We start from the raw sequence: 141,422 nt of genomic DNA, 5'->3' as shown, positions 1-141,422 counted from the left end.
TCGGGGTAACGCCGCCACTCTGCCCGAGCTCCTGTGCGCTCCAGGTGCGAGCTGCGGCTCGAAGGTGCGCCAAAGGCACGATGTGGTTGCCTAAAGTTAATTAAGAAGGTAAAGAGCTGGAAAAGTAAATGCCGGTGCGGTATTTCTTGCATTTCTCAAAGGATGTTGAGATCCGGCGGTGAAGGGTGTTCCAGAGATGCCGCATGCTGCGGGTGTTACGTGGATCGTTATGCCTTTGGATGTGAACGGTCTATCATTGGTTTTACCCGTACAAAGCAGGGTTCCCAATGCCTGCAAATAATTACGGTCCTAGCTTTTCTGTTACTTTCGTCCTAAAATATGTAAATCAATTTTTTTCCACCCTCTGAATGTTACTCATATTTTCCAGTTACAAAGGGTTTAGCTGATAAAGATTAAAAATAAATGAGCGTTTATGTTCCTAGGAAACACTTAGTAAGCAAATAGTTAACGTGGTGCTTTAAGATAAAAACTTGTGCTCTGAGGAAGTCTACGGCACTTCCACACTTACACAAGAGTGTATAAAACTGACAGGAAGTTGCAGTGAGGCTTCTGGCAAGGAGAGTGGGTGTGGAGGAAGCAGAGGCTTTTCTGTTTGTAGGACAGATAGAAAAGGCAGACCATATGACTTCAAGCGAATCTGTGGAAAGATGCTAAAGCTCAAAGCAGGGTCAAAGGATGACCAGTGAAACGAACTGTCCTTGGTAGGGAACACTTCATCGAGATACAGGGCATCCAAAAGGTGATGCACTTTAGAAAACATTTTTCTTTTACACTTGCTCCCAAATCCTGAACATCATAAAATCTCTTCCAAGTCCAATCTCTTGGTGTTTTACAGCTTAAACCCTTGTGCAATCCCTGTAAATGATAATGAGTCCCTGTAAATGACGGATAATGCAAGAGAGCTCTGGTTGTGAGAAATCAAGTCCTTTCTCAGCAAGGCATCCTATGCAGGACAAAAATCATTAATGAGACGAATAGGTGAAATACATCCTTTCAAGTGAAAATCAGAAGAGCATTTCATGCAGTTATTAGCTGTGTAGCATATTAGCTCACCAGACAGAAAAGTACTTGTCTTCTTATTTTTTTCTGTCACTAGATATTATTATCAGCTCTCAAAAATATTCGGACGAAAAGAACAAAGATATATATCCTCAGCCTTCACAACTTTCTTCAGTGAACTAGGTTAATCACAAACAACTTGCAGCATTCCAGGAACAGATATATGTCATTAATGTAATAGTATTTTATGGTGTGCCTTTCATTGTTCTGTGTTTTATAGGCTCTGGGGCAAATCCTGTTCTTCGCTATACAATAGGAAAAGAAGAAAGCGGCCTTTGGGTGTCTTGAGTAAATCTCTGTGAGCAGATCCTGGTGTTTTGAGTTTCATATAGGGGTATCTGGAACTTAGTATTTTCAAAAAGGGTATATATACTTATACAAACATACGGTTTGCTTAATAAAGACATGTTTGGAGATTGATCACTGTAACCAGAAGAAATAGGCAATTAAGATTCATTCTAAGCAAGAGACCGAATGTTCCCTCTACCCAACTGTCTCAGCCACATAGTTTGAAGGTAAATTGGGCCTTTAGTTTTGGATTTTCCTATGAATCATTTAGCTAATCCTCAGCACAATTCTTAAACCAGCTTTACTCATATCGGTGTGGCAGGCAAATAGCAATCGGTGTGCTTGTTAAGCATACTCACCCAGTACTTCACAGCGCTTGTTCTCCTCAGCTTGCTCAGAGTTTCCTATGTGCCTAATCACTGATGGTCACTCAGGCAGCTGAACAAGTGCTGACATTTCACTATGATGGAGCAGCTCCTCAGAGAACCAGGAATCTGGGTGAAATGAGGGGGATATGGCTGCAGCGTTGTTGTGTTCAGTAGGAACAACACAGATACATGCTTTAGTGGGCCTGCCTGTGCCCAGCACTGATCTGGAATTTTTATAAGAAGGTCAAACTGTTTACTGAACAAAAAGCACTAGAGACCTGCTTATGCACATAAATCTTAACATCAAATAGATTTTTCTAAAGCACTGTAGCACTTGTCCTTCGTGCTGTATTCTGTGTCTCCCAATTTACCAATTGCCTGTATGTACTTCAAAACCCTTTTATTTCAATGATCAGTGCTTAGCTAGAGGTAGTCCAGTCTGGTCATCACTAATACAGTGAGCCATATGATAATGTCATGGCTGTTGTGGCAAACAAGAGAACATAGTAGATCCCCTCTGATGGAAGATGAGGAGGAAAGTACTGAGAAATCTTGTTAAAGTTCAGTGGAATTACTGGGGGAGTAAGGTGGGGGTTGATGATTATTGGGTGAAAACAAAGTAATATTTTTTAAATGATTCTTTAATAAAAGCTTGGCAGGGCAGCTTTTGGTCACCTCCATGTAATTTTCCTAACTTTGCCTGCATTGTTTTCACTGGGACTGCATGGGTGTTGGAGTGAACAATGTGGCACTACGTGTATTGCAGTTTCATTGCTGCTGTAACACAGCCATCTCTGGGACAGAATGCAGAGCTGGCTTGAGCCAGCAAACTCTAAAGTTAAATGGGTATGTGGTGCCAGGGAATACAGTGCTGGCTGCATGCCAGCTAGCTGTGAGCTTTTCTAGAAATTTGTCCTGAAGGGAAAAGAAGCACCATTTGGTAAATCCTAAGAGGATACTTTGATTTGAGTGGGAGCTAATTTCTCATCTTTTAAGGTGAATGGACTGAAAGGGATCAATTCTTAGCTCTACAACTCGGCTGTTCCACCAAGAGAATGGTTACTAGATCAGAATTTGCTCTGGATCATGAGAGCAATAAAGAGAAAACCTCTTCAACACTAAAGAAAAGTAACATATTTTTGAGACATAGGTATGTGAGATTTTTTTTTTTTTTTTTCAAATTCTGTATCCTTCAACATGATTTTCATTTGTTATTTCTCCATACTCAGAAGATTTAGTCACACAGAGTGGGAATACCTGTCTGTCTGGATAGAACCTTGAGATGTGTCTTTCCCTCCAGACTCAATGCAATTTCTCTGTGTCTTCATATCTGTTGATACAGCTTCAGCCTGAGGTTTTTCACCTGATAATTATCAGTTCTACTTGTTCATCATCTTCCCTTCAGACACAGCTTCCATTATGCAGTTCTGCTTCTTAATGTCTCTTCATTGCATCTTCTTGATGTATTGCTGTTTGCTGGTCAAAGTTATTTAAACATTGGTTTAATCACAAGCTTGGCTGAAACTTAATATGAAGAATTTTTTTCTCAACTTTTTTTTTCACTTCCCATACGTTTACTTCATTGTTGAGGAAAATTCTGTTACTTTGCTCCTCCTCCTCCAACCTATCTTGAGTTAATGCTTTTTCTTATCTCTTAGTGATGCTCCATGACTCTTCAATTTATCTGCCAAAATCTCTTACTGAACTAACCCTTTTCCTTATCCTTGGCCAAAATCCTATTATTTGTTCACACAATGTGGTCCTCCCTTTATCCCGTGATTTGTCTCCTTCCCTGCCCTGTGATAACTGCTTTGAGGAGCAAAATTTGCCTTTGTTTTTTTTAGCTGGAGAAGAACAGGGAATGGACACTACTGCAATTTAAATTGTAAATGTCAGCATTTATTTACAGGGGCGTAATTTTTTAATGTATTTTCTTCTGTCTTTGAGAGACTACTTTTATATCACTGCAGTTACTTCAGATAAAGCAAGAAATAGCTGTTTCACAACATAGCTGTTGTGAAAACACAGTACTTTGAATTGCAGAGGGATTCAAGGAAATGTCCCATCCTGAGCTCTGGAATTTAAGCTCTTAAAAATAAGGATTCATTTGGTAAAAGGAAAAGCCTACTTTATTTTATCCTCTGTGTAAAAGATCTTTCAAATTGCTTTGGATGACCAGCTCATCAGATAAGAAACAAGATTGTCACAGCAACATAAGTGACTTGAAAGTGTAAATGGAGAATAATGTATCTACTTGAAACTAGAGAAGGAATGTAATTACCTGGAGGAAAATCTGTCCAGGATATAGGTGACTATTTCTCTCTCAAAAAACCTGAAAGTCACACACATATTTTCACAGTTTCAAAGCTTCAGAAGTTTTACTTCCCGGCTTTTCCAGGAGAACACTTCTAGCAGTGCGTGATGGGGAAAGGAGGTTACAACTTTCTGAGTCACCAGCTGCTGTGATACCTGGATAGTTCTTCAAAGTCTTCCATAAAAGGGCTGGGTGCAATGGCAGTTAACTGATGATGATGATGACTGATCACAATGTGTCAGTATAAAGTTGTAAACTAACAGTTTCCTCATTTAAACCCCCTCACTATTCCCAAGAATGTTCTTCTTCACCCTGTTACCACTCATTTTAAGAATAATGCATGGAGTAAAATAGAGCAGCCTGATCAAAGATAGTACTGGGTCCATAGTGGTAGTGCTATCATGTAAAGGGAAGTGGATACTTTTCACTTTGCTTTATGAGAACATGAAAGTACAGAATTTTCACTTGGTAGAAATGTGTTTATAATTATAACTGAATGTCAGTAACAATATTTTAATTACCCTTCTTTTGTTCTTTGTTTTTGTTTTTTTTCCCTTTTTCATGGCTACATGTTTTTAGCATACTCATTTATATCCAGATTTTGACTGCTGGAGACGGAAGAAAGGTTCCTGTTGATTTTAATGAGCTTTATACCAGGCCCTTGAGGGATGTGCAACATTTAGTAATACTTGCATTTAAAATATATATTCACTTCTGGTTCATGTCAATATTAAGACAGGAACAAATATATTTAACAATGACAGGACTAAAAATACTCAGTGTTTTTGTCCTGCTTTTCCTAGCAGCTGAATTATATCCCAGTTAATACAGCAATTTACACTGACATATAGATGTGGAAGTGACTTTTCATTCCTTCTTTTTTGTTTCTGTCCACTTCAGAATCAAGCCTTAATTAACACAATGGGCCAAAAGCATTAATGGGAAAATAATTATTTACATTATTAGTTCATTAGTTTTGGTACTCAGTTTGGTTAGAAAAACAAAATGTACCACACAGAAAGGAGATTTTATTTCATAACTTTGCTAAATAATTTTTCTCTTAGCTTTCTCTGTACATGTGGCCTTGTTCTGCCATATCTTTCCTGGCTTGTTGCTAGAAGTACAATCATGAGTGAGGTCTTAATGACTATAGGTAAAGTCTACACCAAGGCGTAAACATATTCCTTGCCTTTTAAAGTTAGCCAAAAAGTAGGTTAATTTTTTTTTTCCAAATGAATGCATTGTGGGTTTTTTTAGCTGATAAAAATTTCTTTGTTTTGCTTCTTTCTTAAAAAGTCCATAAATTGCAAACCTCTGAAATAGTAAAGTGTTTACCACTAATCCAACAGTACATGTTATAGTTAGAAGAAAATATCTTAGTGAAATTTTGTATCCTCTAAATAACCAGTGTAAAATCAGAAAAATGTTGATTTTGAGTAAGTCCGTATATTCAGACCATCTCCAGGTAAGATGTTACATCTGGCACAGGCCATGGTTCACAGTCTGACCTGAAAAAGTTGGGATGTTTTTTCATATGTGATAATGGCATCAGACCTGTGCAGAGATGCGGTGATGCCCCACTCTGCCTCCCCTCTCTCGCTCCCTCTCATCGTGCTCTGCCACTTGTGTGCTTCACTTTAGCTCAGCTTGCAGGGTGCTTTATCAGGCCTATATAACCTGTTTTCCCCTTCCTGCTTTAGAAGAACTTGGGGATCAAATCCCTTCTTGTTCCTTAACTGTCCTGATAGTCTCTACAGAGGATCTGTGCAATACATTTATTTTATAAATACTTTCATTTTACTTCTGCTGTACTATGCAGTTCTGTTGAACTTCAAATTGAAGATTTCATAATATCCTATTCACATGAGATATCTTTGTTATTATATTCACTTTTTATCAATAAAAACATGCATTTGAAATAAAATTTTGTCCTCTCCCTTTCTTAGAAATTCAGGAGTCCCAAGAGTTTTAATTGCCTCTGCACTACACAGAATCTTTGGTTTCAACCTCAAGCAACATAAAGTTTGAACTCCAGACAGGATTTTTACGTTCAGAGAAGGCTGGTGAAGAGGAGGCCTGTGAATCACTACCAGAGACAGGGACAGAATGGAAGCTGTAGCCCTGGTGTTGCATTTCCTTCCATGAAAATGATCCTCCTGTTGCCCTGGTGCTGTGTTTCACATGCTAAGGTGATACTCCATGGGCTGTGCTAGTTGTGCAGCCTGTTTGTGTGCCCCATGTGGCATTTCCAAATTCAATTCAAATTAAAGAAGACACGGGGCCATGATTTTAATGATGTGTCATAAAATAAAGCTTCTAATTTGTTTTGATAGTGTTGCCACCTGAACTGTTATTTTTCCTCCCTGCTTTTACTAAATTTTGATGTTTTCTACATTTTTCCTTTCCATTCTTCCTTAAAAAAAAATCATCAAATTATGAATTTCATACCCCGTGAGGCCACAATGAATTCAAGTAATGGGTTTCATGCTGTCTTTCTCTAACTCCTATAATTGTGTCTATCCTTTATTCTACATATTCCCATTATTTTATAAAATAGCAAGTTTTTCTTTCCCCCTTCTTCTCTTTATCTTTTATCTTGTCTCCCTTTTTGCTTTAACACAGTAGTTTAAAGACTTCAAGTTTGTTCTAGGGTGGAGTTGTGTGATATAATCAACTTCAAAATGGTATTTAAGTTCCCTTTCATCCACTACAATACTGAAATTTTTGCTCAGAGATCAGCATTTACTCTTACTGTATTTTTTAATGCTCCTTCAGTGTTATAAAGAGAGAACTGTAGCTTTTTTTGCCTGAAAACAATCTTAGATTAGTACCTTGTTATTTAACAATTCTGGCACATAACAGTAGATTCAGAGAAGGAGCAGTGCCTTGTAGATAATAGTCATTTTATAACCAGTCCTTGCAAATAGCTTTTTATCATTTAAGTGATTTTTATTTTTTCTGTCTCTGGCGTTCAGTAATGGAGGAAAAGTCCTCAGGGGGTAATCCTTCCATTAATAGAAGAAATTCTGAGGTGCTTCAGGCTTTTCCAAGTTAGCCCATTTCCTACTCTCCCTGTATCTGTGCTGTTCTAGCTGTAACATTGTATTTTAGTTCCCAGAAACATTCTGTGCATGGTTTAGGCTGTTCATGAAGGCACACGGAATCCATAAAGTGAACACAACTACTCACAGTACTTAAGGTACAGAGAACACTGATTGTCAACAAGTCACAGGGCCAGAAATTCTCAGAATTTTCCATACACAGGATTTTTGCTCATCTAGCCAAAGCGTGATTAGATGGCTCTCTCTGATGATGATGTAGGGAGGGCAATCAGTCATGACTCCTTGCCACATATGTGACACCCATGATAAAAAGCTGAGTGTCTATTTGTCCAAGTTACTCTCTGGATATACATTTTTTAATGCTTTATAATAAGCTACCTGTGCACAACAGAGTCATGAACCATTCTGTCACATCTATGCCTGTCAGCTTGTTCCAGCTTGTTCCAGATTTGCTAGTATATGTCCAAGGCAGCTTAGTCCATAATTAGGAATCATAAACACAACTAATAAACCTCATACCTATTTTCTTTCAGAAAATCAATGGCAAAAAGCTTGCCAGCTGAACCTATATAGAAGCTGCAATTTCCCTAAAAGACAATTAAAAACATATGTGCTCGGTGTCCTGTGGTATGGTACCAGTTTCACATAAAACAGGTCCCATGTAGTAACGTGGAATTTGTAAGATGGACATATGAACCTTAGTTCTGCCCTCCATATAAGCAGCAGCATGATATGTAAGCAAATCACAAAATTAGTCAAAGCATATTTTGAAATGTATCTCCGAAGTGAAATTGATTTGGTTATTTGCTTACCCACACACTTCATAAATGTATACATGTAGGCAAAAAACCAAGTGTACAGTTTTGATATATCAGTTTCCTAATAATTTGTCTGCAGTCTAATGGGTTTTCAGTGACAACATCATAATATTTGGGATAATGCACTGTACCTATGTACGTGTAAACATTTAGTTAGAATTGTTCTGGGAATCCTATTTTCGAATTTACACCCTTCTTTGCAATGCAATGTTTGACCTTCATGATGTATTAACATAGTGGTTTTTTTTAAATTTAATATACTGATGAAATTGGGGCAGAGAACACAGATGACTGCCTCTGAGCCCTCAGGCTCCTGATTATCTCAGGATAACTGTGCCTTCCTGGAGTTGCTCAACTGCTGCATTAACAGTCTTCACTGTGAAGAAAGCAGTGTTAGATAAACATCATTCAGAAGGGTATCTCTAATTGTTTGAGCCTATGGAAATAATGTGCCCCAAGCATCAGCAGTAGATAGGTGTGGTTTTCAGATTGTCAAGAAATATCTTTGGCTAGTATCAGCTCAGTGCTGTGTCATCCTCTTGTTTTAATTGACACTGAGTGTATCACTTGCTCATTCTAATGTATTTACAAATCTTGATTAAGTCACAATAGTTAAATGTCAATATATTCCTAGCAGCTTTATAGGCGAGGGAGTTACCTGGCCTTTTTTGTGTTTGAATGCTTCATGCAGAGAAAATAGAAGACATTTATTTATGCTCGAATATTGGCTAATGCCAGCAGCAGCTGCCAGCAGCTGAAGGTGACACTAAGAAGTTTCAATTCCCAGCAGAGGCATCCCGGTAGGTATTGTCACTCCTCAGCTGAGCAGCTTTTCAAAACCACCATCCCTGTGCTTGCAGTCATTACAGCCAACAAATCCAGGGAGTGAGGAACTTCTAAGCCATTGAGAGCCACCACATGGTTCAAAACTGGACAATAACTCCACTGGAGCTGGGGTTCTTGTGGTTGCCCTCTCTGTGTGTTGTTGACAAGGAGTGTCTTGAGGATGACCTTCTTTGCCTCTTGTATCTTCAGTGTGTTTGTGACTTGTTAAAAATGATTTTTTACATCTTGCCCTCCTGCATATGTCACCCCAATCTTCTCATAAATGTCCTGCAATTAGCCTTGCTCAGGTGCAGAGGCTGTGCACCCTGTGTCACTACACCTGCAATTCACAGCTCATGTGAACACAGAAGACAGATATATATACCCTATAGGAAGCTTGGTGAAATGAAAGTGTTGGGGTGCTTGGAAACTCCAACTGGAAGGTCTGTCCCACATAAATGAGGCCACTATTCCAGTAAATTGCATCTATTTCTGCTGTGTAAAAGTAGGGAAATTTGGTTTCTTGGGACCTTGCTGTCCTTCCAGATTAATTGCATCCAAATTAAATAGAAGGTGTTGATATTATTCTGGCAATATCAGATGGTCCTGTTTCATTTACTGATATACAAGTTCTGTTATATTTCTCCATGAATGACAAGTGGTCTGGTGACAGTTCCTGAATATGCTGGAATCTATCTGAATACAGTAAAAATCAAAGTCATTCTAAGGGGGAAAGAAAAGAAAATATAGCTTGATTGTTGATTTCTATTTTCTTTTTTTGGCTAGTTTTTTCCTAACTTGTCCTCAAAAATACTTTACCATTAACAATTTGGATATTGATAGAATATCTTTACCATAGCTGCTTCTTATTTCTCCAGTTTTTTTTCATATGTGCCTCAAACTGTGATACTCTGTGTCATATGTATCAAATAATAGATACATCCACTAATGTTTACTATTTATTTATACACTTTATATACACTTTATATACCATAGTTACATCATACATTATTGTAACAACATCCTACATATACTAACACATTCCTATACCATATGCAATTATTATACTGGGCTATGTAATAATAATAATAATTACAATTGAGTATAAATTGTATGTGGTGAGAAAGATTGTAAAAAGATTGTATCAACATCCTAGCTATTGCTAGTGGTACTTATTTACAAGGAGAAAATCAACTCAAATAGCAAGTGGATTATATGTGCCTGAAAAAATTGTTGTCCTGGAATTGGCATACCTTACTTTAATCCAGAGAAATGTTATGAGGTACAGAAACTTCCTTGTTATTACTAATGGCTTCCCTGCAAGTTGTGAGATGGGTGTAGTGAACATCTATCTGCAGAAAAAAGTTGCTGTACTTTTTACAAAGACAACACAGAACCACAGAAAGGTGTTAACATTTCAGCTCTAACACTGTGGTTTGTGAACACTGATGGCTTCTGAAGCCTCTCCTCTTTCCAGGGCAAACACAAATCTGCTGTAAGAAGAGATAAATAACTAGACTTCAATCCTAGCCTGCTTCCACTCCTTCGAATGGCTCATTCAGTAGCGCTCAGCTTTACAGACATTTTATCCTGAGGCTTTTATCGCTGAAAGGAAGTGGGGACTTGATTTCCCTGTTCCCACTGCCAGCTCCCTGGTTGCACACAGATCTGCTGCTACAGTAGGCTGTAGTCATGTTTCAGCAGCAAGCATGAAACAGGCCATAGCTACAACAAACAAAGAGGAATAATAATAACCTCATCTGTTCTCAAGCTGACATAGATCCATGAAGTGCCGCTGGTATTTTGGTTGCAAAATGATGATACATGAACTTGTTAAAATGATACGAAGTAATCCCCTATAATTATACTGATTAAGATGTGAAGGATGCAGACCATGCACTCTTGCATCATAGATACTGTCTGTGAAGTTTTAAGGTTTGAAAATCATTTGTTCTGTCTTTAAAAAAGAATTTCCATCAGTGCAAAGTTTAGCAGTTTAATGACACCTTCATTCTATGCAACACATGGTACCCTATTTAAACAAGTCAAGGGTCTGATCACGTATTTTTGACCAAGCTATAACTTTCATAGCTCAGAGTGCACAAGGAATGTATATTCAGATTTTGGGAAACTCAATTCTACAGCCCACAGCTGCCTTGAGTATCCCTTAACAACATATATTCCTAAGGCTTCCTCCCAGCTACAATGGAGAGGGAAAGATATTAATTAAGGGTGCTATATCAGTTCATACCAAGCTGAGATCCAACCTAATAGTTACAATCCACAATAGAAAGAAGATTCTTGATGGAGATCTCCAAGATACAGATGCTAATTATCCTGAAGATAATTACTGGGTGCAATAGTAGAAGATGATGAGTACTCTTTACTCACAGGAACCTATGGGCCAAGTGTAAAATGGTTCTGGCTCCATTCCTACTGGCTGATAAAGTATGAGAATCACAGATACTCAGCATTGCTAAGGGAAAAGCCCTATATGAAAACTGAATGTACATTAACCAGCAACTCTTTGGAGTGGAGCAGGAATGTTCATATTTAAATTGATAGTCAAAATGGGTGCAAGAAACTGCCTGTTGGATTTTAAGGGCTGAAAACTTTATCTCTTTTTCCTGCCATGTTACAGTAATCTAATAGTTTTCCTGTGTTTCTTCAGTCCATGTGTTTTATATTGTGCTCACAAGGTTTTCTCTTGCAATCAGAGATGTTGATCTGTGGGAAGGATTCCTCTGGACCAGAAGACAACTTGGCACTATGGCCCATTATGGTCATCCTGCAAGTCTTTTGTCTAAGTGTGACAGAAGCTTTCCTGAATTCCCTCAGTACATTTATAGCGTTAGTGCCATGTGTTCATCCCATGTGCACATTTAAAGGGTTCTGGCAACAAATAAAAAATCACATCTGAAACACTTTCCATTCCCCAGGGATCATACAGCACCTCCAAAGTCCCTTTTACTGTCATTCTTCAAATCTGTTTTGCACTTCTGTCAAATAGAGCTCATACCCAGGAGCAGTTCTTACAGAATGCTACATGACACCTATAGGTTCTCCTGTTGTTCTGTTCTCTTGAACTTAGTGCTACAGGAACATAAACAGATTTGCCATTAAGAGTAAATGCAGTAGAAGGTGATATCAGCACAACTGATATCACAAACAACAAATTGCAGGAAAAATTAAAAAATAATCTGCATTGTAAAAGAAATGAAGCTGTTAATTATTTAGAATTCATCACCTGTGTGGGACAGTAGATTTATTTAATCTAATCTAATTTAATTTGTGATTTATTAAAAGGTTAATTTTATTTTGAATTTTATTTCCAATTTAAACTATTATATCAACCACCCCTATAGGCCTTTCAGCCCCACACTCTGCATGCAGCTCTGCCCTGCAGGCACAGTTTCAGGGAAAGCCACAATCCTTTTCTAAGCTACATACTATTGAAAGTTGAGCCTATAACTTGGGCAGTGTTCTTCCTAGTTTTCCTGTGTGGGGGGAAAATGCCAATGGTCTCAACTTTTCATCCACTTCATTTACTTTTCTCCTCCACTGCAGAGGGAAGTTAGACCTGAGTCCTTTTTTCCTCCCCAGTGAGGGAGCATACCTGCTGCTTCATGCTGTAAAAAGAAATACTCCCTGTGCAAGACCTTCCTTTAATTTTTTACTAGGGTATCACGGGAAGGTCAGATGAAATCTGGCCCTACAGCATTTAATCTGACTCATTTTTTTTTGTACAGCTTCTTTCATGTAAACAGTACAGCAGAACACTTTGCAGAACAAAGGAGTATTTCAGAGGCCTGCTAAAGATGTTGGGTTCATTAGATTCACATAAGGCCAAATTCTGTTCTTCAGGACACACCTTTCATTAGGAGTTAGATCATGCATCTGGGGAATGGAAATTATCTTTTAATGCAGCCATATCAAAGAGATTCCATTTGACAGCTTTCTCATCTCTTTCCACAATTAGAAACGCTAGCAAAAGCCCTAGAACAACTTCTTTTTTCCTTTGATTTATTCCATGTCTAAAGCTTGTTGCTTAATTTTTAAATAATTCTGTTTGACCATAGGAGAGCCCTGTTTCTGTTGGCAACTTGCTAATTTTCCTCTCCTGCCTTTGCTCTTCCACAGAAACCAGTTCTTCAGTTTCAAACCATTTCTTGGAAGAAATGTTGCAGAACAAGAAGGAAGACATTGTTCTGGAAGGGACCCACATGCTGTCATTCATGGCCCAAGGTCAGTCTCTGAGTCAGCTGGGCCTTTCTTGCATAGATGATGGAGAGTGGGAAGGCTTTGTTGTGTTACAGAAGGAATATGAGATGTTGGGCTGGTGGAATATATCAGCAGGACAAAGAGACTTGAGGCAGGTTTGTAGATAAAATATCGGTAAACATGCTAACAGCATCAGGCAATGCACCATCAGATGTGCTACAACAGCAATTCTCTTGTTGGGAGCTGTAAAAGAACGGAATGCAGAAGGTGTTTAGATTCACATGCTTGCCATGAACAACATCTTTCACTGAAGACATCTTCCATTGGAGACAAAATACTGAACAGGATGTATCATTAGTTTGACTTAGTGGGACATTTCTGGTGTTTTTAATTAGGACCTGATATTTGAAAAAATTATTGTTTTTCAGTGAAATTTTTGTAGCACTTGGATTGCAATAACCATCAGGAATCAAACCAAAAGTCATGTTTGTCCTAGTTTTTCTTGCCACAGGATGTGTTTCTGTCTTGTAGGTGTTTTTTACTCTTCATTTACAGCATGTCATATACAACTACAGAAGCCTCAGTCTGTATTTTAGGGGTGAAGGAGCAGTGCATCTAAAAGACACAGCTTGATGGAGAAGAAGGGTAAGTAAGAGAGCAGGAGACAGGTAATGTACCAGATGTGGACTTTTTCTTGTAAAATCCAAAATTTCTATTCCAATTAAAAAAAAAATTTAAAAAAAAAATCTATGTTTTATTCCAGGTAGAGGGAATCTAGTCTGACACACTGAGTTTTTTCAGACTCATATTCTGTTATCAGTTTGATTTACCTCACTTAATCCCTTTGGAAACTGTATCTGACCTAATTTTTTCTGCAGTGACTCTTACGGCAAGAACAAATAGTAGGGGTGACCCTGTGCATTCCTGCCATATCTCTTTCTCTGTTAATGTGGATCACTCTAGTTTCAATTCACATTTGTCTATGAAGAGGCAAAGTCAAAGATCAGTTCAAAGCAGCTGATACATTCTTGCAAATTTACATTTGGCAGCACTCTACGTGGGTAAATATTGCCAACATGTATTGATTGCTTTTCCTGCTTCAGCCAACAGACCCAAAGTTACCTGGCCAATACATATTTTTTTGTAAATGACACCTCATATTGCTGGATGTATAAGCTATATCAATTTACTGTGAAACTCACCTGCTCTGAGAGTGTTGGTTCTGTAGGGGATTCTTTTTTTGACAACAGATTTTATGATTTCCTCTTTAACACAAATTTAGCAGACAAACAGTCTGCTAGTAGTGAGACTTCCAATTATGGCCATTTGCCACATTTTAGGAAGCTGTCTGTCTTTGAATTTTCTGTGACACAGCAAGGTGGAAACATCATAAATTACTTTTATCTCTCTTGGGGTGCTGTTACTTTTCCTGTGTGTGTGTGTTGTGCTCACTTGTGTGTGTAACCGATAAGTTAGCTTTCCTGTGCGGGGGAAAATGCCAATGGTCTCAACTTTTCAGTATCTCTTCCAGCCTTAAAGTCTGTTCTGTTAATAGTCCTTCTGTGTTGCTCCTGCTGCAGCCAGCAGCCAAGCTGCCCTTACTGCTTGTGGTGGGTGATGGAGAATGCTCAGAATGCAACAAGTGCCTGCTGGCTCAGCTGCTTTTTTATCCACGGCAAAAGCAGGCCAGCAGTGGGGAGGAAAGTATGCTGTGCTTCAAGGAGCAATATTCTAGGCTGCTGGTGGTGTTGAGGGAGAAGTTCTCTTGGATTCAGTGATAGATGGAAAAAAAAAAAAAAAAATCTCCCAAAGAAGTTCCTTCTCTTTGCCAAAAAAAGATCTGTTCAATGAAAAGACTGTGGAGCTGGATGGCGTTGCATCACTAGATACGGAAGCTGAGATAAGGAAATAATTTTTATACAGTTATATTGTACTTAGAAGGATTATAAAATAATTACTCCTTCTACTATGATATGGTCTAATAGGTCCAATATCAATGTCCTAGGTATTACAGAAAGACAGCAGGGACATACCCTGTTTTAAGAAAGACACAGGCTGTTTCAAGAAGGAAATCCATTATTGCTGGTTTTGACATGACATTAGCGGTTATTGTGAAGACCTGCATGAATAAACAGTCAGCAATGCAATATGAATGCCTCCTTTACCAGCCACTGCATGAAGTAGTTTATTTCAGAATCCTTTGCCGGACTGGAAGGTATACAGTGACTTTTAAATGCTGTCACGGCTGTTTTTTTTTTTTCTGCCATCATCATTAATCAACTCAAAATCTCATTTAGCTTACTGTTACGAGGAGAATTATGCCTCTTGTATTACAATAGCTGAAGCTTGATGGGGAACTTCAGGCCCTCCTCTCAGCAAACTGTTCCTCAGTGCCTCTGTGTAGTGGTTTAATAGCTCCTGGCCCAGAGAGTATTACCTCCATTAGTTGGTGGTACTGAGAATTGCCCATCTGGGAGATCAACTGGAAAGGCTTGAACAACACCCCTTCACCTCACCCCACGCTTTCTCTGTTCCCCATTCTCAAAATATGGGCTTGAACTAGGAGCAGTTTAATTCTATAATGAGATTCCGATTGATTGGATCAATCTCTCGAATAGAAGCAATATCAATTTAAAATTTAAAATATCTGTGGTGCTAAATTCCTGGGTTTGATTTTAATTTTATTTTTAAATGAAGGGAAACTGAGGCAGAAAGGAACAGTAGCATGAGGGACAGAAGTTCAAGGCTTCAGTAGAGTGGTCTTCCCTTCATTTTTATGCAGTGGGATATGGAGGTCCTCACGTAGGGCCCTTGTGATAGGATGGATAGTGCAAGCTGCTGATTGAGTGTTGTGAACAGGCTTACATGTCTGCAGTTGGAGGGCTAATGGTGAGGAATCATCACCTGCTCTTGGATCTCAATTATGCAATCTCTTCCTCTGGTCTTCTGTGGAGCAAGAACATTGAAGCAGAAATGAAATTTATTAGCTGCTTTATGAATGTTGTAAATGCTGATGTCTTATTGCAAATGAGGCATTTGCTAAATAGAAATGCTTTTAAAAGAGTATAATCCTTCACTGTCCTTCCAGGACAAACAACTGGAGAGCAGTGATTGCAGAAATCATTTAGGTCATGCAAATCAAACTCCAGCAGCAGTGTTTCATGCAGTGAGAGGGGATAGCTAGACTGTCTTATTAAGAACCCTTGTAATGATAAACATTATTAAAATAACAGGAGAAATTACCAAGTGGGGGTCGAGAAGGGTAAAAAGGGCAAGCTGATTATGGCAATGTGTTTTTAAGCAGACTAATTCCAAAGAAGTATGTTTATTATAGTCACACATAAATGGCTGAACAATAATCACACCAAAAGATGCTGAATATGATGAAAATCATAGCCCTTACAAGGTCTGGGGGTAGTTTAGTAGCTTTTTATATACAGAGCTGATTTACATCAAGTGACATAGGGGCCTAAAATTCTCACGTAATGTTTTCACAAAAGATGACAATCAAAGCTTTCTTCTGGATTTAAATTTAGATGTCACTTGGAGGAGTATCAAGTTACCCAATATCATCCAGTGTAAGCAGAATGTAACAAAAGGTACTGTAGCTAATGCTGCTGCAGTAAGCTGTACTGTACAGGGGCCAGCTCTGTCATTTGGACATCCTGGAGATGAATTTCCTTTACAGTGGTTCTGGCCTGCCTGTGCAGCTGAATGAAGACAGTAATTGCTTTCTTTAATGGGGCTAAATAATCTGGGGTATTTTCATGTGTGGCACTACCTGGAGGAAGCATCATCAACCAAACCCTCTGTTTGGTTACAACAGGCCGTGCATCGACCCTTTGCAAATTGGAGAGCACTGAATCTTCAGTGCTACTGCACAGCAGAGCTGGAAAGTGCCTCTATATAGGCTAATGGTTATAAACCAGATTGAACAGCAAGCTGTCTCTTGGCAAACACCGAGGAGCATGTCTGTTTCTCCTCCTGCCTCCTTTCCAGCCACCCCTTATTTAACTTCTCAGAATTATTTCTATTTCCATCTTTCAGAGGTTTTGGTTCTGTGGGCCCAAGGGAGGTTCTGGTGCGTGCAGCTCTCCAAAGTCGGTGGCACCAGCCTGAAACCAGCACACAACTACTGAAGCTCATTTTTGGAATTGCCAGCTCCAAATTAGGTTTTGAGGAATGCAAGTTTTTGACAAGTTACCAAAGCAAGAAGCAGGCTGGCTCTGAGGCTACATCAGCTGCTTTCCAGCCTTCCTCACTGAAGACATGTGGATGTAAGGGAGAAGAAAGGTTTAGGAGGACAATGGTGACTGCTAGCACGAAGGGGAAGGGACAGCCAAGGCTTTGTCCTTGGTCTGGCCGTGGAGTTGCAGCAGGGAAATTGAGAGGCCAATTAGATCTCTACCCCACAGGACGATGAGGAGTAGATGATCTAATTACAAGGTGTTACTGTGACAACCCACGAGGCAGCAGTACTCTGAAAACAAAGTACGGAAATGTAAAGCTGAAAGCAGGGGAGGGGAAAAAAGAGAAGAGAGAAAAAAAAAACAAACCATGAAAGAAAGGAGAAAACAAGTACAATAGAAACAAGAGCAAATGAAAAGGTCAAAATACATTTTGAAAGGATATGGGGGAAAAAAAAAAGTAGGTAGTAGTGAGGGGGCACCAAGATAGATGTATGATCAGAAATGAAGCATCTGATAACCTGGTTAGCAAACAAGATGCCAGGATGTGGTATTGTCACACCAAAGTCTCAGAGATGTTTTGGATTGGGTTTTTTAATCTGACTTTCGTCATCTCAAAGTTAGATGTTCAGCCTGAGGAGGTTTTCTAGGCTCTGTCAAGTAGTTTGCAGAGAGAAACAAGTACCAGGGGAGGTTCAGTGGTTCTGCAGTCAGCGTGGACGTGGTGGCTCCACAGATGTTTTCTTTGCTGTCAGCTATGGCTTTAATTAAATTGCAGCTCTTTTGTCTTCCTGCCTTCTCCCTCCTCTGCACTGCTGTATGACTGGTTCTGGTGAAGCTGTTGTTGAGGGACACAGCAAATTATGTTGGGAAATCAAGGAAAACTCCTCTTAGTCCATGTTGGTTGTTCAATCCAGTGGTCACAGAGCAGCCACATGGAGTTTGGCTGAACTGCTGGGAGAGTCTTGTGGAGCCGCAAATGAGTGCCTAAAAGAAATGGTGAGACCTGGTTAAGGTGTCACTGCCAGTGGAAAAGCTGGCCACTTGCTGACAGTGGTGATTTGTCCCTGACAGTGGTGACTTGTCCACTGGAGGTGTGTCAATAGGGAGAGCTCTAATGGCTAGTCTGGCCTGGTAGCCTCACTTCTCTGCAGCCTTACTCTGCAACTGGCACTTCAGGTCAATTACTCATTGCAATAATGCTAATCTGGGCTGCTATGTGTGTGGCAGCAAAGTTAGCCTTGTGACAGAGGCTCCCTGATTGTTTCCCTAATCACTTTGGCAGCACCAGTAGGAAGACCACCAGTGTCAGCTACCTTTCATATTTAAACACTGGTCATATATACAAATTTGCAGTAAGTAATTACAGAAAGGAAACTGCGATGCAGCAGCTGTCAGAGAGCAGTGAAAATTAATGGAAACTAGTTCGGTAAAAAAGCCTTCATTTGAAACAGCTAAAATGCTTGGTTGATTTAAGTACCTGGCCATGCTGGAGTAAGTAATCTATGCTAGGCACAGACCTTCAGCAGTTACTGAACTCCTAATAAGAAACAATTCTCATATTATAAAATCATTAGCAGTCAATAAAATGAGCTCAAACCACAAAATAGAAGCAAAGTTCAGGGATCTAAGAATTCATAGTTTAGCCTCATCAGTGAAAATGTCAGGAAATTAAAAGAAGCTCTATGTAAGTCGCCACACAGTGGAACCCAATGCACAAAAACCATTCCCTGAGTGCCATGGCAACTCTTATGGGCTTTTCTGAAACAAACTGATGTTTCTAAGGTGAAGGAATGGGGCCTTAATCTTTGCTCCCAGTTCTCCATGTCCACCTTCATCCCATCAGTGTGGATCACGCAGCTGCTAATTATGTAGCAAAATGCAAGCAGGGAAGACAGAGGTCAATGCTTGGTTTGAGGAAAAAACAGAAGAGCAATATGGTATCTAAATTACGGTTTAAGGGCATACAAAAAGAGAAAACTGTGAGACAGCATTATGCCTGCAGGTGGGCACAGTTCTCCTGAAGGGCCCACACTGCCTCTAGACCTGGCCTGGGCTTGTGCACAGCTGTCTCAGGAATTATCAAGAGCAGAATGAATAATGATGGTTACTGATGGCCAATTGACACCTGACCCTTGCAGAAGTTTACAGCTAAAGTAACTGGTGGTTTTCTCAACAGACGTTATATTAGAGGAAGAGTTTATTACATTGCATTTCTCATTTGGTTAGGATCTGCTCCTCAGGACTTGGCCTGACTGATGTTTATTCAGCACCTTCTTTCTCTTCAATTTTTTCAAAGGAAAGAGATCACTTTTAGGCAGCTTTGACAGCTGCATGCTGGGGCTGGTCTGGTCCCAGCTTCCCAGGTGGCCCTTGGGCTGCCTGGTTCTGCCTCCTGCACATGAGGCTTTCTGGTCACCTGGGGTATGGTCAGGCAGGCCATTGTGCTAAACACAGACTATTTGCAGCCACAAAAGGCATCACTGCACCAGTTGATGATGCTGTCGGCTTCAAGGTTACCTCTGTGACCACCAGGAGAGGAGCAGGTACCAGGACAATTCAGGCTCTAAACCAGAGTCCCAGAAAGGGAATCCTCGCAAATTCTGGAGCATGTCAGCAGAAAATATTGAAAATGTTTTCAAAAAGTACAAAACCCATATAAAGTACCAGTAAAAAGAGGAAATCTATGAATCATAGAAGATAGATAGATAGATAGATAGATAGATAGATAGATAGATAGATAGATTTGAGATACAGCAATTGAGTTAGGATAATAACTATCTCTGTATAACTTTGCTGTATAACTCTTTTATTTGTAGATTTTAAAATTCTTTATAGAAATGAGGGAAATGTATTTTTGTTTTGCATATTACAGATATCAAGGGGATTGAATCACAAAGAAGCTTAATGACTAACTCATGAAGAAACACTAGGTCTTTGTCTGCCTGGGCCTAGCATGGACCTTTTTGTATGCCAAAAATTATCTTAATCTGTAGGTTTTGTTGGAACCTGATGCATATCAGAGACTACTGTAAGAAACCTTTGGGTCTCTGGTACATTGCCAAGGCTATAGTTTCAGATGTAACATATTTAGGATGCCTCACAAATGGGCTAACCTTGTAATAGATACTTACAAACTCTGTAACTAGGCAACTAAAAAAAGAAAAAAACCTCTCAGGTGGTTATCAAATTTGTCTTGGGAAACCCTTGTCCTGCTGTGCAACTTAAAACAAGAGATGATGTTGCAATATAATTACATTTTATCTTAAATTATATTGTCTCATTATTCATGCAGCCGTATTATCCGAGTTTTACTCAGAACCACCAATCTGCATCAGAGAGGCAAAATGTTAATTTTCATAGGATTTTACCTCTTGTTATTAAATAACTCTGTTATCTAAATAGTAAAGCAATCTGGTCTAAGCACACACATTTTATTTCATTGCGTCTGACTTCTCTATTGTTAATGAATGAAAACTAAAGGAGGAAGCATAGCTCTGGGGTTCTTCTGTTCATCTTTATGTATTCCAGTTTGTAGATCCCAAGAGTCATTTAGATTTGGTGTTTTGAATATCCATGGTAATACAGAGATCACTTGTAGAGACTGCAGAAAGGTTCTGCAGAGGAACCTTCACTTGCTTCCACCCACCAAGCTAACCCCTCGTTACTTCTTGCTATGTTGAGTTCCAGTGACCTTCAAGGAGTTTACATGAAGCAGATGTTGTGATGCAATGCAGTGGATGAGCTCTCACAGAAAACTCAAGAAATCCAAAGCCAGATTTCTTACAGATATTTATAAACAAGCCACAACAAGACACGTAAGGTATCCAAATTAAACCTATGTATCCCAATATTAAGAAATAATAACTATTTGACTGTTGGAATGACGACTTTAAAGATTGTACAGAAAAGTCATATTCAAAATATAATTAAATGCTCTGAACTGAACTGAAGGTGATAAAGGCTGTAAATTACATAATTATCTGACATAGTGGATTATCAATTTTGATGGTACCTATACAGATTTAAAATAGGAAAAAGATCACAATATAGCATAAAAACCCCTTCAAGAATATTCTAAAGAAATGCAGCAGTGTTTATATAGACTCGTCTGTTTCTGCAGAGGGTTGAAATACCTCCTCAGGGACCAGCACTTCTAGGCAGAAGTGCCAATGTGAAATGCTCAGTGCGACTGGAGCCAGGACAAAAACTCAGGCCTTTCTTTCTGGATATATCTGAAGTAATCTGTGAACAGTTCAGGAATCTATATGTCTTTCCAGAAAGAGATTAATGATTGCCTGTTTTCCAACCATTTGTTTGTAACATCCAGGCTGTGTGGAACAACTCATATGTGTTACATCCTGAAAAGTTTGCTATTTGCAAAACATTTTACCATTTTCCACTTCAGAAGCATCTAAATTTAGTAATGGTGCATAGCTCTGTCTCCCCAGGGGCCTACAGTTCAAAAGTCCATCTCTGTTTTGAATGTAAGTTTAGAGCAAACAGCACAGCATGACAAAGTGGCTGAAGAACAACCTGTGTCTGTTTCTCAGTGCTAAATTTTAACCGCTCAACCCGAGGGTGTGGGAACCCAGGTGGAATACTTAGGGGTGCGACAATTGAAGGCATTTTCTCTTCTTCATGGACACTTGGGATGTTCTGGTTCTCCCTCTGGACAGCTGTGGCCCTGTGCCTGCTTGCAGCTCCCACCTCCTGCTGCTTGTTGAGAAGCAGTCAGTCACCAGAACAACAGCCCTATGGTCTAGTCGCCCACCCTTCCCCTGCAAAACCCTGCTTGCTGGGCTAGTAATGTATGGAGCCTTTCTGTGTCCTCTTCTGCTTATAGCTGTTCACAGACCCACTGCTTCTGAAGCCTTCATGTCTTTGGAAGGAAACAGAAAGCAGATCTTGCTCTCCTTGAACTGCAAAAGCAGAATCTATCAACCACTGCAGCAAACAGCAATACACTGGAGAGATGGGCTTTTGTATAGGTGCAGATACTTGTACATATTAGTGCAAAGTCAAAAGTATGTGTCTTTGACCCTTTCATTTACTATTGTATTTCTTGACCCAGATCTTCAGAGAAACCATTTTGGAATTTATAAAGGATTTTGGATTGCTTCCAGCCATTTCCTGTTCCTAGTTGGTCCCATGCTGGGTCATATCATATTGAGTGTCTGCCATTGTACTGATTTCTCCTTCTGCTCCTTCCACCTCCTCTTCTAGCATTTTTGTTGAAGGTCTTCCTTTCCTTCTTCCAGGTTACTGTACAGATTCCATGGGAAAATTTTCCTTAGTCTTCCCTTCTCCCTGGCTGCCTTTAACCCAACACAATCTCATTCACCTACACAAAATCAGGTGACATCCCTGTGGGTATTTTTGACTTCCATCTCTTTGCCAGAGCTTTCTGTCTAAATCTCAGCACCTCATTCTGTAGCAATCCCTGGATGATGTCAGGTAAAACTGGGTATTCCAGCAGAGTGCAGTGGTATTGCCAGCTAGGCTGTCCAAAGTCAGTTCAGTGCTTTAGTGTTTTCCCTGTTTCAGTCTATAGTAATATAGTACAGAATCCTAAATGCTTTAGAAAACTTTTTTTTTTTTTTCCTTTTGGTCTTCTCAGCACCATTAGTAACACCAATAGAACAATTTCCCTAGGAAAAAAAATTAAAGTTATGAACTTTGCATTTAAACAAGGAGCGTTTATATTAAGTAGAAAAGAGAAAGCCTTTGTTTGAGCACAACAATCAGGCCTAAAGAAAATACAGAAGTATGCTTGGCCAAAATTTTCAGCTTCATTTTCTGTCAAAAAGCTAGTTCTTGCTGAGCTTAAAGCTTTTGCTGTATTATTTTAGATATGCTCCATTACCTAATGGCACAAAGGATTTGTTTTTCTCAGTATACAATAAAATTCGCACTTCTGGTGTGGATTCCTTTGAACATTTTGAGGAATGGCACAGGGAACTGTGCCCTTTGGAAAGAAGAAATGGTGGAAAACAGGAAGTGCTGATTATGAAACTCTGTGGGAGTGAGTCTGTCTAGCCATACTGCAGCATAAATTCAGTTCAATACTTATCAAAAAGCAGTATATCTCCAGAGTCCCACTATGCAGCCAAGTTTAGATTACTTTTTGACAACTTTTCTAATGGATTCAACTGTGCATGGTGATAAGCTTGTACCTGAAACCAGATTCAAGTACTTTCACTGTTAAAAGACATGCTACTGTTTGGTTTAGTTATGGTGGGGTTTTCTTGGTTTCTGTAGAGGCAAAGGTACATGTATCTGATCTTCTGAAGTGGAATCATATCTGTCTCCAGCTCAAGGTCACAGATCAACTTTCACTTGTCAATTCTTGAAGTACTTCCTGAAATACCTTCTTCATATATTAAAGCCAAGAACTTTAAGTAACAACTTGGAGGAGAGAATGCTGAAGATGTGATCCCCCCTCACCACAAAATGCTGTAGATGAGTAAAATTAGCATGGGTTCCAGAGTGACTAGACAACTTAGTGAAAGATGAATCCATTGGGGGCTATTAAATGCAAAATCACCATGTCTGGTTCAGGAGTCCTCTGAACCACAAATTGCTGTGTGTGCTTGGTAGATATTCTGGGAACAACATGATGCACTTGCTCTGCTCCTAATTCTTTTATAGGCATTTAGTGCTGCCCATTGCTAGAGCCCAGCCTGCGCTGATGTTCCTTGAATTTGTGTCCCTGTTTCTAAGTTTTGGAATACTTATGTGGATTATTTCACATTTCTTCACAGGAAAGGTGGGAAGAAGAGAGGACTCAAACAATAACTCAGAAAGGAAGGTGAATAGAAGTCACAAAATTGAAAGAGAAGAAAGTTGTAAGTATTGTCATAATTTACCACTCTCCTTCTACAACATATCTATGATGCAGTGAGAAACTAAGCCACTTTTGGATACATTGTGTGTAACCTGATGAATCTTAGAGGAGTGAAGATCTTATTGCAAGTTCTGATCCTCTTCCAGCCCAAACAGTCTGCCTTAGAGTTGAAAGAAAACAATGTGGTCAATCTCTCTTGCTCTCTTCAAATTCCCTGGTGCTGCTAAATGGGTAATTTATAAAGGCACATGTTGTTCTAGTCAGTCATGCTTTAGTTAATCCATTTAGGAATAGAGTACCTGTCTCCTGCCTTCCAACTTTCAAATAGCTTTCTTTTCTTAATCATTTTTGTGGTATCTCTGTGTGGCCATGAGAGATGAATATTTCGGTCTTTGTTAACTCAGACTTGTTGTTTCCGCTCTTTGCCTACTAAACCATCATTTTTTCAGTTCTATTTCATGAGTTATGAATTCCTCACCCTGCTGTTCCCTCAATTTGTAAAAATAAGGACAGAAAGTCTAGCCTTGTTTTCACAGAGTAGCGTGGACTAAGACCTAAAGTTTGGGAAACAGTTGAGTTAGTTGGCAGCTATTGACTGCGTACTGACATGCAGGATAAATCATATTATGATTATAGAGGCAGTTTGAATCTGACCAGGCTCAGTATTTTGGTTAGTATTATTAGTCAGTTAGATAGCTATACCATATCTAAAGTAAATTTGCCAATGAAGGAGCTCAGCCAATTTTTTATATTCTGTACACTGAACTACTTACAATTCCACCCGTATGAAACTTGCTCTGAACAGAGGCAACTTGGGTGTCCAAGCACCCCATGGCCCAATGTGGCTTTGCACAAAGCCAGCTTCAGTTTAGCAAGTCTGGCACTCAGTTTGAGGTACTAAGTCCAGCTGGAGCTGAACTAACTCCTGCAGAGCCCTGAGTACAACTGCACTGTGCTTCTCAGCCAGCTCTGAGCATCCCTGCAATGTGGAACATGGACAAAAGGCCCCAGCTGTGTGGTCCTGAAGGAATCAACATGCTCCAGAAGGGCATATTAGCACTAATGTGGCACCAGCCATCCTGGCTGACTTCACAGCAAACCATTCAAATGCCTTGGCAACAAGTTGCTCTGTACCATATTGCCTGCAATTTTCATTAGCTAGGTTATTTCAGGCTTTTATTCCAGCTCTTCCCTCCTGCAGCTCTGGATACTGGCAAGTTGGCCACAGTATGAAAGCAATGATTTTGCCATAACTGTATGTATTATCAGACCCTGTAACTTTTATGCCTATTTAATGCGGTCTTTCAATTTTTGACCACCCTTTTTGGCTAGGCAGACTGCATTTCAGGATCCTAGCCATGGAGCACAATGAAATTACTGGGTAACTCGTCCCTGTAATAAGCTGTACTGTGGAATATGCGGAAGGGATGGGCTAGAGAGCTGGAAATAGGATTTTGTTGCATACAGAGAACCACAACAACGAGCACAATGCTGCTGCTTAGACAGTTAAACTTTGTAGCATGCACACAAAATGGAAAACAGAAGTCACCAGGTTTGATAAAGATGGTTCCCCATCAAAACATACAGTAAATTATCCTTGAGGATTTTTTCCACAAAGTAATATCCAGGCTAAACCTGTTTTCAGATAAAAGATGTAATTGTGAAGTACTACATTAAAAATAAAATCAATGAAATGAGTAAAGAGGACTTTAAAAATTTGTCTTCCTTTATCTACCCCCAAAAAGATTTGAAAAGTTTCCAGCACTGTGTTCTTCCTTTTAGATGGTACAGTACCTTGGCAGCATTTCCTGAAGGCTTTTCCTGACCTCCTACCATAATTGCTTTGAAACCTACAGCAATCTCTGCAGGGTCTTCTTAAAAGAATATTACGAAAGTTAGTAATGCAACTATTTTTTTCATAGATTTAAAGATGAAAAGATCACATTTTCTGATGTTTATGAGAGTAAAGTGTCTGCTTTTTAGATCTTCCATAATTTTCCTACTTTGTCTTTTTTTTTCTTTCTTAAAAACATAATAGGTACACCAAATTGAACAACTATATCAATATTTCAAAAGCTACCAAATCTTGCACATGCAAAAAAGGAAGCTTAACAATCTTTGCTAATCTCTAATGCAAGATGCATCCATTATTTATGAAGGCAGCAGACAAAGGGGAACTGCTCTTGAATGGAATCCTAAATGCTCCTCAAGAGAAGCCCACAGCACAAGATTACCTCTTACAAAGCTACTGACCAGTCTCTCTGGAGATTAACTCTGAAAGTTAGTCTCCAGAAGATCTTATACTAACTGTGTGTGAACTGGATTGATATTTGTAAAAGATGCAAAGAATGAAGATAGAATCCTGCTATCCAAGCATCATTTTGTACCAACACCGACTGAGCAGGTCAGCCCTTTCTCCCTCTCATCTCACATTGCATTTTCTGCCTTTCTCTCTCTCTTCTTTCTCTTTTTTTTTTTTTTTTCTTGGTGGAGTCCCTTTCATGGCAGGTAGGGGAGCATGTCTGGATCCAACAGCACCTATAACTTTTCTTCCCTCTGGGTGGGTATTCACTTTTACTAGTGTATCTGGTGTTAGCCTTAATGCCTATTAATTCTTACAAATGGCTCAACGAGGCCAAGTTGCAATTTCCTGAAAGCTGAGCTTGATAGATCTTTAAATACTATTTGTTTCTGCCATGGCTGATGAAGATTTTCCGTATTGATATTCCATATTGAGTTGGAGAGGAAGGGTTTGACATGGGTGGGATCTTTTATCTCATCCACAGAGAATCCACTTTGGGGTATCCCACTTCAGAAAAGGCAAAATTATTGGCAGATTTTCATGAGATGAGCAACAAGAATGCTCAAGAAATAATGAGGGCACAGACGCTGAGGAAAGGCAGGTTATCTTCTGTGGAGAAATGAAGAGGGAGGAGTGACATAATGTCAGCCTTCAAATGTGGTTTTTTTCAGACACATTGAGGCCTGCCAGGGAGAGGGCAGGAAATTGTCTGACCTCTGTGTACACTTCGGATAAGACCAGAAAAAATGGGCTAAGGGGGATAGTGCACATGCATCACACAGTTTGGACATTAGTGAAGGTTTTTAATAGTAAGGATAATGAAGTATTAGAGTATATGACCTAGGAAGCAGATCTCTAAGAGGAAGCTGAAGAAGCATCTATGGGAAGTGGCATAGGTATGGTCTATCCTGCTGTAAGGATGGATTAGAGGACCTCCCAAGCTCCCTTCCTGCCTGCTATTTTTGAGTCTATTGCTATATATAAACATTTCCAGGATATTTCAGATGGAAACATATTAAAAAAAATATCTGGGACATAACTGAAACTACAATTCTTAGCACTTTTTTGAGCTGAATTTTCTTCCATAATCTGCACAACACGTACGAAACACCTACAAAACCCTGAAACACCTGAATGGGGGCCCAGTGTGAGGACAGCAAGAAGTATGATGCCACACCACTGAAAATGGTGGGAAACCTTTCAAAACATTTTGAGCCAACTCAAGAGCTCGGTTATGGATCTGAATTAGCTCTTTGTTTCCTTCTTGCTGTATTATGTTCAGTAGAAATAATAAAAAATAAAAAATACCAGGAAGAAAGGCACAAATGTAATAGAAAATGCTTTCATCTCCCTAAGGTTTCGAAATGTTCAAACTTTTTAAGAACTGGGGAATAGTTCTCCTCAGGGAAACTGTTTTCACCATTTCCCCCTCGTCTCATTTACTTAAAAAACTCAGTGCTTTGAACTTAAAAGGAATCACATAGAAATGATGGGTTTATGAACATGACAAGGAGAACGGTGTCCGACATGTTTTCCCTTACAAGTACGTTCCGGTTTTCTCTTTGTGAATTTAGACATGTTAAATTCTCTATTCTTTGTTTTAACCACCTACTAAAAACACTGCCTTTATAGTTTACATCAACATTAAGTATAAGCCTGATCCTTCTGCTCTGAGCAGAATAATTCTGTATGTCAGAGCCTTACAAGGAGTTTAACTTCAGGGGAACAAGTTCTTAAAGGAAAACTAGAAAGCACAGAGTGCTTTTGTGCCATGTAGTGAACTAAAGGGAAAAGGTGGGATGTACACTATATTCTGGGGGACACTTAAGAAACCATGAGATAATTCTCTAAGTCTTTTTTCCTCCCTTCCTCATCTTCTACTCTTTTCTCCTCCTTCCCCACTATGCTTTCTCCCCATTTTTTGACCTCCCACAGCTGCCCTGTGCAAATGCTGCGTGGTTGGACTGGGGCTCACCTTCAAACCATCCCTGAAAGTGAGTTTCAAATGGCCTTGAGCATTTTGGCTTAAAATTTAAAATCTCTTCTGAAAAAATATGAGCATATTAGCTTTATTGCTAAACCAACGAATGTTTTCAAATACACTAGAATTTCCTTCAGTGTTATTTTTGTTGTTGTTTCCAATTTGCATATCTTTGTCCTTACCTTTAAACTGGAAGACCAAAAATGGCACAAAGAGTTAGAATCACAAAACAACTGAAGATGTTGGTTTGTATCCTCCCTTTTTTTACCCTTTTTTTTTTTTTCACCTTAGGTTGATAGCACTACATCGACTTAGTGTCTTACTTATTATTGCGTGAAAAATTCAAATTAAGGAAATCAGACAGTTGTAAATTGCTGGCATATGTAGTCGTAAATTAAAGAGCAGTCATCAACAGAAATAAAAGCCTGAAATGAATGAATTTGAGTTCTGAGGATGCACTGAGAAACTGAAGAAAGACATCAAAGCCAGCAGGGAAAAAAAATTAACAACTTAACAAGGAAAACTGGCTTTTAAGAAAAGACATTGGATTCAGCAAAGTGGTGCATGGCCCAGAGAAGATAAAAATAATGAAGAAGAACAGCGGGGACCGCAATAAAAATGGTTGGAAATGAATACACCCTGGAAAGTAGTTTGTACAGTTTTTGCCAACAAAACTCATTGCAATTAGGCAATTATAAATGCTCAGGAATTTTCTGAAGATGAGATGATTTGCAATTTAATATTGTTATAATGTTGGTAACATGTCAGGGAACAACTGGCCTTTTAAGCCAGTCAGATCACCAGGTTCATGAATCAGCTTCAGAGAGAAAACACAAGGAATCCCCCAGTAGTTTTTAATAGTTGTATGACAGCCTAGAGGGTCAGAAAGTAAAATTATGTCAGGGATTATCTTGTAGCCCTTCCTTGTACTTTTAGTCTCATTGCCATTACGGGTTGCAAATACCAATTGTGTGTTTGAGAGACTCTCATACATCCTATGCTAAAACAAAACCCGTTTCCCAAGCTGTAGATAATTTTGTTGTATACTCTTCCATGTGGATTTGGGCTCCTCATCACTTCTGAGAACTGTTACTGTCACCCTGATAGTAAAGAATTAGATGGGGGTTAACTCCAAAATACATGTATTACCAGCAGCACCTATAACACCTATAACACAAGTCTGTGAACCTAATTCTGATCCCACTTAGCCTAGTTTTATGCCAGGGAACTTCAACAGAGTGACTCCTAGTTTGCTGCCATATAAGGGAGACTGGACCCAGTATGACTCAGCCCATCACTTGCCAGTCTATTCTAAGCAAGACTATAATAAGAGTTTCCACAAAGGAAGCTTAGTTTGCTAATATGCAAAAGAGAAAAAAAGAGTAGCAAAAGAGTGCCTTTATAGACATTTGTTCCACATTTTTTTTGGCTTTTGAGCTGGATATGTCTACACAGACTATAAATATTTGCTCAAGGCAGATGTGGCATACTTTTGAGCTACCTGTGTTAATTTTAATATACTTCATGCAGTGGTAAAGATATGACAGCATAGGCTGGAAACTGGAGTACAGGTGTCCTGGGCACACATAGTAGTCACTTGTGCATGCCACCACTTTTTGCTTCACTTGCTAATTATGTTAACACTAGTCTGGATGTTGTAAAATCACTTTGCCTGAAGAAGAATGGGGCACAGAGAATCCCTCCTGAAGATAATGTTTTGGTAGGAGGGGTGCAATTCTCTCGTTTTCTGAGTCACTGAAATTCAGCTGTTTCCTAATGGACCCTTTAATCAGGACAAAGAATGAGTTTGTGCTTGAGGAAAGCACTCCCAGTGCACGCCTAACCTCGCATTTTGCCTCTGAGAAACATTATTTTGTTACCTCAGATTTTATAGCAAAGGCAAAAGTGTTTGTAGTATCTTATTAATGGAAAAGCTTATTAACTCAGTTGGAAAGACAGGTTATAAAAAAACATCCACGATGGCTGCAGCTATGGGGCTATACCCAGCAAATGCCTCAGGCATGCAGCTTTACCCACATGGGGCTGGTTTGCTCAGGTGACTGTTGATACCGTATGCGTTCCACAGCAGCAGCCCTGTCACCTCTACAAGGTCATGCTATTTGCCTTGAATGTTGCTTTTAACATAAAACCACTTTGAATGTTAGAGGATGCTCAGCTACTCACGTAAGAGGTCATTCTGAAAGCAGCATGTTATCCTGTAGAATATAAATCAAGTTACACGCATGTATATTTTGCTCATCTGAGAAGATTATTCCAGCTATTGCCTTAAGAAGTCACAAGGTCACTGCTCCCTTTGCTCAAATTCCTTGTTGAAATGTACATCTTTTAGAAGGCCAGTAAGAAGCCAGACTATGCATAACAGGCAAGTAAAAGAGATTTGGAGAATGTGTAGAAGACCAGCAATCTACATAAATCATAAGTTTATACTTCTCTTCCACTATTGCTTCCCTTTTTTGAGCTGCTGGACCATGAGCAAAACACTGGCTTTGGTGAATAAAGAATTAAAAAAAAATTAAAATATATGGGCAGTTTTTACTGGATCTTTTTGATCAGCCATAGGAAAAATGGCAAATGCACCACAATGATTGGTTAAAACTTAGAGAAGAACAGAATGCACTTCTAGCCTCAGGCTTGCTATCTGAGCCATGGGTCAGAAAAAAGGTAGTTTTATAGTGTTGTCTTTAGAGGCCTTATATTGTCTGTGCTTCTGTAGCTTTTTAATATGCTTTGTGGACAAGCAAAAAATTTCAGAATTATTTCCTTCTCACTCAGCATTTGCAGTCTCTGCTCTGTTTTTTGGTTAAGTTCTTCTTTTGAGCCTCATGCCATAGCATCCCAGAGTCAGATTCCTGGGATGAAGGTGGAAAAGTTTACTCCATTAGTAATTCCTAGAAAAAAGGTAGGACTGGGAGTTTTCCCCATCTCGTACACCCAGTTCTGTTGGATCCTCTGTGTGTGCTGGTAGGTGCTCCTCAGAGCAGCACCAGCAATAACTATCCTCCTGTTGTTGTGATGCTTCCAGCAGGGATGTGATGGATGGGAGGACATGTAGAAAGCTACTAAAGTGTGAGGAATTTGTGAGGAAGCAGTGACTCTGGAGGCTGGCAGTGAGTCTTTACTTGAAGTCACCTCCCTAGGCTGATGGTGAAGCTCTTGGTGACCTTGAATGTGATATATGGCATGATTAGCCAAGTTCATTGTTTACCATGTGTAGAAAGGAGTAATTGATAGTTCACCAACAGACTGCCCTGGCTCCTGGCAGACCTTAGGGGGAAAGGCATTGCATTCATCTCTGGCTATTTCTGAGCTAAATAAAAATAGATTTGTGTCATATAACATCCTGGTATTTATATTTCAGGAGGCAGAACTTAATTTCTTAATTAACCTGAGTAAATAATTAAAATTGTCCCAAATACTTCAAGAGAAAAAGCATTAAAAAAATACCTTAGTGTATGGGAATAAGATTACATTTAAAAAAATAAAAAAAGCAGCTATTCATGCACTGCCATTTTTTGCTGTTGCTGCCTTGTCTCCCTTGCTAAGTGAAAGGAACATTTTCCCTTCTTCAAAGTCTATCTTGTTTTATGTTTATTACATCTTGTCACCTTGTGGCACATCCAGCTAGATTTGCTAGAATTGGATGTTAATATTAATAATTACTTGTCTGTACTAAATGAAAGTGCTAATGAAGTCAATGCCTCTCTGGGGGTAAGGTCTAGGCTTCCATTGCTATGAAGGTGTAGCTGGATTTTTATGAAGAGAGCGTACATTATCTCCCCAAAAACACTTCTCTGAAGTGATAATACACCATATAATCTCCCTTAGCAAATAGTAACAAGTGCCAGGGAGCAGCAAGAGATTTGTGAATGTTGAGGAGGAAAAATAAAATTGCCGCAAGCCACCCAGAGGCTATGGAGCTTAACTCAGCATGTGGCTGAACTGCAGGCAGTGCTATTTTAAATAATTGATAGAGTTGTAAATGTACATGATGTGGTACAGGAAGAGGTCAGTGCCTAACACATAGGGAGCCCTTGCCCTGAAGGGGCTGTAGCTCAGGAGTGTGAGTGCAGGAGAGCCCTGGTACCTCATCAGAGGAAGGGGCACGGCCTTTGGAACACAGATGTCTGAAGGAGGGCAGGGGTGACAATTCAGGGATGAGGCCAGTAGCTAGAAACAAGCGAGGGGTGCCAGCACAAAGTCAGATGCAGCTTGGAGGAGGCAATCAGACAATTCAGAGCTGTGCCATTTTAAGCAGGCTGACTAAGACACGTTGGTGATTCAGCAGCAATGCTGGCATGGCAGCAGAGCTTCGGGAGCTCGCGTGAAACGAGAGCAGACACTCTGAACCCAAGGTCTGGTGTTATTGGTGAGGATGGAGAATCCTGCAGCTGAGACCTCCTCAGCTCAGATGTAGGGTGCCTAAGGCAGTGGGTGGAGGGCTCTGAAGATGACACTCGTTATCTGAAGTATTAGGATGTAGGGAGTGTTACGTCACAGGAGCGAGAAAATTTGCTGATATTTCTTTCCACATTGCCCCTGGACGAAGTATGGTTTGACCTGTGTTACTCAGTCCAGAGGGAAATGGTGACACCCAGAAAGCTTTTATAAGATAGTCCCAACCTTCTGGAGCTGTGTGAATGTGCCTTCCCCAGATCTCTCTTCTGCTGGCTCTCAGCGTGGGACACCTACTGACGGTATCGAAGCCTCAGGGGGCAGGGAGAGAGCTGCCAGTGAGACAGCTGGTTGCCATTACATTATTTACTCCTTACCCTGGAACACAAAAATAATAATTAAATGAATGTTACTTGAAAGAGGGAGAAAGCAGCAAGCAAACAAGATTTTTTTTAGATCTGACAGGTTCAGCTCTAACACATTTGCATCTTAAACATCTGTCTATGTGTAAAGAATTTTCAAGCATTTGGATGCACAGAATCAAATCCACGTCAGTGCCATACTCAACGGCTGCTGTAAGCATTTTCTGATACAAATAACTCATAGTAGTTAAGTAATTTGCCAATATTTTAAGAAGAGGTGTATTTGATAAAAAAAACCCCAAAAAAACAACACCAAACAAACCCTTCTTCTTTTCCCCATTTAGCAAAGATTTTTTGAGGACAGATTTTAACACCAGTTTTTAAACAGAATTCCCCATTGCTCTCCATAGAATCCCAGTTCTGAAGAGTGGTGTGGTACCACCATATGTCAGTTTCTCAAAAATGTTGTATTTAACCAAGCAACAAGAAGTCAATTTTGTGATACAGAACAAATGTAAAGACATATGGTGAGTAGACCTGCTGGGGAAATACCAAACTTTCTGGTATACAGAACAAAAATGTCTCAGTATTTTTACTGTCTACTGCCTAGTCTGCTTCCAAGAGAGCCTGTAGATTCAAAAAGACATATGGGGCAGAATACATCTCACCCAGCTTGAGTCATCTACAATACAAAGATCTATGTCTGAGCTAGGCACCTTAGGCTATCATTACTATCAATAGTTAGGCACTTTAAAAGGCCTTGATCAATCTCTGCTTTAGATGTCTGAGTTTGGATAAAATAAACTTCTTTTTTAGAAGGGAATGATTTTTAATTTTTTTTTCCTTCACCCATTTGGATTGGCTATGCAGAAATCTTAGGTCACTAATTCAGATGAAAACATCCCCAAGGTAGACATGAATGTTTAGAAGAATCCCACCTATGCATGAGATTTTTTTGGACCTAGAAGATGCTGAAAATGTCCAAAAGTGCAATACATGGTATGATTTCCACAGAGTTTGGAAGATCAATTCTTCTGGGAAAAAACATGCCCTGATCATTGAAAATATTTTCTGGACATTTTGATGGAAATATTTTATTAGATTTTTGTTTTATTATACTTCTCTCTCTTTAAGAAAACCCCAACAACCAAGAAATAGGTGAAGTGGATGCAGCTTTACAGTGTTTGGTAGAATTTGGTGCTCTGATGGAATATAGGTCCCTTCATGTTTCTCTAACACTGTACTTAGCAATGTGGGGCCTCACTGTTTCAGAAACATTCATATTACTTCTAGAACTTTGCAAGATACCCTAATGACAAGATGAAATATGTATGTAGCACAAGCTGACTTTGGGAAAGCCTGGAGAATGTAGTTGCAAAGAATGTCTTTGCCAGTGTAACATTTTATGACGTAAACTCAGTTGCTAAATTGGAAACCCTCTTTATTCTGTTAAACTAGTGTAACAATTTCTATCTTTGAGCTTCATTCTTTGGAGAACTCCCAGACATGCACATTGTTTTGCTGCTGTTGTTCTTGTGATGGTGATGGAAATCTAGAATTCTTAGTAAAGAGGAATGAAGGACTTGTCTGGAGCCAAAAATAACTAATGAGGAAGCAAGGAGGAAGTTGATAATACCTTCCCCCTGCATGGAACCAGTACAGGCACTACTGTGGCTTAAGCTGATATCCTTTGCTTTATAAAACTGCTTAACTCTACCAGCTCCCCTCAGCCCCTCTTCTTTAAGGCCCAGCAACTTAGATTTTGCTTTTTTCCAAACAGTGAGGGAACATTAAGAACTCTGTGTCTCCCTCCCCATGAACAGCATGTGTTCTGCGTTTCTGAAATTGTATTTCAGCAGATCAGGGAGGAAGAGGCCACAATATTGATTTGGAAAACTGCATTACATTAATGGCAGCTATTCCCTTTTTGGTTTAATTATCAAAAGCAGCCATGAATACAGATCTGTTCTTGCATCTGTGGAAAACTGAAACTTCACTGAAAGCAAAATTAAAGCTCTGATTGCTTAGGCAGTCAATGGAATATCCATTTACAACTACATTTCTGGTAGCAAGAACAAGGAATTCCATAAATAAATGAAAATACAAAATGTTACACTTTCAAATAGAGAATGTATCAACAAATATTAATAGCTCACTACAAAAGTGTTAGGGAGGAAAAAGCAGCTGCAGCTGGGGAAACAGGGGTGATGTGTGGAAGGCACAAAGGTAAGGCCCACACCTGCTAGACTTCTTTGCACAGGAGTTTTCTGCTGCCCCAGCATGAGGACTATGGCTGAGTTCTCTAGACTGTGTGTGTTCCCTGAACTGTACTTTCTTGTAGGTAACTTTATATAAATGGATTATGCACTTTGGTTTTCTGCCTTGATGGGATCCCTGTGAGCATCAATAAACTCACAACATCAAGAGTGTCTGGTCTAATCATCTCTCTTGGAGTCAGAAGTGTGAAAGCCTGCGCTGTTCAAAATCAGTATTTACAGCAATTTTACATCCCCTTTTCATATTCTAGGTGAAATTTGTCAGAAAAACAATCCAGTCTATCTACACATTGCATATACTACCATATAAACTAAACAAACATAAGGAAATGACAAAGCATCAGCTCTTCAACATATGGGTAGAATGATTAGCTAGGAGGTTATTTTTAAATATAAAACCTCTTTATCTGTCCTTAAAGTTCCCAGTTGTTTAAAGGAACATTTTCTGATGCTGCTGACTTTCTTCTGAAGCTGTCTGTGCACGCTTCTGGACCATCCATGCAACATTCCGAAATGTATACTACTGCCTAATTAAGTTGCCTGCTGACTATTTCTGACACACACAATTCTTCAACACAGCAAACTCAGCAATAAAAATATAGCAAAGCAAGTAAAAAATCACAGAATGAACTCTTAACCTCAAATATGGATCATTCGGATTTAATTGGGAAAAGAACACGTTTAATTTTTTCCCGTAGGATCAACCACAAATAAAACACAAATGTAAATATTTGTTTGAGAAATGGTGCCTCTGCTAGCAGCTAATTCAAGACCCTGCCAAATGCAGGGCAAATTCTGATTTCAGTTTGCACAAAATTATTGCTGATGTCAGAAGGAACACTGCAGGTGGTAAAAAGGGCCTTTCTCTCTATTCAACAAGTGTTGTGTGTAAGGCAGCACTCCATTGAAGCTGGAGAGTGTGAAAGAAAACTTTAAAAATAAGAGCTTCTATAAATGGAAAAAAAAAAAGTCAGGAGATCATCATCAATGAGAAGGGCCCAGATAAAGTCTCTGAGAGCCTACTGGATAACATTTTTGAAAGTTAAGTATGTTTTAGAGATGGGAGTAATGATGACTCTCTCCTGGCCTGGCATCAGAGGGACAGAGATGGTGAGAACACGACTGAAAGGACAATGCTTGAACAAGCCCTGAGAAGAGCCTAGCACAAAGATCTGCTCTTTGACCCACAGGCAGCAGAATGGTGACTTGTTTGGTAAATCCCTAAGTATAAACACCTGTCTTTTAAAGATGTTTGGAAGTAAAGAAAGACCTAGGACCTTCTCCAAGGCTTTTTTCCCCATCAGCAAAGGCATCTAACTTTGTGTAATGGCTCAGTTCAAGAAGTCATAAGAAGGATCAATCAGATTATTGTTTAATATTTCAGTGAACATCTCCTCAGACCACATGGGCCAGCAATAATGCAATGCATGCTCAGAGCTCCTGTTATCCAGGTATCTAAATTACTTTATTGGAAATGATATAAGCTTCATCAGCAGATGAGCACTATAATTTAAAAGATGGACATGACAACGTGCATGTATGTTAAGATAATTATACAATTAAACAGCTGTTTAAAGACAGAACCAGGACATAGCCCAGCTTTCCTGACTGAGACTTCCTGACAGTCTCCTTTCAATACCATCTGGATCATTTTCTTCTTTATTTTTCGAAATGAATAATTCAGCTGTTTGTCAATATTGTATGGTAGCTGTTTTCAAAAATTGTGGGTTAAATACTGGGCTGGATCTCCAGGAAATATAATGTAAATGTCATAGGCCTGTATGTACACCTTTTTGTACACCTTCAGTGGCATGTACGGGACTTTTCAAGGACACTGCAGTTTAAACAAGACTGAGAGCCACACTCGCTTTTCATCTCTTCACCAGTCCCCTTCCTAGCATTTGTCTAGGACAGTACTGGCACAAATGTCTAGGTTTTACTACTGTCTTCAGCAGTGCTTTACCCAAAGGAGTATTTGCTGCTACCAGTTCTGTGGATTTTTTTTGCTGTGTTGTCAGCACTTCATAAAGGGACTAAAACATGGTGAAGGATCTTGCCACCACCTACTTTTGACTCGTGCTTTTTCTCCTCTTGCATATTTGTAGGTTATACACTAAAGTATAGTCAAGAGGTCAAAAAAACCATGAAGTGACTGAGCCATTTTTAAATACTACCCTTTGAAATGTCTCCTGTAATTGAAGCAACGTTAGCTAAATATAAGTACTTAGACACAGAGTGATGAGAGGGGGCTTCCTTTTTGAGCCTTTGTATGTACACTTCCCAGAGAGTTCATACAACCCACTGATGGTGAACTAATGGGGCAGAGCTTGTGGCAGCCAGCCTCCTGACCCACCACACTGCCCCTGCCTCCCGAAGGCCACGTCACCACAATTACATATCAGCAAATCTTTTTAAAAAGGAACTGTGCTACTTTAACCTACATAATATGATTTTTAGCAGAGGACAAACACACTGTTGATATAGGTGACTTATTACACTCACGTTGCATGTGGTTGACCCAAATAGCACAAATTCAGATTCTGACTGAAATGTACTAAAAAATTGCATGTTTCTGGCCCATCACTACAGTTTACATTTACTAAAAATATCCCTGCACTGTGCAGATGGTAGAGTTCATTTAGTCCAAAATAGTCATGAAGAAACAAGTTTTAACGATAATATGAGATTATTCTTTTGCTTCTATGCTCCAGTAGTCTTGTAAGGTGACTATAAAAAAGAGAAAAAAGGTGCTGACAATTTTTTGTGTGGATGGTAATGCTGTAGTCAGGACAGCTGTCAATTTTTTTTGATCCATCTGTGCCTGAACTTTAAGAGAACTTTTCTCAGGACAGCATCCTGCCAACACATCAGCCCTGCACAGCAGCTCCTTAGAGCGAACAGTTTTCTCTTTTTGGTATCAGGGGGAAGATTACCTCTGTTTCTGCAAGAGAGGTGAAAATACATACTGAATGTGGTGTCCCTAGTGTGACACAGTAAGGTTGTCTCTTCCTTGCAACTCTGGTTCCCTCCTACTTGCACTTTCAATGATCTGGGCTATGCTTTAACCTGGACATCTGGAAAACACATGGATAATCAGACTAACAGGGTCAAATCCAGGCATCTATCTGGCCTGACTTCAGGCTTGTTTCTGGAGCTGGAGGAATGTGGAATAGTGATGACTCTGACACAAGTTTTCCCTTGTAAAGGACAATAGAGATAATAATCAGAACAATTATGCAAAACTCACTAAAACTTTCAGGAATTTACAAGTAGGTACTGGTAAATATTCAAGTAGCAATTGGGAGGATTGCAAGAGCAAGTCCTCCTTTCTTAATCCAAACAAAGCAGAGAACAAACACCAAGGGACCACGCAAAAAGTGGTAGCACTGATATAAAAAAAGTGCAGCTCAAGCAAGAAGTGGTTGCTGAATGTTATAAAATCCAGTGTGGTAAGGAAGGTCTGTGAAAAGAAGTACCAAGAAACAACAAAAGGATAAACGGGGGAATAAAATTCTCAAGTTGTAGTTAAATCTTTACAAACATCAGAAGGTATATCAAGTACCATCTTATTGAATTGTAGGCAGAGAAAAAGCTGGTTTAGCAGCATTGGAAGACTGTGTTTATACTGCTTTTATGGAGTCCTTTTCCTCAGCAGTTATTTGTCCATCTGTTTCCATTTCAGTTTTATAGCTATTTTTGACTCACAGCAGGTCAAAACTAAGGGGGGCCTTTTTGTTGTTAACAGACAGTGTTTGTAATGCTCTAAGGGAGCGTCTGTGTCAGTACCTTCCCTCTGTGCCTGGCTGGGGGTCAGGGAGAAGCATGGCTTTTGCTCACCTACCTACCACCTCCTTCAGGACTGGGAAGCCCATTTGTGTCTTTGACTGCACCAATACCCATGGCCTCCTGCTAGCTCTTCTAACACATGCCTGCATGCTCTGTCTCATGCTGTCCCAAACACTAGAGAGAAGCTCTCCCTGAAACATCTCTTCAGTTCTCCTTTAAAACTCTCCTTTTTCTATATTAACTCCATAAGTTTGCATGAAACCTACTAGACTGACAAATATTTGTTTTTTCACTTCCTTAAACTTGTTCTCTTGTCTTCTCTTCTGCCTATCTGCTGTGTCTTTTTACAGCTTTAAACTGTAGGGTTTTGAGAGGCAGAACTTTTTTCTCATGTGCTATGGAAGGTCTGGTACAAAGAGCATCAGTACTGGCATGAGCAGCCTCTTGTCTTTCTGGCACACCACAGATCAGCTGTGGTCAATATACAAATTAATTTTTTTCTGGATTTAGATCTCCCCATAGAAACATCCTTATGATCAGTACCAGAGTTTTAATAAGCTCTACTGAGGTTCTGAGAGATGACTCATGGTTTGATGTACTTGTAACAACATGGATGATGCAGGAAGCAGGTCTGTCCTGCACAGAATCCTCCCCATCACTTTCATATCTAGTTTCAGGATTAATTAATTTAGTGTCAAATCCTGCCTGTGGGCAGGCCATTATCTGACAAGAAGCATCTAAGGACCAGACCCTAAATGGCATTTATGTTCCTAAAGCCTATTTAAGTGACAAATATATCCCAATTCCTTTGGAAAGGAGGTTTCCAAATATGAGCTGTTTCTTAAAAACTGGTACTCTCTTATCACTCAGAATTTGTACAATCAGACAGTAAATTGAAGACTTGTAAAACTTTCATTTTCCTAAAAGATCATGAAATTTTCTAGTTACATTGCAGCCCTTGTGCTAAAAGGGCACACTTTCCCTTCTTCTCAGGGGTGCATTAGAAGATATCTGCGGAGGAATCCAAAACAGAGACTGTCATTGCCTCAGCAGTTCTTTTGCAATCTGGTTTGCATTCAGAAATGCATTTGAGCCACAAAAATCAATTGTTACAGAAACTGTGGTGCCTTGTGGGAAGGACACAACAGTGAAACAATATTGTGGGTGAGGGTGGGTGGGAGGTTAGAAGCAGAACGTGACCAGTGGGGAATGGACTCTCTGGGTTCTCACTAAGCACTGTGCAGGTTTTTGTGGATCGACCCTGTTACTGTCAACACCACAGGCTCTAATCTTATTGTGCGCCCTTGCTTATCAGATCATGCATGCTAATGTAAGATAACTGCCCTTAGATCAAGCAGACAGAGATGAGCAGCTTTGCTAAAAAGAAAACGGTCCAGCTGGAGCAGTTTCCTTCTAAATTATGGCAAGGTGGTGGCAAACAGCTTCAAACATTTTTAATAAGAAAAGTTGTGAATCTCTTCCCTAGCAATCCATCTATGAACATGGACGTAAAGGGTCTGTGAAACCAGTCAATTAAAATAAATCAGCCATATTTATTGACCTGCCTGATCAGATCTCAGATTTGCTTGAGAGGCACAGTGCACACTGCTACGGCTGTCAGCAGCACCTGCAGCCCAGCCCTGCTGAGGACAAACCTGGGGGTCAGACTTCCCAGGTAAAACCAAAGAGATTCTGGATAACCAGACCCTTTGCAGAACTGATACGCTTTCTATTTATGTGTACAAATCCACTACTGAAACCTGACCCTTGAAATGCTACTGTTTATTAGAATCTGAAGGGCTTGCTGTTAGGTAAGTACAGATAAGACATGTACCTGAGACTGTTTGACCCCTGCTAATATTTTTCTGGATTGGGTTAAACTTTGTGAGCATAATCAGCTGCTTTTCCTTCCAGGATAAACCTAAAAAAAGCCACCAGCTCATCTGGCAAGGAAGGGACCTCCACCCCCACTGAAGTCACAGTGGAGCTGGAGTGAGCATGCCCAAGGGTGTGCTGATGCAAGAGGACAGTGTGGGAGATAACTTCTGTTGTGCATCTGTGTCCCTACAAGGACAAGAAGACAGAAGGATTACAGAAATCCTGGAAAGACAGGAAAGGCATGAAGACCGCAGGAAAAGCCCCAGATCCTTAAGGAGAGAAGAGTAAGCAAGGTTTCCTGATGATAAGCATTGTGGGTGCACTAAAGCCTGCCCTGCCTCTCCAGGGACCAGATCTCTACCCATGACCCCATTTAAGCCCATTTTAGACTTCCATCTGAGCTGTGATGCTGGTCCACAGCAATGCCCAGTCGTGGACCCTCTTGACCCTCCTGGACCCTGGCTTTTAGACTGGCTTGCCCTTGGTCCCCTCTCCGCCACAGAAGTGCCAGTGACCTGGATTCTGGGTGGAACCCAGCTGTCCCTGGCTGCCCTGATCCCTGCCTGGGGTGAAATCCTGCCCTGCCTGTCCCCAGGTGAGAGAGACCTGGCAGGCTCTGGTCTCCAGGGAGGTGCTGGCCCAACAGCATCCTGGGGAAGCCCTGGCAGGAGTGTGGGACCACAACTCCCCAGCTTGACTGCAGCTGTGCTCTGGGAAGCATTGCTGGGTAGGATCTCTGTAAACAGGGACCTCTTGCATCTGGAAATGTCAGCTTTTGTCAGTAATATCTCAGACAATGCACAGAATCCTGAATTTTATGTAATTCAGAGTAGAAAAAGCAGTTTAGAGCAGGTGGCTGTGGTGCCACTGTGGTTTCTTGAGGTCTTCTTACTACTTTACATTTAGTAAATTAACTTTTTAAAAATCATGTTAGGAGCGTTTTTAAAAGTTGCTTGGAGCAACCCTTTGCTCTTGCAAAAAAAGAGTGGGTCAGCAGTAAGGAGAAGTGGTGGAAACAACAATGCTTGTGCTTTGCATTGCCAGGCAATTCTCAGATACAAACCAGATGTTAACAGCAGTCCCCAAAATACTTGGAGCCATAGAAGTTGAGAAAAGTGGGGTCAGACAGGCAGAAGGTGAAAGAGATTGTCAGAACTGTTCATAATTCACAACAGAAAGCAAAATGAGGCTGTTGCCACTTCTCTGCTGGTATCTAGAACATTTCATGTCCCCTAACATGAACAGCTACATAACAGGTACAAGCTGCTGGAGTCTGAGCTGCTGATGGGCATTCTTGAAAATTCTTTAGTGTGCACCGTGTTGCTTTTAGCTAGATTAAGGCATTTAGACAGAGATCACTATGGTGCATTGTGTCAGAAGGCCTCTAAATAAAATGGTTGAAATATGTGGATACTAACTCTAGAGGAACTGGTTTCTGCAATTTTTGTCAGGGCAAATGGCCATAATTCTAAGGGAGAATTTTGCTTATTGCCCTAGGCTGTGTTTTGAAAGGTATTAAGGTGCTGAAAGATAGTTTCAAATTCCTACTAAGACTTTCAGAAATATTGCCTGCTTCATAAAATCTTACTTGGCACTCACCTGGTTTGTTGGTACTTAAATATCTTGGAAATCTGGAAAGGTAGTAAATGCAGAAAAATTACGGGAGTTCAGATAGAAAAATAGCATTTTTTTTACAGTATTAGGGTTGGTACACTCTTTAACTGTTAATACAAATAAATCAGGATCTTTTACAAGGTGCATGGAACTAAAAGGTAAAAATGAAAAATGGACACCTAAAAAAAGATAATGAAGAGATAGGAGAAAATGCAAAAAGTCTACTTCATAAAGAACCTAGGAGAAAATGCAAAAAGTCTACTTCATAAAGAACCTAGCATGCAGATTCAGATGATTTACTTTTTCCTTTTCTTTTCCAACCTTTTCTCTTGGGAATTATTAGATGAATGTAGAATTGTAAATTGAGTATACAGATCTTTCTACATTTGCAGAATGAGAGATCTGAAATCACATAACCAACGTTCTTCAAACTGGTAAGAACAGTTACTTGTTCAAGAAAGTTAAATATATCCTGTAATAGTGAGTAAATCAAACTGAGTTATTCTACATGTGAGTATAAGCATCCAGTTTGGTTGTCTTTCTTTTTTTTTTTTTCTTTCAAGGGTAAGAAATAGAATGGTTCTTGAATATGTAGATCAGTATAATTTAATTAGCTTTTATGACCAGGAATCCTCAGAGATAACTGTAAAACTCAATTAGACTGTATTAAAATGCAGCCATTTTCCTGAAGCTTCACTGAAACAGCCCTTACTTATTCGAGAAAATGATAAAAGTCTAGATATCTAAATATAACATAAAGAATAGGCATGTGGAAAGACATGTCTGTTGTTGTTTTTATATAGTGACTTCTTTCCTGACTTTCCCAGTGAAATACATTGCAAGGTACACATCATACCTTGAGTTGTAAGCTGTCCTGGCCAGCCAGTGTTGCAGTATGATCTCACAGTCTGTTTAAAATTGGATTTGAGGAAGATTTTAGCAAAGTGTAGTGCCTCAGGGCAAAAGCCTATTATCTGCAGGAATCAGGGAAGGATCATGTCCCAGCTGTACTCTCCCTCCCAGCTCCAGATGTTACACACACACAGCTGGCTGAGCACACAGGAAGATCTGCAAATACCTAACCACACAGTCAGATGATCACATCTTAATTGATGCCTTCTTTCCTCACCCCTGCCTCTCTGTATCTTAATCAGACCTTCATCTATGCTGAGTTTAAAAGCAGTGCAGGGGTGGCACTCGGTGGCCATCCAGCTTGGTCTGTGTCCACCCGCCCTCCCACACGGCCACAGTTAGTCCTTGCATGATGGCTCTCTGCCTTGAGATGAGGTTGCCTCCTATGAGTTTCCAGTGCACTCCAAACTTCAGGTTTCTGCTGAAGCAGCAGCTTTTGAGGGAAGGAATCACAATTACAGTTTGGTATCTCTAATGAACATTACAGACATATATGACTACATTACAGAATATTCAATATTTAGTTTTTAAGCTTGAACTTTTTCCCCTGAACAAAATATTCTGGCCATATCAAAGAGAATGATTCTACTTTTAATTGTCCTGATGGAGTACACACTGTCTTAAATACTAGTAAACCTATCAATGTCAGGAATGGCTTATGTTATTCCTGCAGTTATGGGTTACCCAAACCAGAAGTGGGGAGGGGTCAGCAGCCCACAGCTACAGTATCTTGCCCACCAGAAGTTTGGTCTTCAGAGAAGGAGGGGCAAAGCAGCTGGGCAGCTTTCCCATTGCTGCCATGCACATCTGGCCCTGAATTCCAGCTCAGTCTTATTTATTTCAATTAGCTCATTGCACGTTTCAAGCCTCCATGCTTATCTCAAAAACAAATATTTGCTGTACAGCACGTCACACTACCCAGTATTATGTTCTCTGCATAACGAAAGTCCTTGCAAAATACACCACAAAGAGCTTGTTGTAAATCTATTGTGAGAATCTTCAGTCTTTCTTTGCCTGATTTTATAGGATTAAAGTCTCAGAATTGATGCTGCATTAGTGTGCTGTTTCTGTGGAAATGATTGCATTTCATAATTATGTGTTCAAGTTCTAAAGGGGAGAGACAAGTGTGAAGTAAACAGAACTCTTATCAAATTTGCAGCACTAAAGAACAAGCATTGTCTCAAAATCTCAAGTTCTCCTCTTTGTTTTTAAGGCATAAGGAAAAATATTTGAGAGTTAGGAACCATGGCACTGGGTTGATGTTCCCTTGCATCGACATAGTTAATCTGTCAGCAATTCCATCAGCAAACCTATTTTTCAGACCTGTTAACTGTGGTCTGAAAATCAATTCCAGACTTAATCATGGACAAAGGGGTGCATTCCATGTTCTGCATGCCAGCGATACACATATATCACTTGGAGAATAGATTCCAAGGTCTCAGACCATAAGAAATTTAATGCTTACAATATTTATGACAGAATAGCACCACTGTGCTAAAGAGTGAGGAAAAGTAGGCAGAATAGGTGATTCAAATGAAAAATAGTTTGACCGTCTGTTTAAAATTCCTTGGCCTTCGGCCTTATCGAATAATCCAAGGCACGAAAAAATTGTACTGGAATTTGCCTCTTGTCATATCTCATTGCTTAATTATTAAACATGTTTGGTATGGTACAGTTGCTCTATAATAAAGTCTGTCATTACCTAAGCAAACAAAATTCCTTGTGCTATTGTCCTTGTAGGTAGTCAATACCTGATAAGGGCCAGGGCTGCAGCTCCAGGCTGAAGCAGGGCCGTACAGCTCTCCTGTGTGAAATGGTATCATCCTGGGCAGTGCTGGTACTCACAGAGCAACCAGGCACTGCATTTTCAACTCCTTATTGTTTTCTTCATTCAGGAAAAAATCCTGCAGCCTTCTGTCCACCTGGACAGACCGGGGGAGAGGACAGGACAGTGATCCTTTAGCAACAGCAAATGCCAAAGCCTTTGGAGCAGGGGGCTGGAGATAAAACTGGCAGTGATATCAGGTCAGGACATCAAAATTACTGAGGTTTCTGCACTTCCCAGTACACTCAGTGAAGCAGGCAGAAGAACAGAGCTTAGAGAACACACTGCATGAGCAGGGAAAGGACACCCTTCCTCCTCTACCCCTGCTTGCCCGAACCCAGTTTCTCAGGACGGGTCTGAAAAAAAGAATCTGTCCGAGGCACATACGTGAAGCACTTCTGCACCTGTTTATTTTTAGGCTTCCCACTTGATTTTAACCAAGGACCCCCCAAATCAGGATTAGTGAAACAGACAGTGACAGAAATTTTCATCTCTGTAAGCCCTAGGCTTAGCACTAGCGCAGCCCTTAGTGGATACAGTGTCCTTCAGTTTTACTATCACCACTAGCTTTGTGTGCCCCTACTTTTTGTTTCTAAATTTGGGTTCACTTGCCTGTTTTCCCAGACAGGCTTTGTGAGGCACCAGTTTTCCACTGATGTGTGCTGGAATGGTGCCAGCTCCTGGCCATGAGTATCAGTCACAGTCCAGCACCTCTGTGCAGGTACCCAAAAACTGAGACAAGATACATCCAAATTAATGTCTTTTCACTTCATCATTTTATCATTTTCTGTGCAAGTGCAAACCAGTCCCTTCAGTTGGGAGTGAAAGAGGAGTGAGGCTCAAATACTGATGAGAGTCCCACTCTCTGTCCACCCCTTGGTCCCAGTGACAAGGTCTCAACCCCCCACGTGAATGTGCAGCCCAGCACAGGGCTGGGCAGTAACTGAGGCTGTACAAGTGCCACGAATACGTGGTGACCTCGGCCCCTGCAGCATCTTTGCCAAGGTGCCTTTAGCTGCAGGGATAACAAAACTGCATGAGCTCTGCTGTGGTGCAGCAAAGGGCTTGACTCAGAGACATGCTGAGCTCTGGCAGCATCACTGAGTTCATTATGAAAGGCAGGGTTTTCCTAAACAGAAAATGGTATCTGTGGGCCGCCTCTGAAGGGTGCTTAATTTTAGTTCTGCTCCCGGGTGACCCTCGGGAACCAGGCAGGATGTCATCCTGGGAAGGAGAGAAAGGTGGGCTGGTGCTGTGAGTTCTTCTGTGGATGTGATGCTGCTAATTTATCTTCATCTGCTGTTTTTGTTACACAGCAGCCAGCAAACTGGGGCAGCTGAGGTGCAGGCACCTCTCAGCTGTGAGCGCAGTTCCCTCCAGTGCAGAACTGATGCTGGCAGCGGGGAGAGGTGACTTGTGCTGGTTGAGCAGCTGGCCCTGCCTTGCAATGGGGTCCTGTTCCTGGCTCAGTTCCCTTTTTCCCACTCCCCGTAGCCACTGTGGGCCCCCCAGGGCTGCTATCAGCTGCAATCAGCACTCGATGAGCTCCCTCCCTGCTGCCTCAGCTCTGAGCACTGCAGTGCAGGTATGGGCTCCCAACCACCTCTGCTGCAGAGATGGCAAATTTTCACAGAGGACAAGGCAGAAAACTGGAAGGAACTTTTATGTTGGGTCCTTAATGATGGAGATACAATTTTTCCAAGGGAGTCAAAAACCTTATACAGGAATTCTACAGTTCTATCTCATCTCTAGTGCAAGCTGTGCACAGCAATGCCATAGCTTTACAACCATATATTCTAGTAGTATTTTCTAAAAAAGACAGACTGGGGCTATTAGGAAAAAAAAAATAAAAAAAATCTTAGAAGTTAATTTCTTTTGAAGCCAACTAACTGAGCACTTGCAAACCTAGCTTTATAAAAAGAGCTGTGTGCTTAACCATGGGCCATCCTGCCCCACAAAACTTTGAAATGAACTGGAAATGATTTCTCTTCAATGTCTTGACCTCAGGGCTCAAAGGGGGGTCTGGCAGCAGCCACATATAAAAGCCCAGGTGGGAAACATTTAATTTTCCCGAGAGGTTACTCCCATGATATTCATGAAGAGGAGTTGCTTCAGATATTGCAAGTTGAGCTCTTTGAATTGTGATGCTTTGCCACAGTAAGGATGAAATACAAACAAATAAGTAAGTAAATATATATATCTCTCCCTCCTTTACCATGCACAAGTTGGAGGGTAGTATGGACAAAAATAAAGGTCCCATAGAAAAAAGGCTGATGTGAAAACCTAGTTGAGGAGGTTCTTTAATTTTATCACAGAATCTCTTGTCCAAACACTTGTTTGCTGTGCACAGGAGCCCTCAGTTTGCAGGGGGAGGAGAGGGTCTAACCTGCATTGCCTGGAGTGGGAGCACACACACTGCTGCAGTCCACAGCCTGAGACACTCCCCTGCCTCCTGCAAATACATTAGCTCTTGGGTTCATCTGTGACCTCTTGAGATATTCTGTCTTTACCACTTATGTTTTGCCCATTCCTATCCTAGGAGGAAACCACGAATTTTTCCCCTTGTGAATTAAATTAATGGAAGAATAATCTAGGGAAAATTGGCTCTTCTTTGGCTGATTACCTTTAGTTATCCTACTAGCCATGTTGGGGATTCAGCACTACTGAAAGAATGAACAGTAATCTAATTAATATGCTTAGTGTACTAGACTAGAATCTAAAGACATATTCAGCTTGCCACAGCATGCAATTTCAAATTTTTTACTCAGCAGTAACATAAAAACAGCCAGACTTTCAGCCCTGCAAACTGGGGATAATGAATTTCTTTCATCCCAAACAATTTACTCCCCGGTGTATTAAAACACTTAACCAGATCAGTTGTATTTGTACCAATGCGTGCTCTTACATGCAGAGCAATGGGAAAAATGAGCAGTCTGCAGTAATGATTATTTTCTTGGTAAATGTTTTTTTTTTTCTTAAAATGATAGGAAAAAGTCACATATTTCTCAGTCACAAGTGAGCGCTGTTTACACAACCAACATGAATAATGATAACAAGTTTATTCCCTGCTGCCCTCACTCTCTTTGGATGCTATCCAGCATTGACTGAAGTCAGGGAGAGCTCTCTGTTGACTCCTCTGGAGAGAGATGGGATTTGCTGCCTGCAGTTGGCACTCCCCTCAAACAAGCATAGCTCTCAAAATGCAACGCAGATGGAAAAGTCCCATGGAGATAGCAGAGCTCATCGTACTCAGGGTTAGTAGGTTCACCCTCTGGGTCCCAAAACAGGGTCAAAGTCAGGAGGAAGGGGGAAAAAAAAGAGTTTTAAAATAAAAGTTTGTATGCCTTTTTCCCTGTCATTCTAGTTTCTGAGGCATTTAGCTATATTTGGTTGAATTTTTAGGCTCCTTTCCAAGACCAGATTGAAGAACCAAAAACTTTGTGAAATTAAAGTTAGGATTTCTGCATGATCACTTCACTTCAAAAGCTTACGTTCAGAAAGAAATCCCCCACCCTGCCACACTTGTTAAAATACAAATGTTTTGTACGAATGCAGTTTTAAGCTAGCCACATGAATCTGGTTTCAAGAATACAATTTTCTACTTTAAAAATTTGATACAACAGCACAGAAATGATGTTGTAAGGACCCCATCCCTTCATCATGAGTGTTTTGGGGTTGAGTTCCACGTTCTTTTGCAAACATGCGTGGGATTAGGGTTCAGTTACAGTGTATATACACAGTTTTTCAAAGCAACTCCCAGAAATGCAGTTAATCATTCAAGCAAAATGGAATTTAGGGACAAGCCTAAGAGAGAAATGAAAAGGAGCAGGGTTTGGCCTGTGGGGGTGGGATTCATCCTGGGAGAGGGGTGATGTGGACTCGAAACAGACCCAGGTTGTCAGCCTTTGACTTTAGGCGCAGCTTTGTCTGAGCAAGTAAGAGCTCACAGGAACTTTTCAGTTGTGCATCCATAAGGGAAGAAATTTGGCTTTGGCTGCCAGCCTCTTCAGTCCTTTGGGCTCTCTGGGGTGGTTCCTCTTGATTTCAAAGTGTGTCAGCTGAGGTTTTTCATGCAGTTGTAAAAACAGTGTGGGTTGAGGAGAGTCACTCCCCGTGAGGTGACCCCTGGAAAACCTGCTCAGTCAACGGCAAGAATTTTTATCCCATTTTGGCAGGCAAGAGATTAAATCATTAGACTTTTCCCATCATCAGCATCCTTGTTGTGGAAACACAGCAGTCAATTTTTTATTGTGGTTCGGCAGGGCTGTCCTCAGCACTGCGTATTTCCTGCTTGGCTTCTACCTTCCTCGCTTTTAAAGCTCATTAGTCTGCTGTGAAAGAGAATATTGAGCCTGTATGTGTTGACCACCCAGGTCTATACATTCCTATTGTCAGATCTATATACTTCTGCTGTCAAAAAAAGCACTGGAGAGCAGAGCATATGATAAAGTGCTCCTAAGGAGATCACTGAATCTTAATCTTTGCCTTTACACCCTGTTTAGCACTATTTCTTCTGAAGCTGTGCAAATATCTGTGCAGTTCTATATTTTCAGCACATGCCACTGCAAAATAAATTATTCAGGATTTTTAGATTACTTATAAATGACACCAATCAATTAACACCACAGCTGGCAGTCTTTGGGGCTTTTGTCACAGGCCAGGATGGTACAACTCTCGACCTCATGTTTCCCAGTCTGAAGGATTATGGTAATGACAGCTTATTTTTATTGAATTTTTAATTGATGAGTAATATCTCTGGACTCACTGTGCTAACATTAAGTCTAGGAAGAATTAATCTCTTGAAGGAGAACATGATATAAGCAGAGCTGCCCTTGTGCAAACAAAAGCCCCTCATTTACACGTGGCACCAAGCAACCAAGTCAATTTGCTGCTGTCAGTTGTCAGAGTCCTTCACAATCCTTTGCAATGAAGATTTGTGCCTTTTCCTGAATGAATAAACCTGACATCTCTTCATCCATCCAAAACACCCAGCTCCTGGGCAGATTGTGCTGGTGTGTGCTCATGGTGTGGCTAAACGGGGACCCATGCAGAGAGCTGCACCTAAACACTGGCAAAGAACAACACAGATGATCAGCATTTTCCATGTTGCTTTAAGGAGCAGTAAAGCTTCATGATGATGGATAAATACTATTATCATGCATTGAACATGTGTGGTTTAAGGACAGAGAATTTTTCAATACAGCTTGAACATGTCATTGAACTGTTTGTTTTATATTAAAGTCTTCCTAGCCCCAAAAACTAAAATCAGGTTATTCAGACCCCAGCTGTTTTAACTTCATGAGGATACTTTAAAAAAATATACATTGTATGCTGACATGGATTGATTCATTAAGGGTGGTGGTAGAGCCTGAATTGGAAGGTGCAGTGAAGATGATGATGAATTTTAATGTGGCCAATGGCTACTGTTCAGCAGATATGAAATTGGAAATCAATGCTAGCTATTAAATACAAAAGGATGCTTTACATCTGAAGCAGTCTTCCATTCCCAATCTTTCTGTGTGCCAGGGGGATGCTGAAATGAAGGAAGGAAGCCCAGCCTTGCAAGGGCCTGCCAGTGCTGCTACCTCTACTTTCTGTTCATGGCTGGGGTACATCTCACCCTCTGTGAAATGGATCCATAGCAAATGCTCCCAACTGCCCCCATGCTGGAAGTGGTGACTCTGCTGGGTCTAAGTCTGACTCTCTGTCTGGGAGCTGCATGACTGTGTCTGAACAGAAGCTCACACATATCTCTAGATCTCATGGTCAGAAGGGAAATCAGTGAAGGGCAATGAGTGCATAATGGATGCAATGACACCTGAGCCCACTGGCACACGGAAGATTAGCCCAAGGCAAGTTAGAGTGCAAACTCTCAAAGCCAAGAGTAACTGCACTGCTGCTGGAGGGTGTTGCTGGAGAAGAATGACATCTCAGGCCACTCTGCCCTGGCCCAGGAAAATGCTGTTGGATGGGTGCATGGTTGTTGCATGGTGCCAGAAGTGGGTGGTAGGTTAAGTCTCTGCCTTCCAGAGAAAACTGCCCTGTCAGTGCAGCTCTGTGTAGCACTGGAGACACCACATGTCCTTGGGGGAGCAGAGGAAGCCTCAGGGAGCTCTGTGTTGTATTTTGCCAAGGACATCAATTTGCTATAATCCAGATGCGTTCCCATACAGTGCAGAGACAAGGTGTTTTAGCCTCCTGTTGCTTTGCTTTCTACCATCCCTCTTTTCAACACACACATGGACAATTGAAATAATTTGACTCTTTTGCTTTGTTATAAAATATTAAATTGAAAGACAGGCACTAAAGTGTCTTATCCCCCTGTAGCAAAGCAATGAAGAAATAAGCATGCCAATCTAATTTAAATATTTGCTGGCTCTGTTGATACTGGAACATTGAGCTAAGTCCCTAATTAAATGAGGAAACAACAAACACAGCTAGTAAACTACTGGTTTTCAAAGTGTCTAACAAAATGAGCACATGAGTATTTTAGATGTTCATCCTCTAGATCTTTCTAGCCTCATCAGTGATGTTTAACATGGTCTTTGTGAAAATACTGCTTCTTTCTCCCGTGCAGGAGCAGAAGAAGGGAGAGAAGCTGTTCCTAGGATGTGGATGATGGATTGCACCTGTGCACTGGAAACAAACACAGATTCCCCTGTGAGCATGGCAGCAGTATTGGTGTAATGAGCTCTTCTTGGGTAAGTTAACACAACAAATGGATCTAGTTCCCAGTGATGGGTCTGGGTGACATGCTCACCCAACACAGGACAGGGAGGTAAGAATAGGATTCTGGGATCTTCCAGCCCAGAGCCTGGCTTTTAGCATCAGACAGCATGGCCTTTTGCATTAAGTCCACAGACAAACCCCAGTCAACACAACTGGTTCACAGAGCTCAGAGAGACACCAGCTCTAGTAAGGAGGGACAGAAATGCACTACCTTACTTTTTTTCTCTGTGTTAAAACTTGTCTGACTCCTGAGAAGAATCTCCTATTACGTACTATAATTTTACCTAGCATGCTGTCCTTGACTTGGGCTGGCACAGCCTATCTCTCCTTATGTACAGTGAATGTGTATAAATTTAGCTGCTAAGGCTGAAGCATTAGTGATTTGCAGCCATTTTGGATGACACTTTTATAACACAAGGGGCAGATTTCAATTTGATGTTCATTGGAGCTGGTGATCAAAAAGCAGGGGAGGGCAGAAGTGCTGCTAAAGCATCTCCAGGAAGCATCCGTTTTGTGAATGTCTGAGATATTTTTTTGTTGTTTTAATTGATATTTGACATTTCAGCCAAGCCTGAAACCTCCAGGATTTAATTGCAGTAAAATCAATGATACACCAGGAGTAATGAGGTGTACCTGAATTATCCTGAAATAGATATAATTGCTGTGTAACTCACCCAGCAGGTCCCAGTTTCCCCAGCCACAGTCAGTATCTCATTGTTTTCCAGGTGAAAAGATCCAGTGGGATAGAGCATAATCAGTCGGGGTGCTCTTGCCTTTGTTGCTTTTTAATGTCATGTTGAACAGCATTTGAGGAGAGGAAAGGGTGCTGGAAGATGATGGTTAGCTGGCACCCTGAGGGTGCTTCACACTCAAGTGGTGGGGAAGATGACTGTGGAAGTGTGATGCCAGAGTGGAGCAAGCACTGGTGCAGAGGGCTTTGTTCGGCTGGGAGGTCTGTGTAGGTATTAAGGTGTTCTCATTCGAATTGAGTTTTGACTTTCACTGCAGTATGGAAAAATCCCTGCTAGAGGCCAAGATGAAATGCTTCTTAAGTTATCAGCTGTCACCTTCTGGAATCACAGCTCCGAGCCATGGCATTTCATGGGGATGAGGGACAATGAGGTACCTGGCCAGGGGAACTATAGAAGCTACTGCAAGTAGGGAGCCTGTCCTCCTAAGGGATGCTGTAGTACATACATCTCTGCTCAGGAATTCTTGCTGCCACATCTCTGCTTCCTTTCTTTCTCCTGAAGAGAAACATTCCTAAGATGTGGTGAACCCAGGCTGGATGTCTTCCGCTGCCTGAGGATGCTTGACTCCACACATCCTCTGCTGGAGACCAGCAACACACCAGGTTTCAACTTATTTTACTGCACTGCTTCCTCTGCTGCAGAGGTTTCCTTAAACACAGGGTAACTCTGCCTTAATTAAGGGCACTCAGCTGGGAAGGCAGGATATGCAGCCTGAAGGTGCGATTTGGTGTGGGTCTTACTGCAGCCACAACTCAGAGTTGTGTTAGATTGTCAATGAAACTTACTTTGGTTTTGAAAGACAAATAATTTGATAATTTAAGCCTTTTAAATTTTTTTTTGAAGCTTAGGGATATGTTATGGGGATACACAGTTGTCTGGACTTTTACTAAAAATAACATAAAGATAAATTTACTTAATGAGTTTAGCGTGTATATGTCTTAATAGCCTTCCCCTGGTAGTTTTATACTGGCTCCTATTGTACATCAATGCTTCTTTCAACACATGTAAATAATACACAGGGCACAATTCAAGTTCCTATAGGAAGCAACTTGCATTTTAGTCACAAATAGAAATAAGTGCAGCAGCAATAGCATAGATCCATTCAGGCAATCAAAAGCTGGGCCAAATTCTGCACCTTTTGTTCACAAAATTAATCTCTGCTGATTTCCTGATGTCTCTGTGATAAACTGGGCTAGATTTTATGAAAGAACTTTATGTTGCAATATATTTCATATTAGGTCCCAATGCCAAAGGCACTTTTAAAACCTTCCATATGTCTTGCTAAAGTATAGTGGATGGGTTTCCTACACTAACAGAGAACATAACCAATCAACTGGTATAAAGACTCTCTCTCTCTCCATAGTCACCTAACCATCATACATCATCTAACTAAAGTGTTACAATTGCAAGTCTTTTAAAATAACCTATTATTTGTCAATAAGGTGAAGATTTTAATGCAAGTACCTTGTATTCATCAGCACATCTTAGATGAGCAGTCTGGATAAAAATTTGAGGTGCACATTTAAATCTGCTATGTGCCTCTGTATAAAGAGGGCCCACTCTTTGAACTTTATTTAGTCTGGCCATTCCTATGCTGCTCAAAGAAGCAGAGCAAAGTGTGTCACATGAGCAATGTTCACCCCTTGCAGTGGCCATCTTAATTCACAAGTGTCACTGGTCACCATCACACTACAGCCTCCACACCACAACTTACTGCTGATTTAAACCTGAGCTTATATGGTGGTCATGTTTGCCAGCTGCACCTGCAAAAATGTGTAAAGAAAATAATTTTCAGGTAGACCTTCTTGAATACCAGTGTCCAAGGTGACAAAGGACACAATAACAGCATAAATCTTTGTTTCTGCCTTGAGATCTAAGTGATTAGCCTGTGATACATTTTCTTTCTTCTCACATGAACGTCAGTTTTCTCACTCTGTTTTCTGTTTCTATGATGATGCTCCACTTCCTTATCAGGGAATCAGGAATGAGCTTGTAGGGGTACAGATACTTTCTGTTCGAACCTTTGCAACAGCATGGCTTCTTCCAAAGTATTTTTATTAGTATTCTCTACACAGTTTACTAGCAGAAAGGGACTTTCAGTATGAAAGTGTGAAGCAGAAGTAGTGTACAATTATCTTCTTCACCTTGGTCTTAATCTACATCTTTAAGTTTGATCTTGTGCACATGAAGATCGTGCTGCTGACTTCTGTGGGATCAAGTACTAGAAACATGCAGAGGGAATGATACAAGTGCTTTATAGCCAGTCTGCATGGAAGGAATTAGAAATACCAGGTGCAAGTTCAGGGAGAAGAAAGATGCAGATGTCGTGTTTTCTCCATTTAGAAGCAGGCATCCGAAAATCAATATTCTTTATGCATAGTCCTGAAATATGCTGCCTAAGGTGACTTGGACACTACAGTGATGTGTGTCCTCGAAATCAGATCAATACAAACATCTGCTCCAAAGGTCTACCTTAGTCATGACAAGTATAACTACTGACTTCGCAGGATATGGGCAGCTCCTGCAGAAAGTAAGCACAGGCATGATCTCCAAACAAATGTGTTTTTGGGGATAAGACTTCAGGTATACTTTGCCTGCTCATTTACTCATTGTAGGAATTCCAGCAGAGATCAGACATGCTTTGGAGATGTTCTGTAAGAAGTATAAAAAATATACTCAATGCAGCAAATTTTGATGATAAATATATGCTGTCCTGTTTCATTAAAATGTACATACTTGTTCTTTTTTCTCTTCAAAATCTAAGTTAATTGTGCAAGCATATGTAGTAAATATACCAAATTAGAAAAGTATCTTTCCTAGTACCTCTTGTTTTTTAATATGACCTTACAAAATTTTCAAATTGAAAAGTGATGGGAAGCAGTGAGGCAGAATTTTCAGATCAACTTTTATAAGGGCAAGGGAAAATTTCTCAGGCATCCCCAAAACCATTTCCCTATTCAAAGGAATTCCTTCTATCTTGAAGTGAATATTGTTCCAGAACATTTACCATTTTATGACACTCTTATTCATGTTCTTCCAGTCACCAGCTTTCCTAGGAAACCCATGCTTAACACTTAAGGATAGATTTGTATACCTGTAGAAATCATGGAGACTGAACCTGTAGAAGGACACACACAGGTAAAAAATTTCTAGCCTCTTTGTTTTGGGTGAGGTGAACTAACAGAGATCTTCTCATCTTTCTGTGCCAATGAAAGAAAAGTTTTCCAGAAATTCACACACTTGACACAATAATCAGAGAGAAATAGGAGAGGAATTTCATAACTCACCTCCAATCCCAACTGGGAGCACACACAAACACCAATTATTTCTATAGTACTGCATTGACAGTCCCACACCAGCAAACTCCAGGCCTCAGTAGGGAATGTCTGTTTAAAGGAGACCATTTTGTTATAAAATATGTTTTTAGATTTTTTTTTTTTTAGGTGGTGTTTAAATGCCATGTCCCAAAGCACCATTCAAATGAGGCATGGTGCCACCTAGCACTTGTATGTAATATGCCAGCAAGATGGTATAGTTTGAAAGGAGTATCTGTTACTTGAAAGTCATTTTGCTCTCAGGAACTAAGGCAAATTGCATTTGTTTTTCTAAAATGGTTACCCTTAATGAGCCTGCAAGGAATCTATTTCTGAGAGGGGCATATTTGAGTGCAGCACTATTATTCCTAACAAATTAGTCATATTGCATCACCGACACAAAACAATGAAACTTAAGAGCCAGGGCCATAATTTGCTCTCATGCATCCTGGGGTAGCTCCACTGGGTCTGATTTTTGGGCACACCCGAGCTGAGCAGGGATGTCTCAGACAAGCCAGTTATAGCCCGAAGGCTGCTCTGCTCTCCTGAGGAGTGAGTGTCCCACTGGACTGGACGACAGATGGGATGGGAGCACCACAGACTTGGTCATGTCCCTCCCTGCCTTTCCTCTTCTGACGTACCAAGGGGTACGTGGCAGCTTGGTGCTGGATGAGAGCTCCCCAGAGAGAGGGCAGTCAGGTCAGGAGACTGGCTGTCTTTGTACCCACCTTCCTTTGTCCTATGGGGCTGAGGCAAAGCATTCAGAGATTGAATTGGATGGAATCACTCCCCTTTCCTGGCATAGAACAATTGCAGAAGCCCATCTTCTTATGCCTGTTGAAAAGAAAGAAAGAAATCAGTATATTGTGGTAGAGCTTGGAGACAGACGCCTTCTCTGTTCAAATACCACAGTGGTCTGTGTCCTGATTGACCTTTGCACTATTAACTTTTTTAAAACATATTTTTAAATTAAAATGGGCTGGAACAAATTTCCATTCTTGGTCCTGGACTGAGCACTTTGATTTACCCTATGCTCTCAATGAGGTTTCCAACAAAACATTTGACACGGTGGGTAGCTACTTCAGATTTCCATGCAGAGAATTAAGATCAAGATCTTCCCTTGACATATGAACCTCCCTCCAGTATAGATCAGGAGTTTTGACACTAATCCATGTTTAAGACTAAAATCTCATTCTATTTTTACTATCAAAAACCCCTCTCCTCTGCTCTTTTTAGTAACTGTGCAACTTCATGCTTGTGAATATACTGAAGAGAGAAAAAGTGAAACTAGTAACTAAAATAGCAGGAACATGATCTACTAAGCATCGTCATCTGAGCAGTTCTTTCCCCTTCCCCCACATGCCTGCTTGTTCTCGAGTATTAAATCACACGGTGAAGGCTGCCCTACAAAGGAGCACCTGAGGAGAGCAGCTGTAGTACGCTAGGGCCACTTACATCCCTACGTGTGTACTCGTAACCGTGACGGATGAGGGTGAGAAAGCTACGTGGGCAGGGAAGTAATTGGAAGTAATCACAAAACAGACTTGCATAAGTGAAATGATGCATACAAGTAGTCTTTGGAGATTAAAGATATTTGGGTTGGGAGAGGAGCTTTAATTGGAATTGACCTTGTAAAACATGCTGCCTTATGTTCATGCTTATAATCATGGGTGGGCCAGCTGATCTATTTAAAAATGCCTGTTTCACATTAACCACCCAGGTTTTACAGACAGTTTTTAGATGCCTGGTGGTATCGCAGAGAACAAATTGCTGCGTTTGAATATTGATCCAGCACATTCGCAGTTAATGGAAATGACTACAGATTTTTGGTGTAGCACCTTGAACAGCACTATCCTGCAACATTTTGACCTAAGAAAGGACTTTCAGGAATATAAAATACTAATGATCCTACTGCTTCTTCTAGGACAGCAGATTTCCAGTTGCTGATCTCTGGACAGATTTTTAGCTGTAACAGACAAAAATATCTAATAAGGCCAGTGATTGTCCTAGGAAGATTTGGTCAAAATGAGTTCCTTTGACACAGATCCAAATCTAATAGGACCCACACTAACAAACATGCCATTTTTGCTCAGGAGAGCTGAGCAGAAAAGAAATGCTGTATCTTTGTACACACTGGGTTGGAGCATGTGAAGGGTGGGGCTGGAAAGGGGAAAAGCAGATTTTTATGAGGAAGTCCAGGGCTGCACTTTCCAGGGTCTGGATGCAATGAGTGCCTTTGTCTTTCTTTTGATCTCAAAAATAGCACACACCAATTGTCTGTGAAACAGCCCAAATTGCCACCCCTCTTTAAAAAGGAAGAATGTGAATATTGGATGTTTTGAATTTGCAGAGGTTTGATTGTGCATCCCTGACGTGAACTGGCAGGCTCTTTCTTTTTTTTCTTTTTAAAATTTATTTGGTAAATACTGAGTCGCAGCAATTCACCCTGCAGGTACTGTTTCAAAGTCTGCTCCCTGGGCTGTTTCCTGCATCAGCTGTGCCTCTGTCACTGCCGTGGGACCAGGGAAGCTGGGTGCCTCACAAAGGCTGCGTACTTCCAATGGGAAATAGGGTGAGACCAAGCTCTGCTCCACAGACATGGGTATAGGATAGTGAAACATCTCTGCTTGAGCTGAAAGCCTGCTAGAAGCAAAGGCCCTTGATCAAGCTCCTGCTCTGCGCAAGCTCCAAGCTTCAGGGTTTCTAAGTGTCCACAACAAATCTGTTGCTAAATGGCATATAATTGACAAGTGCATGTAAATTGTAGTTCTTCTCAGGCAAGGGACTTGCAGTGTGAGAATACACAAAATGCCTTAGGAATGTTAGAGAACTGACGACTGAAGTTTGTGCTAATGAAACCTCAGGTTGTAGCAAAATGAAGGTTTTCTCAGAAATAATTTGCTTTCCTCTATGTTACATATAAAAAAGTATTTCCCCCCTTTCTTACCTCATTGGCCAGGATTGAGAGCTTACTTTGTTTTCTGCCAAAAAAATCAAGTTTCCTGTAAGGAACTCTTTCTTACCCCCGCAGTTTCTGACTGGCTTCATGTGCATAACCTCCGTGACTGTAATGTCTGGGTGTAGCATCACACTTCCAGGAAACCAAACCAAATTCACACTTGACACAAATGACTCAGGAACTTAGAATAATATATTAAAGTCTGCTGTCTGTGTAAGAAATGGGAATTGTTAAACCTATTTTTAAAGGAATAGTCTCTGATCTTTTTTTCTTCCTGCAGCCTCAGACTTCCTTAAAATCTTTTGACATGCCTCAATTTTTTTTCAATCTTCTGTTGCTAACCTCTGTGCAGGCTTTCAAGTGGATGCTGTCCAGAAATCCTATTACAATAAATTTACTGTATTAAAAAAATCTGAGGAGGAAATAAGATAGGGTCATATTATTAAGTCTGACTGTTCACCACTGCCAGCTTTTCATCCAGCCCTTTGTTTATTGTCATCTTATCCTGCACTTAATCTCATTTAAAGCATAGGTGCTTTAGTACAAGGACCTTCCATTTTCTTTATTTTGAGTGCCTTCTGCATATATGATACCACATTTAAAGCAGATATCCTCTCTCTTTAAAGTGCCTTATACATCTATAATGTAGAAATAAATTGTTTCAGAAGCTTAATCAAGACTTGCAAACCTAACCAAAATGTAATTCTGTAGCTCTTAGTCTCCTTTGTCATAAATAGCAAGGCCAGCTTTCCTGTTTTTCAAGAGAGATCAATTATCATATTTACCTAGAAATGCTGCTTAAAGGAACATATTAGGTACTAGCAAATCTGCGTAAGAAATCAGCAGCATATGAGAGTGCATAGCCCTAAAGAAATCTTGAGGATCACTTGTTTTAACTGGAATTATCTTGGGATCTCTAAGACCTATTTAGAGAGCCATAATTTGGAATCTTCTAGGTTGACTAGGTTCTGCTCAGAGGACAGCATGAGAGCAGCTCTTCCCAGAGCTGCAGTGCAGCTGACCTGGAGGCAAAGCACTGCTGAGATATTTCACTTTAAACCTTGGGGCCTAAACACGAGGTACTGAGTGAGCTGTGTGGCCAAAGCCAAAGGGAATGGGACCACAATGGAAGCCAGCTAACCTTATTTTTATGATATGGTCCTAGGTGTCCACATGACTGCAGCTCCAAGTGGGGAAAAAAGTGTGCTTTAAATACTTTAAAATATATAAATATAGAATTAGAGAATAAACCCTTACTTATTAGCAATGGATTTTCATTTCGCTTGGTGGGAGGAGGCAACATGGGGGTTCTGTTCCAAACGCATCCTCCTTCCCCCATTACTCAGAAGAGTGTTCTGCAAACCAGAATGACTCCTGTGCTGAGTCCTGTGCTGATGGCTAGCCTGGTGGTAGGGCGGTGGTACTCTTCCCTCACTGCCTGGCAGCTGCTCAGCATCTTTTGAGATGTTTTCTGCTGCATCAGGTTCCTGCCACCTAGCGGTGACAGCCCCACCGTGTTGAGTCCCTTCGCCAACGCAGACAGTGGTTGTCGTATCTTTTCATGAAAACAAAAACCACAAAACAAAAACAACCAACCAACTAAACAAAAAAAAAAATAATATATCAGAGTATACTTTGTAAAGCACAACCTCATAGGTTATTAAACAGTACACTGGATCCTCCGGTAGGTTTTGTCTTTCAGCCCTTAGAAGTCTGTAGATGATATCCCTGACTTGGGTGAAAGAAAACGCCCAAGGCATGTGTTAACATCTGTAAATTTGCCTGCCCACTCCAGCTGGCTCTGCCTGGATCTTGAAGCCACAGGCAATGCAGTAATAAAACAGACTTCACTCGTGCAGTTCTCACTCATTGCCATTCCTTCATCTGCCCAAGTCATCATGCCGTTGTCAACATGTCCATGCATTGCCTAGAAGCCCTGGAAGGTGTATCTATAAAAATAAACATTTCTAAGTAGTTTTATTTAACTTATCTTGTCTTTCACTTTGATTTATGATTATTGTCAACTTGGAATAGGTAGATGTAACAATCAGTTGTCAGCAAACCTGCAGTAAATTTTAAATTAAAATTCTTGAATTTGTCTTTGTTCAATGACATTTTCAGCCTTGCTTAAGCCAAGCACTTTTGAAGATTTGTCATCTTTTTGGTTAGACAATTTAATTCAGGGAAAAAGAAAAATACAGCATCAATCCACATTGCAGCATCGGAGTTGTACCAGGAATGAATCTGGAGCAGCAGATTTATTGACCAAAACACAACAGAAGAAATTGTTGACTTCAATCTTTCTGCACTGATTGAGCCACAGAACAGGCTGCAGTGGAAATTTTCTAGTATTGTGCATTCATGTATGGTTTAATGGATTCAGGCCAATATTGAAAAGAAAGTCAGCACTCACGTCTTTAGAGAAACTGTCACACCATAAAATCTGCATTCTTCCCACTCAGAGATCAAAGATTTGAATTGTCCTGGTGAGGAGGTAGGAAGAAATTTGAAACCCTGAATTGCTTTACTTCCCAGGAACACAGAAAAATGTGGCACTTCTGCCACTCTTTTCTGGAAAATTAGCTTTAAAATAATAGTGGGATTACCTATGAGTTCTTCTGATAAGAAATGTTGATAAAAGCTCTTGCTAATATGTAACCTTTACTCTGGAAGTTCCGAAGATGGTCCTGCTGTCTGTGAGATGTGTGGGCCCTGGTCTTGTTTTTGGCCATGCATCCTTCTTCCAATAACCCTTTCTGCCATTGGGATTACCCAAAGTGCCCAGGAAGAAAATAAAACTTCTGAGTGTAGCAGGAACGATAGTATGCCAATAAAGGTTTTTAGGGATTTAATCGGTGCTCCTTAAGTAATCCAGTTCAGAACATCATGAGAACTATGTCTGAGAGATGAGCCATGCATCTCAAGGAATGTAAGAAATGGATTAGAAAAGCATCATTTGTTGAAGATTAAATGTTTTATAGACAGAAAAAAAATGTGATAAATATGGCTTCTTTAAGCTTTCTTAATGTGATGCTTTCGGTGTTAAGTGAGCACCGGGGGTAGAGCTAATGCAGATTTAAACTAGGAGGAAAATCACCTGGAAGAGCTGCTGCATTAGAATTACATTTTAAAGCTGAAGTCAGGATAGATGCAGCATGTTGTGACAGAAGCCAGTGTAACATCTTCCTTAACAGCAAGTTGTTTATTTGAGGATTGTTTATTTGAGGATGACAATGTCTGGGAGGGAGCAGAGGGGAAAAAAAATCAAATAATTTTTCTAAGTTTGAAAAAGCAACAACGGAGGCAATTCACAAAGGCTGCCAGCATGACCCACACTTAAAGGAGAGACTGAAAAATGGAGAAAACCTCCAAAAATACCATTCTATAACCTAAGAATAACATAGCTGTGATAATGCAGTCAAGCTGGATTGACTTTTTGGATCCTCTTGGTAGTATTCAATTAACAAGCCAAATGATATTCAGACATCTTCCTGGTATTAGTTTTACAAAGTTTAATTTCTGGTAAGAACAGGGAAGACTGGGAAACTCCTGTTTTTAGTTTTGTTTTTTTTCAACAAAAATGTAAAATATTTGGAGATGTGATACTTTTCAGTTGGAAAATTTACATTTGTTTGTTATCAGGTGATTGCATATGGAATATTTAATGTCCAGATATTTTCCACCAGAGAAAATACTCTGTGGGAAGATAATGCTACACTAGAGGCATGCCCTAGGCCCTTTGCTCCAAATATAAGGTGGGATATAGTTTTCTGCTTGCCTTAGTGGCCCCAGAATTTCTGCAGATGGGTGTTAATTAGTCACAAACAGCCTGTCTTTACCATGCTGCTACACTGGACACTGTGTAGTCAGAGAGATATTAACCAATTTAAAAAAAAAAATGTTAAAAACTAGGACCACTGGGATATTCCAAAAATATCTACCTTTTGTATATGCAAATCCAAACCCAGATAGAAACTTGCAGCATAAGTCACCCAAAAGAAAGATGTTTTTCCTACATGTTTTTATTTTAAAATTGATATTTGCAAACCTACCTACTACTAAGGCTTCTCTCCTGTGACTTTACATCCCGGTACAGATGAAGGACTGCTTTGTCTGTTGAGAGAATTTCAACTTGGCTTTGATAGTAGAAGATACTTCAGGACTGCCTGAAGTAACCTTTAAAAACAATTAATTACCATGACTGCTGGTTTTAATTCACTATGACATTGCTCTTTAGGTTAATGCTTTCACCATCCTTCTCTTTAGAACAAGATAATTTTTTGCTTCTCTTGAGGTCATCAGGAATGTTGGTCCTTACATCAACAGAACTTTCAGGATGTGACAGCTACAACTTTATTCTTCACCTTATATTGTCATTGAGGGTTAGATTCTGACAGCTCATTGCAACTAATGATGGTAACATCCAGCATATCTGCAGGTAGATATTTTGATCATAAACCTTCTGCTGCTATTTCCAGATTAAAAACCAACAAAGTTTATTCAGATTTTGCCAGAAATCACAACTGATGGTTCTCATGAATGACATCGAAACACCACTCACATGGCCAGGTTCAAGCCACTGACTAGAAAATAAAAGATTATAGGACATACTCCTTTTTAGATCTCAGCAGATGGTCATCAATGGCCCTATATTTGGATTTGGTCTGTGGAAAGAAAAGGGATACCTTCAGCAGACTATACATCTGAGTTTGCTTCACTGATTTCAGTGGGAGCCACTTAGAAGAATAAAGGTTCAGCATTCTGTTCCCAGGTGCTGTCACAGAAAGAAAAAGCCTAATGAAATTATCTTTGGAAGTGTATCATAGCAAGTCAGGTATTTTGAAATGAATTCAAAGTATCATATTTAATTGAAGATATTTTCTGGAAGCTGTAAAGTACACAAAGCTCTGGTTTATCTGAAGTTGAAAAGGCATCCAAGACTAAATTGATTGAAACTTACATTTTGGGTACTGAGACTGAGCAGCTGTGATAAGGACCAGATTGCTGGTTGGGTGGCATTTTCCTTTTCAAGTGGTATTGGAAACTTTAAATTTTGACACAGATTGAAAGAAAATACTAGAAACCATCTTATTTGTGCAGACCAGCTGTAAAAACAGCACCCATTTAATAGAGGTCCTGAGAAGATCCCACCACCAGGAGGTCTGGCTGCCAGGGCTCAGGCATGATGCAGTCAGTGCAGCCAAGGCAGAGGTCCCCAGGTGGTGCCATGGGGAGGCTCCAGCTGGGACCCAGCCTTGTCCTGGGGGAGCTGCTGCCAGATGAGCCTTTACCTGAGAGACAGTGTTGCTGTGTGTCCTCAGCCCATCCCCACCTGGTGGTTTTCTCTACCTGGGAATGTGTGGAGTCAGGATCAACTGTACAGGTCTTGCATTCAGCAAATCTCATTAACAAGTGCCAGACAGCAACATGGACCACTGGGCCTCTCTCTGGGACCACCAGGATAGGGCCAGGGTAGGGCCTGGCTCAGCCTGTAACTCCACGCCTGCATCCCCTGCAGCCAACACAAAGACTGACACTGTCTTCAGCCAAAGATGAGTAAGGCCCTCCAGGAACATCCTCAGCTTTCTCAGTTACCCTGGTGAACACTACCTGGAAAAATTTTGAAGAAACTCAAGATATGTGTGTCACAGTGATGTCATATCTGCTGTAGAAGGGACTTTGGGATTTTTGCCAACTGCTATTTACACAAGACATTATTAGAATGGTGTTCCTGGGGGGCTGCAGATGGGGAAGGAGGTAGAAAACAGCTGTGGTGGTAAATATTAGATTTCTTTGTGCTCATATGTATGTCAGAGAGAAATGAAGCTCAGACAAATAAGGAATTTCAGCTTTAGTAAGGACATGCTGACAAGATCGCTAAGATTTGATTTGTGTGGCACCGAATCACCTACCAGGCAGGAGCACGTGATGGCATTTCTGGTGAGTTATCCAGAGTACAGAGTTTGTTATTTATACTGGCTTTATGTTGATCGGGGGAACTGGTGTGGTATGGACAGAATATACTCAAAACCAATAAAAACTGAAACACTTTTTTAGCACATTCAAATCACGTGCCTGCAGCAATTTGCACCATAAGGCTGCAGCGTTTTGATGCAGTATTCAGTGCCCCAAAATATTCTTGTGTATTGCCTAACATAATTCCAACTGTAAAGCTGATCTGCAGTAACCAAAGGCTCATACAGAATGTTCAGAAGATCTTGTCATTGTGAACAGCCACATGTGTCAGAACCAGGTACAAACAGATTTATTCCAATACCTAAATACAGGTAAGAAATATGTACACCAGCTGATGTGTGTATGCGTAGGGCAGACAAAGGCCAGGACAACAAGATTTTCATTCTGCCCTACAGGGCTGTTGAAATAGACTTCTATCTGTCCAGCTCCTGAAGGATACTGCCAGGAGTAGCAGGGAAGAAGCATAGCTGATCACATCTTGATTCCAAACATAAAGAACACTCTCTTTTGGACACTGTAGCTAATTTGCACTCCCTTAATGAGTCTTCCTTTCTAAGTGGCTATGAGTCAGCATCATGGAAGTGTGATTTCTTACTGATGTATGTATATAGCACCAATAGTGTGATAACAGATTATTGTTAAAAATGGCATGCAGAGCAAAGTAAGAAATGAAAAATAACAAAAAATTCACTTAAAGTTCAGGACGAACTTTATGAAAAGTTTTCTTAATACAACATGGAGAATTCTGTCTGTCTAACAGATGGTCCTCTACAGTGACTATTAGCTTCTTTGCCTTCCCTTTTGAAGCTGAGCTGCATTACCTTGCCAACCCAGCTGAGCCTGCCCACCAAAGGCGTGGTACATCTCATGCTTCCATTGTTACAACGCAGTTACCAATGCATCAGATCATCCTGGGATAATACTCACACATCCTGTCTACAGGAGTTACTCCCCTAGGGGCTGTCAGAACAGATTATTTATGCCAGCATTGCACAATTTTGCTACCTCAGCACACAAATCTTACGCACCTTTAAAAGCAGAAAGGAAATTACTTCTACAGTATGAACAGTCACGTTGACTGGTAATGACTGAGTGCATAGAGCTGCACACATATCACAAAGTAATGCTCTGTGCTCCATACAGAAGCAGAGATCACTGTTGTTTATACCTACAAAATGGGTGGAAGCTCCTTTGCTGAAGGATGAGCAGCTGTGGCTTCTCTGTGCTCTTCACTTGACCATTAGATCAAAATGACACACGCTCTCCTGCCTTCTTTTTTCTTCTAATGTAAAAAATGAAGTTGGCCATGGTTGGTTTTTCATCATCTACACACATTTGAGATACTCTGTTCTTCTTCTGAACTGGAATTCTACACTTTTTAAAAACTACCTTGTGCTTTTATAAAAATAAACAAACCAACCCTCATGATTAGCAGACACCAAACTATGGTTAAAAATCTCCTTATTCTCACTTTAAAGAGGGAAGAACCTTGAGCTAAGGAAGCTGATTTCCAAAATGGTCTGATCTAAGACATTTTAAAGATCCAAGATCACCCTGGGTTGCCATGGAGGTTGGCAGCCCTCGGTTGTCGAAAGCCCTGCTCTACATGTCTGGCCCTGTCTGGGGTTAAAGATGAAGTTCTCAAAGGCAGCTATCACTTTTGACAGTGCTTTGCCCTGAGAATGTACAATACACAAATAAGTAGATGGTAGGTTGAGAGTTGGATCTGTCTATTCATATTTCATGTTTATGGCCTCTTTTACAGCTATAAAGAAGAACTATATAAGCATTTTTGCTATTCAGAATGAAATTGCACCAGAGAGACAGACTACTTTAAGATGATGAGTGTTAATGCTTTTGCCAAGCTCAGGGATGTGAAGCCAGGATATCTTCAAACCCAGACTCCTGTAAGCAACAAAACACTGTCCTTTAAAAACTGCTGGATCAGCTCTGTCACTTGAAAAAGGGATTGAAATGACTTCTAAAATTAAAGTAGTTTTAACACTGCAGTTTCTAAATGGGTTGTAAAATAAGCTGGGACAAGTTTTCACAAGAAACATTTGCTCTTAAGAGTAAAACCGTGGGACCTGAGCCAGGCCAGCTGTGCTACCACCCCTCCTTTACTCCTGTACCAGTGAGTGCCAGAGGCTACAGACTCTGGAGGTAGGGAACACGTTTCATTGCTCTTGTTTGATTCCCTTTAGGCTGACACATGGAGTGGAGTTGTCAGGCTTCACAGCAAGCTGTGTCTAGCCTTCTTTGGCTGGAGGAAGAGCTGCTGATACATCAAGCTCTGAGTTTTGGCAAGAGACACCATCAGTGTTAAACCAAAAGAAAGAGACTTAAGCTTACCAGCTCCCTAAGGGAGGGTTGCCTGTGGGATCCAAATTTACAAGTAGCTATAGAAACAGGTCACGGGAAGGTCCCTGTTTCATTAGATGTAATAATTAGCTGCTCACAGGCTGAAGTTCAAGGAGTATGGGTGTCAAGAGACAGAAAAGGTCAAAGATTAGGTCTGGATGTATAGCAAGATGTGGTGATGCTAATGGGAAAACAAGCTGTGAAGAGAAAAAAATATGGGTGACAAATTACGCATTTGAAATTATACACATAAAAAAATCAAAATAATTTTTGTACATGGTTTATCAAAAGAAACGGAATCTTTTGATTAATTTGAAGAACAGCAGTAAGATAATCTAGATCTGGAGTAGGAATCAGCAAGGCAAATTAAAATACTTATATTTGCTTTACAGAAAATAAAGGAAAAAGATTGTCAACCTCTCAAGTGTTACAGAAATGTGAAGTGACTTGAACTCAGAATTACTTAGATGTCTAATTTAACAACACAAGCTTTAAATGCTTACTTCTTTAAACATTAGGATCCAATAAATTATACAGACCAGTTACTGACAGATACACACTTACATCACTCTCTGCAAGTTTATGTTCCAGAAAACTGGAAACAATCCTTTCCTACTTTTCCAGACTGTGGGTTTGTGAATGCAGTGCAACTTTTTGATCAACACAGATCCATGTTTATGCTTTCATTATTCATTTATTAGTTTATTTATTCAACCCTCATATGGAAACACTGTTACTGGCCTAAGCATCTTCGCATTCTTACATCATGTTTAGTAATGTGTATGCATTGAACCTGAAGTGGCTGGTATACATCAGCAGTAATAAAAAGCATGAGGTAAAGACACTAGTAGCTCAATGTTTGCCATATTTATTAAAGTGCTTCCCCCACATAAGCTATTCCTATCTCATAGCTATAAGGAGATCTAAAATTCAACTTAAATCAATCGGTGCATAAAGAGGAATGTGAATTCTGTTGTTTCAGGATAATTTATTGTGTTTTATCTTAAAAAAATAAAAAGAGACATGAAGAAATATAAAAGTCTGCATGTCAGGATGGTGTGGTGTCCTACTATGTTTCTGCAATAAAGAATCAAATCCATCTCCAAATTCAGCCAGCCCCAAACCATCTATAAAAGCACTTGTAGTTTGACAATTGAAAAACTCCCTAAAAACATATGGAAATTATGTCTGGCCTGGTTTCCATACATATCAAAGAGGAAAGATTCCTGGCAAACCTGGAATATGTATTTTGAACATTGTATTTTTGCCAGCTGGCTTTTCGCATTCTGTAGCGAGTTCGCACATTGCTTTAGAAAATGTACTGAACTAGACCCGATTGAACATTACAAAATAAATCACTGTAATAACAAAACAAACAACTTTATATGGTGGACCTAGCAGTTTCAAGTGTAATCGGCAAGTAAATAATAGCAACATTATTGTCCTGATCTCGAAATTCACGAATAAAGATGTATGGAACTTGAAAACACTATCAGTACAACACCTTTCTTCTGCTCCCCCCGCTGCTGTTCACATCGCAGAACATTTTACTTTGCTCGCAAGCGTTTCATTACAGATTGATGCTCTCACATAGACAAAAAAATTGTTGCTCACCAGTTACACGGGGTCCCAGCGGACCCAAACTCTGCTAGAGCGAGTGTGTCCGGGACTGACAGTCCTGCCGTGCCTGGCAGGGCGCTTTGCCGAGGCAGAGGAGACACAGCTTTCCCCAGCACAGGCTTTTGGGGAGGGAACACGGGGAGGCTCGGCAGCCACGGGCAACGGGGAGTGTAAACAGAGAGCCCGGGCTCTTCTTGGGCGGTACGTCCATCTGTGCACGTTTTGGTTTTTACCACCCTCTCCATTCTTTTTAATGTGATACAGTCCAAACCGGCCAGGATGGAGATTAGCAAGGGGAAGGCAGTGAGAAAAGCGACCCCCGAGGGAAGATCTGAACGAGAAGGTGGATTAGGACCTCCTGACCGGGTGGCGAGGTCGGGTGAGGTGGCGAAGGCGAACCGGCAGCCGGCACGCCATCGCAGCAGAGGCTCCAGAAGGGTAGGAAACGTTTTTTTTTCCTTTCTCGAAAGGCTATTTTTGTAGCAACATAAAGCTGCATGCATGGACACGTGATTTTTTTTTTTGTAACGAAGGCGCTCAAGTTCCCTCGGGCCTTGCGATGCATTAGCACCAGGTGCCTCCCCGCTGTGCCTCCCCAGATGGCCGCACAGCGCCGTGACCGGGGATCAGCCTTTCAGTGCGGACACCGGGCCGACACCAGCCCGCCGCGCCACCGGGCCCGGGGAAAGCGGCACGGCCGGGCCCTCCCCGCCCGCCCGGGGCGGCCGCGCAGGCGCCCGGCGAGCTGAGGGGAGGCGGACCGGGCCGGGCCCTGAGGGGAGGCGGACCGGACCGGGCCGGGCCGGGCCGGCGGCGGACTCCGGGCCCCGGCGGTGCGGTGGCCGCGACCACACCATGCCCGTGCGGTTCAGGGTGAGCCGAACGGGAGCGGGTTCGGCGGGCCGGGCACGGCCCCGGGCTCAGGGGCGGCAGGAGCGGGGCTGCGGCCGGTCCTGGGGTAGCGGGAAAGGGAAGGCCCCTGCGCTACGGCACCCGGCAGTAAAGACAGAACGAGCTCTGTCGTGCGGGTGACGGCGAATCCAGGCTGTGTTTGTTCCTGAAGCCATTCACTTGAAGACATAAGACACGTTTTTGGTTTTTAAAAAATTTATATTAACACTTCCGCGTTTTCTCAGCAGTACTTTTTGTTCTCCGACGGGGGTAGGTTTAGGAAGATGCAGAGCAACCTGCCAGCTTAGCTCATCCTGCAGCAGCGTGTTGTTGTTTTCCCCGTTTGGGAGATTTGATACCGGCAGGAGCAGTGAAGCAGGATTTGCACCGGTGGCTTGACAAGACTCCTCTCTGTTTGCTGTAGGGACTGAGTGAATACAAGAGAAACTTCAAATGGAGAAGCCCCGAGTTTTGTAGCCCGTCCCAGCAGCAGAAATCCTTGTGGGCAGGACTTCGGTCGGATCAGTTTGGTAAGTGCCCCTGGAAGCTGCCCCCTTGGTTGCAGCCTAGGTCCGGAAAGTTTCGCTGTGATGAGTGCGTGGCCACAGTGAACCGTCGCTGTTTACGGTTTGTGCACCTTGTAATTAAATTAAAAGTACATCTTGGTCATCATTTACCATGTCATATGTCTTTTTGAACTCCATATTCTTTATGGCTGCATTGAAACTTTCTTTTTCAATCAGTGATATTTATATAAACCTTGGGAAAAAAAAGTAGTTTCTGACATGCAGCGTAAGCTAAGACATGAAACACAGGTGCAGTGCTAACCCATATAGGGTGTGTTGAGGGTGGGATTGGGTTATCTGTGATGTATGGAAATAGTAAATAGAATTCCATTTTTAAGAAGAGATTAAGTTGTTATGAACTTAATAGGTACAGCTAACTAAAAGAGAAGGTCAGACACTACAGTGAAAACCTTGTCATACTGCAGGGTAGGATTTAAGGATTGTAGGCATTATCATGACAGGGAAATGTGGGGATAGAAAGCAGGATGAAGAGGAAATAGTGGTTGGATTGAAAGGCCTGTAGGGAACTGAGGAAGAGTAGTAAGCTGAAGAGTGATGACACCTGCAGTGCTTTGAAAAGGAGTAGTAAAAAATAATAATTATTGTAGTGACACAAAGCAGAGGGAAAAAACATTTGTGCAGTTCACTGCAACTGCTCTATGCAGTTTGTGTAATTTGAGTACAATGCATTCATTCCTACAATAATAAGTGTTCTAAATTATGGCCTTGTAATTAAGAACTGACTACTGGCAATAGGTTTTTTTTTTCAGTCAAGGTGCTAGACATTTAAATAAGTAATTGAATCTTGCTAAAGGTTATGATTTAGATATATTACTTCTTCCTTCCATTACTGCAAAATACATCTTTCTTTAACCTTGCTTTCCCTTGCACATGGGTCTGTGTATGGGTACCTCATATTGAGGACTGTCACGGATTCTGAAACACTTAAACGTCTAAGCATGTTAACATGTAATCAGTGATATGATAATTTCACAGCCATGCCCATAATTCATAGTCTGTCCCTGCTCCAAGCTTTCTAGTAATCAGTGATACGATAAACTTCCAGTTTATTCTCGTTGTAGAGTGATATTATGTGTTTAGTGAATGTTTCTGTTAAATCTAATCTGGCTTTTTCTCAGGAATCACAAGAGAACCAAAATTCATTTCCAAGAGAAGGGTACCTTACCATAATCCACAGATTTCGAAGTCCCTTGAATGGACAGCAGATTGTGATTTGAATGATGCGTTGGAAACAGAAGCTGCCGAGTTGCACCCTGACCACAACAACAATAATGTGAATCAGGAAAAGCTTGAAACACCAGAAGGACTCAGACATCCCCCAGAAGTTCAGTCACATGTGGGAGATTCTGGTGGTGAAACAGCTCTTGCCCTTGCAGAGAACAACATGAAGAAATCACCCTCAGAAGCTCCACCAAATCAAAATGAAGCATTTTTATCTCCAAAAAAGGAATCAGAAAAAATGGGTAATTTGGTAAGGGAGTAGGGTTTTTTTAATTGACCAGTCTAAAAATTTCTAACAGTAATTTTACACACATGCTCAGACTGTCATGTCAAACTCTTTCCTTGTTTTTGTCTGTTGATACTCTTGTAGTTTCTTTGTTGGGAGACGAGTATGTTTGAGATGAGATTTTGGTGCTACTTAATAGAATTTGCTCTTCATTTGCATCTTCAGAATATGTCACCACTGCTGATTTCAATTAAACAAGGATTTAGCCAATATATATATATTTTTGGGGCAATTTGCCGTAATGAGAAGATGTACTTTACATCCATTTTGTTGTTGAAATCAAAACCCAAACCATTGTTTTGGAAGCGTGTGTTGAAAGAAGTTGCAAAATACTGTAGGAAAGGAAACAGTCATTGTTTGTTTTTTTATTTCATTGTTAGTTTCACAGAGCACTTCAGAGAAAAGCAGACATAAATATCCCCAGGAATTCTGAATATCAAAGCCAGTTTGTCTGGAAGAGTCCTCATGAAAAGTCACCAATACTTGCAGCTGAACAGGTAACATTATAGAATCCAAAAAGCAAATGAATACTTTCTTTTGTGTATCAGCAAAGTTTTTCTTTCAAAAAGATTTCCTTTTTATGCTCTTTAGGTGCGGGAACTACAAACTTTAATGTTGTTATATTTATTTTTCTCTGTCACTATACAAAAGTGTATCAAGATTGGATTTGGTTCCATGTGATTCTTTATTGTGGTTAGGCCCAAGTATTTGTTCTCCTTAGGCCTTGTATATCATTCTTTCTAACAGGGTCCTGTTCTTCTGTTTGCATTAATTTACCTGTGTTGCCCCAGTTTCTTAGTCTCCACCTCTGTGCACATACACTTCTAAGCCCTAAGGTGTGTCTCTCTAATGTTTTATTCTTTCATGAGAACAGCTTATATTTCAAAGTAGAGTTTTCTGATTTTAAGATATTCTTGTGATGTTTTAATATATCTCATGAGCTTTTGGGCTTTGTAGGGTTGAAAATGCTGCTTTTTTTGGTGAGATCATAAAGAGTAACTGAGTGTGAGACTGCTTTGTATTTTCAGTTAACTCTTACTGGGACCAGGCTCTAGGAGACTCAGTCCTTTGGTCATTCTACAGTGTAAAACTGGCATTCCTGCATTTGTCTTCTCTTCCTTCACTAGAAGCATATACATTAGTGGGGTTACTAGAGATGGTGTGCTCTTTTTATCCTCAGGTGGTGGATTTGGTCAGTAACATCTTTCAGAGGCAATCAATGTTGATAATTAAGATAGTCACTATCATATCTTTTTCTGTTGGAGTACCAAGCAGGTGGATTTACTGCAGGATATGTTTCCCAGCTGCCCCTTATCCAATGGAAACTCACTGAAATACATGCCAGTAGTATAGAGAAGGACCTCAAAGGACCTTTTGAGGAAGAGGCAGTTTTCAGAAAGTCACCTTATGGAAAAAGTCAAAGAGAATTCCATTTGATTGTGTGCAATCAATTTGATAATTTCATTATGAATGCTTTTGAGCATTGTGCTTTTTTCAGAAAAAAAGCTTTTTTTCACAGCTTACACAGAAGAGGAAAGAGTGAGAATAAGTCTATAGACACTATACATCCATGGATAAGTAGCTTATGGAAAATTTAATGATAAAAATTATACATATTAACAAATTTTTATTCTTCACTGAATATGATATGACTGTGAATATGATCTTCACATATATGGTATGACTGACAATATACCTCAATACTGACAGTCCCTTTCCCTTGAAGAGATTCTGTGAAAACATCAAAGTTGTCCAAGTTAGGTTTTAAGTCAGACCTAAATTCTCATAGCAAATCTATGGAAAATGCATGCTTCTCACACATGGTACTGTCTTGAAATTTTGAGCTTTATGAGGAGATAATACATGACCACATGTGAATTCTCTACCTTGATTTATAATACTATAATACTACTATCTTGATTATAACACTAATTAGTTGGAAAGGAGTGGATTTTAATTTGCCCAAGCTCTAAGCATCCAGCTCTAAAACTCAGGATAGTTTTTTGTTACTTATGGACAGGACATGTACTGAGGACACAAATGGAAGTTTTATGACATGCCTTTATAAAAACTGATCCTACATACAGCTCTGAAGGTGAACAAATAAATAAAACCTCTGATAGTAAACTTCAGTAAGAACAGTGTTTGATCACAGGCTTAACTCTGTCTGACTTAGTCACTTTTAAATCTTTCTTATGTGTATTTAAATTTTTCTTGAATTTCTCCTACAAGTTCATTAGTCAACACATGCTGTATTTGTACAGGTGACTGTCCCTCTGCTCTTATATGAGTGTATTTATGTGAATTAGTTAACAGATTTTGAAAATTTAGCCTTAAGGTGAATAAATCACACTGTTTTTCTTTGTTTTGTTTTCTTCCTCCCACGCAGCTGATTTGCAACACAAAGAAATCCATACCTCCGGTTAAACCTCCTGCCATTACTTCTGAAACTGCATATGAGAGAAATTCCAAAGGGTCTCCTGTTAATAGTCCACAAGAGAGAGGTGGTTCAGAAGACAAAGAATTTCTGGTGTGTTAACAAGTAAATACTTCCCAGAAAGAAAAGCTTTAGCAGTACCTCTGCAGATTTGATCTATTCTGTATGGGGGTAGATTTAGGTTGAATTTATTTTGTGTTGATAGTGACACTGGACTCAGTAGTGGTTTTGCTGTGAAAGACTGAAAATAATTCTGTGAAGCTCTGCTCTTGGGGGATTCTGTAGAGGGTCCTCTGTACAGCATTTTTTTCAGTTTTAAGTTTCTGAGTTTTGCAGTGATTTTTTTTGTTGATTCCCAATTGACACTTTGTTTTTAGTAATTAGGATAGTTTCTGCAATATAAATCTCTGATTTATCCTCTGATTGGTGCCAGTGTTGTGTCTTGGTGTGCAGTAGGGCTAGATGGGAGGTCTGGAAATCTTTGAAAGTCACAAATCAGAGATAGTGAATTTTCTTCCCACAGTGGCAAGCAGTATCTCTGTAGTCTTTCCATGTCACCTGACTTTGCTTCCACTGGGCATACATCTTCCTTTTTTGCCTTTCTGAGTCAGCTCCCTTAGGACCTGTTCCAAAAATCTGTCATTCTGGTTTTTTAGGAATCTTCTGGCCTGGCTTGTACCAGCTGTGTGATGCTCCCAGTTAATCTGAGTCTCCTCACTACCCATCTCTGGTGCTGATAGAACAGAAAGGGCGTTGTGAAACAAGGTGTTCGTTAGCACCACTGCTGAGCAAAAGGTGTACTTAACATGCAGTGCCTTGGCTTAACTCATTGGTACTTCTGAGGGGATTGTTAGCTTGGAGGTTTTATCATTTAAAACTCAGACCTGCCCAGTTCTTTAAATCCCATCTGGAAATGAGAAATTTTATGTGCCCTTTTGCCTCTTTAAGTAGATATGAAGAAAGGTTGAAAGGCCTGAGGCTTGCAGGTAGCATTTATCTGGACCTCATCTCGTATGAATATCTTGAAAAAGTTTGGGGGGATTTTGGTGGACTTTTTTTATTTTTTGTTTAAATTGAATTTGAGCAGTATCTGTGAAGATCTCTGTCAGAATCAGAAGTCATACATTGGATTTCAGAAAGAATGAAATAATCATGAAAGAGAATCTTTAGTGTAAAACCCAAACAAATCAATCTAAACATATATAAAACAAAATAAATATTTTAAACTTTGCCTTCTACACTCAGGTTAGAATGTGTAGATAATATTTTATTTCTGTGTTTCATGTTGAATTAATTCTGTAAAGTGGTCAAAATGAATCATCTAGCTAGTTGAATGTTGCACTCAATCTTAACTTTGGCATTTTGCTAGTTTATTTTTGTGTTAATAAAAGAATGTGGTATTCTTGTTTGTATTAAATATTCAAAACAGCAAACACTAAAATTAAATATTTGCAAGTGCTTGATGTCAAAAGAAGTATGAGGGTTTTCAGACTGTTAGCTAATATGGTATTTTTAAAATTATCTTTGCCTTAGAGTAAGAGGGAAGAACCGTTTCAAAAACCAGCAGAAGATGCAGCAAAACAAGGGAAATCAGAACAGAAACATCCTAAACAAAATAATAAGCAACATATCAGTCCAAAGCCCCTCACTTTACATACAAGTCGTGGGTATGTATAAAATAGGAAAACCTAGACTAGTGAGTAGGTGTACAGCAGCCTGGTATTTAGAACGATGGACTATGGACGTTTAACCACACAACCCTGCAGCTGCAGGGGCAAATGCCCCTTGCAGCACTGAGATTGAGCTGCTTGTGGGTACATCTAAACCTGATGTCAATTTCCATCCTCTTCTCTGGGAAGTGGAAGTGGGAGCTTTGTGACCACTCCAGTTGAACCTTGTGATGCAGTAATAGCAGTATTAATGACTACAACATGAATGAAGTAAAATCAGCGCAGTGGTGCTGCTTAACTTCAACAGGTGCTTTGGAAGTTGTAGTCACTTTTCAAACTTCCTTACCTACTGTGCCCACTCCACACCTTAAAATGTGGTTGTTGTACTTGATGCCTGCTTATTCTGGTCTGTAAGGCCTTTTGTACCTGAGTGACAAAAGTAAACACATGAGGTAAAGAAAAGAAATCTGTCCTGTTTAGAGTAATCTGGCAAGTATGGAAATGGAGTGAAATTTTATGTTATTGAGTGCTATCAGAGTACCACCTTCTTTCTGCCACATGCCTACATTGCAAGAATTGAACTCTTATTTCCATTTCATACACATCTGAGATATGTCAAGAGCAATAAAAGCCAAGAAGTAGGCTTTAAAATGCATAGATAATCCATCTCTACTATATTTGTGCTTAACACATGCCCCAGCAGTTGCTTTCATTCTTTGTGGCAGTGTTAAGACATTAGATTGAAGATGGGAGAAGAGACTTACCTGTCTGAATGCTGTTGGATATTTGGAGTTGATTACAAAATGATCACCCAAAATTCTATGAAGTAAAATTGGTTTATGGAAAAGTGAATGGATATAGTATAGCTAAAACCTTTAGCTATTTGGTTTTCTTACTCTTTGCAGCAGATTGTAGTCAATTTTGTAGTGAGTAATATGCAAAATTCTTGATCATTTGCTGGGGATCTTTTCATCTAAGCGCAAATTTCTGCCTCTTATGCCTTCAGTGTAGTAGCACAAGACAAAATTCTCTTAAAAAATCACTGGGCAAATAGCTGTCAAAATGTGCAAGTTCTCAATATGCAGACAGGATTGATACTTGTATGCAAGCTGTGTTACAATGCATAGCTTGCTTTTGCAGCAGAATGACTGGGATCAAGGCACAGCAGTGTTGTGTTTTTTGTGCTAATCCATTGGTTTTGCAACCAAAAGTGAAGGATTTCTGTCAGTTTTAAAGAAAGGGACATACTGAGAGAAATTTTGATTATAAAGGGTTATTTGACCTTCATATTTTTCTTTTCACAATGTTCATTTTATTCTCTGACTTCAGGCTTTTATGACCTATTTCTGAAGAAGGATTGAAAAATAGGGCTTTTCCACCCTGTGCTGAATATATTAAAATTAAGTTGGTAATGTTCTGAAGCATGATTAAATCCAAAAATATCTTTAGATTTAAGCTGATACATCCACAGTTCGGTGCTTAAGGACTCGAAGTACTGCTTACTGCCTGCTATAGGTTCCACAATCTTAATTTTTCTGTGTTTGTATGTGTGTGGCAGAAGGGAAAAATGAACCCATCTTTTCAAGTACTGAGGCCTGCTGAAGATCAAAGTCTCTAGGACATAGATGAATTATACTGACCAGTGTTCTGGCAGTCAGATGTTTCTAGCCCCAGCAGCTCACCCCACCCATATGGAGAGTGCCTTTAAAGTGGAGTTCATAGAAGGAAATGTCTCAGACACATTAATGACAAAACAGGCATTTTTACTTAATTGTACCTTCATCAGTGACTTAAATCAAGGTCTCACACTTTGCATTGAAGTAATTGAGGCTGATTTGTGTATTATGCTCTGCTTATTGGCTGTCAGGGCAAAAGCTTCTGGTGGAAGTGTTGCTAGGATAAAAAGACAGGAGTAACTACTTGAAGGACCACCAACTGTGAATGAGTATTTTTCACAGCTTTCCTAGTTGTCATGGTTTGAGTTGTTTGTGCATGTGTTTTTTGCGTCTCACTGGCATTTAGGTACAAGTAGATTTATGCTGGTTGAGTAATTTTAAAAGTGCTCTTAAAGGGTATTCTGGGTATCAAACTTCTTTTTTCTCTCCTCATTCTTGATTTCTTAGGAAGTTGAACACTGAATATAGTTCAAAATTTTTGTCTCCAGCCCAGTATTTCTACAAAGATGGAGTTTGGTCTCGCATTAAGAGTAAAGCTCACAATGAGGTGAGTATGCTTAGAAGATCTGAAGCCTGGGTATGCTTTGTATTTTGACTTCTAGGTGCAAAAACTTTGAATTGTGGTATTTATAAGATACAGCTTTGCGATTGTAATGCTAATGACTCAAATTCCCAAAGGTGAGTATACAAAGACAATTAGATTCTAACAAGTCAGTATAATACAGAGAGAAAAAAAATGAGATGATGAGACAAAAAAAAAAAAATAAAATTAATGTGACCTTCAAACTGTGGGAGAAGTTTTGCTTCCCGTACAATCAGGATCATTCAGAACAGAATCTCTTGTGATAGTTAATGTTATTCTTGATGATCAGCCCAGTTGTAACAAGCAGAAGTGTTCAAAATACAGAGCTGAATGATAGGAGATTCCAAGGGAATAGCAGTGAAAAGGACAGCATATGTATCAGCCTAGGTTGGCTTGATAGTCAGGCTCAGTTTGTTAGCTTACCATGCGTGAATCCATTAAAAGCAGTCAGCTGAATTCTGTCATATGCAATGTAAAACTGAAAATTTTTCTTGCAAATTTCAGTCAGTGTATTTTCTTGTAGTTTATTCAGAAACTGCAATCCATACTGTACTGTACACGAAGTCATTTGACAGAACTATGAAAATGCTGAGTGGCTTCAACACCCCACACCATTTTTTAGCATTATTAAGTGTGATTCCTGAATTAGTCAAGGAAATCTAAACCATTAATAGTGTGCAAAGAAACTGCTAGAGCTAGCTCTGCAACTCTTGATTACAGTGAATTGACATGGTCTTCTCCTAGCTGATTGAGGGAACCTTTGAGACACTGTGCTGCTGCCTTTGTGGTAAATACTTGGAAATGTGAGTTTCCTCATCAGTTTGGTCCACGGTGATGTGGGAGGTAGAACTGGAGGAAATGGTTCTAGGGTGCTGGGCTTTGAGAATGTAGGTTCTCTTTGAAAATAAGTTTCTCTGAGAATTGCAGTAGTCTGGTAGCTTTCAGTTCTGTGTTTTCATTCTAGCTTTAATCTAGCAAGTAATTTTCCTTTAAGCTAAAAGAAATAATTATAGAATACATACAAAATGTGCAAGAGAAGTAGATCTCAATATTTAAAGTATATTAAAGTGTGAGGTGATTCATAATTAGCGTTCATGTACGCATGCATGAGATAATCCATTCATTACATTCATTCATAACAGCCTCAAGAGGATGTTAGAGGACTTAAAAGGTTGCAAAATGTTGTGAACTATTGCATGCAGCCTAAGTGGTATACTGAATGTTTCTGTAGAATATTATGTCATTTTTCTGGCAGATAATACTTCAGTTTATTGATGTTGCATCATGAAGCATTTAAACCAATAAGGAGCAGTGCTCAGCTTCAAGAGCAATTGACTAAAGGGAGGGCCTTGGGATACAGTGTGTTTGTGGCACAGTCAGCTGGGAGGAGTCACTGCAGTATAGTTGAGGGAAAGAATGAAGAGACTGCAAGTGGAAGATGAATGTTCAACTTTACATGTGGCATTTCATTAGAGTATGTGAAAAATCAAGGATTTCCCACACCATCAAGATACATTTTGAGTGCATCAGACTTTTCCACAGAGATTTTCTTGCTGAAGAGGGAATTGCAGGAAACTAGAAAGAAGTTACTTGGCATGTGAGTGACTTTCTGTTCAGAACAGGCTTTCGGAATTTCTGAGTCCAAACAGGCAAATGCTGTAATGGAATCCTGGTGTCACCTTAGCTGTAGTGATTACTTGTAAGCTGCTTCTCTGCCACTTATTATTAAGGGTGCTTTTCAGCAGTCAAACAGAAAAAAAAGTTCCAATTATGCTTTTGAAAAATTAATGTGGGCAATTCATAATCACAGTAGGACTCTCTAGGGCCTGTGTCCTGCTGAGTTAATGCTGCCTGCTGCTTCGGAGATGGTTGTCCTTTGTATTTCTTCACAATTCACTGGAGACTTAGTATTCTTCCTCCCCCTGCAGTACCCTGTTGGTCGGGATTTACATTCCTTCTGTTCTGGCTATCATAATTAATTTTTTATTCTTCTAGTTAAAGTGAGTAATCCAGTAAATCACTTGCACATCAAACTTAAAATTTTTCTTTGAAAATGACAAGCATATATTTTTAATGGGCTATTCTTTGGAAGTTTAGTGTGTCAAATTGTGGGATGTTAGCTGGATATCCATCTGCTGCATCCAGTTACTTTTAGTGGGATTAGCTAGGTTTAGCCCACTAACTCTGTTCCTTGCAGGAGGAATGATGTGAAATCTATCACGAGGGAAGAATAAAAAAGAAAAGCATTGAAAATGTGGTAGAGGAAATGTCAGTATTACTTTCCTGCTCTTTGACAAAATACTTATTTCCTGCTGGCCATTTGTTAATAAGTCAGAATTCACATGATATCACAAAGTTATTTTTAATAATTTAAGCATAAACTTCTTGGTTTTGCTTTTTCTCCCTGCACTTTAATTGTGTTTGGGTGAAGGACACAAGATAACAAGTGTTTAAGTGGTCTTAGCTGTAAAAATGATGGTGTATAATGTTTGAAGAGGGGAGGTTACCACTTTTATTGTTTTTGAGTAAAACCTGAGCAGTTTTGTATCTCATTCTTGCAGTTACTGATAGCCTAGAAGGAATAATTTTGATACTATGTCTTGCATACAGTAACACCCAGAGTTCTTGTATTAATCTTAACTTTTCACTAATATTTTTGTAGCTAGAGACAGTTGCAGTGTTTGCAGCATACAAACTCAGTCTTACACATACAAATAGAACTGGTGATTTGAATTTATCATAAATTAGTGGGGAATGCATTTTTGAGTGTTGATGTTTAGAAATCAAAATTAATTTCCTTAAGCTTGGCAAAAAAACTGGTGGAGTGCCAGTGTTGACTGTACTTGTTAGAGAGCTTTTTATTTTATCTCAGGGAGGCAGCATAGAGCTATGTTGACAGGTTTTTAGTATTTAATTTCTTACTTAGACTGAAGTAGTGTTACAAAGGTGATAATAACAATATCACTCTTGAGCGTTGAGAGGAAAAATAAGAAATTTAAAAATAACTCTGTATTCTTCTCTTTAGGCATCTCAAAACACCCTAAATTCCATGTGGTATCTGGAGGTTGGTTGCATCTTTCAGTGTTTGGAGCACTGTGTCTGAGCGCTGATGGAAAAACTAGAATCTAGCACTAAACTTATTCATAGTTACTGCAGAAATTTTTGTGCTCATGGAATGAATTATTGGCAATTTTGCTTTGGCTTCATGGCTCAAACATGCTTACTGAATATATGCTTACTGAATATTTTTGCTTTCCTCTTCTTACATTTACTGTGGCATGCAATGTTTGTGCTGTGGCTGGCCCTGTATTATGAGTAACTTGCCTTTCTCTTCTAGCTGCCAGTAGCTAATGCAAATATTTATAGTAGCCTAATAGTGAAGTTTAAACAGCTGTGAAACTTATGAAACCTTGATGTGTAGGTGAGAGAGCTTCGAGAAAGAGCAAAGGCTTACAGGCAACGAGTGGAGGGAACACATTTCTCCCGATACCATTTCAATCAGATCCTGTCTGATAATAACAGTCTTTGGGATGTGTCCTCAACATCCAGTTCAGAAGAAGGAATCAGCAACAACATCAGAGCACTAGATCTTGCCAGGTAAGGTCCTCATTCCTGCCTGTTAATCTGCAGCTTTGAAACTAAGCAAAATGCTGAATATAGGCTTGTATGGAAATAGTTGTTTTCTGAGAACTTCTCATAATCTAATTTGCTGTTTAAATTGAAAATAAAACCCTAATTTACACTGTATTTTTGGAAATGGTAATATAGAAAGAGTATAAAATCTAGTTTGAAAATGGGATGTGCTTTAGCATCAGATGAAACTAGTGGCAATTTAACCATTCATCACGTCAAATGTACTGCTTCTTAATGTCTGAGCTGTACTTCTTACAAAGCACTGAACTGGATGAATGTGTTCTGTATAGTCACATGTATATTTTGCAAATCAGTGATACAAAATTCTTACTTTCTTCTTTCTTACCCAGTGTTTCTGAAAAAGAGGCTGCATCAAGTCCTGAAGTGCTACAGCAACCTGACTCCAGAGAACAGTCACATCAGGACAGCACAAGGAAAGACATGTCAGATGCTTTAACCATTCCAGTCGAAAGACGTTTAGTTTGGGATGAACAAGAAGGTACTGAAGAAAGGGGAAATCAACAATCAACAGAAGAGAAAGAGGAAGAAAAAACAGATGAACAGGCTGCAGTCGTGGTCCAGCAATTAGAAGAAAACAATAAGGATGCTAAAGAGGATAAGAAAACTGAAGGGTAAAACTGAACATTTTTTTGGTGTGTATGTATATATGTATATGTGTGTGTGTATTTCCTCTTAACAGGTCAGAAATTTGTAGGTTAAATAGTTTTTGTATGTAAGAGAGTGTAAATTGGTTGTGGTAGCACTTCTGTTTTGAACAGTATGATAAGGAATGAGAAGGTTTAAGACACTGGGCTGGTTGATGGAAATGGACCTATCATTGAAAATGCTGCATTTCTAACTTGCAAGACAGAAGTTTGTAGGCTTGTGAATGATTCTAATGTTTTCTTCCAAAACTATGAAATAGGCAATATGGGCCTCTTAGAACAGACTGTTCATTACACAGCAGCCAAGTTTAGTGAAAATTAAAACTCATGATTTGCTTCAAGTTGATGGTGTAGAATTTGATAGGACAGGATAAATGCTAATAATGTACTTAGGCATCTGTTTTTCTTAAAAAAATTTCATGGACAAAGGTAAAGGACTTAGGAGAAAAAAATAACTAATACCCAGTTATCAATGGTGATTATGTTACTAAGCACAGGTGGGAAATACATGGAGGGGTATATACAAATAGTGGGAGATCAGCTCAATATGTGCATAGTGCTGTATTTGATATTTGAGAGATCCTGATTGTATCTAGTTTCAGAAGTCTCTGGCTTTTTACTGTGCAAGTTTTCCATACCTTTTTTTGTAGAACAATATTTTAGTTTGATAGACATTTAATTCTGAATAGCTTTGACCCTTGTAACCATGCCAGCTACACATTTTATATTCCTCATTGCATTTTATCTTTGGTGTTGCAGCGCTAATGACTGGTAAGAAACTGTAATTTGCTGTAATTTTAAATTAATTTAAATTTAATTTATTAATATTTTAATTATATTCATTTGGGATAATACTGTGTGTTCAAACCAGGCAAAAAAGATAAATTTAGATGTTAGACTCCAAAAGATATTAAATGCAGGCTTTCAAAGCCATCATCTAGAAACCTTTCTAAGTTTCTATTTAATTGTGTAGATATAGATGGAAAATTGACAGTGTCAATCAGAGACATCTATGAACTAGACTGTCATCTTGCAGTGGGGTTCTGCGTGTTCTGGCGTGTGTGCTGGACTCAGCCATGCAGAGCAGATTAATGCTTACATTTACCCCTTCTTGGGAGCTAGAAATGAGGAATTCTTTGCCAAGATGTGTCTATCATGTGCTGCTAGAATCTGGTTTCTACACATTGTGAGGAGCACTACCTCCTTTTGAAATGCTCCTGAGGCAGAAGACTAAAGTGGTAATGCTGATGTTTATTATATTTACATACATAATGTATGAGATATATATTTATATCATATTATATATATTTTATAACCTAGGTGCTATAGCAGTTATATAAATTGGGGATATTTGGCTTCAGTTCCGCTGCATTGACTGAAGAATGTCAAACCCACACTCCCACCTCGAAGGCAAGCAACCATGTTCAAAGTAGTTCTGGGTTCAAAGTTTTCCATCCCTCCTTTTGGGCCTCTGTATTGTGCAGCAATATGCTCAGGGATTTTCAGAACAGAGGGAGACAGGATTTATAGCTTGAGACTGTTCAAAATACAGAAAATTGAGGCTTAAGGGCTGGAATCCAGGGCTCCCCTTTGCAAGCAAATGCTTTAGTTACAGGCTGTTGGGGTGTTAAGGCCTTAACTGTCTCACCTTACGCCTCATTGTAGGAATGGATTGGAGACAGAAAGCTTGAGTGCAAGACTCCTGAGTCCTTCCTTAGCTAATCCTTTAATCATTACTCATTTTTTTCAGTGAGAATGCCTTAGTATTGAACACTTCTGCAGCTGTGTCAGATTCTTCTGTATCCTCAAAGAGAGGCAGCAGGCATCCTACTCCGAAGCTGAGAGCTCTTGCAGGAACTCCGAGGACTCATCGTGATCACGCTACCCCAGCTGTTGGTAAAAACATTTCTAAATGCAAAGCAGTATTTCAAGAACTAAAGAAAAAAACCCACAAAATTGAATTAATTTATTAGATTTTTTAATGTAATAAAGCATTTTTCATCTTTTCAAATACAATAGGAGGTACTGATCTAGTGTCTGCTCCTAAATTCAAGTCTTCACTTCAGAGAAAGCGAAACTTAGCAACAAACTCTACAGAAAAAAGGTCCTTCCAGGTAAGTCAGAAAACAGACTTACCATTATGAATTTTAGGAATGTGCTTTTTAAGTAATAATGAATAATTTGTTTAAGCAATCTTGAGTTGTTATTTGCTTAAAATTGTCAGTATCTGTGACTAAAAAAAAGCAGTCTGAATAAGTAGTTTTTTGGGGCATCAAACAAAGGAGTTGAGGCTACTGAGTGAGATTAGATATGCTTCACTTTGGTTTCTTTGGCTAAATGCATGGGATGCATTTACAGAAAAATAAAAAGGTTGTCAGTAGGATTTCCCCTTAATATTATTGCAGCCTCTGACAGAGGGGACAGCTCCAGATTGCTTGAGTTAGAAGAAATTCAAGAGGGATAGGTTGGGTGCTTCTGTAAAAGATAGGTTAATGTGCCATAATAGTTTCACTTTTCCTTTTCTTGACTTTTGTGCTGCTTTTACTTAGCAGCTTGCATAGTTACTAAAAGAAAACCAGAAACATTTAGGAATTGTTATCCTCAAAATTTTGATGGTTTTTTGTCAGGTTGTGCTTGCACTGTATTCTACAAAGAAAGCTACCATTTAACTGCATACATCCTCTGTAGTAAGTTCTGTAATAGAAGCAGACACAATTGCATGAGGAGCTGGTTATGTTGTAAAATCTAAAAAAATCATAGTTTTAGAAAATACGCTCTTGGTTTGGCCTGATTAGATTACTTTCAGTCCATATTCAACAATTTTATTAGGAACAGATTTTCTTTACAATCACAATCTTCTTTGAGTACTTGCATGAGAAGTATAATAGTGTAAAGTCAACATTTGCTGCATGTCTGAGGATCTATACTTGGAGGCTGTATATGAGATGTTGTGGTTTTGTGCTTTTTCTCATCCTTCCTTTTTTTTCTTTCTATTATGTTGTAGCCTGATGTGAAAATGGAAGCCACTTCACTCTTGAACTCTGCACCTGCTGGGCTGGGATCTGTGGATCCTCTGCCACTTAGACAGGATCAGTGGCCTCCTAACAGGGTTGCTGATGAGCAAGTTCCTCTTGCTTCAGCCCACCAAGAGCACTCAAAGTCAGCAAAAAGCTGCTCTGTGCCTTGCTGGAGTCCCTCTCATCGTATTCAAGGGACTCTTAAGGATCCAGAATTCCAGCATAATGGTGGGTTTTGTTTTTTAAGTCTGTGTTAGAGTGATGCAGGCTGCGAATGACTACTGTGCAGTGCTCAGGCCAAGAGGTGCTGAGCTTGCTGCCTTACAGTATCTACAAAGAATGTGCTGTTTATAAACGAAAGCTTTTTAACTAAATGGTTGGTTAGTCTTGGTTAGGAAATGTGCACAACACCCACCTTCGTTTCAGATTCCACTAATATCACTGTATTACAGTGATCAGTTTGTTGTCTGATTTTGCTTTATTAATTTCAATAAATACTCATGAGAATAATTTGGTTTAGTGTGAACAGCTGTAAATTTTAATATTTAATATTTAAACTGCAACTGGATGGTGTGACACTTTTCCAGCTGCAATTACTAACTGCAGTGTGGAAGTGGGACCTTTATGATACAGTATTATTTTGAAGGAGTTGTGGATTTCTGAGAGGTAAGCTCCTTAAAATTATTTCTGAGGATAAGGAAACTAAAAAGCTATCTCTAGAAGCTTTATTGGATATTGAGAAAAACCTTTTCTTGGCTGAGGAGGGATTTGTACAGAAGCATTTCAAAAGTTTTTAACGATGTTTAAGGGTACTGGAGATGTAAAGAAAAGACTTCTTGTCCCCTTAGTCTCCATTCCAGAAAGTTTTCATAGCCGCTTAAGGTCCCACAATTCTTGGTCCTTTGATTATAGAGGCTAGCAAAAAGTAGTATTTCCATTCTAGAATGGAACAAGCAGTTGTCAGGTTAAGTGGGAAGGTGAAATTCAGAGAATTTCCTCAGAAAGATCAGAATTGGTGCTAGTTTATAGTTCTGCACCTTGAGTGCAGTTCATTAAGTGACTTGTACCATGTACCAAAGAACAGTGTCTTGAGAAGAATACAGTGGGGCAAGGTTATTTTACCTCATCTTAGGGTAAAGGAGGCTAGTACAATTTATAATACTCTTGTTTTGAAAATAATGTTACAAGATTCTAAAATGTTCTAAAATGATATATTATCTTTAGTCTGTTTTGAAATGATTCAAAACTGTGCCTTTTGACTTTTTGTCACAGGGAATCTTGGCAATCCAAAAGTGAGAACTTTCCATTTGCCCCTTCGGGAGAGAAACCGTAATGATGAAGGTATTTCTTGTCCCAAAGTACTATTATATATCATGTATGTAACCTAAATAAATTTTAACTTTTGCATGAATGTGATATGTTTCTGAATGCAGTAAATAATACTGGTTTATGTGTTTGCCTGAGTAATAACAGCATATTTTCATCAAAATAATTTGAACATGTTCAACCTAGCAATCTGAAGTATGAATATGAAGGTATAGGGTAATATGAATAAAACAATAAATGTGGCTGAAAATTAATAGACCACTGTGGCTCTTGATATCGTTACTGTAGCTTGCTTAGTTCCATACCTAAAATAGTTTCCTGCCCACACATTTTTAAGCCTTTGTGTTGATAGCAACTAAAGGAAACTGCAACACATCCCAAATTGCAGCTGGAGTAACTTTGGTTGCAACTTTAAAGGTACTACAAACTTTAAGATAAAGGTTTTGCATGTGAGACTTTAGCCTCAGGTGTGCAACATAAAATTGGTATGTTAGTTATAAAGTGTGTTAGGGTGCTTGTGGCATGCTGCTATTCTGATTGCTGTTTTGGCCTTGTTTTTTTAATGTTTATTTTAAAGTTAATCTATCAGAGCAGCCATTGCACAGCTGCATCTTGGCCTTTTTGTGGGCAGACACAAATAAACTCTTTCAGTAGCATGAGTCAGCCAAAGGCACTGTGTCTGGCATACACTTTTTCTTAGTGTGGTGTCTGAGGTCTGGTGTGGTGCTGTGCTGGTTGCAATCATCTGTGTTTGGTTCAGCTCAGGGTATGGGCAGAGCAGGTTTATATCTGATTGCAGTTTATTTATAGTTATACCCCAGAACAACCAAAAGCTTGTTTCTGTACCCCTTGGGGCTTCTTTGCTCCTTGGGTTTTAACCAAGGTTCAGGCTGATTCTCTGTTTTATTCATTACAGTTGGCTGAAAAATGTATAGGTGGTGCAGATGGCTCAGCCAAGCTTCTGTGCAACTGCATAAAACATGCAAAAATCCTGTAGTACTCTGCAGCTTGCTGCACACAGATTGCTGCACACAGATTAAATACTGTAGCTGCTGTTTCTGTTTTATTTTTCCCTGTGAGCTGAATTGTAATGTATGAACTTGCAGAAACAGGTAAAATGTGCCAGCTCACAGATATTTTGCATGCCCATATTTGTTCAGGTACAAACCTGGGAGTTATTCCAATGATATGTCAGTTTGCAGAAGTGCAGTTCACAGTTTTCTCATACATGGGAATATAGTTGTTACACACATAGTGTGTGATCCTTTTACAGGCTATTAGGATCACTGTATTTTAAAAATTTAGAAACTCTGCTGAAAAGTTACTTCAAGCACTGACAGAATACTGGTGCTGTTTGGATTGAGATGAGGAATTTTTTCTTGTTCTTTTTCTTTTGGTTGGTGAGGGGTCTGGAAGCTAGTGATACACTTCGTTCTAAACTATTGCAGGGGAATGGGTGTAATTATGGTCCTTTTTCATAGAGAGCATCTTGACCTGTAGCAACATTTTAATAATCCTGTCAAAGAACTGTAATATGCTTTTTTAGGCAATCTACATCAAGACTGATTAGTTTTAGGCGTTTCACTGTGTGTGAAATGGACCCTGTATTCAAAAGGAAGGCCCTTCAAAAGTACATTTCTAAAGCCTGCTTCTTCTTGTCTTTGTGGTAAACTTCTGTTTTCTTCAGAAGACAAAAGCCTAAAGTTCCTTTAGCAGCTTTTGGCACACTAGCTGGATTTGGCACAGAAATGCCTTTTTTGGCAACATGGGTTCTGATATTTTAGTCATATTATTCTAAGGTTGTCTGCTTTGCTTGAAGCAGTGGGTTACTTCCAAGAATATGTCATTACCAAAGTCTAGTCTATATAAATTTCAGTGGCAGAGGAACAATTCCTGAGGTCTCCTGACACAGGAGAGTAAAGACCCAGATGACTTTGAGAATTGGGCAATTCCCAGGTAAACACAGGGGTCTCGTTTTGGAGTTTCTCAAGAGATGGGCATGTAACTCTCATAAACTTACCTAACATACTAGAGGCTTCCTTGTGAAGTTCTTCTCTAGCATGTCAGTTGCCAAGTAATCAAATTGAAGTGTATTATGGTGCATCCATTGTGAAAGAGGGCATAAAAAAATACTCAAAAAATGTCAACTGTGTTTGAATATGTATGTTTAATCTTCCTATTTACTTATTCCCTTCTTGCTTTCTCCACAGATGACAGGTTGTCTCAGATTTCTGCTCGCTCGGCAGCATCGAGTTCTCTTGCATCTCAGATACTGGAACGAGCTCAGAAGAGGAAGGATTTCTGGGGCAAGGCATAACCTCTCCTTCCTGTTGTGTAGAAACTATTCTTTAAATTGCTGTATTTTGTATAGCTTGTAATGTACATTTTAAAAATTGTGATTGTAGGTTTCACACATCATCCTTTCCCTTACCATTGATATGGCCCAAGTTTTAGGACTTGCCATTCCAATTGAAAATTAAATATTTAAACTTATGATGTTGAAAATTAATGTTCTTTATATCTGAGAGTTAGGTCTTAATTCACTATGTTACAACAGCCTTGTGAGGCTTTACTTTTTTTTTACAGTGGCACCTTTTGACACTGAGATAATTATTTTTTTATGGAATCTATGTGTGACTTTTCAAGGTATTCTGCTACAGTTCTGCAGTATGACCTGGAACAGTATTCAGGGGCAGCACTGTCCTTCACCAAATACCTCAGTTGCTTTATTTTATCAAGTTACCTTAAGGGCAGCTGTGGTATGTGTGTTTATATTACTGTATGAATTGTCAACATAACACAGCACTGTAACACAGTTACTTTTACTGCTTTTAGCCTTTTACCAAAAAATTCTAATTTCTTTATGACACTAACATAGAGTGTCATTAACTCTAGAATTAAGAAAAGTGAAGCATTATGGTTTGTTCATTTTCCACCGGTTTTTGGCCAGGATGACTGTCAGAGGTCAGAGTGTACAGTACTGCTGTTTGTCAGCTATACTGATATGAATGCTTGTCTTGTAGACTAAGACCCATGTTTGGTGTTAATTTCAGCTTCTCTAGAAAAAGCCAATTCCGCCACCTTAGCCAGTGGTGTTCCCCAGCTCCACTTCAAACTCAGGTATGGAGGATTAGTGATTTTTTTAAGGAAACTCTGAAGAATGTTTTTTTCCTTGATTTTGATCTTTTAATTAGCTCTTATCTTAGTTTCCTGTTTTGGGGGGACAGATAGCATTATGACTGTCACAGTGAAAAGTGTTTGTGATTTATCAGATAGCTCATTTTATCTTTCCAAGTGATGCAAACAAGATTAAGTAGAGGAAATAGGTGGCTAGCAAGCAGTTTAGTTCTTTGTGTGTGGTTTCAGGTTTTAATACTACTTAATTTGAAAAATTTTATACAAGAACAATTTGAAATTTGTACACACATGATTGCATTTTGATTTTGTATGTAATTATGTATGCATATTACTGAAAATAAAAACGGTTGTTTGCTTTGCTTGTATTTGAGTTATGCTGGATAATTTGTCAGAGCCTATTACATTGGCACTAATCTGTTTAGTTCTCCGTTTCACCTGTTCAGCTGGAATATCTGTGGACTTAAGAAAGACGTTACCTCAGAGCTGATCTTCAGAAAGAGTAACTATTGAAGCTAGATGTGTTGACACTAGAAATCGTAACTGACTACAGATATTTTAAATGGTGGCTCAAAGCAGATGGGTGCTACACAGGCTGGAAAGGCTGCAATGCCCAAAGGGTCAGTCCCCAACCAATGATTTAAAGGTGAATTAGTGCTGATCAGTGTGTGTTGCATTAAGGTGAAAGGAAATGAAATTAGCGGCCACCAGCTTTCTCCTTCATTCAAAAATTATTGGAGCCCAGGTAGTAATACATTCTCCTTATCTGACTTTTGGTGTCATTGCTCTCTGGCAGATAACAGTGAAAGAAAAAAGTATTTCCAAATCCATAATAATCAATGAGCAAATCTGTAGTACTTGAAGATGGGTTAGGAAGCACAGCTTCTTTGAGCAGTTTAGCGTGTGCTTACTTGCATGATGCCATATTGATTAATTCCATCTTCCTGTTCTGCAAGGCTGAGCTGACACCTAATGTTCTGGTATCACAGCAGTTCTTAACCATCTGGTAAAATTTGCCAGCAGAGTCCCATCTCCATTTGATGCACATGGAAGTTTGTCTGTGACCTTGACCAATTTTTACTGTAGCCTTAAGAAAAATGGTTTCATTACCTAGATGCACACAACTGTGTGATAAAGAAAACAAGTCAAACAGTAATTTTAATTGTAAGTGGCCTAAAATTAATGTCCTGATTATAGCAGTTATTTAGACCTTTGCAGACTGGAGCCTGGGGAAGAGAGAATAGCATGGTGGAGCTGTAGCCAACTTTTAGGTGTGCAGTCATTTCTATGGTTTTCTGTGCACTGGAGCCCAGTGGGAAAGTGTTAATTACAATAGCAGTGATCACACCAAAAGTAAAACCTGAAGAGCAATCAGTGGATGGTAGGTAACAAGAGAACTCCAATTTCATGGAAATCCAAGTTTCAGTTTGCTTTTCGATTAAATGTTTCTTTTTTGTCGAAGAAGGACATCTGGAGTTCAATGTAGAAATGTGAATGAACTTCCTAAATATACTAGTGCTTCCTACAGTTCATCTGTGTGGACGTGAGCTGACCTTGTGAGGTTTCCCTTTTGCAGGAAATGTCCTACAGAGGTCCGTGGAGCAACTGAGAAAGCCTGAACTTGGCATGTCAAATGTGCTGTGCCTGGGAAACTGAAGGATGGTGCTTGGTGGTTCTGTGTGGTGTCCTGTTAGGATGGAGGACTGAGCACGGGGTTGGTGTGAAGACTGACTGTCCTTTGAGAAAGCAAGCGAGGCCTGCTTTACATACAGCTTCTGTTGGATCGCTTGTTGCATTCATGGGGCTTTGTTAACATTGTAAGAGCAAGAGCACTCATCTGCAATTTGGGAGAGTTGGGTGGTACAGCCGGGGCAGCAGATCCTGTTTTGTGTAGGTGGTTCTTCTGTGGAGGGGGCAAAGGACAGCTCAAGCTTCTGATGCCCCACTTTCTTCAGAAGTTACGATAATGTTTTCTAGTAAAGCATGTCAGCTTTGTAAATGTGACTGACTTACATTTATGCCAGGAAACATTATGCCAGGGTAACTAAACCCATGAAAGTTTCAAGTGGACCTCAGAGTTTTTCCTTTTCCTGTGTTTAAATCTGATATATACATATACTGTCTGTGTATGTGCATATATGTGTGTGTCTGCTGGAACAGTTAATTTTTTCCATAGTAGCTAGTATAGGGCTCTGTTTTGAAATTGTGCTGAAGATAATGTTGATGATACAGAGGTATCATGTACCTCTGTATTATCATATACCCTGGGCAGAGGGTCAAGACGTTTTTTGCTCTTCACCCTATTTCATTAACATTTAAGCTGGGGGTGCACAAGAAATTGGCAGGGGACATAGCCAGGACAGGTGACACGAACTGACCCAGGGCATATCCCACACCATGTGGTGGCATGCTCAGCATATAAAGATGGGGAAGAGGAAGGAAGGAAGGGGGAGACTTTCTGAGGGATGGTGTTTTTCTTCCCAAGTAACCATTATGCATGATGGAGCCCTGGGGCTGAACATCTTCCTGCCCATGGGAACTGGTGAATGAAATCCTCATTTTGCTTTGCTTGTCTGTGGATTTTGATTTACCTGTTAAACTGTCTTTATCTCAACCCACAGATTTTCTTACTTTTACTCTTCTGATTCCCTTCCCCATCCTATTCCAGTGGGAAGTGGGTGAGTGTCTGAGTGGGGCTTAATTCTGGCTGCGATTAAATCACAATGGTGCGGGCACATGATACATACATTATTTTTTTTAGAATTCAAGTGTCCTTGTGTAGTACTATCATGTGCTGGGATGTCTCCAAAGCACCTGCTCTAAAATGTGAATTAGAATAGGAGTGCCTGGCAGGATCCATAAAGCATATACTTTTGGATTTCTCCCTTTCTAGGCCCCTTTCTGGTTTCTGTGTTCTTGTGAAACATAATCTGCAGATGCACTCTGTTCTGGAGAACTTGGTGCCCAGGTCTGCAAGGTTGTCTGTGTGCACTGGGGAAACCTGCTGTGGCTCAGTGGTCCCCCAGCTAGAGTGGGCCTGTGAGTTCCCAGAATGGTGCTCTCGTGAGGAATGCTTATTTGTGTTTCCAATATGAGATGCTCCAGCATGTTTGTGTATTTTAGCTTACATGACACATGGCTAAAAACAGATAACCCAGGAAGACAGCATCATAATTCCTATGCTGTAGCTATTTTTTCTGGCCCCATAAATCTCACATTCTTGACAATAGTTCTGCTCCAAGAGGAAACTCATTGCCTCACAGAACACTCTTGGGAGAACAGCAATAGCATAACCCCGGTCTGGGAAGAGCTGGGTCAGGGGCTGTTGGCTTCCTAGGGATGGACACAAGTTAGAAAGCTGCTGTTAGTGACATGAGAACTGTCACCTTCTCTAATGGCTTTGTTACAGTGAATAACTGAACTGCCAGGGGCTCACTCCCAGGAGATGCTGAGCTCAGAGTCTCAATGGAAGTATGGTATATGGCCATTGTCTAGGTACAAGTACTTCACCTCAAATAATGTTGCTTCCCTTCAAAATGGCTTCATATAAATACTCTGTTACATGGTAAAACTGCTAGTACTTGGTCAACCAAGGTGCTGGGGCTGTTTCTTAACCTAAGTAACTATTTATTACTGGATTTTGAATTATAAGCCAGTTTGCAAAATCCTGCTCCCATTTAGAGTGGTTTTCTTTGAGCTCCCCTATGTCATTAATTCCACTTCATCATGTTACTGAGTCATGGCTGTGCAACCACACCACACATTAACAGGAAGCTCAGAAGTTTCAGTTCACCCAATCTGACTGTTCAGAAGACATAGTTGGATACATGTAGGTCACTATATAAAGTGTCAGAGTCTTGTAGTATGTATGTGACTTTGCACACTGAATTAAAAGGGTTGCCATCTGGTGGAAGGGTTAATAGTGGTGCCTTAGGTGCTGTGAGGCTGTGTGCACTGACATGGTCTCAATTATCTTTTTTCTCTCTGTGTGAACTGAGTGTTGACTTCTATTGATGAGTCCTGTTAAAACTTATGTTTATGTTTTACTGATGTTGGCAGGAGATTTTTTAAGAAGCGAAAATGCTCGACTAATATCTATTGGTTACATTGACACAGGTTTTTTGTTTGTGCATTAATTAGTTAATCCTTTTGGGGCTGCAGTAGAAGTTACTACCTCAGTGGTCCTGGTAATAACATGGTATTAACACATTGAGAACATTGGTAGCAGCAATACAGTGTTGGCTCAATGTATCTCTGTGTTGCTTTCTCTTGTATCTCTACTCTATGAATGTTTCTGGAAAAAAAAAATCTAAACCAAGTTTTTTTTTGGTTTTTTTTTTTTTTTGTTTTTTGGTGTGGCTCTGTTTGTTGTTTTGTTGTTTTTTTTTGTTTTTTTTTTGTCCCAGAATGTAAGTTAAAATTGAGGCAATTAGTTTCCTTCCTTTTGGATGTTTTCTGATAGGAAATACCAGCATTATGATACAGCATCTTATAATTAGGAGACCCAAAAATTATGTAACAAAACCACGTAAAGGTCAGAGACAAAGATCTTTGATGAAATATCAGATATAAAAGCCGAAGTGTTACTGTCAGAGGAAATGTGATACTCTGCATTACAAAAATGTTACAGCCAGGGAAGGTAGGAAATTGTACATCCTCTGTGAAAACCCTGAGTCAGCAATGATTGTACTGAGAACTATCTCCAAAGTCTTTTTCAATCACCCAATATTCCCAGGCTAAGCAATTTTATTAATGCTATTCCTTCTTCTTCCAAAGGACTCACAATTTCTTACACAACATTAAACCTATCCTGGAGAAAAAAAAAAAAAGAGAGAGAAAAAAAGCAAGCAAAAATATAATGGTCAAGTGTAGCATGTCCTCTCCCAGTCTCTGTATTGGTAGCATTTCCTAGAAATTTAATCCCTTCTGCCATTCCTAATGATAGTTCCCAGAAGATACTTGCCTGTGTGCTAGGATGTTTTCATGAGGAATGGTTGGATTACAGAAAAACTTACTTTCAAGTTTTGTAGAGAAGGATCAATTTCCATTACTGAGATTTTCATCGCTGGGCAGAGAGCTGACTAAAATAAAACTTTACTGGAGCTTGAACTGAAACAATTTTATAGTCTGCTTTAATCTTTAGAAGTTAGAAAGTCTGGACAAAAGCAGAGAAGAGCTGAGATAAAATGGACCTGACAGCTGACTGCTTCACAAATGAGCTGGAGCAGGATGAGGGGATGAGTGTGACCTGAGATTGAGTGTTCAGTTTTAGGTGTTACACGACCTATGGCCCATTCATACAAGTGTTTAAGGGGGGAGAATCTCATTGCCAAATAGAAGATCTGAGAGCACAGTACACAGGCTCACTTTTTCACATGCCAACTCTTGACATTATTTCTAGCCCAGTGCCCGTCCTGACATTTCCAATAATGCAGTATAATCCTGGCTGATTGAAAACGTACTAAAGCCCATGAAAATTCCTGCATGCTGGTATGTTGCTGCTGATACACAGCAGCTGAACATCAAAGTACAGTAATGGTTGCTCACCTGTGACCTCATTCGAAGTCAGAAGGAAGTGTCTGTGGCTTCAGAAGCAGATGTCATGCAGAGTTCCAGTCCTCCTCAAGAAATCCTGTCTTCAAAATGGGTCAAGAAGTCATTGTCGAGAATATTTACCACTATGGTTTCTTAATGAATTAGGGAAGTTCCATGTAATTAGTTTTCTAAAGTTTATAGGTGAGTTAAGTGATAGGATAGACACTTAACTCTTGGGGCAGTACCAGGGAAAAAAAGTGACCTGTGAACAATTTCAAAATAATTTCCTTAATTAATTATACTTGAAAAAAATACAGAGAGTACTTTATAGAAGATTAATGGTCTTTGGTAGTTTTTAATTAAAATGAAAGCAGAGGAGATATATTTTCTTGTAAGAATTTTGTATTTTAAACAGTGCTCCTAGCCTTAAACATTACAAATATCATTAAACCTGTTAAAAAATCATGAAATAAGAAAGGGTAAATTACTTCCCCCTCATTCTTCAGATGCATTTTGTCCAGTTTATTCTTCCTCCACAAAGCAAGATCCTCCAGTGATGGTTTCATCCAGAGTACCAGATCTTAAATGAAAGGCAGCTTTCCTTTCACTGATCTCTCCTGCTGTGCAGTTCAGGGTAGCCCATTTGGGAAGGGGAACCTAACCAAGCAATTTCCCTGAGGTTCACCATCAGTGCTGGGTTAAGACCTTGTTTTTCAAAAGTCTATTGTATTTCCTCCTCAAAAGCAGCAGAAAATGCAGAGCTGAAGTCTCCCTCTGGACTTCAGCTGGGCACTGGAGTGAGATCCAGCACCAGAGCAGGTTTTTAGCCCCGTTTTCCGCGGGATGCATTGCTGGATGCGTATCTCCCATCTGGGGTGTGGTGAGCCAGTGAAAAGAGATGGTAACTGCGACTAGTCTCTGTTCAGTGCTGTCTCACAGCAGAAATACAAGACCCCGGGAATGGGAGGCATATCTCCACTTCCAAAGAAATTCTATTGACGCGTTACAAGGGATCACTGCAGCCCTGACTGGCTGCACCATAGCTCTGTGGTACATCCAGGACCAACAGTCCTGGGAAGAGGCCAGGAATGATCTGATGAACATGGGAACAATAAAGTATGCTCATGTTAGTGTCCAGTAACATCTTGGCTATTTGTTTTTTGGGCTGGGCCATACTTAGAGTAGCCTAGAGGGATGAAACAGTTGTAACTCACAGCAACTAACAAAAAGGTAAGTAATGCAAAAGCTTTAGGAATATCATAAAAACAGAATTTGCAAAACATGAATTAATGAACTTGAAATATGCATTTCAGCATCTCAGTGTCTGGAAAATATCAAGGTAAACTAACCAACTGGAACAGCCTCAGAAGGTGGACATGATGGCACAACCAAAAGGTAGCATGGCTGAGATAGCTATCAATACAGATGGAGGCTAACTCAAAGTTTTCTATGAAAATAGGTATGTCCCAGTGTATGGTTTCAAATAAAAGAGTGGGAAGACAGAAGAGCTCCTGTAATTACTGCATAGGAAGGGGCAGAAGAAAGATTCAACATCTAATTCCTCATTAATCTGCCTGATTTTGTTTTAATATCTATCAGGACAAGGGACAAACTGTGCTCCTCACCGTGGTTTGAACTGATGGGCATGGCACAGCACCTACTTAGGTCATGCACCCTTTCCATGGGATTGGAGCCCCAAAAAGAGGTCAGGCAAGCTGGCTCTGTGTCTGATGAGTGGGTGACCAAAGGGGTAGAGAGCTAACATCTGCCAGGAGGACAAGAGGACCTTCAAGGACAAAGGGATCTGAATGCCTGTCCACAGCTCCTTTGTATTTTTGCTCTGGATATGGGACTTCAGTTCTGATGGATGAGCTGGTGGAGAAACCTCAGTTAGATGCAGACTTTTGGTTATCGGACTAACTCCTGGGGAGGAGCTAGTGGAAATGCATTTCAGGGAAAGTCAGTACTTCAGTGCAGACTATCTGTCGGGAATATCCCAGTTTGGTCTTCAATGTCTGTCTTTTGGTTAAGTAAAACTCAGCCTTTCATCTTTTCATTAGCCTGTGCCCCCACTGGAACTATTGAAATATATGTGGAAAAGAGTTTAGAGACATATTCTTGAATAGGCTTGTGGTACATTTGGGTGTGAACTAGACTGTTGGCATCTTGGGTCCAGACTCACTTTCTGCTGCCTGCTGCAGTCAAGATGCTGTTGGAGGCTGGTCATGGGAATGGGTACCTGAGAGGGGCATGGATAAGGAGGCAATGATGATGGCTCCAGGCTGCAGCTTCAAGGGCACAGATCTGTGCAGAGCTGATGTAGCAGGTGTCTAAGGGCAACTTAGGACTGAGAGGCAGGTCTAAGATAATAAGAATTTATCCTGGAGGGATAAATTCATGCTGCAGATGCATCAGAGGAGGCTAAAGAGAAAACCTCATTCCCCTCAGTTTTTAACTGCTTCTTTTCAGGTGTAAGGAAAAGATCTGGACATTTCAGACCACGAGGTTAGGTTGACAATGGCTCTTGTCCGGAGAACCCGAGCCACAAAGAATGGAGCCCAGCCAGACACACACCCAGCCTCAGAGCTCTCAGATATCCACTCAGAGGCAGAGCTGAAGCCTTGGTTTTCCAGATCTTTCTCCTCTTTCTCACCCTGTACATTGTGGGTGTTAGAAAACCAGGAGTTTACATTTATACCAGTTCTGTATCCTCATGCATTACTGTCTGCAGGTGGCTTGCAAATTACCATCTAAAGAGTGCAGTTTCCCATTGGGAACAGCATGTTTCACACTGAAGATGCAGCACAGCCTTCATGTTGGCAGAAGAGCCTTAGGAACATGAAAATCACCTGGATAAGTGCATGACCACAGCTCTGGTCATTATACCTGATTACAGCCTTAAATACAGGTAATATTTTTGAAAAAGGGAATTTAGAAATCAAGCATGTGACAAATGCAGAGTTGATCCTACACAGTTTCTGATCTCTCAGAGAGGATTGCACAGTGATGTGCAGATGGCCAGTGACTCTGGTGGGCCATTGTGTGAAAAAAGGTATTTTCAGGGTAGGAGCCACAGGTGGTCAGTGCTTTGGTTCTGATACAGTCTCTGATCACTTGCGTGCACCAGTCAGCAGCAGTGAAACCAGACTTGTACCACAGAAAATTTGGTGGTTTTCTGCCATCAAATTGTCAATCAAGTAAGCTCATTGTAATTGGGACAGGAGACACAAACTCATAAAATTCTCAAATATTTTTATGCAAAAAGAATTCAGGATTCCTACCTTGGTAAAAGCCCCTGCTTTGCCCCACATTAATATTGGGTTTTTTTTTTTTGAAACTAAAGATTATGATGCCCTTGAAGTTGTATTTGTGGGTTTTGAAGTGGTTAGGTAGTTCTCAGAAGAGGATACTGGAAAGAGGATACTCGCTGATGTCATTTTTATTTCACCACCCAAAAAAAAAGCTGAGAGAGATGTTGGTGGCCCTATATAAGGTGCAGCTCACCTCCTGCAGAGCACGTCAGGAGTCACAGCAAAGGTAAGGCTTGCAGCCTTTGTGCTGCTCTCACTTTGCTTCACCTGCTCTCCTTGGTGCTAACGCTGCCTTATCTTCCATCAGAGCTGAGCCCTGTATCTGCAGCCTCCTGGGACGGACCATTCCAGACTGTGAGCCATGGCCTCCCTGCAGACCTAGATGTGTATAAGAGACAGGCCTCCTGGGACGGACCATTCCAGACTGTGAGCCATGGCCTCCCTGCAGACTTCGTCCAAGAGCTCCCCAGGATGGGTTTTCTTCTGCTGCTGTTGCTGTCTCCCCCTTCTTCTCACCAGCTGTCTGCCCCTGAAAGGGGCTTCCACTGCCCATGATGCCTGCAGGCTCAGGAAGGTCAACTTCCAGCAGCCCTACATCAGGAATCGCACCTACACCTTGGCTAAAATGGTACAGTCATCCGTGTGTTCTTCATGGTGGGATCTGAGGATCTACTCCTCTGCTGGTGCTGTGACTTCTAACCTTTGGCATTCCTCCCTCTTTCCTCTGCCTTTTTCCAGAAAAAAAAACCCAAAAGCATTTGCAGTTAAGGCAGAGTTTGGATGTGTGGAGCAGGTCTATTGCCTGGTGGCTGTGTAGCCAGGGGAAGCTGCTGCCTCTCCTCCTGCTGCTCCCCAAGGGAAAAGATACCCCTGGAGCAGCACAGCTTCTTCTTTCCAGGCAGCTGCTGCCAAAGTGGGTAAATTGTGAAATATGACATTAAATTTCTCAGCTTGCTCAGTCTGTTTGGAGCTGGGCCTGTCCATGACTCCAGTCACAGCCAGGCAGATGCTCAGGTATCTTACAGTGCTCTGCTAGGGCAGGTTTCTGGGCTGCTCTTGCCTTGGGTGGATGTCCCTGGGTGCACACATCAAGCACCTCCCTGCAGCACTGCGGGCTGCTGTGAGGTCAGCCACCTGCAGCATCTGGTTTAGTCACCATAACCACGACGACTTCTGACTTTAGTGGAGGACAGGAATTCAGCTGATTTATTTTCCTGCAATACTGACCTTGAACCTCACCCATCTCAGGGGAGAAACAGACACCATGTCCAAACTTACCTACCTGTTACAGGCTGTGGTGTCCATTCCATCGCTGTACCTGCACTTTCATTGCTGATAAAAACTTTTGGGTTTATTATTAATTTTTAAGTAAGGTTCCCATCACTGACACTTCCTTTTCTCCTCTCAGGCCAGTGCCTCAGACAAGGACACGGACAACAGACTGATTGGGCAGCAGCTCTTTGTTAACATCAGGGTAAGCCTTACATGAGGAGTCTGCTCTTTGCATCCCTCTGCAGCACTTAGGGATCTCTTGCCTTGATTTAACATGACTTCTTAATTTCATACATAGGAAAACAACCGCTGCTACCTGATGAAGAGGGCTGTGGAGTTTATAGTAAAAGATGTTCTCCTCACTGAAGTCAAGAACCAGTACCCTTATATTGAGGAGGTGGCACAGTTCTTGGCATCCCTGACCTCAGAGCTGAGCACTTGTGTGAGTAACACCGGGTTTCTATCCCTCCGAATCTCATTGCTGCTCCTAAATCTCAGAATGCTACAGGCAGTGGCAAAAGGTAGTGGTATGAAAGGAAACCTCAGATCAAAGATATGAAAGTCAGAGTTAATAGAAAGGTGTGAAAAAGAAAAAAAAAATATGTTGTTGCATATAGCTGTCCGTCTTATGTCTGGATGTTTCCTTTCTTTTAGCAATTCTCAGGAAAAAGAGAACACATTGAAAAGAACCTGGAACAAATGAAGAACAAAATGGAACAGGTACATTTCCCCCAAGCATTTAGAAAGATCAGTTTCAAACCCCAGTCATTTAGTTGGATTAAGGCCGACCTAATTATGAGAATAACTTGAGATTGTTTAGGACATGAAGCCTATGAAGGCATTAAGTAGGGGAATAATGGTATTTCCCCTTCCAGCCCTCCCTCACTTGTCCTGTTAGCTCTCTGCACGTTATGATAATTTAAACCTTCAAAAGTTGGTTGCAGGATTGATATGCTAGTCTAGATTTGAATTAACTAGTTTATATTTTATGATATAATGACACTAACAGAACTGTGTAAGAGAAATGTAAATGATTGATTCAGTTTCTGTGACAACCCTAATTTCAGTTTTCTGAAAAATAACTAGTTGCTAAGATTTGCATTCTGCTCTTTTCTAGTTGGGAGAAAATGGAAAGACTAAAGCCATTGGAGAGCTGGATTTACTGTTTGACTACCTGGAAAATGCTTGTACTGATGCCCAGAAGAAGGGAGGCAACAAGAAGAAAAACTGAAAAAATTCTGGATCAGGCTTGAAGAGATGTCTCTGCAAATCTCTTGCAATAACTCAAATTGATTTGCTGCAACTACGCCCATTCCCCCCCAGATGCAGTATATTTTTCACTCATGTCAAAACTAGCAAACTAAGTGGGCAGAGACAGGATGCATATTGCTGCCTTCTTTGAAAACGAAAACTCCGGGAGACTGCCTCTTGAATGCAACACAGGGCACTCGTTATTTACAAAAGCACTGTTCTGCTCTCCTCATCTTCACAGGAATGAGGCAACCATTTCTGTCTTTTATATACTGAAAGCTGACACCTATGAATTAGCTTTGATCAAGGCAGTGATGTTTTGATGTGATGTTTTAGCCAGGATTATTTTGAGCCTCCTAGTTGGAAATCTCTCTTGTATATGTTGCCCCCTTCTGACCTTTGCCTGAAAAGTTGGTATGTCAGACTATTTCAGAAATAATTTTTGTAATTTGTATTTAATGGTAACTTATTTTAAGGTAATTATACAATATTTTTATTTATATAGATTAATTGAAAAATATCCAAGGAAATGTATTTATGAAGCTTTACCAGAAATCAACACTGCTGTGTAATATTTATATGCGGATGGAACGTTTTATAAATGCTTTCACTTTAATTTATTATAATAAATATTTTGGTCCTCAAATATTGCCATTTGCAGAGCTTTTGTCTTTTATTCAAACACAAGGGAGATGATGCACATTGTGCCTGGGGAGCTGCTGGACTAGTGGCTGTACTCTTGCACCTAGAAAGGATGGAAGCTCTGCCTGGGGTTATGCTTCTTCACCATAAGCCTGAAATTTTAGTTTCTCACAGGCCAGGGCTTAGTGGGGAGCATGTCAATCAGTCTTTCTTGTAGGGGATGGTGGGAAAAATAACATCACTCCAGAAAGTCATTGGTTTGGTTCACTGGTTCAGCCTCGGTACACGCAGAGACAGGATCCCCCCTTGAATAGCTGCTGTTGAGAAGTCCCAAACTGTCCCCATGGGTCAGATGACGTGGAGACAAGCAGGCAGCAGCTGCTAATGAAAACTCAGAGCTCTGCATTCCCACTGCCCATCCATAGTACACTGAGCACAATTGGTGTTCTGCAGCATCAGGGATCTGAGAGCCCTTCAGAAGAGAATGTTTGGTGCCTATTCTGAACAAAAACTCCAAGACAGAAAAAAACCCCAAGTCCCTGGAACAATGTTTAATATGTCATTATCACATCATGTCCTTCAGCAATGTCTCCTGACAAAGACAGAAGAGTTGCTCTGGTGTTTCTGGGGAAATTGGTGACTGGACCAAGGTTAAAGGGATAAAAACCATCAAAATAGTCAGAAAGCCAGAAGAAATATGTAATAGCAGGTTCCAGCAACTGCTGAAGTCTTCTTGAGCAAAGCCTTGCCATTTATTCATCAGGGCAACAAGCATCCTGCCTACATTTTAAAAATGTTCCTCCCGAACCAGAACAAAGTTAAGATGGATTTAAAAGCGTCCATCCGTATGTGAACAGAAATCGCAACACTTAAATCACATATTAGACTGCCATATGATCCATTTGGGTGGTGGAGGCCTGTTACCTGATGCATTCATCATGGTTTACATTCAGCTTTCATTCACACATCACGATGTATGACTAACATGCCTGTTCACACTCAAGGCAGAAGTGACCCATTAACGCCTGGCAGCCAGGATCTGGTACTGCATGACAGTTTCAGGGATCCAGCCTTTACTATATATTCAGTTGGATATATATTTCCTTTCTTCTGGGATAAGGAATGATATTGTCAAGAGCTATTGGCCAGTATCCTTTCTCTTATCACTCAAACTTGTGAGAACTGACAGCAAAGGAGGGGAGTTTAAACACCAAATGAATAGTTCACTTCACTGACCTTTGGTATATACAGTCTTTCCTTGAGCTACATCTGTCCCCCTTTATAGCCAGTGGAGGATAAGAGGAATTATACAGGTGTCATTTCTCTGGTTTACATTAGAGATCTATAAAGATTCTGACTTTGGGCAGGATAACATAGCTTTACCCTGTTTTGTTCCTCAATGATAAATAGAGACCAGACCATGAGCCACATACATGTTGCTCCTTGTTGATAAAATCACTTCACAAATAGATAAATAACTTATTTCCTTCTTCTGCTTCCTCTAGGTCTCTTGTGCATTGTCCTTAATGAGTTGCCTTACCCAGAAATGTCAAATCAATCTCTCAAGTTTTCCACACTGAGGCTAAACCTAGATTAAAACCCATTTATCCACAAAAGTGTAAAAATGAAGTCAACTAATTATTAATTTCTCCAACCCTAAAAACCACCAATTGGAAGACTTTACCACAGAAACCTCATGAGCTGGAGCCCTGGAATGCCACACAGCAAACTTTGTAGAATTTCCTTCTCAGGTTTTCTTGCAGGGTATGTGTGACTTGTGGATGTGCAAAAGATGGTGGTGATGGTCAGTTTTGAACAAATAAAGGAAGTAGAAGTTGGAGTAGGTTTCCCTTAAATAGGAGGAAATGTCTGGGACAAACAATTGCTGACTAAAAGAAAATAAAAATTTAATTTCAGTCAGGCAAGTTGGGTTTTAATTCAGTTAATAGTTCCAGCTCAATAAATGAAACTCTTGCTGAAATGTTTCGTTCTGACATTTTCTAAATAGGTGGTGTTTTGGTTTTATGTGTGTTTCTTTCAAAGGCTGAAAAGAGATTTGAAAGCAAAATGAGCTGTTTCATTTTGAGTTGGACAAGTGCTTTGGGTCTACCCAAAATGAATTATTTTGGTTTAATTTTTCTGTTGGGTCACCAAAGAGAAACTCCATTATTCATGCAATTCTAATTTCCGTTGCCCTATTTTCCTTTCCATTTTCTGCCTCCAAGTCATGGACTGTTTGCAATTCCCAGAGATCCTTGACTAGCAACCTTAGAGAAAGCACCTGCTCCACATCCTTCATTGGGGATGCCTCCGCTGTCGAGGCTGCAGGACCTCTTCCTGAGCAAAAATTCACAGACCCCGCTGCTGCCAGATTTGTTTAATTGACCCTTCCTCCCCTTCTCTTACATTAGGTGACCAACACAAGTGCTTTTTCCCTTTGCACACAGATAATTATAAAACACTTATAAAATTGCCTCTGAAATGTCATATTGTGAAGAGAGAAGAGCCCAAAGCATGAACAGGAGTTTCCACATCCTGCTGAGTAAATATCGGTGACACTTTAAGAAACATGTCTTAAATACATTGCCTGGAGTGTTAATGAAGAGATTTAGATATTCAGTGTATGAATATATACTCCCCAAGTGACCTAGAATAATACAGGGTTGGTATTTCCAATCTCCTACTGGAAGTATATTCTAGGCAATGCAAAATGTTGAAGTTATCCTGTTCATAAATCAGTGGCATGTGATTATGCCAGCTTGTGCTTTAAAGCACAGTGAGCTGAACAACTAGCTGCTCTGAAGGAGGTGTGGGCTGCAGTGAACAGCAGTAAATGCCTGACAAACTTTGCAGTCACATCATCATCAGTAAGGATGTCTCTGGGAAAAGTCTCTGACTGGGAGCAGAACTGGCCTGCTAATGTGAAGCAAGATTGGCAGAGACATTAGAGTCAGTTCCTTGCCAGGAACAAAGTAATGACCACAGAAAGAGAGAAAATCCTACAATGCAGTTCTGTGGGACCCTGGGTATTATTGGCAGGCCGCTATCCCCCCTCAAATGTTGCATAAAATAATATATTTAGGTTGAAAATAATGCAGCCTCTCAGGGGATCCAAACCAGGATTCTATGCCATTCAAGAATGTTTGTTGCAAAGTCAAATTTGGGAGAGGTAACGAAACACAGACTATGCTAAGGCTGATGGCACTTCTGGAGCTTCATATGATTCATAGCACGTATCACATTTGTGACACCTTTTTCATGGTTAACACAAAGCTGCAGATATTATCAGATTAACTGTATGAACTTCACCACTAACAAAAGTGCTGAACAACAATGCAAGTGAAAATATTTCTTTTCAAGTCTAGGAAATCACTCTCTCTGTTAACCTTTAAATTACAAATTTATGGCCAAATTCACACCTGTCAATTTCTATAGTTTAATTTGGAATTCAGTGATGAATAGTTTGAAAAGAAGATTCCTACATATTTCCTTCCCTAAGGAGAAATTAAATTAAAAATTATATTGAGAATAACCATTTATCCTTAGCAAACTACCCCATGAGACACATATGTAAGTATTTTTCCAGTATGAAGGATTAAAGGACAGCATTTAATATTTCCAGGATCTGGCCATTTATTTTATCCAAGTTCGAATGTAAAAAAAACAAAAAAAGGGCAATTTTCTAAAATAAAAATATCTTCTCTTCAGCTAAGGGCATCATGGATGACAATATTTTGAAAAAAAGCAGACTGATAAATATGTCTTTAACTAGCTTTCTTGAAACTGTTTTATGGCTGTTTCTTCAAAAACCGCTAAAGCTTTCCCCCTGGAAATTGTAGCTGTAGTTTCAAATGACTGATAGAAAAGTGATGTTGTTTTCCAAAAACTGCCAAATTGTACCAATTTAAAATTCACTTCGTTCTTCTTAGTTTTTTTCCCAAAAGAAAGATTTCTGACTCCTACTGCACATTTAAAGAATAGTGATGATATTTCTTAAGATGTGAAAAGAATGGGACAATTATGCATCTGTGGTAAAGTCTAAAAGCTGTGCAATCATGAAGATTGACTTTCTGATTAGGCCTTGTGAGGTAACAGCTCCCCAATGGATCAGTTCATCCTGTATCTGGTCCTGCTCCACAGAAAGTAGAAAGAAAACTGTTGATTTCACAGTGTGTAAGATCAGACTTGTAGTTTGTGTATTTATAGGGTCAATTATATTACCAAAAAAGAAAAAAAGAAAGATACCAACACAGACAATGGAAGTCATTGGACTGTTCTGATGAAAGGCTTTTTCATGAAAATCTAGTGTATTAACACTTGTTTGAGAATCAGAGGTTCCAAATTAAAGTTTAGATGCTCCTTGTCTTTGCAGTGACCTTTTAGTTATTGTGGGTCTAAAAATATCCAGACCTTGTCTTAGGTTAATGCTTCTTACCAAACACATCTGTAAAGTTCCTGATTTGACCAGATTTTCTGCTTTAGTAGTTATCTTTTATAATGTGAGTCCTGACAGTGTTGAATAAGGGAAGAAATATCAGATTCTCTCTTTTTCATATGCTGTCGCCAAAGAGATAAATTGTGTGACTGAGATTTTAGGTAGATATTACCAGATTTGGGGATTATCAACTCTGGGGCTTATCTTTACTTTGACAGCTCAAAGGGACAGAGTGGTTGTTTGTCAAGGACAGCATATGGCCAAAAATATTATTAGTTTGTAGTCATTAACACGAACATCTACACTGTGTTCATTTCTCCACTATGTAAAAGAGGTTCAGTTAAGTTTAGGAAAGCACCTTGGCTTGATGGGAACCACGTGTGGCTCAGAAAATGCAGGACTGTTACCTGTACATGAGATATCTGGTTTAATTTGGCATGTGGGCTTATAGCCTCCAAAACAGGGAGCTGCTCATTGTGCTCTCATTTTAATATCTGCCAATGATTCAGCTCTTACACGACATGGATTTCTGGGAACTCAAACCAGTGACCAAGACTGACCCTGCAAATTGCAAGAACACCACATATTGTCCTCATTTTGATAGTAGCCTTATATGAGTCATCTGCCCTAGCTTTGGTGCCAGAAAGCCAGCTAGCAAAGGTGCTGAGGTGCTGCTCATGGGCACTGGCAGAGTGTCTCTAGCCCTGTCAGCAGCAAGGGTGGTGGGCAGGCAGGAGCCTGGTCCCTCCATCAGCCCTGGGAAATGAGCACAGGCTCAGACATCCAGCCTCGGGTCCGTGGCTCACAAATTCCAGGCATGGACTTCAGGGTGTTGTGTTGCTCTTGGGTCAAGCTATGGGCAAGTGAAAGATCCAGAGTCAAGAAGCTTCTTCTGTGCCATTTTACTTTGGGAACCTTTCAGCAGTATGAATGTAACTGCATTGGATTTCAATTTTCATTTCCTAACTGTTTTCCATTGGTACTTGCAGTCACAAACTTCACTTTCTGCTGGTAACCCAGTGACGGTGGAAATTAATAAATAGTAGAGAATGTTTTTTAGGGCAGGTGAATATGTGAGGTTTCCCTGAAAATAGGAAGACAGGAGCAACTCATTTTTTTTCTACACTGCTGAAGAGTAAACCAGAGAATTTCTTAGATCTGCAGTATGAAGTTTTGGCTGGCAGGTTTAGGCTTATACCATAACCTCGTTATCAGAACCGAGATAAAAGAGATTGATAAATTACCTCTTGTTCCTCTATGTGGTTACAGGAGTATATGATAGATAAAATGTTTGCTTTTCCAAAATGACAGATTATGTTCAGAGGTTTGGGCAAACATTTCAGACCAGGAATACTTTGAAGGGCTTGCCTGCGAGTTTTGAATGACGTTGGCTGAAGATCAAGATAACAAATATGGTTTTTATGGAGCTGGTGAGCTGAATGCACTGAAATCTGTTACAAAAATGCCTTTTCTCAAGAAAAAGAATTCTCATGTGTAAAAATTTGCTTTCAAATAATCTAACCTAAACCTGGAAATGTGAGGAAACCTTTCATAACCCATGTGTATTTGGAACTGATAAAAACTTTTTCACAAATGGGTATGAGTACTGAATATTTTTAGAGATGGGAAAAAAAGTATTTAAATTCAAGGCTGCCATGTGATTTTCGCAGTCCACAGTGGGCTATAGAATTAACCTCTTTCTGGTCATGTAAATAATACAAATAATCAGAAAAATTATGGCAAAGGAAGTTGTTGGGTGTTTTTCCTTTGTAGAAAATGGTAGCTTTGAACATTTTATTAAGTTTGAAACGTCTTTTTAATTGGATTTTTAAAACGTTTTTCTGCTTTTCTACATAAGAGTGATTTTTTCCTGAAAACTCAAAAATCAGTAAGTCCAGCACTGATATTAAATTGTCAAAAAAAAAGGACAAAAAAAATGTCCATTTGTTGTTCTCTGCAAGCTATAGCTTAAAAAATTAAAAGTAGCATATTAGATGATTTAAACTTCTATCACAGTTACATTATGAATTGGATGTATGGGAGTTTGCAAAGTCAGTGCTGAGGTCTGCAACTGTAGCATTGCATATAAGGATTCTCTGAAAGCTCTACTAAATCTACAAATGTTAAGAGATGGAATATTTCTGTTTTATTCAAGAGGCTCTTAAAGAAGGTATCTGTTAAAACATTTCTTCAGTTTGAAGTGTTGTGCACGTGTTTACATATTGTGCTACACATTAAGTAAAAAGTAGGTCCTGAAAATAGTCTAAAGAGTGAAACTCCAAACAAGCAAGTTATCTGAAGTTAGATATAACCAGCATTCTATTTTTAAACTTAGGTTTCTAAAATAAAGTTTTTCTGTTGTTTTAATTGGAAAAGTTATCAGAAAGTGATGAGAAAGTGATCAGAAGTGAAAATCTCAATGGATCTTTTGACATCTGTGGCATCTTTCTTTCTTTCTAGTTATATTTTGTGATACTTGATTTTTTATAACTTTTAGGAGATTTTCAAATGCAATCTCTGTTTTAAAAATCCTGCCAAAAGAAACTCAGATTTTACAGCACCATCAGGTACTTCTCTAATGACCTGTGCCATAGGATTTTACATGCTTTGGAACTTCTCACAAGTAAATCATCATTTGTCTCCTTTATCTTTTCTAGCAAAAAAGTGCCAGATGTGACCATATCTGATAGTTAAATAAATAAGATTTCCCCCAAATAATGCCTCTAGTGATGAGGTTCATTGAAAGCAGCACTCCACAAAGAAGGAAGATGCACAGTGGGAAAGTCTGAAGCCATGAAGGTGCTGTTGAATGGAAACTGGGGAGATGGTTCCCTAGCAGCAACCTCTGACTGAAGGGACCCAGGATGCTTCTGAGGGAAAGACAGCAGAGGGAAGAACATTTATTGCCATGTTCACTGGAGGGAGAACAGCACTCCAAACAGAAAAACACTCTGGGAATTCATTCTGTTTCTTGCTGCACTCTTAGTTCTCTAGCTTTTGTTCTCTGGTCCTACACTGGAGAGTCAAGGTGGCAGACGTCCTGTGGAAGACTCCAACAGAGTCCAGTGGAGGCCAGGACTTTGGAACAAATCTCACTTGTGAGAGAATTGACCTGAAAGAAGGCTTGGCAAGTGTTCTATATTTTCCTGTGTGAGAGGTTTTCTTTGTTGTTCAAAATTGCCTGGTTAAAGCCAAGATTCAGCTTTCAGTAAACAGAAAAACTTCAGCTCCAAACCAAATGGATGATTTCACTTCTTTACTGAAACTATGGAAATACAATTCGAACAAATATGTCCTACACAGGTTTTTTTTTATCTGGTTTGTTTGTTTTGTTTGGGTTTTTAATTTTTTTTTAATTTTTATAAAAGACTATTCTTGCAAAAAAAAAAAGTGATTTTTCATTTTGTGGTTGAATTTGTTGCCTGCCACTAGCACAGGTGTATCAGCTGAGAGATTCAATGCCAGTCTTCCAGCCCAGCTCCCAGGTGGTGTAACTCACAGAGCTGGGTGGGCAGCCTGTGCTGGCATTGCAGACACTCAGGAATGACCTGGGTTCAGAGAACAGAGGGGGAAAAGAACCTCTAAAAATTTTTTAAAAAGAAGCAAGAATGACGGTTAAAGAAGATCATGGGGGGAGAGAAAACTGAAAAAATGGTGCACAAAAGTAGAAGGAGGACAAGCTCTCCAGGATAAGAGTTGTGCCATGCAAACTGACACACTTCTGCCAGCCTAGCAGCTGTGGACATCCTCCTCCCCCAGAACCAGACCCAAGTTTCCATGAGGTTGGCTTTTTCCTTTTGTAATTTTAGTACAACCTTTTATTAATGCCATGATGACATTACAAGAGAAAGCAGGTCACAGACTTTTGAACACTCCTGTATGTCACAAGAGAAAACAAGGAATTTGGAATAGCCACATCCCCATGTGGGAAGGCTGAGCTGCTATTGCCAAGCACATCTGTACCCTCTGCAGAAATACTGCTGTGCAGGGATTTCCTAGTGTGAATTTGGGGGTGGCAAACAAATGTTTTCTAAAGAGTTTAGGGATTGAATAACTATTGCTAAATGAGATCACTAGACTGGTTGATTAGAACGATGCTCAAACATTTTTCATATCTGTTTCTTTCATAATCTCTACCCTCAAATGCAAAACTACATGACTATGGTGAGTAAGGGCTACATATACAAAGGTTTTATGTTAAATTCAGCTCCTCGTCCAGGCAGGAAGGGATTACTAATTTTTAACTACATAACTGGACATTTGAGATGTATCTTGATTTACTCAGATAGCACTGAGCATTCTTCTGAAGCAGTTAGTAGTTGGCCATAAAAACTGCTATTGCTCAGAAAACTGTTTTTTTTTTTTTGTTGTCTATTTCTGTGCACAAATGCAAAATTTTAGTTCTAGTACCCGTGTGGTTTCAAAATGGATGCTGAATATACTCTGTAATCTATCTCTGAAAAGACTGAAGGTACTGAGCCTTCCTATCAGATTTCTGAAGTAAAACTAACTTGACAGATAATTGTCATCCAGCTGTTACCAAACTGAAACACCAAAGAAGGACAGTAGCACAGGGAGAGCCACCACTTGAACCAGTCCTGAGAATGACAGAGGACTGACAGCATGTTTTATAGCAATTTACACTTGAAGCTTACTCAGAAGTTGTACATAAAGTGCTAAGGAGTGCAAATGCCCAGGGAAAATGTATTTGTGTTTGGGATTTTTTTTTTTTTGTTTTATTTTGGGTTGATTTGGTATAGTTTTTCTTCTTCATCTGGGTGTGAATCTGATTTCTACTTTACTTAATACCTTAAAATTTTTATGAGGTTTGTGTAAGGCATAGAGTGAAAAACTTCTGAGAGAATTTGATTTGTGGGCCTGGTGAAGTACCACATAGACAATTGACAGGAGCTTCTTTTGTCTGAGGAGAGGCAGTGAGAGTTGGGACTGTTCAGCTTGGGGAAGAGTCAAGGAGATCTCACCAATGTGTACAAATGCCTGAAAAGAGGAAGCAAAGAAGAGAGCCAGGCTTCTCTCAGTGGTGCCCAGTGATAGGACAAGAGGCAATAGGAACAAATTAAAATCCCTGAAATTCCACCTGAATATAAGACAATTTCCTACTGTGACAAAAAATTTGCACAGGTTGACCAGAGAGGTTGTGAAGTCTCATCTTCAGAGATATTCAAAATCTGACTAGACAGTCCCAGGCAAGCAACTGTAGGAGGCCCTTCTTGAACAGGAGGGTTGGACAAGATGACTTCCAGAGATCACTTCTGACCTAAATCTTTGTTGCTTTTTGGCAAAGGCAGTTCAGACAGGCACCGTGAAAAGCGGGTGAACGAATGTAGGGATTCTGTGTGTAAGGATGGGAAAAGCACCAGACTGACATCCAATGATTTTAATTTTCTTTGCACTGTCCTTATGTTTTTTATGTGGGTTTATTTTTTCTAACCAGAGTAGTGTGTGTATAACATGCAAGCTGTAGCTGCTGGTACCATCTGTTTGTGCTATTCTGCTGTTCCCCTGATGTTTATGACTACTGAGGCTACTGGTAGTGGATCACTGTGTGCCTATGTGCTGAGTTTAACCTAAGGTAATTTAGGTACCATTGTCTGAAAAATACTCATAATAGTTCTGTATTTGTACAGAATCTATAGCAGCTACAAGGGTTCCTATTATACTAATAGAAGGTCACAAGAAACTGTTGAACTCTGGTGGGTATTTAAGGCTTACCTATTACAACCATTTTTAGAAAACTGCAGACTCAGTACTGAATGTAAGAGCTTCTCTTCTCTAAACTACTCTCTCCAAGAGAGGTAGTAGGATATCTCAATTTTTTATGTCCTAACAGTAGTGTTGTCACCTTCAGTTTTTGTAAGATCTCTCTAAACTTCTTTGTTGTTTATCAAATCACGTTTCTGAGGACAAGAACTGCAACTCTTCACGCAGACCTCTTTTTTTTTTCAGAAGACCAAAGTGAATCAAGCAGGATAAGGAGCCAAAAGAGATAGTAGAGGAAAGTCTTAAGAGAAAGCACAACATTAGTAGCAGTTAAGCAAATATGAGTAATGTTCATAGGAAGTACTTGACATTTAATTCTAGCTAAACAAACAGGAAATGAAATAAACAGAAATTGTGAAAAGTGAGAAGATTCATGAGTAAGAAACTAGACAAGGCATTTTGTGGATGAAGATCAAAAAGCCATTTAAGCTGCAAAACAACTAGTACATATGATTGTTACCTTAAATGGACTAACAGAACTTTGCAGCAGTTGTTGATGTACGTGTTTGTTCTCCACAGATCAAGAGAACTTAATGTTAATAATACCTTCTAAGCTCATGTAGATCAAGACATTTCTGTGGCTCATGATAAGGCAGAGAAGAAAGGATCTTCCTCAGGCTGTTGTTTTCATGCACTCACATGGAGCATAGGTCATACACAGCTTTCTTTGAAACTTATTCCCAGCTCAGGGTAAATCAGGCAAGATTTTCTTACCTAATAAGCTCACTACTCTGGTGGTTTTTCTTACATGTTTTTCTTAGTTATTTTCTTTCTTGTTCATTCTCATGGTCATAAGCTTTACAGATTCTGCATAGACGCAACACATGAACTTTTCTTGTGTCATCAGAACTGTACTTTTCCTGAAGCATTTGCTGATAGTGTCCATGTGTGCGGAAGATCAGAAAGCTGCAGAAGCTGAGTTGGGTAGTGCCACCAGGACCTCCTGGCCTTGGAGCAGTGGAAACCATGTGAGAGATAAACTGAAGGCAGGAACAAAAGTGAAGACTTTGTCATGTCTGGTCACTCTGACTGCTGGGATGACAGAATGTAACAAGGACATTGCTGGCAAAAGAACGGTAACCGAGAATTCTGACTGTGGAAAATCTGGTATGGAACTTAGAGACCTATAAATACTGATGAACTAGTGAATAAACAGTTTTGCTTGCATAGCAGAGTCTGTGTCTCTCAATCCCCACACATCTAAAATTTTCCATTAGAGACAGCCCATTTCCTCTGGGGCAGGGTGCTTGAACTTCTCTGGTTTCCAGCCTACACATGGAAGCCAACATGCCTTGTGGTGTGCTTTGTTGTTGTCCTCAGACTGTCCCTGGATACATCAGTCCCACTGCCCATACCAAGCTTTTCGGGTATTTTCTGTCTTTATTGTTAAAATGGATGGTCCCTGAATTTGTTTTTTCTTCTGCTTCTTAAAACTTTAAAATACTGAGTAACACTGGTTCTTAGGTATTCTATATTACTTATAGCATAGTTATGTCTGAGTGCTGAAGTGGCACTAAAATACAGCGTACAAAGTGCTACACAAGACCCAGGAAAAAAAGACTATCTTTGTTCTGAACAAGTAACACATGAAAAAGTTGAATAATACTGGCTATTTTTGACTAGAAATCAAATTGTTATATCAAAAATTGTGGAAGTGGAATTGAATTTTATAGGATTAGTTATTAAATGGTAGCCATATTAATTATAGCCTTTTATAAAAGGAGCGATAGGAAAGCCCTAATTTATTTTTATTTCTTTTTTAAAGTATGGCTACCCTGCACTTGCATCCATCTGCATACTTTTACACCACCCAGTTGGAAATTTAGCCAGTTCAGTAAGACATTTACTGATTCACATCCAGAAGTGTCTAGAGCCCAGTGAAAAGGTGTTACTTACAGCCCTGTAAGTACAGTGATAGAACTTCACAGAAGAGACAAAATGAAACTTGTGGGCTCAAGGGTTTTCCAAAAACATTAGAAGATTCAGAAATGTTAAACATAATTGATTTTCTTATGAAAAGCCACTACAGAGTGTCTGTATGACCCATTTATTCCTTTTAGAGGAAAACTGTTGACCAAGGAGTACCAGACCAAGGCAGTTTTGCATTCTGACTGTATTGCTTTCACCCAAGGTCCCCTTCTAGGAGCAAACTACCAATAAGAGGCTAATCTGCTATCCACATGTCATGTGTGTTGAGCTTCAGTGCACCTCATCTGGCAAGCCTGACCAGCATTTAGAGTGTTTAAATACAGACCACAGTTCACAAGAGCACTGAAATGCAAATAAAGCCTGAGGCCATCATCATCTCCACTTTCCAAAAGTCTAAGATGTCCTCCCCTTGTTAGTTCTTTTTGTCCCTGGACCCCATCAGCACTTCCATGCCAGTGAAGCTACTGTGATGTGTAGAAGGTTCTGTGGAAAAATGCATTTCCCATTTCCCAGAGCTGTTACAGGTGGGATGCTTGAAGAACCCTGTTTGGCCTGCAGGCTGTATGCATGCTTGTCTGTGTAAATGGTCAGTGGGATTGAGGCTAGAGTGAATTAATTACCCAGCTTGTCTCACCTTTCTTCCTCTCAGAGCTGACACATGTCCTGGGCACAGGCATGCTGGTGGCATCATAGAGGGACAAACAGCTCTGCTGCTGGATCTAAGAGATTATGGTCACTTTGAGTCATGTCACTGCAGTTTAAACCACTTTCTCTGGTCTGTTTAAGGTCTATGTTGCTTTTGAAACATTAAGCAAATGTGTGAATATTTCAAGGGCTTGCTTTTACATCCAACAAAAATAGTTTCAAGGAAATTTTGTTCTAGACCAAAGCCTGATTTCTTTGTCTTACTTGCACAAATCTCAGCCAGTTGCAGGATCTTGACATTTGACTTAAAACCACTCTTGGCTGAACAGCCTCTCATGGCTGGTGTTACTTCACGATTTCCAAGTCTACCCTTGGAGTGATGTTCTTGCCTGCCTGGAGTGGTACCTGAGAAACCTGCAGCGTTTGGCTGTCTTGGAGGTCTCTGACCACCTTTGTAGAAGAGTGATCATCTGATTCTACTGTTTTAATTTTACCACCTCTCTGATGGATGTGCTGGGGTCTTTCACATTATTTCTCAGTGGGCTTTTAGTGACTTGGTAGCCAAGGATGCTCTGGTCCTTCCACAGGGCTCTCCCTGGAGCCCTCTCTCCCACACTAAGCTGCCTACTGCTCCTAGTGGGGCAAATTCTGCCCTGGAAAAAGTCTATAGAAGTTAAAATAGGCAGCAAACACCTTTGCTATTAGATGCTATACCCTGGAAAAAAAAACTTTTCTCAAAAACTGAACAGGGAAATTTTAAACACCATGCAGTCCAGCTTCCTTATAGATAACAGTTTTTCTAATACTTTCAGGGTAAATTAGGAAAGTCCTTTTTTTCCTTTCTGGGCCATTATCTTTCAGAAGAGTGCTGCCATAAGGTTTTTCGGAAAAATTAAGAAAACCCAAAATGCATTTGCCATACTTCGTTGCGAAACTAAACTAACGCTCAACTACCTTTTCCTCACTTGACCACTACTTAAGTGAAAGAAGACTTCTCATAGGGAAGCTCTTCTTTCTTGGAAACCTTGACCCTGTTGCCAGTAAATATGGAGATATCGTTTAGAAAAACGTCACAGATGACTGTGGTCAAATTTGTTGAAAGTGGAGCAAGATATATAAAAAAGCACAGCAAAAATACCAATCAGCCACCACATGAGCAATAGGTTATCTACGTGAGCATCTCGGGGAAGAAGCTACTTTGAGGGTTAACAAAATTAGGTTAACCTCTGTCATCTAACCAGTCTGGCTGCATCACACATGCTGCTGTGACTGTAGAGGCTCGAAGATTTGGGAGTGAAGATGAAAGGATGTTCTATTTTCAGATCTGGGCATTTTTTATTTCTGCTTTGTCTTTTTGCTGTGGAAGGCAAAAAGTCACCTACAGGAAAACATACCTGCCGGAAAGGACTCCTCTCCCAGATGACAGAGAACCTGTATATCAAGGCAGCTAGTTTAAAATCATCTGTTCCTGTAAGTTGATCCCAATAATTGAAAAAGTTTATTTTTTTTTTTTTTTGCTTCTTTATTAGTTTAATTACTGAGCTTCTGGGAACTTTAATAAGTTGAAAGATCTCTGCAGTCCTGAGAGACAGGGTAGTGCATCTACTTCTTCTGAAAGGTGGGAAAAATTTATGCATAGAAGATGCTTAGAGAGGCTAGATGAGTTTTCCATGAAAGAAATTTGCAGCTAGGCTAGGGTTGGAATACAGATTCACTGAGTCCTCACCCTACATCTGAAGAAAAAGATGAAGATAAATATTATTGTTACTAAGTTTTGTACAAACCAGACTTGAAACTGTCTCCCTCTGCTCGACTTAATTAATACTATCACTATATTTTACAGAAGGATCTCATCAAGACCACGAGACTGCTTAAAAAGACTACAAAAGTGCTGTTTATGGTAAGACTTATACTACCAGTTTTCCATTTTCTTACTTTGACTTTCCTTTGGTCAATAGAAACAGGAATATGTGATCAAAAGCAATGACAGCTGATGCAAAAATCACTTGTGTTTAATTGGGAAAGACTTTTATGAAAGTCACACACTTAATGAAGTTCTTGGCTTAGAGAAAGAGTGTTATATGTGTCCCAAGAAAGGGATATTCCCCTGGGACATGAAGGGACGATTGATCATGGTATGGGGTGGAAAAGGTGGCTTTGGAAAGCCTGCCTGGAGGCACTTTGTAGGCAGCATGTTCTGCCAGGGGAGCTGGGGTGAGGGTGTTTGTTGGTCAGGGAGGAGTGGTAGAACTTGCTCCTGCTGTGAGCCTTCCAGGAATGCTTTCAGGCAGCAGCCCTCAGAAGAGGGCCAGAGCCACAGCCGCTGTCCCACAGCTGAGACACATTCTGCTGAGGGTGTGCAGGACCATGGATAGCCCGAGGATGCTGCAGAGAGCTGAGACACCAAGGAGCTGCTTTGAGCTTGGACCTCTGCAGGTGCACTGGAAAAGGGATATCAGAGTTCCCAGTGCAATTCAGCATGGGAGTGAAAAACAAACTGTGGGGTGTCTAATTGTAAGTGACTGTAAGTGTGTGGCTTTTCTTCATGCAGGTATCTAGTCAGCAGGGCAAACTGAGCTAGCTTATCCTTATGTATAGACCTGCTGGCCTTTGATGTCCCTTGGATTTCACAGATTACCTTGGGAGTGAAGGCTCCTCGCTTGTCTGTGAGACCTACACACAGATACCCACATTTCAGTGGTGTCATCTGCAGCTGCATTACCCTCCTGACAGGAATCTCACACCTAACACCTCATTCCACTGCCTAAAAATAGGCATATATACCTTGAAATACTTTTAGGTGTCCAAGAGAACACACAGGTCAGGCAGATATGACACAGAGTTGACTGGTCATTTCTGGAGCAGCAGTTGGGGATGGGCTGGATACCCTACAGCATATCAAATGGCATGGGACAGTGATGTAGAGCAATGGAAAAATTATACCCACAATGACTCCTACAATTTGACCAAGATAGTCTGACTTTTTATCTTCTTATCTATCTACTCTTTGTGTGTTATGTGTATTTCTTGCTGTCACATGTGTTCATGATTGGTCTTACCAATAGTCCTGTGCCTGCCAGCACAGCACTCTCCTGCCTTTCCTTCAGAAACCACAGAGGCAGACTGAGCTCCTCCTTTAAAACAAAAGGAAGCAGGTCAACTGGATACTAAAATTCATAAAAAATGGTTTTATTGATTGCACGCTTTCTAAATATGCATATTTTTATGAGGCTGAAATTTTAGGCCAAATCTGACTTTTGAGGTGTTCATTTACCAAATTATTACTTGATTTGTTTTCAGACAAATTGCAGTGTTCGAGATCAGCTCCTCTCCTTCTATGTGAAAAATGTCTTCTGTCGTCTTGAGGTAGGAAGTGACAAGTTGTACTTTATTAGTGCCTTCCAGGTTCTGCAAGCAAACATGGATGCCTGTGTGAGTATATTCCTGAGAGCTAAGCTAACTTTGTCCGTCTGAAAAGTTAGGAAAGGGCTCCATCTCAGTTTTTCAGCAGATGGAGGGGCAGAGGGTGATTCAGAGACATGGTGTGTCCCACGTCACAGTGGACCCAACTTCATGAGGGCTTCTCCACTGGGTCCGGGGAAGTTTAACACCATCCACTCCCTCCCAGAGTGATCTTGTAGGGAGTGTGAAAGGTGGTGGAGATCCCATGGAGCCAAGCCACTTCCCTACTTATGATGTCACCTTGTGCTGCCATCTCTTCACTAAAGCTGCAAAGAGACAGGGTGATCACAGGGAGAAATGTGGCCCCCCATGTTTCTGTGATGTGACAGTGGTAATGCTTTCCTTCTTCAATATACCCTCTGCAGGTGTGTAATCTTTACTCACATGTCATCTCTGCTCCTCCATACTGAATTTTGAAAGAACTGGTGGTGTCTCATGAGTGAGCAGGGACCACAATTATGTGGAAGCAGTTCCTATGTATTAGCTGTGCTCACAGCCAGAGCAGGTTGTCAGAGAGTGGTGCTGCCCACTGGCAAAATGTCTCCAGGTGCCCCAGAGAAGAGGCACTTTTACCAACTCTGCCTAACTAACAACAGGGCAGCAGCCAGAGCACACTTTTGCCTGTGCAAATCTGCATTCTAACATACCAGGCAGGGTGCTAAGATGATGCCATCACTGGTTGGTCATTTCTCATCTAATTATTGAGGGTAAACAAATAGTGACTGGGTATGTCTTAAAACTAAATATCCTATAGGTTTTTTTTTTCTCCCCTAAACCTGTAGTCCTCACAAATAACAGTGTCCCAGAAAATGGAGCTTGACCTAGAGTGAAATATAGCCATGGATATCCAAGCAAACTTGCATTGTGATTTTAAAAAGCGAGAGCAGGATGGCAAGTCAATGAATTAATGAATTAAATTAATTGAAACTTTGTCTAATCTAAACTGCATGAAGAAAGGATTGTTATTCCTCAATTACATGAAAGAAAAGAACAGTGGTTCTACATGCACAAAAATATTTGCAATGTGAAAACAAACAGCTTCAGAGGTCTCTTTGCAGTGTTATAGTTCAGAACTCAGCTGGGATATTTGCATAATGTAAAAAGATTGAAATCTTAATGGGACAAAACTTCATCAGCTTTCAGGTTCTGTATTTCAAACAATGCTAAACAGCTGTGATTTCCAGGCATTATTCATAGCATTCTGCTCTGATCATACTGCTGTGACTATTTGTGTCTGTCAAAATTCCAGATAATGCTTTAATTCCAGAGAGCAATAATATAATTTCAGATGGTGTAATATGCTTTATGGAGATTACTTACATTCTATACAAATGCCAGTACACAGTGAGGAGTTTAGACTGTTGACTGTGACTGAATTCAGAATATCCACTGACTGTAGCTTGCTAGATAGCTTACTAATACATTTGTTTCTGTGCTATATGGAGACAAAATGCTGCAGGTTTCTCACAGCTCCAGCACTCTTTTTCATAATTAGTGCCAGTGTTTTACCCAAGAGAAGTCTAAACATAACAACTTACATTTTTGGGTCTTATAAAGTGCTGGTAAGAGAGATAAGACTGTCTCTGTTAGCAGAAAAACAACAGCTCTTTGAGAAATGATGGCTTGTTGTGATTTTCTAGGAGATGCCTCATTTCTGGAAACTAATATTTTTTAAAATGTTTGTATTAATTCAAAACCAGCAATACCAAACCTTGTGAAAGAATAACAAAAGTTATGAATAGAGTGAAAGTAATGGATCCTTTGCTAATAGCAAACTTGAGATTTTTTTCGTCATATTATTCCTCAATAAATTAGCACTCATTCATCCATGTACATAAGCTCTTTAGCTGTTATTATCTAGCTGAGCTATAAGATGTTTATAATATGGGATTTCCATCATGACAACATATTAATGTAATTATTTTTTTGCCTTTCAATAATAAAGTTCTCTATATAACTAAGGGAAACAGTGATGTCTTTATAGATATACTCACTTTATATTCTTTCACAAACTTGGGCTGTAATTCAGTCAGCTAGAGACATGTGTGCTACCTGAAAATCCTAACAATATTTGCCTCCCAACCACTTCCAAAGACTTTATACTATGATTTTATTATTCTCACCCAGCCAGTTCTTGGTTTTGTCCAAACAAGGAAGCATTAATATTTTTCAATGATATAGGGGCCCAAGTTGAGTTTTTTAGAAATGAGTATGTTTGAAAATCTCTAAACTAAAAAAATCTCTAAATTTCTGCAGTAAAGTCAGACTTTTTCATTTAGCCTTTGACTGTAAGGTAAAGGGAGCAGACATTTTTCCTTGGATACTTGGAGCATCCACCTGCAGCACCACTGACCTCATTGCTTGTTTGGGTGCTGATCAGCATTGCTAAGAACAGTGTGAAGTTGCTTCTGAAGTTGGACTTGTGTTCCTACATCAGTAGCACATGCAGAGGTCTTTTCTCATATTTGAATGGAGTGCAGAAGGACAATATATTCCCTGCAGAACCTTTAGTATTCCTCTATCATTTCAGGCAGAGCTTGTAGACCTCAAGCTGAGTTAATGTTTTAATACTCTAACTTGCTGGCTAGCTCATTTAGTTACTTGCAGTATATGCAGGAAGAATTTGTAATGTGTACCACCTCTAAAGCAGACATATTCATATAAGGTCAGTTCTGCTACCAGGTGATCTTTTGTGGAAATCTGTATCATACAAAATGGAGATCATTAAAAAAAAAAAAGAAAGCACTCTAAGTTAGAAAGAACTGCTCTAATTAGAAGATTTTAAAAAAATTTACTTTTATTTTCACTCTTTTAAAAATTTGCTTTTTCCCACTTTCATCATGTGAAGTGACTTTGGGAAGCACAAAAGATAGCCTGAATATGTCTGTGCTCATTTTTAAAGTACTGCATGAGAGATAGAAAAGGACTGATTACTCATTTCAGAGGAGTTATTTCCTTCCATGCATTGAGATGAGGACATTTGCCTTTTTTCTTTCAAACATGTTATCCTAGTTTGTAGTTTGGAAAACATGAAATTCTTCTTTTTTTTTTTTTTCTCTGAAAGAATGTATATTCCCTTTTGACAATCCAGGTAGCTGAGGATCAGCAAGCCATGTTGCTCAGAAAGCTTAGTCTGGCAACTCTAAAAAATCCAGCTGGAACAGCTTTGGGTGGCCAGTGCGGAGTGGCCAGAGATAAGTGTTGAGGAGACTAAGCCCTCCAGACTGTAATTATTCAGACACTGGAGAAATGGGCAGGGAAACAGAAAAACATAAATTAACTTTATAAACACATTTGGAAGGCTTGCCGAAATGTGCAGACTTGCTCCCAGTACTTTGCAATGGTCTTTGGCCCTGAGCCTTGCCTTCTCTAAGCTTCAGGGGTTCTGAGGGCTCAAAGCTAAAGGACTTTGAATCTTAAGAGATAGGATACACTGTGCAAAAGCTGTAACTGCAACTTATGTAGAGATTCCTGAGATAAATTGTTTAATAAAAAAACCTAGAGTTACTCATAGTGCCAATTTTGGGTGGTGTGAACTCAGCTTGGTAGGAGGCACACAGGTAAAAGAACACATTTGAAGTTTTGGGAGATACTGAAATGTTGCTGAGATCACACATTTTACTGGCAGCCCTACAGTGCCACACTGTGGGCTGGACTCTTCCTCATCACTATGTCACCATCTCTGGGTTTTTTCATCCTTCAGCTTCCCTGTGCTCCATCCACAAGGTTAACTTCTGCAGTCAAAAAGTTAAAGAGAACGTTTCTTAAGGTAAGAACGGGAGGTGCTGGCTCCCCACTGCACTGTTCAAGGGCTGTAGCTAGTTTTTTTTCTAATGCCTTTATCTTCTCCACAGCTTGGAGATCAGGGAATCTACAAGGCCATCCATGAGCTGGACATTCTCCTTCCCTGGATTCAGGCCTACATACAAACCATCCTGTGAAGAATGGGGAGGTGACAGAGAAGGTTCTGCTTCTGTGAGAAGAACGGGTCAACACCCACAAGGCCTGAAAATGAGCTGAGAGCCGGACGACAGATGTGTCTGGCAGTAACTCCCTCCCATGGAAAGAGACCCTCTCTAACACAAGTGGTGTAAGGAGGGGTTCTCATAAGCTTTCCCACTTAGCCTGGCACAGCAGCTTTGCCTGCTGTGCCTCTGAAGCTGTTAGAGCACCCTGCTGTGCTTCCCATGCTGCCAGCCTGCTGCCTCGCAGGCAGCCCCCAAACGCGCCGCACCAACAGGGAATTCCAGAACATGGAAACTGCCGTCCTGCGGATCAGGCACAACGTCCCAAGTGCTGTGGGCATGATCTCGCCACCCTGTGTGTAAATACAGTTGAAAGCAGCGAGGATCACTTTGGGAAATGCCATCCCATAGCTGTATTTCTTTTGGGGTGTGTGGTTGTGGATATATAACTGTATACACATGCCATTCTACATGTAAATAAGAAAACTAATTATATAGTGCTTATGTTTATTATTAAATTAAGGTAATAACTAATCCCTAATAAAAATAGGCAATTAATGTAAAAGATTTTTTTCTGGACTCAGGATGACATTTAGATGTCACATGATCTACACGAGATCAGACACTCAGAAAACACAATAAATGGATTGCTTTCACTGGGATTGCAAAAGGATTTGTGAGAAGTTTATGGAAGTTGATGGTAGTAGTTTCCAAAATATCTTTCACATAGTACAAAATGGAGTTCTAGTTTTCTCACATTTTTAAGGATTTACCTGGAGAAAATATATAGGTGATAAATATATTCCCAAACTGTTTGTATGTTCCATGGGGCTGAGATTCTGCAAATCTTCAAATTGCATAGTTCTACTATATCAGGAGCATTTGAAACCATTAGTGTGATGATACTGATGAACCTGAGCTAGTTCCTCTTCTGGCAAGTGTCTAATATAAAGGAATTTCTATGAGAAATACATTTTTTTTTCAGTTGAAGATAAAATGGTTAATTAGAGGGACAGTGGAAAATTTGATGTCATGATCTTTTCTGAGTATGTAACTTAACTTTTAATTAACACAATGTCCCTTTTCATGGATTTTTTTACACAGCTCACCCGTTAGTTTTTGAAATTCAAGTTTGCTTTCAGTTTCGGTGTTTTTTATCCGAACTCTGGTGTATGGAATAGAAAATTGACCATGGGCATGGTGTCTTCAGCCTTCATCAGACATAACTGTCTAGTACTTGGTGCTGGTAGGGAGCAGTATCTGGGATCTGGGAGTTGGAGGGATGCTGCTTCTCTGCCTGAGAGGGGAGCCAGTGACACCTGCAAACAGAAACACTGTCATGTTCAGTTGGGAAGATCCACGGGCAATGGTTTTAAGTGATTCGGGTTGCCAAAGACTTCTCTTGTGGAAATTTTGCACACCCAGTGAGTGTGAGACACATGAAGACAGGAAGAGATGGATGACTTTTAGAAAGAGTAAGTGACACCTTCCCTGCCACACTGCATTTCTGGGGTCAGCTCTGCAGTGGGCATGGGCAGCCAGCAGACCTCCCACAGCAGGGTTTGAGGTCAGGCTGCAGAGAGACTCAGCCTCCATTCATCTGACAAGGAAATCAAGCTATTTTGTGGCATAAAAGCTTAGGATTTGTGTATTTCAGACCTCATTTTCCATATGGCTTGGGACACTTTGCGGATTCTTAGTTGCCTTCTCTATAAAATGAAAGTACCTCTGGGAATGATGCATCCCTTCATACAGTAGTGAAAATCGCATTTGCAAGCCGATTAAACACTCCTGGATAAAAGCCAAAATGCAGCATCTGCAAAATAAAGGACTTTACCTAATGCAAAAGTGTTGTGGTAAGTGATATATGCCATATGCAGAGTACCTAACAACAATTATTGCTCTCAGTCTTCACGAAAACACAGCAAAATAATTGGTATTAAATATATCCAACTGTCAATTCAAAGTAATAAGTATGGACAAAAGCTTGTTGCCTTTTAAAATGGGGTAAGTGAAGGAGTGCATTTTAATTTTACAGATGAGACTCTAGGTGTCACTCTTAGAAAACAAGACTTGTGTTAGTCAGTTAACTGCTGACTTCAGTTGATGGAGAAAGTGTTAGACTATTTCAGAAGTAGTTTTCTTGGATGGAAACTGAACAAGTTGGGTTAGAAAGATTGAATTATTTAAATTCAATTTCCACAAATGTAGAATTGAAATAAAAAAATGCAGGGTAAGAGCAATGGGCATATAACAACAAACCTTATTTTTTTTTTGAATTATGAATTCAATTATTTGTCCAAGTTAATTTAGCATACAGAAATCCTAAGAAGGAAGTTATTTCCCACCTACTGTTAATTGATGTCACTGTTGCTTAGGATGGCTTGTCTTATCACAGTGTTTTGGTCTTTTTGAAGCAGCGACTCTTATTACATGGGAAAAAAGGTATTTTATGACTGTTACTGCAAAAGCAAGAATGAAAAAAAATATGTGGCTGTGCATTAAAATTGTCACTAGCTCACAACTTTTTGAAAAACACTGATCTAGTGGAAAGTAGCATCTGCACATGCAGTTTTGGTGTTATGTAAATAACATACAACAGTCAGCGAAGATAATTTCCATCACATACAAGATCATGTACAATTTGCTGGTTTCACTGAAGTTGTTTTTTTCTTTGAGGTGCAAAATCTTCAGAGCAGAGGTTATCACTTGATAAATAATTTTTGCTGTCGGCCCAACCATCTACAGCAAATTCCTGATCTCAGCTGCAGCCCTGGTATTATAATGTAGTCATGGAATCATGGAATCATAACATCACAGAATTGTTCAGGTTGGAAAAGATCATTCACATCATCCAGTCATTAACCCAGCACTGCCAACCCAGCACCAAAAAACCATGTCCCCAAATGCCAAATCCGCACGACTTTTACCTACCTTCAGGGATGGACAGGGCCTCTGGGCAGCCTGTTCCGGTGCTTGACAACCTTTCTTGGTTGCAACTTGACAGTGCTTTCAGAGAAGAATATTTCCTAATCTCCAATCTAAACAAGCCCTGGAAAATGCTGCACAGCTCCCCTTGGAGAGCATTAGAAGGATTAGAAGATTAGATTAGAGGAATGTATCCTGAAATATGGAAATAAGAACGGTATTTGGATAATGATGCAATTGTGTCGGATTTGGCTATTTGGTCACAGTTTCTTTGTGTCCACAAAGTTCTAGAGACTGCAACAGCAGACTCTTCACTGCAAAGATGTGTGGACAAAGATAGAACGCTGGGGCTTTTGGTCTAGTAATTAATGAGATGCTCCCCAAAAGGCCCCCAGTAGCCAGTGAGCCTAGATACTCAAGTCATCTTGCCCTAGAAATTGTGGGGCTGCCAACAGAAGGGGTGCCTGGGCAGGCAGTGCTCTTATAGGAATGTGAGGGGTACAGCAGCCCCTGTACAGCTGCAGTGGTTACCTTACAACTTCTCCATCTTTAGCCAGCCTTCTTCTTGTCACAAGTAATGGGTGCTCTAGAGCTCTAAAATACTGCCAGGAGCTGCTGAGCTGTGGAATATTCACTCTCTAAGAACATGTGTGGAGAATCTGTTTTCATTGAAAAATCAGTGTTTAGATTGACATTCCTATTCTGTTGATGTCAGTGGAAGAATGATTTGGAAAAGGAAAGGCAGCCAGTAGGTTTATTTCTCTAAAGGAGCACTGATTGCCAGAGGGAAAAGGGAGGCCAAGGAATACCATCGATAGAGGGTGGAGATTATCGTGGAATAAAGATGCCAGTGAAATTTGTCAGAAGTAAGTTTTGATTGCAAAACATTATGGATAATGTTTTTTTCAGTCCGTTGGATGGAGTGGGTTAATGAAAGGCATCAGTGATCAGAAAGGCACAGGGTTCACAGGATAAATGTGGCTGTCATGGGACTCTGGAGGCTTCTGGCCTGACCTCCTGCTCAAAGCAGGGCATACCAGGAGGTCAAATCAGACTGCTCAAGGCTTTATCCAGGTGGATCTTGAACAATCTCTGATAGGAGTGATGGAAGGCTGACTTTGCATCATTTCTAGCTGGGTAAAGTATTACAGAGCTGAATGGAGCCACACCTGAAGAAGAAGGGGCTTTGTTTCCATAATTGAAAGGAAACCTATGAGAACTGTCTGGTCACAAAACATTTGTGCAAGGTGGATGAAAAATTGCAGGCAAGTGTTGAGTCCTGTGAGAGGAAAGGGTTGAATGAATTTTGAAACAGAATTAAGGCAGATGAGAAGCCACAGATGTTTAACTTCTAGTAAACTATTTCTGAAAGTTGCAGGCCCCTCTCAATTTATACTGAGGTTTTTGGTCCAAAGCCCTGGGGATGGAAACCAGCCCATTCCTGACTGTGTCCTGGCTTATCTCCTTGCAGCATGGGCACTGCCAGGGAGGTTTCTAATGTGTGGCCCATAAAAGGATCATCCAGATCTCCCTGTTCCTTGGCCACTGAGTCTGGATATCCCCAGATGCCTCACCTTCTCATCCCAGGTTATGATGACCTTTTTATTGTTGGCTTCTGGTAGGTTTTCTGCCTTAGCAAACTGGAAAAGACCAGAAGAACATGTTCTGCTAGGATATTAAAGTAATATCAGCTCTCTGATTAGCATTCCCTGATTTTTTAATCGTCCAAGACAGAAACCTGTGAAAATACAGATTTAATTCTGTTTAGTGGAAGAGGGTGTATAGACTTAGAGCCAACCTGAGGAAGAAGAATGTAGAAGAGGAGTGATGACGGGTGAACATGGAAACCTGGGGTGTTTGGGTCTTACCTGTATGTTTCAGCATGTTGTATTTTGCACATTCAAAAAAATCTGCTTAAAGAAAGCTGGATGTAAAATTTCTAGCAGCTGGAGTTACAGAGAAAAGAATGAAACTTAAACAGAAATTGTGAATGAGGTTATATACAGAGGCTGAATGAGGTTATGTATAGATATTAAGGTGCATATAGATATTGTAGATACTATAGATACTAAGATATCGAGGTGTGAACATGTTTGCTTTTCAAGCAAGTATGAGCAGGTTTGTTTTTTGTTTAGTTTTGCTCTTCCAACAGCCCTTTATCAATTATGTTTCTTTATGTTTAATAAAATCTAATTTTTCTTCTATTTAAGACTTCAAAAAGGCTTTCACACCCTTGACATAATAATAGAGTTTGGGGTTAATTATGTACATCACTTGTCAACATTAACCAATGAATGCTTTTCCTTCTACTTTCTGCCACTGCTGCACGGTGTTTCAGCAGTGCTTTCAAACAAGCTGATGAGAAGCAAGTAACTTCCTTGAAGTAGTCATGGTGCAGGGGGGCCTTTAATTTGCTTGTTTCTTCTAAAGATTCAATGAGCACTTGCAAACAGCAGAGTACACCCTGGTGATTTTGTTGCTGTAGATGAAGCCTGTAGCCCATGTCGATCTTTGATAAAGTATCATCGATTATTTTCTGATTTTTCCCTCCCCACACGAAAGACGAAGTGGTTTGTGCCAGCCCAGCTCATGGTCCCTAACCACGCGTGAAGAACCTGCTGACGTCTCCTAGGCAAATTTTGTCTTGTCAGTCTAAATGTTTTCTCTGTTCCTGTGTAGTGACTAAGGAATGACCAGTAGCAATTTCCAAGTGATGAAGAATGCTTGCAGAGATAAACCACAGTTGCCTTAAATTAGTCACTTGATAAAGCTATTTACAAGTGAGCCTCTTAGATGTGAGGAAAAAAATTTTTGTGAATGAGAAACCACAGGCTGTCAGTGGAAAAGGCAGCCTGTTTTCCTACCCACGGTAGGGGAAAGAGTGCTTCACGTACGGCGGTACCCGCGACAGTCGCAGATGCCAATCCCAAGATGGGGCACAACTGCAGTGAGGAAGGAGAAGTTCAAAGTTTGGAGAAAATTGCAGGGTTGCAGAAGGATACAAAAAGGGGTTGCAGCATCAGATGCAGAGATGCAGTTTGAGTCAGTGGTTTGGCCTCTTTGAGACCAGCAAACTGACCTGTGCCCCTAAAGAAGCCTGCTGGCACCAAAGGGTGATTGTGGCAAATATCTGACTGATATGAACTGCACTCAGCTGATGGGTAAATTCAGCACAATCTGATTTCAGACCATCTGAAGCAAGATCCTGGTGCTTATTCCTCTATATAGAGAAAAGACAAGTGCCTCTTTGGGGAGGTTTTATAGAAGGAAGGAAAGAGACCATACTAATCCAGTGGCAATTTATTAAAGAATGTTTCTCCAGCCTAAACTCTAGAATGAGGGTTTCCCTCAGGAGTGTAAAAAGATTTAAGTATTGTTACAAACTGCATGTGTTGTAGTATGACAAAAAGAGTGACTATATGTGCTCAAATCATTTGTGCATGACAACTACTGAGAGGAAGCAGAAGGATGTAATTTTTGTATGTGGTTTCACTATTGATCTTCTGAGTCTGCTCCAGCTTTTCCTTTCTTTGGAACATTGGACCATTGCAAATGATTTAAAGAAGAGTTATAACAAAATTTACCCTCTGGTACAAGACATTAAAGATATCAGTTTGATCCCATCCATGAGAGGGAAGATAAAAATATCAGCCAATTGCAATTCATCTACAGAAATGACTTCATAAGAAACTCCACGTTAACACTCAGTAGACGGAAGAAATAACAACAAAGTTGTACTCTTCAGAGCTAAATCCAGGAAATTCAGTTAGTCTGGAACTAGTAGTCAGTAATACTGACCAGGCCAACTGGTATAAATTATTTCTTTTAAGAGAATTTCTAAGTAAATATAATAGAAAATAGAATCTACAGAAAGAGAAAATAGAAAATGTAAATAGAATCTCTAAGTATTTAATAATTTACATCCTCCAGACACTGAGCACGGGAGTGAAATGAGCCTCTCTGAAACGTTTAACCTATGAACTCATCTCTGTTTCTTTTTTAGGAAGGCTAAGGGTTGCAGAGTTTCACATTCTGATTTCCAGAAGTCTTTCATTTTCTGGTCTGAGTTCAGTCATGGACAGTTTATAGACATTTTGTCTAGTGTTAGTCCATTCTGTTTTCCTACATGACTAACTGAATTTGCTGTTTTCCCACTGTAATGTAGTTCAAGTAACTGGGTCTTCTCAGCTTTTATATTTCTAAAGCTGAACAATGGCAACTTTTCTAGTCTGCTTTTATAAAACAGGAGCTCTCTGTCTGTTTTCTGGACCATTTCTAGTTTGAGCTAGCCTATATAGCACAGGGTTAACCCACACTGGCATTGCTTCCCTCAGTCTTCTGGAAACACCTTGCCCAGTTAATCTTCACGTTTCCATTGCAGCATTGTCTTGATGGTTCCTGTGGTGAGCAATGGCACCATGGAGCCATTCTCCTCCTCCCACCTTCTTTTGTAAGTGCTACTGTGGGTTAGTTATTTAAGATTCTCTCAAGCCCAGTATTGAATGCTTGAAGGTAGGTTCTACCACTTCTTTGAGCAACTCACTCTGATATTTAACATTTCTCATGCTGAGGCCATTTGAGCCTGTTGCACCATGTCCTTCCACAGGGCACTGTGTGAAAAGAGTACCTCCACCTTCTCTGTAACTACCTTTTGGAAAACTGCAGTTAGATACCCATGAACCTTCTTTTCTTGTGGCTGAGCAAATCAAACTCTGTCTGTCTTTCTTCATAAGTAGAGATCTTCAACCCTCTCATTACATTGGGAGCTATTGGCAGAACATTCTCACATTTTTTCAGTGTCTCTCTTGAGCTGGAGGGACCTAAGCTGGTTGCACGTACTGGGTGTGGACTGAGAAGTGCCAAGCAGAATGGGAGGGAGAATGTCCGTGTGACCCACTGGCTGCAGCTCTGCTGAGGCAGCCCAGGACACCATTTGCCTTTGCAGCTGCAGAAGTGAAACCCACTTCCATTCAGCCATCCAACAGCGCTTCCAGGTCCCCAACAGCAGACTTACAGCCCTGTCTTATTTTTTTTTTGTTAACTTTTGAGGCAGATTCTAAATAATTTTGCACTTATGACCTGCAGAAGCCCCAGTCTTGCTTCATGTTTATCTTTACCTTCTGGCCCACTGATTAGTTCCTTTAAGTAATGTTTCTTTTGGAAGTGTTAGTTAGAAACAAAAGGCTTCTTTTTGAAATGAAAACACAATTGTTTAACTGAAAATTTACAACTCAGATGACAACATCCACTCTTATTCAGAGAACGAGCATCTACTGTAATGATACCTTTTGCAGTAGTACTAACCTTCTGTCAAAAAACTCCCACACACCCTGAATCTGTGAATATCAGCAAAGCATAACCTTCTGATTTGGGATGACTAAAAAAACAAGGTGAATCCATTCCTTCTTCAGCTAAGCAACACTTCATTATCACTGCCTCCTCTACACAGTTCCCACAGAGACTTCCTTGGAAGCAGAGGAGGAGCTGATGCATCCCACCACAGGCTCTTTTAAGTGCAATTCAAGCTGTAATGCCATAGATTAGAGGGTTCTTTAATGTGTTTCCATGTATACCTATATATGAGAAGATCCATTCTCATGAAAGATTACTTCTTTCAAATATTTAATTGCTTCTTCCACAAATATTTATTGCTATACACTTAATCTGCCTAATCATATCTGATATCTGATTCCTGATCATATCTGGTTCAGGGTCTAGTAGAAAGAAAAGAAACATTTTAATTTCATGCTTCCCATTGCTTAGACTATTCCTCTTCAGTGCTTAAACATTTCAGGTAAGATCAGAAATAGTTTCAAGATAACTTATGTCTTCAGTAGCCAAAGAAGCAATACTATAGGAGCAGATTAGAAGGTTACAAAAATTGGTGTTGAGGACCCCACTTCTACACTGTGCTTGTTATGAGTTTATTTTGAATTAACTCTGGCCTGGTCCTGTGGCCTGAACGCCTGTTAACAACTGGATAACATCAAGAGAGTTTCTGATGGCACTTTCCAGTTTTATTTTATCTGAAAGGAACTAAATTTTGCTGGGTCCCATAGTGCTCCCAAATGCAAGCCAAAGTGAAGTGAGTGGCGATCAGGAGATTGGTTTTAAGTTCCCATATGTGGAACACCTGGCACACAAACATAGAGGATCTCACTGATATGCCATTTTGCCTTATATGGGTGGAAAAAAAAAGATAAATCAGTCTAAAATGTCTTTGGGCTTTTTTATTTTTAATTTTTTTTGGCAACTATTGAACCAGAATTGATGGTTTTCCAGAAGAAAATTCTCTTATGGAAGGGGCAGAGCAGTTCAAGTGTGCTGATGGAAATCAGATTTGGTGTCCCTGAATTCCGAGCTCCCAGCAATTAATACTCAACTTGTCTGTGTACTTTTGCAAAGCTGTGAAAGGACTGTTATACTTTGCATGTGCACACGGAGGCAGAGGTAGAACACCACAGTTAAACTCTGAAGTATTACAGCTCCTCTGCTATTGATATCCACACTAGCTAGATTAAAATAAACCCACCCTAACTGTGTGGCAACATGCTACAGTTTCCCCTTCCATTTTGCTGCATAGATGTGCACAGAATAGGCTGGTGTGGCAAAACCAGAGATACTGAAAAAGGATAAAGTGAGAGCCCATAGCCCTGTACACATTATTACAAAACAGAGAGATTAATTTAGGTGGCAGAGGAAGGTTCCTTTCACTACTCCTTTTTGTGAATTTTGGAAGTTTTTCGTAATTGCCTCATGAACTTTCCTAGATATCAATAGGAATATTAAAAAATTAACACTTTCCTAAATAATTAATAACTCTTGAATAATTGATCAAATTAGTATTCTTTCACAGCTAAACAGCAGTGCTAGGAAGGTATTCCCCTTCTTAGGGTAACTAACTCATACAGACACTTTGAAATACCAACACGTGGTCCATCATTAGTAGACCAATCTTGCTGTTCCTTGGCTGTGAGATTCGGTGAAGGTGGCCGGAGTTAAATTAGCTGTGAGACTTTTGAATCTCTCAAAATCAGAAGAAACTGCTGACTGCTCAAAAGTTACTGACAAGGAAGGAACTGACAGCTAAAAAACTGCATGAGTTTCATTTCCTTAGGAAAAGATTAACAACTCAACCTGCCACAGTACCTGCATTTTTATTACTTTAAAGTATGCTACTTGAAACTGTTCTTTTTGAAAAGAGTATTTTGGCAGTTTAAAAGGAAAGAAAAAGCAATTTTTTTTTTATTTTATTGTTTTTTATAAAATGTGTTTTATTTTAGTTTGGGGTCAGAAACACAGTAGTCTCTTCAAAAATGCAACAGAAATTCAGTTTCTCATTTGGGGGTTTGGGGCTTTTTCAAAGTATTTATTACTAAGTCAATCTTTTCATTTCCTAAAGAGGACTAGAATATGTTCATTTAAAGCACTTCATAGTTGTTATTTCAGGCCTTTGAAAAAGGAAGATGAGCAACTTTGAAGTGAAGTGCATCTACACTCGACCCACAGTAGGTCTTCTATAGGCAGACTTACTTCCTGTGGAGATGAAGAGGAAATGTACTTAGGGTGTGAAGCACTTTCTTCTTTTTTTTAACTACTAAAAAGCAAAGGTCTTGCAAATATCTCCTTGCACTTTAACTTCTGATCTAACTGAAAATCTTTGCAAGCAAAATCCTCTCAAGAAGTCCAGTTCTAAGTAAAATGTTATCTGTGGATGAATTACTTGTATGGCTGACTTTGTGGCATTCTTATATGTATTCTGGAGGCTGGACAGAAACAGGTAGGACCAAATCTGTGTACTGATTTGTTTTTATTCTGTGAGTCAAGATGACTGGCTTCCTTAGTCACACAATTATGAATGGCACTGAAGAGAGTGGCAGGTGAGGGGAATCCCCACCAAACTGTCTCCTGGATTGTTTTAGAAGAAAAGCTTGCACCACGTAGTAGATTTCTTCTAAGAAACGCCCTGTGGAGGTTTCCAAATGATTATGACAGAAAATGTCCACTCTCTGGGCTGGTTTGAAACATTTAAAGGATATTTTTTTACTGATGCTTGCAGCGGATCACTGACTTGGCCTCGAACATGTGCCCACAGCTACAAAATTGTGTTTCCATGTACACACATGATAATTAACAATTACAAATTTGTAAGGGATAACAAGACAATGATCAGATTTTCCCCCTAGATGCTGACATTTCAGCTTATAATATTCAATAAGAAATCAAAGCAGGATTGCTTTCACTACTGTGTACTTCCAAATTTAAATACGAGTATTAATTTCTAACAATAAATTAGTCTGGAAGATAAAGTATTTACACCGTGAAAACAAGTACAACTGTACAGTGAAAACTCAAAAGGCACTTGAATTCCTCTTTAAAAATTAGATTAAAAGCTCCAATGCAAATAAAAGCCAGCAGCAGTAAAAATCAGCAAAAGGAGAAAGAAAACAAAACCCAATGTGGTGAAAATTCTATAAATATAATGAGAGGAAGATGAGCAGGACTGGCTCACTGACAGGGTGATAGTCTGAAAAGTCTATCTTGATATAGTATCAAGAATGTATGAAAAGTACCAAACTGTTATCAATCTGCAATGAATTTTCAGCTGAGTCCGTGCTATTTTGTGAAGTTGCAAACTGGCCTCTGGTGAGATTAATGGAGATCCCTGAATGGACTTATCTAGCACATACAGAAAACAACAGCTGGTTCAAGACTAGCATCCTTTGGTCTTCTCTCTTTAAAAATGACATTGCCCTTCTGAAAAAGAGCCTTGAGTTATTATCACAGATATTTGGATGTAGAAGTTCCAGTAGTTTTTTGCCTCTTTTGAAGGTGGATCTGATCCTTTGAAAATTAAACTGAATAACAGACAGAAAATAGAAGATGTCTCTGTATGGAGAGTTGAAGTATAGAGAAAAATATGAATTAATTTACTGAGAATTGGGGAAAGACACTGTGTGCAAAACATGATACTTTTTCTGTCAGTACCATACAGCAACAGCGGATGTATACATATATATTTACAGGAAATATCAGGAACTCAGAGCCGCAGAACACAGTCAGAGCAAATTACAATGGAATTGATTTCTTCATGAATTAGTTCTCTCAAACTGAATGAAAATATTACCTTGCAACTAATGAAAATATTTGTCGGAAAAATTATTATAATACTAGCATGCTGGTATTATGAAGAGCAAGGCTATTAGAGAATCACAGAATCACAGAATATCCTGAGCTGGCGGGAACAGAGGAATTAAAAAATTTTGGAAGATTGCTTTGGGAAGAACTATTTTAGTAAAATATATCTTTATTTTGTGGAATGCTTCACATCCACCAAGGTATAAAATGCATCATCTGAAATCAGTATGTTGCACTGTTAACATGGGATAGATACCATTGCCTGCTTAATATTAAAAATCAAAAATATAAATGTTGTCAGTATTAGGCTAAAAAACCTAGGAAAAGTATTTCAAAAATATTAGGAAAAACTTTGAAACAATTGTCTTTAAATAATGTTTTTCTATTTGCTTTATTCCACTTTTAGAAGCCCATGTTTTCTGTCCTTTCCCTGCAGCCATACTGATTAAAAAGCAATTGGAAAAAAAATCCCAACCCCAAAACTGCAAAATATATCCCAAGATCCCTGAAACCATGTAAAACAGAAAGTTGGTGCTTTAAAGTGGAAAACCAATACGGTAATAAAATCAATATCCACAACATATTGATAATAACGGGAAGTACCTCCAAAGGATATTATGGTGCTGAAAACAGAAAACTTTATTCTTCTTGGAAGAATGAAGAAGAGAGGGTGAAAATGGAAGATTTTATGTAGAATAACCAGCAGACACTCCATGGATGTATCACAGGAGGTATTGCACCATCCACAGTTTAGATTGCAGCTGTGACCAAGAGTTTTGCTGCTTTCCATTGATAGGGACTTAAAGTAAGATTGAATAAGATTTAGAATTTCATTCTATTTTATGGGCAATAGATTTCAATCAGAGTTTGGATATGTGAAAAAATTCTAGACAGTAGAAATACAGAGTAAAAAATGCACACCATGTTTGTCCATCACTGTCTGTTACACTGCCAATTTTTTTTCCATATTTTAATACAAGAAAAAGAGTATTTTGGACTTTCACCTGCCTTTCTCATGGTTAGTTCTCATGGGTACCTTATAGTTTCAAAATCATTCATGCATGCAGACTGTGTTTTTTTGGAAAGCTGTAATACCGCTTTGTACCAACTTGAAATACGGCAGAAGAAAAAAGAAGGAAACTTTGGTCTCCATTGCATATTGCAGTCCATGCAGAATTAGCAATGAGAAAACATGTGTTTTAGCTCTTTTTACAGGCTCAGAATTCCTCATATACGTCAATTCAACAGTCTTTCAAGGAAAAGAAAAAGACAGAATTATGCTGATTTTAGAAACATTGACATGAACAGCCATCAATGAGGACAGATGTTCTGAGGAAAATATTTGTTATCATCTCCAGAAAATTATTTTAACACATATTCTGAATATTTATGTTATATTATTACTGGAGTGTTTAGACAATACAGAGCTGATAGTAATACAGTTAAGAATTTCCATAAAGTCCACTGTAGTGTTTGAGAAAGGCCAGCACAGAACAGTTAATCCTGGCTATCCTCCTCTTCTTGGGCAAAGAAAAAGCTTGAACTCTTACAGGATGGATGAGTTCTCAGACCATGAGGGGTAATTATTTCCTTTTGCTAATTCAGAAAGGAATCATCAGTATTTGGTGGGGAAATCCTGCATCAGTTTACTAAATTAAAAACCTGAAGGAAAATATGAAACAGATTGAGTCTTGTGTGAGTCAAAGTACCAAGATTTTAGTAATTTTGAATTTACACTCTAATCCCTTCAAGCTGTACCTGTCACTTCATTATCTGTTTGGATGTCTGTTTCTCTAGATGTGTAACACTATGGAGTATTAGTTTCTTCTTCCTTCACTTTTTTCAGAACCCTCAACAGCTAATGTGTGCGAGAAATTTTTGTGAGGAAAGAGGGATCAAGAATACTCTTTTCTCTGTCTGCATTTGCATGCAGACAGCAGTATGTAATGGAGGGCAAAGATCCTTCCTTGTGTCATATTTCAGATTGTACAAACTAGTTTTCCAGCTCTCTCATACAATATAATCTCCAAAGTGAACTTAGAAGGAGCTGAAATTCTGTTCAGAGAAATGTAAATCCAGTTAATTTAGAGTATTTCAGAACTTCCCTCTACCCCAAAATTTTGTCTTATAAAACAAAGTAGATGATTTGTGCCAACATTATCCTCTGGAATGATGGAAACCTCCTCTAAATCACTGAGATCCAGTGGTCAGAAGGAGGAGCCAATTACATCCTCCATGATGTGTAGCACTGATGAAGCATATCCTTATCTATAGGGGAGTGGTGGGTTGGTTCTTTTTATTTGATTTTTGGATTTGACTTTTTGTTTGATTTGATTGTTATTTTGTTTATTGGTTTGGGGGTTTTTGTTCTTAGGGATTTTTGTTGGTTTTGGGTTTTTTTGGGATATTTTTTTTGGCAGAGAAAATGGCAGTGTTACAATATGTTTGTAAGGGTCAGTTGCTAACTTGTAGGATCATAGCAAGGTTTGGGTTGGAAAAGACTTTAAAGATCATGCAGTTCCGTCTGCATGGCCAGGGAACATTCCACTAGACCAGGCTGCTCAGAGCCCCATCTGACTTGGCCTTGAACACTTCCAGGAACAGGGAGCCCACATCATCTCTGGGTGATGTTCCAGTGTCTCACCACCTTCACAGTAAAGAATTTCTTCCTAATGCCTAATAATCCCCTTCCCTCTGACAGCCTGAAGCCATTCCCCCTACCACTACATGCCCTTGTAAAAAGTCCCTCTCTCACTTTCTTGTAAGTCCCCTTAAGGCCCCCTTAGTCGTGAAACCTGATTATCAAGACATCTACTTTGCAGATCCTAGCCACATGAATAACAATGTTTAGTAATGACATAGCACTGGCACAATGTGTAGGCAAAGTTTAATCACTTAACACCCTCAAGTGTGCCAACCCCCCCTCCACCACCCCAGCACTGTGGAGGAGGAAACAAAGGAATTGTTTCTGCTGCTTTGTAAGAAAGGGAGACTGTGAGGTGAAGTGTGATAGAAGGTCAGAAAGACAACTCAGAGAGGGTTTTCCAACCCTGGGCTGCTTTCCTGGGGCAGTGATAACAGAGAAAGCCACTATGTTTTAGTGAAATGAAAGTCAGGCAGAGATCTGCTGAAGTGGCATGGGCAGTTGCTCACTTAACCACTCAGGAGCATGCATAAAACAAAAAATGAAAGGGAAAAAGATGTAATCGGGGTCATAGTGAAATCTGACATGACTTTGCAAGGGCATCTTCAGGTATTTGGTATAAGGTGTTGTATGAACAGAAGGGTGTGAAACCCCTGCTTTGCATGAAGAGTCAGATGACTTCCAGGCAACAAAATGAAAAAAAATGCCTTGGTTTCACTTCCTTCTGTGTTAGGACCAGATGATAATCCAGCTGTGACTATGGAGTCTCACTGAAGGACCACTTCAATGCAGCACAAGATTTTTCAATCCTATTCTGGCATCTCTTTCAACTAGATTAGGATAAGTGTTCAAAGAGCTTTTGTTAGTGTTGAGCATTCAGTCCTCTCCAGCATGCACTCCACAGATATCTGCTAAAGAACATTGATAAAAAAATTGCATGCTCTTAGGTCTCTTGGAAACTGCAGGTATTTTCAGGATACCTCCTGCATTGTTTGCAATGATGTTGGGTCTCAGGATAGGCAGTGCAGGAGAGCCGTCTGAACCTGGGTCTTCCTCCCAACCTGACTGTTCACGTTCTTGGGCAACAAGATGTACACTGGACAATGGTGATCCGGTTCATCACTTTTGGGTAAAATGGGAAGCAAAACAGGGCTGGAAGAAACACAGGACCCTCATGTTCTAACCACCTCCTGTAGGTGGTTGCTTAATTTCAAAATAATTTGGAGACACAATATTGTGTGTCAACAGTAGAGAATATTATGAGATTAGTATGTCAATGTTAACGTGTCACCATTTATTAAAATGTAAGGGATTTGGAAAAGGGATGCTATATTTCTGTATTAAATACATTTCAGTGCAGTTGACGATTTACCACAGAACATTCAGTGCTTTGTGTGATAATTTGAATGTGGAGATTCAGCCTAGAATGTGGGGATCTAGCCTCCCCAGACAGGAGAGTGTACCTAAAGTTTAGACCTGTGCTCAGCAGATAGCATAACAGAGACAGAACTCATGGCTGTTTTCCTTGCTTTTTGCTTAATTTCTTGCCTCAGTTTATGATAAAATACTTGTAGTGCTGCACTGTGGGCAAAGCACTGCAGTAGGACTAGGAGACCTTGTTTGTGTTCCTAGATTTGCCTTTCTCATAGGCTGAACGATCATGAATCATCCCATTGCTCTATGCTACTGTTTTCTTACCTGCAAAACTGGATGCTTGGCAAGTGGCCTTCTCTGAAGTGTGAGGAGATCAAATTACCCAAGAAACCCACCAAAACTATAACTAGCATTGGCAAAATGTGCTTTAGCAAAGTCCTTTTTTCCCGATACTTCATCCTCCTGCTATTCTTAGAAGTTAAGGGGCACAGCTTGCTGTGGATGAGATGTGTATCTGACAAGTTTAAGAGGGCAGCCAAACCCAGCACACTCTGGATGAATAGCTCTCTGTAGAAGGCAATATTCCTGACTTAATATTTCACCTCCTGGAATTACATCTTCTGCCTGGCTGGAAAATTATAGCAATGAGTTGTGTTCAGCTGCATTGTGATTTGTTCTTAATGTGTTAGGAAGAGTGAACTGTTTGAATAAAGGATTTTTCCCCAACTCCTTCTTTTAGGTCTTCTTTCACTCTCTCTAGTAATTAGTCTCAAAATTGCTGTTTAAATTAGAACCTGTAATGGCAAAAACTGGGCTTCAGGACTCAGTCCCTCTTCCAGTTGTATGTTTCTGACTGCTTAAAGAGTGCCACAGGAATCATATTCACTCTCCCACTTTACATGTCCTTTCCAACACATGGCCAAAGAATTGCTTTGCTGACTCATGGACAGTCAGTGATCCTCAGCAGGTGTCCCCATCTTGTAAAATATGCTTGATTTTCCTGTGTGTGTAAGACTACATTTAGCTGAGCCATACCATGTCTTTGTGCTTGCTTTGCATAGCAATCCAGATGTTTCAATCAATAGGTTTGTTCAGTGTGCTGACATTTGTGAGCTCACTTTGAATTCTGAGTTCCCTTTGAATTTTGTTGGGATCTCCATTTTGTCACCATCCCTGGAGGTAATTAAAAGGCATGTGAATGTAGTGTTTGGGAACACGGTTTAGTGGTGGACTCAGTAGTGCCAGGTTAGAGTACTTAATGACCTTAAGTATCTTTTCCAAATGAAATTATTCTATTATTCTAATTTTTGGCACAGAATCACAGAATAAAAATGGTTTGGGTTGGAAGGGACTTTTGAAGATCATCTAATCCAACCCCTCTGCCATGAGTGGGCATGTTAACTTTGCATTTGTTTACAGTGCTTTGAAGCAACCTTGAATAGCACTATTACTTTACCTTCATGTCAACACTTCCAGCAATTGAGTTATTACTTAATTTGTTTTAACTTCTTAAACTAAAACTAAAGATGTGCATTGCATAGTGTTGCTACCTCAAGCAGATTACGGCACTGACTACCCATTTGTTGTGAGATGTGTTCCATCTCTCTATGCTGCTGTTCCCAGAGAGTTCTTGCACGCAGCTTTTGGGCCTGCCATTGTTGGTGAAATTTGGTTCTTCTCCCTGAAAAACAATAATTTCCCTGGTAGTAATAGTCTAGGTCTATTCCACAGATGGAGATCCTCTTTCAAGCAGAAACAAAAAAGATTTGATGGCATCAGTGGTCATTAGCTGAGATGGAAGGAGCTTCTGGGGAAAGGAAAAGTTTCCTTCAAGAAATATCTAAAGAGTCATGTGGTTCTGAGATGGAGACTTCTAATCTTGTCTCTTGGGAGCCACTTGAATTTTCATCTGTTTCTGATGAACTATAGACATCTTCCATTGCAGCCAGTGTGAACTGAGCCCGCAGGTGCCCTCCTCCTGATTCTCTTTTTGTTTCCTTATGGCCCCTTTCTTTCTTTCTTACTTTCTTTCCCTTGTAGGGTCCTACCTACCCTCCATTCATGCACTGCAGTCTAAAATGATCTGATCAAAAGGCTCTTCAGAATAAGCTCATTTCACATAGTATCCAAACCCATTTCCCCCAGCTATCCTCAGTACAGTTGTTTCAGGGTTCTGTATGCACGTGGAGACCACCCCATCTGTCTCCTTCAGTGGGGCTTGTTTTCATCCGTGTCCTTCTGTTCTCACATGCTACATACATCAGTGCAAATGAAAAGGCAGATGGGGACTTTTAATCATTGCCAAGCAGAAATGAGTGTCTTAAGTACTAAATGCTCTGCTCCCACAGATAGTAGACAACCATAGAGGAATTTAGTATGATACATCATTGCATTCAGGCTGGAACCTTGTTCCCTTCTGAATCTGGAGGTGAAGAATGCAGAAATGGCAGAAGTGCACTTAAGATGATGGGAGGGATGCAAACTGTGCTTCACCAAAGGACAGCAGCAGAAAGAATGTTTGAATCTCTAAGTGTCTGTATAGAATGCCACAGCAAACTCAGTGGTTACTTTAAAAGAATACCAGAAATGAGTTGACTTTTGCACTGACCCTTTAACCACAAGATAAGATTTTTTTTTTTCAGATAGTGTGTAAGAATTGGTTTGAGCCAAAATGCATACTCCTCGACCAGTATCGTAATTTCCCCCTTTTCCCCAACCACGTGTAAAAGAAACTTCAGAATCTGCCACGTAAACCTTACCCATTGATGAACCACTGAAAATTTTTCCAGGACCACACTTTAACAAAGATGCTTTCGAGGGATTCCCTTGATTAGCCAAAAAATGAAGGGCTCTTATCTAACACTATCTCAGCTAAATATACACAGCCTATGATGACGAAATAAAAAAATTTCA

At 40.0% G+C, this 141,422-nt stretch overlaps 2 protein-coding genes and 2 long non-coding RNA genes across 12 annotated transcripts; 3 read left to right on the top strand and 1 right to left on the bottom strand.

Annotated features, from left to right (window-relative positions):
- Nucleotides 1-19,951: 19,951 nt before the first annotated feature.
- On the top strand, nt 19,952-30,793 carry LOC107204780. Of its 2 annotated transcripts, XR_001521740.3 has the most exons (4): nt 19,952-20,986; nt 23,928-24,011; nt 26,049-26,414; nt 28,585-30,793. It is a non-coding gene; the product is annotated as an uncharacterized LOC107204780 (long non-coding RNA). The 2 variants fall into 2 exon arrangements; XR_004497430.1 differs by having other exon boundaries at nt 19,952-24,011.
- Nucleotides 30,794-41,137: 10,344 nt separating this feature from the next.
- Nucleotides 41,138-90,565, top strand: MDM1 (Mdm1 nuclear protein). 5 transcript variants are annotated; one of them, XM_015628510.2, is made up of 17 exons: nt 41,138-41,292; nt 51,937-52,060; nt 69,335-69,508; nt 70,386-70,491; nt 71,667-72,019; nt 72,436-72,552; nt 74,445-74,585; nt 76,026-76,159; nt 78,286-78,385; nt 81,447-81,485; nt 81,843-82,018; nt 82,405-82,686; nt 84,470-84,615; nt 84,739-84,833; nt 85,724-85,964; nt 87,009-87,077; nt 89,273-90,565. In XM_015628510.2, the coding sequence occupies exons 2-17, from the start codon at nt 52,046-52,048 to the stop codon at nt 89,377-89,379; spliced, it is 2,295 nt and encodes a 764-aa protein (XP_015483996.1). In that variant the 5' UTR covers nt 41,138-41,292; nt 51,937-52,045; the 3' UTR covers nt 89,380-90,565. The 5 variants fall into 5 exon arrangements, with proteins under 5 accessions (XP_015483996.1, XP_015483997.1, XP_033370155.1 ...); XM_015628511.2 differs by lacking the exon at nt 81,447-81,485 and having other exon boundaries at nt 41,139-41,292; XM_033514264.1 differs by lacking the exon at nt 69,335-69,508 and having other exon boundaries at nt 41,143-41,292.
- LOC107204779 lies at nt 47,642-59,315 on the bottom strand. Of its 4 annotated transcripts, none has more exons than XR_004497428.1 (4): nt 59,102-59,314; nt 56,883-56,988; nt 56,128-56,226; nt 47,642-50,427 (listed from the first exon to the last, which is right to left on the bottom strand). It is a non-coding gene; the product is annotated as an uncharacterized LOC107204779 (long non-coding RNA). The 4 variants fall into 4 exon arrangements; XR_001521738.3 differs by lacking the exon at nt 59,102-59,314 and adding an exon at nt 57,182-57,494; XR_004497429.1 differs by lacking the exon at nt 47,642-50,427 and adding an exon at nt 52,728-55,492 and having other exon boundaries at nt 59,102-59,315.
- An 8,911-nt stretch (nt 90,566-99,476) lies between the features above and the next one.
- IL22 (interleukin 22) lies at nt 99,477-102,114 on the top strand. Its single transcript, XM_015627169.2, has 5 exons — nt 99,477-99,671; nt 100,452-100,517; nt 100,614-100,757; nt 100,970-101,035; nt 101,433-102,114. The coding sequence occupies exons 1-5, from the start codon at nt 99,477-99,479 to the stop codon at nt 101,544-101,546; spliced, it is 585 nt and encodes a 194-aa protein (XP_015482655.1). The 3' UTR covers nt 101,547-102,114.
- Nucleotides 102,115-141,422: the final 39,308 nt, after the last annotated feature.

The sequence above is a fragment of the Parus major genome, chromosome 1A (genome assembly GCF_001522545.3).
Source record: "Parus major isolate Abel chromosome 1A, Parus_major1.1, whole genome shotgun sequence".
Classification (NCBI taxonomy): domain Eukaryota; kingdom Metazoa; phylum Chordata; class Aves; order Passeriformes; family Paridae; genus Parus; species Parus major.
The sequence above is the reverse complement of the archived record's forward strand: the minus strand, read 5'-3'. Positions and strand labels throughout refer to the sequence as shown.

What these genes read in the sequence shown, in the direction of transcription:
- MDM1 (XM_015628510.2), top strand. An exon ending in CAGAAGACAAAGAATTTCTG is followed by an intron (nt 74,586 to 76,025) that starts GTGTGTTAACAA and finishes TCTTTGCCTTAG; the next exon opens with AGTAAGAGGGAAGAACCGTT. An exon ending in TCACGCTACCCCAGCTGTTG is followed by an intron (nt 84,616 to 84,738) that starts GTAAAAACATTT and finishes CAAATACAATAG; the next exon opens with GAGGTACTGATCTAGTGTCT.
- IL22 (XM_015627169.2), top strand. Translation starts at nt 99,477, where the DNA reads ATGGCCTCCCTGCAGACTTCGTCCAAGAGCTCCCCAGGATGGGTTTTC. An exon ending in AGCTCTTTGTTAACATCAGG is followed by an intron (nt 100,518 to 100,613) that starts GTAAGCCTTACA and finishes TTTCATACATAG; the next exon opens with GAAAACAACCGCTGCTACCT. An exon ending in CCTCAGAGCTGAGCACTTGT is followed by an intron (nt 100,758 to 100,969) that starts GTGAGTAACACC and finishes CCTTTCTTTTAG; the next exon opens with CAATTCTCAGGAAAAAGAGA.